Source organism: Jaculus jaculus, chromosome 12 (genome assembly GCF_020740685.1).
Source record: "Jaculus jaculus isolate mJacJac1 chromosome 12, mJacJac1.mat.Y.cur, whole genome shotgun sequence".
Taxonomy (NCBI): Eukaryota; Metazoa; Chordata; class Mammalia; order Rodentia; family Dipodidae; genus Jaculus; species Jaculus jaculus.
The window spans coordinates 31,656,905-31,778,800 of NC_059113.1; the positions used below are offsets into that span (position 1 = coordinate 31,656,905).

General features: G+C 46.3%; 3 protein-coding genes, 1 non-coding gene and 2 pseudogenes across 7 annotated transcripts; 3 read left to right on the top strand and 3 right to left on the bottom strand.

Moving 5' to 3' along the window:
* Positions 1 to 11,501: 11,501 nt before the first annotated feature.
* Positions 11,502 to 51,968, bottom strand: Nt5m (5',3'-nucleotidase, mitochondrial). The gene is made up of 5 exons (XM_004668990.2): positions 51,726 to 51,968; positions 44,723 to 44,823; positions 35,045 to 35,105; positions 13,958 to 14,072; positions 11,502 to 11,787 (listed from the first exon to the last, which is right to left on the bottom strand). The coding sequence occupies exons 1-5, from the start codon at positions 51,966 to 51,968 to the stop codon at positions 11,645 to 11,647; spliced, it is 663 nt and encodes a 220-aa protein (XP_004669047.2). The 3' UTR covers positions 11,502 to 11,644.
* On the bottom strand, positions 14,452 to 29,551 carry LOC123453666 (annotated as a pseudogene).
* Positions 32,576 to 32,918, bottom strand: LOC123453652 (annotated as a pseudogene).
* Positions 51,969 to 65,968: 14,000 nt separating the features above from the next.
* Cops3 (COP9 signalosome subunit 3) lies at positions 65,969 to 89,238 on the top strand. Of its 2 annotated transcripts, XM_004669054.3 has the most exons (12): positions 65,969 to 66,121; positions 69,896 to 70,025; positions 71,538 to 71,650; positions 71,748 to 71,797; positions 75,272 to 75,364; positions 75,797 to 75,976; positions 79,486 to 79,626; positions 82,543 to 82,716; positions 86,519 to 86,605; positions 87,465 to 87,578; positions 88,543 to 88,623; positions 88,923 to 89,238. In XM_004669054.3, the coding sequence occupies exons 1-12, from the start codon at positions 66,067 to 66,069 to the stop codon at positions 88,974 to 88,976; spliced, it is 1,272 nt and encodes a 423-aa protein (XP_004669111.1). In that variant the 5' UTR covers positions 65,969 to 66,066; the 3' UTR covers positions 88,977 to 89,238. The 2 variants fall into 2 exon arrangements, with proteins under 2 accessions (XP_004669111.1, XP_044986841.1); XM_045130906.1 differs by lacking the exons at positions 65,969 to 66,121; positions 69,896 to 70,025 and having other exon boundaries at positions 71,571 to 71,650; positions 75,204 to 75,364.
* LOC123453880 lies at positions 80,752 to 80,855 on the top strand. Its single transcript, XR_006633055.1, has one exon. It is a non-coding gene; the product is annotated as a U6 spliceosomal RNA (small nuclear RNA).
* A 9,654-nt stretch (positions 89,239 to 98,892) lies between the features above and the next one.
* Positions 98,893 to 121,644, top strand: Flcn (folliculin). Of its 3 annotated transcripts, none has more exons than XM_045131679.1 (13): positions 98,893 to 98,911; positions 103,550 to 103,646; positions 105,235 to 105,506; positions 107,843 to 107,989; positions 109,941 to 110,162; positions 110,856 to 111,016; positions 112,821 to 112,912; positions 116,120 to 116,310; positions 116,879 to 116,992; positions 117,577 to 117,700; positions 118,556 to 118,687; positions 118,782 to 118,887; positions 120,303 to 121,644. In XM_045131679.1, the coding sequence occupies exons 3-13, from the start codon at positions 105,258 to 105,260 to the stop codon at positions 120,502 to 120,504; spliced, it is 1,740 nt and encodes a 579-aa protein (XP_044987614.1). In that variant the 5' UTR covers positions 98,893 to 98,911; positions 103,550 to 103,646; positions 105,235 to 105,257; the 3' UTR covers positions 120,505 to 121,644. The 3 variants fall into 3 exon arrangements, with proteins under 3 accessions (XP_044987614.1, XP_004669112.1, XP_044987615.1); XM_004669055.2 differs by lacking the exon at positions 98,893 to 98,911 and adding an exon at positions 98,918 to 99,046; XM_045131680.1 differs by lacking the exon at positions 98,893 to 98,911 and adding an exon at positions 98,938 to 99,052.
* Positions 121,645 to 121,896: the final 252 nt, after the last annotated feature.

A 121,896-nucleotide genomic window follows, 5' to 3' on the forward strand; every position in this document is an offset into this window, starting at 1 on the left:
CTGTGGGCTTCCAGGGGCCTCCAGCCTCCCGGGACGCTGGGCACCACCACCCAGCTTTGGAGCTGAGCTGATCCTAGGATCCATCTTCCCTGAGTCAGGTTCCACAAAAATTAAACCCAGTCTATCTCACAGGCCCTTGGGAAGATTAACAACATCACAATGCATCTGGCGTCCACTTCCTCTCTCAGCTCAGTCTCCGTGCATCAGAACAGCATCTCCTCGCCACCACCCTGGCCTCCTAAGTGCTGTAAGGACATCAGAAGGCAGCCATCAAAGGCTGCTGCAGCCCTGGGGACTGTGGAGGAAAACGGGTGGGCAGAGCCTAGAAGGGTCACACCTATCTGACCCTCCTCAGATCAGCGAGGCAGGAAAAGGGCAGCAGCAAGCTTGGGGTGCACGGGAAAGAACCCTGCGCTTTGTTCTAGCCAGAGGTCAAGGACTAGATGCTGCCAGAGGACCAGGAAGTGACACAAATGTGGCGGGGGCTGGGGAGGCGGGGGAGGGAGGGACTGGATTCCCAAAGGATGGTTAGTAAAAAGGCCCTGCTTATTGCTGGCTCATTGCGCAACTGCCCCAGCCGCCCCAGCCAGTCTCCAGAGGGCTGCAATGGGAGGAGACCCAAATACCCTTGAATAAACACAGCCAGTAACGCAAGTCAAGGCGCACCAGCTCGCAATCTCAGGTTTGGAAAAGCACAGCAGGACTGGCACTGCCCTGAATTCACCGTCGGAACCGGCCTGTCTGGTCTGCTCTGGCCTGGCCTGATCTGGAGGCTCCATACCCTGGCTCTTTCCAGCGACGTAACGGCTGTTATGCTTCAACCCACCGGACAATCGATAATAGCTGTCGGGCATGCCAGAAGGTGCAAGGTTCAGAAAGGAATGTTAGTGTCTGGGGACAACAGGATGAAATCCTATCAGTGGGAAGCCCAGAGGGGAGTGCAGGTCTCTGGCAGGCAGCCTGGGCTCCCGCGTGCTAGAGACAGGTCTTTGGTGCCATCCAGTGGTCATGCCTGTGAACTGCAGCTCCAGCTGCAATCAAATTGCTTCCTGAAGCAAATCTGTCCAGCCACAGAAAATCCAGTTGAGGACCACTAGACTGTTGGCATCTCCTATGTGCTGCTGCTCTCTGAATATTTTCTAAACTTTAAAAAATATTTTTATTTATTTTCGAGGAGAAAGAGTATGAATGGATGGGCATGCCTATAAGCGGCTGCAAATGAACTCCAAATGCATGCGTCACTTTGTGCGCCTGGCTTTACAAGGGTAGTGAGGATTCAAACCTGGGCCGTTTTAGGTTTCTCAGGCAAACGCCTTAACTACTAAGCCATGTCTCTAGCTCCTGCTCTCTAAATTTTAAGCAGCCTGATTATTGATGGCCTTCTGTGGACCTAAGCCTGCACATCGAAGCCAGCTATAAATCTAATCAAGGAATTGTCTCCAACCAAATTGCCGACAGGGCAGACACATTCACTGGACAGGCAGCTTGCTTATTACTTCCACGCATTCGTATCCTTAAGAGCCATTCTGTGGGAATGGAGAGATGCCTCAGTCAGTGAAGGGTGTGCTGTACCAGCATGATAACCTGAGTTTGGATCCCCAACACCCACAAACAACTAGGTTCGGGGGCTAGAGAGATGGCTTAGCAGTTAAGGCACTTGCCTGTGAAGCCTAAGGACCCATGTTTGATTCCCTAGATCCCATGTAAGCCAGACGCACAAAGGTGAGGCAAGTGCAAGTGGCACGTGCACACAGGTGGAGCATGAACCTGGAGTTCGACTGCAGTGGCTGAGGCCCTGGTGCACCAATTTTTTTCTCTCTCTCTCTCATAAAAATAAAAGAAAGAAGGAAAAGGAAAAAAAAAGTGAAGAGCAATTGAGGAAGATGGAAGAAACCCAGGGGCAACCTTTGGCCTCCACACACGTGTGCACACACAGGCAAACATCCACAGACACATAAACAACACACACACACATTTTTGAAAGAAAGAATCATTTTGGGGCTGGAGAGACGTCTTAGCAGTTAAGCGCTTGCCTGTGAAGCCTAAGGACCCCGGTTTGAGGCTCGATTCCCCAGGACCCACGTTAGCCAGATGCACAAGGGGGCGCACGCGTCTGGAGTTCGTTTGCAGAGGCTGGAGGCCCTGGCGTGCCCATTCTCTCTCTCTCCCCCCACCTTTCTCCCTCTGCCTGTTGCCCTCAAATAAATAAATTAAAGAAGCCAAAAAAAAAAAAAAAAAGAATCGTTTTGTAGGCTGGGGTACAGCTCGGCGGCAGAGCACCTGCTTGGCATGCATGGGTCCTGGGTTCCATCTAAAAGCAAAACAAAGCAAAGTCATTTCGCTACCGTCCTAGTGCACATTGACTTCAGGTCCCTAGAGAACCCAGAAAACAAGATGAGTTTTCTGAGGACCGCAGCTTTGGGCTCACCCTGGCCTGTCCCTTGTGAGGCCTCAGACTCCCCCTCAGCCTGGCTCCCAAACCTGGGCAGCTCTGGGTAAATATGCCGACTGTGGCGTTCCTGTGAGGTATGGGGCTTGGAAAGGAAGGTGAGGAGGAGAGGCTGGTCTGGAAGGCTCTTCAGGAATAGGAGCACAGAGGAGTGGGAGCACACAGCTCCAGGGAGTCCAGGCATCTGAGAGGCAGAGGCCGGGGCAGGCCCACTTGACCTTGAAGGCCAGGCTGAGCAGGATCAACACAGTGGCTGTCATATAGGACCACGCTGAGCTGGGACCTCGGACGCAGGTTGACTAGTCTTTCAGGCCTCTGTGAAGCGTTGTGGGTCACGGGCACCTGAGGTCTGTGGCTGGACTAGCAGGCTGGGGTAAGCCCCTTACCCTGACAGGTAGAAGGAGGGTCTTCAGCTTGGTTGGACCCTTGATCACAGCCATCCCCAAAAAGGGCAAGAGCCTAGGAAATCTGCCTGGCCCACAGTGAATACCATAACCCCACTGAGGAGGACCTCCAGGGTAATGGGGGCTGGGGCAAGAGGATAAAAGAGAATAACCTGTTCTAATTTATATCAAATAAAAATTTTAAAAAGAAGAAAAAGTTGTGAATTATGTAAATGGGAGCTGTGCTACAAGGCCTTTCCTTTTCCACCAAGGGTTCTCCATAGCAAAGCACTGTCCAGAGCTGGACAGATAGCTTAGCAGTTAGGCGCTTGCCTGTGAAGCCTAAAGACACAGGTTCGATTCCCTAGAACCCATGTAAGTCAGATGCACCTGTGGCACATGTGTCTGGAGTTTGTTTGCAGTGCCTGGAGACCCTGGTGCACCCATGTTCTTTCTCTCTCTCTTGTAAATAAAATATTTTTTTAAAAAAACACCATCATCCCTACCCTCTCCTCTACACCTTCACTCCCCAGTAACTTCACTTCCCTTCCTCTCTAAACCCAGCAGCTGTTAGGTGCAGAGAATTCCATTAGCGGTGCCATACTGGCACCTGGTGGCAGAGTTAGTAAGAGCAGCCAGGACTTCATCCATTGATTTTTTTTTTTTTTTTTAATGAGAAAAAGTGAGAGAATTGGCATGCCATAGCCTCTAACCACTGCCATCAGACTCCAGACATGAGTGCCATCTTATGCACATGTGTCACCCTGTGAGTGTCTTAAAAGGGTTCTGGGGAGTCAAACCTGGGTCCTAAGGCTTCATAGGCAAGTGCCTTAACCACTAAGCCAACTCTCCAGCCCCTGCTTTGATTCCTTCTTTTCTTTCCTTTCTTTCTTTCATATTTGACAGAGACAAAGAGGGAGGGAGGGAGGGAGAGAGAAAGAGAGAGGGGGGCACACCAGGGACTTCAACCACTACAAACGAACCCCAGATGCAGGTGCCACCTTGTGCATCTGGCTAGCGACAGACAGAGAAAGGCAGATAGAGAATGGGCGCGCCAGGGCCTCCAGCCACTGCAAACGAACTCCAGACACGTGCGTCCCTTTGTGCATATGGCTAACGTGGGTCCTGGGGAATTGAGTCTCGAACCAAGGTCCTTAGGCTTCACAGGCAAGCGCTTAACTGCTAACCCATCTTTCCAGCCTGAACCTGGGTCCTTTGGCTTTGCAGGCAAAGGCCTTAACTGCTAAGCCATCTCTCCATAGCCCCTGCTTTGGTTCTTGTAGTAAACAGAAAGTGATCCACCACTCACAGGGTAATCATTTATTTGACAGTGTCCAGGGAGGTATAGGGAACATAAAGATGGACCAACCCATGCTCCTTCCCAGAATCAGATGAAGATAAGGAGCTTTTGGGAAGCTGATCATAACTTGGGGCCCCTTCAACTTGATTCAGTTTGTTTAATTGCCTTCCCCTTTCTCTCTCCCTATCCCTTCCTCTTTCATCCTCCTTTCTCTCTCCTTCTCTTCACCCTTCTATGGTTTGGGGGCGTTTAAAAAATATTTTTTATTTACTGGCAATCTGAGAGAGAGAGAGGAGACAGAGAGAATGGACGTGACAGGGCCTCCAGTCACTGCAAATGAACACCAGATGCAGGTGCCACCTTGTGCATCTGGCTCTACGTGGGAACTGGGGAACTGAACCCAGGTTGTTAGGTTTTGCAGACAAATGCTTTAACTCCTGAGCCACCTCTCCAGGCCCTGGTTTGGTCTTTTATTTTAAGGTCAAAAAATAACTTATTAATGAGAAAGAGAATGGGCATATCAGGGCGTCTAGCCAATGGCTTACATGGGTTCTGGGGAATGAAACCTAGATCCTTAAGCTTTGCAGGCAAGTGCCTTAACCACACAGACATCTCTCCAGCCCTGGTTTTGGTTCTTTGGTTTTGTTTTGTTTTGTTTTTTCCTTAGGACATTTATCTCATATATCCCAACTGTTTTCAAACTCACTATGTAGCTGAAGATGACCTTGAACGGGTTTCTCCCAAGCGCTGGTATAACAGGCATATGACACTACACCCAGCAGGAATAGGGAAGGGTTCTCTAGTCAACAAATACATGTTGCTTGAATGAGGACTTCTCTACATGTTCCCATGAAAAGCTTGAATCATCTCATGTAACCAAATGCTATTTCCAAGCATGTAGTTACACAGCAATGTCTAAATATGCTCAGAAATTCCTTTTCTGGCTTTCTCAGCAAAATCTTTATTTTTTCTTCTCCTTTGTTTTGTCTTTGTTGTTAGTGTTTTGAGAATCTATGTAACTCAGGCTGACTTTGATCTTGCCATGTAGCCAGGTTGGCCTTGAACCCAAGATACTCTTGCCTCAGATTTCCAAATGTAGGATTATGTAGGTGCACCATTATGCCTGGCTCCCATTGTGTTTTCTTTTGGAATTCTCTTACTAAGACAGCCTTTTGGGAGTCAACTTTAGAAATTTAAGATATAGACAGTAAATTATGCCTTACTGACAACACTTTTTAAAATATTTTATTTATGAGAGAATAGGTATGCCAGGGCCTTTAGCCACAGCAAATGAACTCCAGATGCACAGGCCACCTTGTGCATCTGACTTTACATGGATACTGAAGAACTGAACCCAGGTCCTTAGGCTTTGCAAGCAAGTGCCTTAACCCCTAAGCCATCTCTCCAGCCCCACTGATATCACTTTTTTTTAAGACTATTTTTTAAATTTATTTATTTAAGAGTGACAGACAGACAGAGAAAGCAGAGAGAGAGAGAACAGGCATGCCATGGCCTCCAGCCACTGCAAACAAACTCCAGACGCGTGCGCCCCCTTGTGCATCTGGCTAACATGGGTCCTGGGGAATTGAGCCTTGAACCAGAGTCCTAAGGCTTCACAGGCAAGCGCTTAACTGCTAAGCCATCTCTCCAGCCCTGATATCACTTTTTAAAAAAGGTGCTGTTGGACTAGAGAGATGGTTTAGCGGTTAAGGTATTTGCCTGAAAAGCCAAAGGATCCCAGTAAGACTCTCCAGTACCCACATTAGCCAGATGCACAAGGGGGCACATACATCTGGAGTTCGTTTGCAGTGGCTGGAGGCCCTGGTACACCCATCCTCCCTCTCTCTCTCCCTGTCTGTCTGTCTGTCTCTCTCTCCCCCTCTCTCTTAAATAAATAAATTTAATTTAAAAAACAAAAGGTGCTGTTGGCCGGGCATGGTGGTGCATGCCTTTAATCCCAGCACTTGGGAGGCAAAGGCAGGAGGATTACCATGAGTTTGAGGTCACCCTGAGACTACATAGTGAATTCCAAATCAGCCTGGGCTACAGCTAGATCCTACTCACAAAAAGGGGGTACTGTTGGGCTGGAGAAATGGCTTAGCAGTTAAGGCACTTGCCTGCGAAGCCTAAGGACGCAGGTTTGATTCCCCAGGACTCACGTAAACCAGATGCACAAAGTAGCACATGTGTCTGGAGTTCATTTGCAGGGGCTAGAGGCCCTGGCGTGCCCATTCTCTGTGTATCTGTGTATCTCTGTGTATCTGGCATGTGCTCTCTCTCGCGCTCTCTCTCTCTCACACACACACACACTCACACACACACTCACACACACATATACAAATATATATATTTTTAAAGGTGCCGTTGGTGACATCCCATCCCAAGAGCCTTGTGGCATCTTCACAGGGTGCTACAGCTCGAAATGGCAACACTTAGCCTTTGGTGCTGGTTGTCCGGTGGCATGGAAGCAGTTGGAGAGCCCTCTGCCCTTTCTGCTGATGACCTGAGCCACTTAGAGGCTGATGCTGAAGGAACTTGGCAAGAGGACACGTGATGCCGGATGGCTCTGCTGCCTCCCGTGGCCTCTGCTGGTCCGCGCTCTGGGAGGAGGCTGCCTGAACCCATCAGTGTGGCTCGGTATGCAAGCCTACACATCTCCAGCATCCTAGGTGGACAGGTTTTCCTTGGAGCAAGGAAAACAAGGGAGGTAATGACCACTCCGCAAAGAAGTGGCCAATGGTTCCATCTATTCTTGTGAGAGGAAAGGACATGCCACTGGCCCTGGCATTCGGCAGCTAGAGGAGCCCCTGTGGGTCTCAAGGACAACTGGGCCTGAGGAAGGGAACCCAAGAAAATCTGGTCCACTGCAGGAGGTTGTGGGCACCTTTACACATTGCCTTGCACATCCAAGGCCACGTGGCCAGGAGGAAGTCCCGAGGAACACCAAATGAGAAGCCTGGGTCAGAAATACAGGGCAGCTTTGGCAAAGTCGCTGCCCCTCTTAAGAACTACTCCCCGCAGAGTGGGAGCAACAATGCCTCGTGGACTCATGAGGAAAAAATACAAATGAGGGCTGGAGAGATGGCTTAGCGGTTAAGCGCTTGCCTGTGAAGCCTATGGACCCCGGTTCGAGGCTCGGTTCCCCAGGTCCCACGTTAGCCAGATGCACAAGGGGGCGCACGCGTCTGGAGTTTGTTTGCAGAGGCTGGAAGCCCTGGCGTGCCCATTCTCTCTCTCTCTCTCTCTCTCCCTCTATCTGTCTGTCTCTCTCAAATAAATAAATAAATAAAAATTTAAAAAAAATACAAATGAAAGCCAGGCGTGGTGGCGCATGCTTTTAATCCCAGCATTCGGGAGGCAGAGGTAGGAGGATCGCCATGAGTTCAAGACCACCCTGAGACGACATAGTGAGTTCCAGGTCAGCCTGAGCTAGAGTGAGACCGTACCTCAAAAAAAACAAAAAGGAAAAAAAAAATACAAATGAGGTCAGTGGCTGGAAATGGGCCTTTGAACATGTCACCCTGTTTGACCTGACTGCCCCATGGTCTCCAGGGCCCACAGGTATCATCTAGGATATGCTGGGCCCAGAGAGGCAGGGATGCCATACTCTCGGATAAGATGGTATTTCTGGGCCCAGAACTGGGGGAGTCCAAGTGGGGTGCAGCACAAGGATAACACAATACTGGAGTTAGTGTGGTCAGGGACCAATGTGCCTTTCCCCCAGCAGGGTCCATGAGGACAAGTGTGAGACCATTAGCAACGAGTGACCCAAGAATTTCCCAGGGCCCATCCACAGGGACAGAACTCACAGAAGCACCAGTACAGGACACCCTGCACAACCGGGAATGGAGGGGCACTAAGGAGGGGCCACTGTGGGACGCCCCATCGCTGTAGGCAGCCAGGGGAGTGGGACTGAGGCCTCTTGGTGGTCCTACCCACCCGAGTGCCCCACTGATACTCCCTATACCCATTTGCCAGCATGCTCACATGCCCTCCACCTCCACCTCCAGCTCCTTGCATTAACTTGGTCCTGGAGCCTTTGAATACTCTGAGTTTTTTTTTTCTTTTCTTTCTTTCTTTTTTTTTTTTTCAGTTTTTCAAGTAGGGTCTTGCTCTAGCCCAGGCTAACCTGGAATTCACTATGTAGTCTCAGGGTGGCCTTGAACTCTCAGCGATCCTCCTACCTCTGCCTCCTGAGTGCTGGGATCAAAGGCGTGCGCCACCATGCCTGGCCCTCATTTGAGTTTTCAAAGAGTGGCTGAGCCACTGAATAGCCAGCCAGAGGCATGGAGGACCATGTTCAGCTCTCTTACTGGGAGGTGGGCTCATGAACCAGGCGCGAAGGAAGACACACACTTCCCAGGTAGCATGAGAAGTGACTTGTTTGAACGAGATGAAATTATGTGGCTTTGCTGGGAAGCTTTCAGGGACCTGGCCTGGGTCCCCCCAGCTGCTGTGACTGCCTTGCACTTCCCCAGACACCCATGTGTCTGGGCGTCCCCAGTCTTTCCACAGCCCATCCCTCCCCATCCTCAGTGATGCCATCTGCCTGCCCTACAGCTTGGACTTGCCCCTGCTGAGTGCTGGGCCCTGAGGCTGCACCCCGAGGCTTCTCACCTGGCCCCTCCTCCTGTCACTCTGAGCCACGCTAAAGAGGACCAGTGGGCGGAGCGTCACGGCTGCTTTCAGACTCCTGCATAGGGTAGTGGCCAGTTTAAAAGGGAGAGGCTGGGGGAAGCCTCCAGATGGATCCAGGGCAGAACTCTTGACATGGCTTTATGGGGACAGAAAGGAGGTGGCTCAGGCCACATGACATTACATTGGAGGCCTTCTGGGCTGGGAAGGACAGCAAGGTTTCAGGCCAGAAGAAAACAGGTCTAAGGGGCTCCCATCCTGGATGTTCCCAACATGTGTGGACAGAGGGGCCCCTGCCCCTCCTTAGCTCACCCACTGTCCCCATCACAAGTGTGGTGGTTTGAATGTGAATGTATGTTCCCCCATAGCCTGGGGTATTTATGATTAAGCTTGTCACTGGGAGGAGGATCGTGTAGCCCAGCCCTGAGATGCGTCCAGAGCCAATTTGAGCTCTGGCTGGTGCTGCCTTTTGTCCCTCTGCTGTGCATGCATGCTGGGTTGTGCCAGCTCCTTCTGCTATAATGGACTTCCTCTGGAGTCTGAAATAAACCCTTTCTTCTCACAAGCTGGTTCTGGTCAGGTGTTTGAACCAGCAAAGAGAAGATGACTGTGACAATAAGTATGAAGGCTGCTAGAGACCAAGCACCAAGCCAGGGGCCCATCCATGAAGGGTCCCAGAAACCAAAGACTTCCTGAGCAGGAGGATGGAGAGAGAAACCCACCAGGCACTAACAAACCCCAGCAGGCTTCATCTGTTGTTTACAGGACAGGCCCCCAATAGAAATGAACGGTGCTGGGTTTTGCTCCACAAATTATGTTCAGTGTCTCCAGTTTCACTGTCATGTCCTTGTGTTTGGCACAATTCCTGGCACATAGTAAGTATGTGACAGACATTCCCACCCATCCTGAGGGCCACAAGAAGGTGCCCTCCATGCCATGGCTCAAGGCTCTAGACCAGTCAACCCTAGTCAGGTCTCTGTAGTAGGAGATTTGGCACTCTGCAGCATGGGGTGGAGGGAGCATGTGGAGAAGTGACAAACTGGCCCTGCTGCCAATGAGGAAGAAGAGAGCAGAGTTCAGCCACCAGGAGTCACAAGGGAATAGCTCATCCATTTCAGATGTCACACCATCTCCTGCCCCCCCCACCACACTCACAGACTACCTCAGCAGGGAGTCAGCTGACCCTGTATCAGGGTAGCTGAGGGTCCCAAGGGCACGTGCAGAGCCACAGGGACTGGCTTCCTCCAAAGGGCACAGGTCAAGGCCCAAATCCCTTCAGGATTACATGTGGGACGTGCAATGAGAGACCTGCAGGGCCTCCACCAGCCCAAGAGTTAGCAAGCTGCAGAGAGGAAGCACTGAGGAGACCTGCATGCAGCCAAGGCAGGCGGGGCTGCTTGCTGTGGGCTGGGGGGGGGGAGCAAACCAAGACTGGGAAGCAGAAATTTCAGTGATGCACCCCTTGCGCTGCTGCTGTTCCGCCAGGCCCGGCCCCTGAGCAGCAAAAGACGGCCTGTCCCAGACGCTGAAAGGCGTGCCAGGTGGACCGAGACATGGGACGAGCTAGGGGGCCGGGTCCGCCTTCGTTGTGTTTCTCTTTTTCTTCTCTTTTTGCCCAGGCTGGCCTCAAACTCCTGATCCTCCTGCCTCTGCCTCTTCAGCAATATCCTACCAGTGTGCGCCACACAACCGGCTGTTTATTTGCTTTGAAGACAGGGTCTTGATATGTATGCCTAGCTGACCTGGTACTGTATAGCCTTGAACTTACAGCGATTCTCCTGAGTACTGAGAAAACAGGCACACGCCTACCACCATGACAATCTCAAATTAGGGTGTCAGCAATGCATTTGGTCTTCAAAAGCACTGGCCCCCAAACTCGCATGAAGGACAATGGAGAAGTAGCTAGTTCAGATGTCACTTCCCAGGGGCTCAAAGGGAACAGAAGCTGAGGCTGAAGCAGCAGTTCCAGGGGCTCATGGGAACTTGGCCTTGGGAGAAGAGCAGGGAAGGAACCCTGTCCCCGCTGGCAGGGCTAGGAGGGGATGGGTCAGGTGTGGAGGGAGGCACTTGAAGAAGGTAGGGCCTGGCAAAGGCAGGTGGGGAAGACTAGAGGCTTCCAGGCAGTCAGCTGTGCCTTTGCCTCACGTGGCACTATGTGAGGCACACAGAGGAGCTGTGTCCACCTCCATCCTACTGGTCAGTGCACGGGAGCCCAGACCCTGATATCGTATGGAGCTGGGCCTTAGGGCGTGGCTAGAGGCCACACAGCCAGTGGCATGTGACCAATGTTAACTTCTCATGAGTTCAACAAATGTTCAAGCCTGCTGACTCTTTGAAAGGCCTGGGAATGGAGCCTAGGGACAGGATGACAAGAGACCTCGGAACTGGCTACAGGAAGAACCACTGTCAGCCCCCAACAGATACCAGTGGCTACTAGAACCCGGGGTTGGGGAGAGCAGACTAGACAGGCAGGGTGGAAAGGGCGCTGCGCAGGCCGAAGGGTTCATGCCTTCCAGGGGAACCTTTGCTGTCACATTGCTGGCAAGCTTACCTCATGAGGGTTGCAGACCCTGGACCAGGGCACTCGGATGCCTCTGGGAACAGCCCTGTCATGAAAGGCTGGGGACAGGGAAGGCTGCAGCACGGGGACACAGCCTGTCAGAGGTCAGGTTGAGCTACCTAGGAGAGCATTTTGCTGTCCCAGTCCTGCTCCAAGATCAAGTAAAGGCCTCACTGGGCTAGGAGAGGGAGGGGCCATGTGGCAAGGGGGTCCGGGCCTGGATGTCCGGGGGGGTTCCCCCAGCCTGGAGTGTTGGCCCTCCAGTTGCTGCGCAGGGAGTCCTGCAGTCGGGCCGTGGGATGCTGCAGAATGGCTGCTCAGCGGGGCCGCTTGCTGTCCAAAATGGCCTTCCAGTCGTCTGCCCACGAGTGCAGCCTGCGGCGAGGGGGCTGCAGCTGCAGGTGGCGGTTGTGGCAGGAGGTGAAGAGGATGTGTTCCCAGCTGGGGTGGGGCTCCGCTCCTGTGGAAGGAAAGGGGGCCTCAGTCGAGAGGGTGGCGGCCCAGGCACAGCCTCCTGGAGCCAAATCCTGAGCCTCTTGGGCAAGTGTTGCCCTGCCCTGACTCAGTTTCCTCTTCTGTGACGTGATGTTCCAGGTAGTGCAATGAGGCACTGTGCATGGGGCTCTCGGGGCAGCACGTGGGGTGTGCTCTGCACGACAGCAATGTCAGCACCTGCTGCTGGAAGACCCTAGCTGTGGCAGGACAGCCTTTTGGGCCTCTCTGTGCCTTCCACCAGACTACCTCGAATGAGAAGTTCAAGCCAGTGTCAGCTCTGCAGCTCCCCAGGGGTGAGCCCCCTTGCCTCCATTCGCACAAGCACTGCAAGGGAGACATGCCCCTTTGGGGCTGTTCTCCCACCAGCTCCTGTGGCTGGAGACCTTATGGTCACTCAAGTCTCCTGGAAGAGTATGGCTGGGCCCACCCATGTGATCAGGTTGAATGGAGCTATTGGTTCCAGAAACCAAGGTAAAAATGGGCATGCTTCCCATGATAGTTCAGGAAAGCCACTAGGAAAGCAGTACTCGGCTTTCCCACTGAGGTGGTCAGGACAGGCTGCCATCCTGTAGCCAGTAAGGACTACCGGGAGGGAGGCCTGACCTGGATGCTGGCAAAACCTCAGGCAGAACATAGCCAGAAGGTGGGAAACTGAGTGTGAACAGACACTGACTGGACAAGATTCCATCATGCCTAGAGGCCTCCCAGGCCACTTTGTCAGCTAAAAGAACCTATTTATTTCCTCTCTCCATTTTAAAAAATATTTTATTTATTTGAGAGAGCGAGAAGCTGATAAAGAGAGAATGGACTCACCAGGGCCTCTAGCCACTGCAAAAGAACTCCAGATGCATGTGCCACCTTGTGCATCTGGCTTACATGGGTCCTGGGGAATCGAGCCTGGTCGTTAGGCTATGTAGGCAAGTGCCTTAATTACTAAGCCAACTCTCTAGCCCCCTCTCTCCCTTTTTTGGGTGGGGGATATGATATGTATGGTGTGTATGTGTATGTGTGTGTGCACGTGTGTACCTGTTCCTCTGTGTGAGTGAGTGTGAGTGTAAGTGAATGTGTGCCATGGTGTGGCGTGCGTGTGGCAGTCAGAAGACAACGTTCAGGCTGCTCCTTCCTCGCCATCCCACTTGAGGCAGGGTTTTCCCTCTCTGGCTCTCACTGTACTGGTGCTTTTTGCTGATCAGTGTGAGCTTTAAGGAAGTTCCCCTGCCTCTGCCTCCCATCTCCCCACCAACATGCTGGGATTACAGAAGCCTGCCATAGCTCCTAGCTTGAAATATATATATATATATATATATATATATATATATATATATATATATATATGTATGTATAATTTTTATTTATTTAGTTGTGTGTGAGAGAGAAAAAGAGGCAAGTAGGGACAGAGAGAGAGACAGAGAGAGAATGGGTATACCAGGACCCCCAGCCACTGCAAATGAAATCCAGATGCATATGCCACCTTGTGCATCTGGCTTACAAAGATCCTGGGGAAATGAACTGGGATCCTTTGGCTTTGCAGGCAAGTACCTTAACCACTAAGCCATCTCTCCAGCCCAGGCTTCTAGCTTTTCACCTGGGGTCTGGAAATTGAACTTGGGTACTCGGGCTTGAGCAGCAAGCACTTATCCACTGAGCCATCTTCCCAGCCCAGCCCTCTACTTTTTAAGCCAGGTTTACTGGTTGGTTTGTTTTTGGGGAACGTTTCATCTGGAAGCGAAAGGGGCAAACACAATTCGTAAGCCAGCCTCAGGCAGAGAAACTACTCTGGACTTTCCTGTTACATATTAGGCGCAGTCCAAACTACTTTTGTGAAAATCCTGGGAGTGGGAGGTTGTTACTAATTATGGAGATTTGAAAATCAGAGATGGGTCCTCATTTTACTTGAGGAAGGCAGGCTTCAGAGGTGTGAAGCTCCCCAAGGCCAGCCAGCAAGTTCAGCCTCAAGCTAGGGCTTCCAACAGTGCCCTATGCCAAGGTCTCACAGAGGACCTCATCCTCCCCACAGGAAGAAGCTCCCAGGGGGACACACAGCAAACCCTGGAGATGGTGGGTGGTGAGGCAAGAAGAAAGCAGCGCAAGGCAGCCCTGTTCACTCACTCCCCTCCCTGCTGCGGAACACTTGCCTATGATGTCTGGCCGGTCATCTATGAGAAGATCAGCAGAGACCACGGTCTTGTCTCTCGTCAGCACAATTTGTTCCAGGAAGTCGGGGCCAAAGTGCTTCTCCACCCAGGCATACTGGAGGTGACAGGTGAGAAGGAAGAAACATCATAAAGAGCTGGTAGACCGCTCAGCCGACAGCCCCAGCACTCAGGAGGGAAGAGAGGTGACACCAAGGGCCAGCTTGGTGCCAGCAGGGAGCTGAACTGTCCAGAAAGCTGGAACTCAGGGGTCATGCACCTTTCCACAGTTTAAGCTAGAACGCAGCAGGGTCACGACCCAGACCTGACATCCCCAAAGCTACATAGTATACACCCTTAGCTCACCAGCGAAGACAGCCACACTGGCCACCTCTGTGCTCCAGGGCCTCCCAGCTGTGGGCGTCAGTGGCTTCCTTAGGTACAAGCAATATAGCCAGCAGGCCTGTTCGGAGTCTGCTGGGAACACACAGCAGAAGTCAGGTGTCCCCGGTGTAGCCAAACTGCGTGTGACACTGGGGAGGGCCACAGGGCAGCAGTGTGGAGTGGCAGAAACTCCAAGGGTCGTGCCGCAAACCAGCGCAAGGGATGTGCTGCAAGACTGCCAACGTTTCATGCACAGCAGAAGGCAGGACAGGCCCAGCGCCTCCATTCTGGAGCACAGTGACTTCCATCACTGAGGGTACAGCTGGGGGCTGGGGGGCACACTTCCCACTACAAGCTCTGCTCCCCAGGAAACAGCCGGTAGTGGGTGTGGCCTGACATGCCACTCTGGCTCCTTGGGGGCAAGTCCAAGACAAGGATGAGCGGACCTTGGGCCTGGGGTCCAGAGTGGCCCAGCTCTGCCCCGTGTGAAGTTCAATCAGGCCATGCCGCTGTCTTTCCACACACCCCCGATTCCGCACCTTAGCTCAGGGCCCTAGCACAAGTTCTAGCAGAGCGGGGGGGGGGGGGGGGGGGGGGGCAGGAGCTGTGCGCTTTGCCAACACTCAAGGCCTGCCTGGAAGACAATCAGAAGCTAGGCCACGGCTGCATGCGGCTCACACACAAGAACCTCCCCAGGAGAGATCAAGGCACTGTGACTCTTAGACAGCCACTCCCCCATCGCGGGGTCCCACTGGCCCTGTGTAACACCAGGGTGGCTTCTGGCGGGAAGGGCAGTGGGCCAGGCCTCTCCGTAGCCCTAAGCACCTAGTACACCCAGGTTCTTGCCCAAGAGGCAGACACACACTACCCAGCTACCTGGGCTACACGTGGCCTGAGAGACCTCTGGAGCAGTCGTACTTGGAGAACACACAGGTTCTGTCCAGATAAAGAAACAGACTCAGAAGGCCAGTGATTTGCTGAGGATGTGAGTGGCGGCACCGGCTCTGTGGTGCCTCCACCACTGCACTCCCCCTGCCCTGAGGCTGGAAGAGCTCAGGTGCCTGCCTGAGTCTGCCAATGGCAGGGATCAGCCTGTCCTTCGAAGCTGCCTGATCCATGTGCGGCAAGCCGAATAACATCTCTCAATGAGAGGTCCTCTGGAGGCTCAGTAAGGAAATGCATGAAAGTCTGGCACTGCGCCTGGTACACAGCACTCAGAAAAGGATCCTAGCTTTGGGTCTTATCCTAAATTGGAGGACCCAAATGCCCCAGCCACTCTGTGGCTCTGATAACACATGAACTGTGAGACCATGAGCAAGAACGAACCTCCTGAGACTCAGCACCTCCAGAATGTAAGCACGACTAAATAAAATAAGTCAAGTAGAATACTGCTATCGTGGACATTAAGCATCCCTCAGAGGTCCACAGGGTAAAGGCTTGGTGTCCAGGGTTCCAGTACTGGGAGATGGTAAAACCTTTAAGAGGTGATGTGTTCGTACTGGAAAAATGGTTCAGCAGTTAAAGGCACTTGTTTTCAAAGCCTGCTGACCTGGATTCAAGTCCCAAGCCACCCACATAAAGCCAGACACAAAAAGTGAAGCATTCATTTGTAGTGGCAAGAGAACCTGGCATGGCCATACACATATATAAACACACACACACACACACACACACACACACACACACACACACACACAAATAGGTAAAATAAAATAATTTTTATTTTTATTTATTCAACACAAAGAGAGAATGGGCATGTCAGGGCCTCCAGCCACTGCAAATGACCTCCAGACACATGTGCCACCTTGTTTATCTGGCTTATGTGGGTCCTGGGGAATTGAATCGTGGTCCTTTGGCTTTATAGGCAAGTGCCTTAACTGCTAAGCCATCTCTCCAGCCCAAAATAAATTTTTAGAAAGGTAACACATTATGAAAGGTCTTGGGGTCATTGGGGGCATGTCCTCAAAGGGGATGTGGAATCCTGTCTTTGCCCCAGAGATGAGGTAGAGGTTTTATTCTACAGCACACTTTTGTCATGATGTGCTGCCTCACCACAGGCCCAGAAGAAAAAGAGCCCAACAATCATAGACTGAAACCTCCAGAACTCTGAACAAAGCTGCACCTTTTGTCATAGTGAGCTTCCTCTTGCTGACCGAAAGCACCTGACCAAAACAGCTGGTGGGAGAAAAGTTTATTTGGCTTACTGCCTCAAGAGGAAGCTCTGCGATGGCAGGACATCACCTCTGCCACAGCAGGTAGAAAACAGAAGCAGGAGTGAGCCAACTGACACTGGCAAGCTAGGGACTAATAAAGCTCAATGACCCACAGCAACACACCTTCTCCAGCAAGGCTCCACACCCTCCCCCAAAACTGCCACCAGCTGGACAGCAAGCATTCCAAATGAGTTCATGATGACATCTGATTCAAACTGCCACTTACAGCCTTTGCTCTTTGTAAGCTGCCTCAGGTATTTGCTATAATGATGCAATCTAGCTGCCACAGACATGTAGAATGTCTGGTATACAGCAAATAAATGTTATAGCTAAACTTTAATAGCCCCAAACAATCTACAAAGAATACTTCAAACTATTAATTGGCAAGGTAGAAGACACAATAAACAAGGTCACATATTTCTATTTATTTGAAGATTGTAACTTACAGTGCCATTTACAATAGCATAAAAATGCAACAGGCTGAACTGTACAGTTGAAATGGATAAGAGAGAAATCTCGGGCTGGAGAGATGGCTTAGCGGTTAAGCGCTTGCCTGTGAAGCCTAAGGACCCCAGTTCAAGGCTTGGTTCCCCAGGTCCCACGTTAGCCAGATGCACAAGGGGGTGCACGCGTCTGGAGTTCGTTTGCAGAGGCTGGAAGCCCTGGCGTGCCCATTCTCTCTCTCTACCTCTATCTGTCTTTCTCTCTGTGTCTGTCGCTCTCAAATAAATAAATAATTTTAAAAAAAAGAGAGAGAAATCTCTATGTTGTATATATTTATCAAGTAAAAATTGTTAACTGAGGACTGGAAAGATGGCTGAGTGTTTAAGCGCTTGCCTGTGAAGCCTAAAGACCACAGTTCAAGGCTCAATTCCCCAGGACCCACGTTAGCCAGATGCACAAGGGGGTACATGCATCTGGAGTTCATTTGCAATGGCTGGAGGCCCTGGCATGCCCATTCTCTCCACCTCCCCCCACCCCCCACCTCTTTTTCTCTCTGTCTGTTGCCCTCAAATAAATAAAAATAAAGATAAACAAAAAAATTTAAATTCTTAACTGAAAGCCAGGCGTGGTGGTGCATTCCTTTAATCCCAGTACTCGAGAGGCAGAGGTAGAGAAATTGCAATGAGTTTGCAGGCCACCCTGAGACTACACAGTGAATTCAGGTCAGCCTGAGCTAGAGTTGAAACCCTACCTCCCTACCAAAAAAAAAAAAAAAAAAAAAAAAAAAAAAAAAAAAAAAGAAAGAAGAAGAAAAATAAAGAAAGAAAGAAAAAGAAAATTGTTAACTGAGCCAGGTGTGGTGGTACATGCCTTTAATCTCAGCACTCGAGAGGCTGAGATAGGAAAAATGCTATGAGTTTGAGGCCAATTTATTTATCTCAAATAAATAAATAAATATTTTTTTTTAAAAAAGTATTTCTCGAGCCAGCAGGAAAGCATAGATCCAAAGTCCCAGTCAGACATGTCAGAAATGGACCAAGGCACTGAGATGTGACAGCCAGGTTCCACCTACCCAAGGGGGGAACAACTAGACCCATAAGCCCCCCCCCCAAAAGAAGCCTAAACTTTTAACTCCCATCATATAAAAATTAACTCAAAATGGAGAACAACAAAAAGACAAGTTAAAAGTATAAAACTTCTAGGGCAGGAGAGATAGCTTAGTAGTTAAGACTCTTGCCTACAAAGCCTAAGGACCCAGGTTCAATTCCCCAGTACCCACATAAACCAGACGCACAAGGTGACACATGCGTCTGGAATTCGTTTGCAGTGACTGGAGGCCCTGGTGCACCCTTTCTTTCTCTCTCTCTGTCTCTCTTTCTCTCTCTCTTTCTCCAACTTTCTCTCAAATAAATAAAAATATTTTTTTTAAAAAAAGTATAAAACAAACTGGGCATGGTGGCACATGCCTTTAATCTTAGAGCTTGGGAGCAGAGGTAGGAAGATCACCATGAGTTCTAGGTTACTCTGAGACAACATAGTGAATTCCAGGTCAACCTGGGCTAGAGTAAGACCCTATCTCAAAAAGCCAAAAGTAAAAATAAAAAATCATAAAACTTCTAGGGCTGGAGAGATGGCTTAACAATTAAGGTGCCTGCCTATGAAGCCTAAGAACCCATGTTCAACTTTCCAGGTCCCAAGTGTAAGCCACATGTACAAGGTGATGCAATTGTGCAAGGTTGCTTGCACATGCACACCAATTCATTCTCTCTCTCTCATAAAAAAAATTATAAAGCCGGGCGTGGTGGCACACGCCTTTAATCCCAGCACTTGGGAGGCAGAGGTAGGAGGATCGCCGTGAGTTTGAGGCCACCCTGAGACACCATAGTGAATTCCAGGTCAGCCTGGGCTAGAGTGAGACCCTACCTCAAAAAAACAAAAAACAAAAAAAAAAAAATTATAAAAAAAGAGCCAGGTGTGGTGGTGCACACCTTTAATTCCAGCACTCTGGAAGCAGAGGTAGGAGGATTGCCGTGAGTTCGAGGCCACCCTGAGACTCCATAGTGAATTCCAGGTCAGCCTGGGCTAGAGTGAGACCCTACCTCTAAACACCAAAAAAAAATATATATATATATATATATATATATATATACACACATATATATATATGTATGTATATATATATAAAAGTATAAAACTTCTATACTATACTTGAAAAAAACACTATTGGAAAGATTGATTAGTGGTTAAGGCACTTGCCTGTGAAGCCTAAGGACCCAGATTTGATTCCCCAGAACCTATGTAAGCCAGATATGCAAGGTGGCATAGCCCCAGTACCATGTTTCTTTGTGGTATTTTCATATATATTCTTACATACTGAGTTTTTGTTTATCCACCCTCCCCTCTTCTCCTCTCCCCAACCCCTTGCCCTCCTTCTCCACTTGTGCCCTTCCATTTTCATACCACATGTATCTATTGTCTTCCCCAAAGCCCTCCTTTAAAGCTTATCTTTCCCCCCTTAGGGACCTCCTTCTAGTTTTCACTCCCACATAAATATACATATACAGAAACTTAGGGGCAGCCGGGCATGGTGGTGCACACCTTTAATCCCAGCATTTAGGAGAGAGAGGTAAGAGGATTGCTGTGAGTTCAAGGCCACCCTAAGATTACATAATGAATCCCAGGTCAGTCTGTGCTAAAGTGAGACTCTACCTCAAAAAAATAAATAAATAAATAAATAAATAACTTAGGGCTGGAGAACTGGCTTAGTGGTCAAGGCACTTGCCCGCAAAGCCAAAGGGCCAGGCTCAATTCCCCAAGACTCATATAAGCCAGATGCACAAGGGGGTTCATGCATCTGGAGTCTGTTAGCAATGGCTGGAGGCCCTGGAATGCCCATTCTCTCATTCATTCTCTCTCTCTCCCTCCCTGCCTATTTCTCTCTCTCTCAAATAATAAAGAAAAATAAAATATGAAAGAGGGAAAAAAGCTATTTAAAAACTTAAGGGCTAGAAAGATGGCTTAGCAATTAAGGTGCTTGCCTGCAAAGCCTAAGGACCCATGTTCGACTCTCCAGATCCCACATAAGGCAGACACAAGTGCAAGGTCACATATGCCCACTAGGTGGCGCAAGCATCTAGAGTTTGATTGCTGTGGCTGAGGCTGTGGCACATCAATTCTGGCCACCACCACCATCCCCCCCACACACACCAGCAGTGCATTCTCTCTAAAATAAGTAAATAGAGCTGGAGAGGTGGCTTAGTTGTTAAGGTGTTTACCTACAAAGCAAAAGGATCCAGGACCCATGTAAGCCAGATGCACAAAGGGTGTATGCATCTGGAATTTGCTTACAGTGGCTGGAAGCCCTATTGCGACCATATTCCCCCCCAAATAAATAAATATACTAAAATAAATAAATGAAAATAATTTTTTTAAAAGTTAGTAACTTTACTGGAGAAATGGCTTTGCAGTTAAAGCACTTGCCTGAGAAGCCTAAAGACTCAGGTTCAATTCTCCAGGTCCCATGTAAGCCAGATGCACAAGGTGGTGCATGCATCTGGAGTTCATTTGCAGTTGTTAGAGGCCCTGACACACCCATTCTCATTCTCTCTCTCTCTCTCCCCCACCCTCCCATCCCCTCAAATAAAAATGAAAAAAGTTAAATTAAAAAAAAACTTAGGGTGTGGTGGCGTATGCCTTTAATCCCAGCACTCGGGAGGCAGAGGTAGGAGAATTGCTGTAAATTCAAAGCCAGCCTGAGAATACATAGTGAATTCCAGGTCAGCCTGAGCTAGAATGAGACCCTACCTTGGGGGGAAAAAAACAAACAAACTTAGTAGCTAAGATCTTCTTATGAGAGAAAACATGCACCATTTTTGTTTTTGAGACTGGATTGCCTCCAGCCACTACAAACTCCAGATGTGTACGCCACCTTATGGTGGGGAATCAAACTCAGGTCCTTAGACTTTGCAGGCAAGTGCCTTAACTGCTGAGCCATTTCTCCAGCCCAGATATCTTTTTTTTTTTTTAATATTTTCATTTACTTATTTATTTGAGAGACAGACAGAAACACAGAAAGAGGGAGACAGAATGAGCGTGCCAGGGTCTCCTGCCACCGCAAACAAATTCCAGATGCATGTGCCACTTTGTGCCTCTGGCTTGACAGGGGTACTAGGGAATTGAACCAAAGCCATAAAGTTTTGCAAGCAAGTGTCTTTAACCACTGAGAAATCTCACCAGCCCAGATATTTCGTTTATTGAAGCTAATATGAATGGAATATATCTCATAATTTGTTTCTCATCAAGATCATTATGAGTCTAAAAAATAAAAGCTCTTGGACTTGGTATATTTTGTCCCCTGGATCCTTACTTAAAATGTTTATCAGGTCTAAAAGCTTCCTGGTGAAGTCCCTGGGGTCTTTTGAGTATAGAATCATATCATATGCAAATAAAGACAGTTTATCTTCTTCCTTTCCAAGTTTTATCCTTTTATATCTTTCTCTTGTCTTGCTGCTCTAGCTGATTTCAAGCATTATATTGAATAAGAATAGAGGTGTAGGGCTGGAGAGATGGCTCAGCGATTAAACTTGTCTGTGAAGCCTGACTACCCTGGTTCAAGGCTCGATTCCCCAGGACCCACGTTAGCCAGATGCACAAGGGGGCGCACGCGTCTGGAGTTCGTTTGCAGTGGCTGGAGGCCCTGGCATGCCCATTCTCTCTCTGTCTCTCTACCTCTTTCTCTCTCTGTCTGTTGCTCTCAAATAAATAAATAAAAATTAAAAAAAAGAATGTTCAGTGAAGACTGGCTCTTTTATAAAAGAAGAAGAATAGAGGTGTAGACTCCCTTGTCTCATTCCAGATTTTATATTAAATGCTCTCAGTTTTTTTCCCATTTAGTTTAATGTTGAATATGGGTTTGTCATATGTAGCCTTTATTATGTGGAGGGTGTTCTGTCAATTCCTAATTTCTTTAGGACTTTTTTTTTTTTTTTTTTTTTTTGGTTTTTCAAGGTAGGGTCTCACTTTGGCCCAGGCTGACCAGGAATTCACTATGTATTCTCAGGGTGGCCTTGAACTCACGGTCATCCTCCTACCTCTGCCTCCTGAGTGCTGGGATTAAAGACGTGTGCTACCACACCTGGCTTTTCTTTGGGACTTTTATCATGAAGGCATGAAGAACTTTATCAAAAGCCTATTCTCCATCTATCAAGATGATCCTGTGATTTAAGTCTTTAACTCTATTAATACAGTATATTACACATTTATTTGCTATGTTGAACCAATCTTGCATCCCTGGGGTAAAACCAATTTGATCATGATGTATGAACCTATCAATGTGATCTTAAATTCAGTTTGCAAGTATTTTGTTAAGAATTGTTACATCCATGTAGCATGGAAATTTTTCTGCCATGTTATTCTTGATTCTGATTTTTAATTTTTTTTTTTGAAGTAGTGTCTCCCTCTAGTCTAGGCTAACCTGGAATTTACTATGCAGTCTCAGGCTGGCCTCAAACTCACAATGATCCTCTTACCTCAGCTTCCAGCTAGTGCTATTCTTTCATTGTATCTTTATCTAGTTTTGGTATCTGGGTAATACTAGCTTTGTAGAATGAGGTTGAGATTGTCCCTTCCCTTTCTATTTTGTAGAACAGTTTAAAAGTATTAGTTGTAGAGCTTCCTTTTGAATTTGGTAAAATCCAGGAGCGAATGTTTAGTCCTGAGCTTGCTTTTTTTTTTTTTTTTTTTTTGGCAGTGAGATTTTTAATTACTGCATTAATCTCATCACTTATTACGGGTTTGTTTGCATTGTTTATGTTTTCTGGATTTAATTTATGTAGGTCATATGCAGTTAAAAATTTACCCATTTCTTCCAGATTTTCTAATTTGTTGGAATATAAGTTATCAAAGGATTCCCTACTGATGTTCTGGATTTCATTGAATCTGTTATAGCAACTCCCTTTTTTCTCTAATTTTATTAATTTGGGGTCTTCTCTTTTTAAAAATATTTATTTGAGAGGGAGAGAACGGTAGCGAGAGAGAGAGAGAATGGGCATGCCAGGGCTTCCAGCCACTGCATATGAACTCCAGACACATGTACCACCTTATGCTTTATGTGGGTACTGGGGAATTGAACTTGGGTCCTTAGGCTTTGCAGACAAGCTGAGCCATCTCTCCAGTCATGGTTTCTCCTTTTTTTTGTTAGACTAGGAGCTTACCAATCTTGTTAATCTTCTAAAAGAACCAACTCTATTTGACTAACCCTATGCATTGTTCTTTTAGTGTCTGCCTCAGTAATTTCTACCTATCTTTATAATTTCTTGCTGTTGACTGGGTTTGGCTTCTTCTTGTTTTTCTGGAACTTTAAGGTACATCACCAGGTTATTTTCTCTGATTTTTTAATTTGAGTACTTGTAAGCTTTCTTCTTAGGACTGAATTAACTATCCCACAGCTTCAGGTAAGTTATGCTCTCATTTTCATTTGATTCAAGACATTTTTCATTTCCTCCCTGATTTCTTCAATGGCATACTCTTCAATCAAAAGTGCTCTAGCCTGGCATGGTGGTGCACACCTTTAATCCCAGCACTTGGGAGGCAGAGGTAGGAGTACGGCCATGAGTTCAAGGCCACTCTGAGACTACACAGTGAGTTCCAGGTCAGCCTGGACTAGAGTGAGATCCTACCTCAAAAAACCAAAAACCAAAAAACAAAAAAAAATGTTCTGGGGCTGGAGAGATTGCTTAGTAGTTAAAGCATCTGCCTGCAAAGCCAAAGGACCCTGGTTCAATTCCCCAGGACCCACGTAAGCCAGATGCACAAGGGGGCACATGCATCTGGAGTTTGTTTGCAGTGGCTGGGGGCCCTGGCATGCCCATCCTCTCTCAAATAAATAAAACATTTTTAAAGTGTTCTGTTTGGGTCTGAGAAGATGGCTCAGTGGCTAAAGGAGCTTGCTTGTAAAGCCTGCCAGCCTGGACTGGAATTAATTCCCAAGTCACCCATATAACATGGTCACAAAATGTAGTGCAAGCATCTGGTATTCTTTTGTAGCAGCAAGAGGCCCTGACATGCATACATGCACAATTTTAATTGTATTGTTCAGTCTCTAAGCATTTGTGTGCTAAGGTTAGTCTTGTTATTGATTTATTCCACTGTGATCTGATCAGGCACAGGGGATTATTTCAGTTTTTTTATTTGTTAAGGCTTGCTTCATGGTCCATGATGTGATCAGTTTTAGAGAAGGTTCCATGTGCCAGTGGGAAGAATTTTTATTCCCTTTATTTTGTTAGGAATATTTGTTCAACTTATTTATTGTATAATTTAAGTCTTTAGTTTCTTTGCTGATTTTAAATTCAGAAGACCTATCTAAATTAGACTGCAGTGTTGAAGTGCTTCAAGTTCTGTGTGACCTTTATGCCTGTCAGTATTTGTATTATGGAAACTGGGAGCTCCAAGATTCAGTGCATAAATATTTACAACAGTTATATCCTCTCGATGAATTGTCCCTGTATTAGTATGTTATGATAAATGCTTCCTTTATGAATCTCTTTATTTCTTTGGAGTAGCTCTGCAGTGAAGTCAACTTTATCAGATCTAAGAATCACTACATCAATGAGTTTGCAGCTTCCATTTGCTTGGTTGGTTGATTTCCAACCTATGATTTTCAGTTTTTTGATATCTTTCCTAGTTATGTGAATTTCTTGGACAGAATAGATAGTTGGTTCTTATTTTTTTATGTTTGCTTGCTTTTTGTTGTTGTTGGTTTTGTTTTAATTTTTATTTTTCAAAGTAGGGTTTCACTCTACCTGAGGCTGACTTGGGACTCATTCTGTAGTCCCAGGCTGGCCTTGAACTCACAGTAATCCTACCTCTGCCTCTGGAGTACTGGGATTAAAGGTGTACACCACCTGCCTGGCTTCTTGTTTTGTTTTTAATATATTTATTTATTGGAAAGAGAGAGAGAGAAAGGGAACAAGTGAGCATGGGCATGCCACTGCAAATGAACTCATCACATGTGCCACTGGCTGCATCTGGCTCTATGTGAGAAGTGGGGATTTAAACCTGGGCCATCAGGCTCTCAAGCAAGTGCCTTTAACGGCTGAGCCATCTTTCCACCCCTGGCTCTTGTTTTTTGACTTTACTGGTCATGTTCCCATGGGCTGACTTCCTGGAAAGTGCTTTTCTTCCCCCTACAGGATTGGATGGTTGCTAGTTTGCTGTACTGGACGTGACTGATTCCTTCCTAGTTCTCCTCTGTTCATCCTCCCAATTAATAATCTGTTCCTCTCCTGAAGTGTGAGACTGTCTTCATTCTCTTCTGTGCATAGTATTCGAGAATTTTCTACAGTGCTGATTTAGTTGTCACAAACTGTCTTAACCTGTCTTGAAACTGTTTTGAAATATTATCCGTTTTCCATCAATGCTATTAATAGTTCATTTTTCTGGGCACAGCAATCTTGATTGACAGTTAGTTACCTTCGGGGCTTGAAATATATCATTCCATGGATACCAGGCTTTTAGGGTTGCTGACAACAGAATGGATGTTATTCTGATGTTTCTGCCTCCATATGTAAGTTGACATTTTTCCCTGACAGCTTTTAGTGTTGTTAAGTTCCTTGCTTTGTATTTTTGACATCTTGATGTGACATGTCATGGAGGGTTCTTCTCTGGCCACATCTATTTGGGGTTCTAACCGCTTCCTGTGTTTGCCTATCTATTTCCTTCTATATAGATTTGGGAAATCCTTAGGTATAATTTCACTGAAAACACTGTCTAAACCATCTGACTTGATCAGAGTGCCTTTGATCCCATAGACCCTTAAGTTTGGGCTCTTGAATATGTCCCAGATTCTTGGAAGTTTTTGCTATACTTGATACTATCTTTGTTTTCCTTTGTTTGTAGTGAAAACATTCTAACATGCTTTTCTAAAACAAATTATTTAAATTTAGATTAAACATGCATACTTTTTAGAATCTAAACTACATGTTAAACAGCTTAATACATTCTATTCACCCTTCAGACCTTTAAACACCAACAATATATTAATATAACTATCACTATAGAACAAATTGGGATAGAAATCTTTGGTCCTTTTTAAGCTCACTTTAAGAGTACCAATCATTGGGCTTCTGCATGAGAATGAAAATACTTAGTAGCAGAGGCCAGTAAGTTATAAAGGAGACATAAAGGGAAGAGAAAGGAAGGGAGGAGGGTACTTAATAGGTTGATATTGTATATATGTAAGTACAATGATCGTGATAGGGAGGTAATATGATGGAGAATGGAATTTCAAAGGGGAAATTGGGGGGGGGAGGGAACTACCATGGGATTTTTTTTTTATAATCATGGAAAATTCTAATAAAAATTTTAAAAAGGAGAAAAAAAAGATGTAAAAAAAGAGTACCAATCATTAACAGTTATTTTCATATTATATTTATAAACACTGATACAATTTGTATACTTATATTAAGACAAATATTGTGTGACAGAGGAGTGCTCAGCACTGCAGTATCTCTATCACATCTTCCAAGGTTCAGGGTCCATTGCGGAAGAGGTGGCAGAAAGAATGTAAGAGCCAAAGGAAGGGTAGGACTCCTTACAACATGTTCCTCCAGATACAAAATGGCCTGGATATCCATGACCTCACAGTGCCTGACACTACCTATACAAGACCATCCATAATAGGTGGAAAAGATTATGACATCAAAATAAAAGAGACCAATTGAGAGGGGGAGGGGATATGATGGAGAATGGAGCTTCAAAGGGGAAAGTAGGGGGAGGGAGGGAATTACCATGGGATATTGTTTACAATCACAGAAGTTGTTAATTATAAAAATAAAAAAAAACACGGTGGGCGTGGTGGCACACGCCTTTAATCCCAGCACTCAGGAGGCAGTGATAGGAGGATCACTGTGAGTTCAAGGCCACCCTGAGACTGCATAGTGAATTCCAGGTCAGTCTGGGCTAGAGTGAGACCCTACCTTGAAAAACCAAACATAAGTAAATAAATAAAAATAAAAAAAAACAAATATTGTACTTAAAAATGAATGTGCATTAAAGTAGTTTCACTAAAAGTGTAGGTTTTATTCCAATCTGTTTCTTAAACAGCCTTTTCTGACAGTATTTAAGTCTACTTTTCAGTGATCTGTTCTGCTGTTACTACCAGGTACTTTTTCAAATTATTAGAATTTATTATTATTTATTTATTTGCAAGAAGACAGAGAAAGGAAAGACACAGGGTGGAGGTAGAGTATGGGTATGCCAGAGCCTCCAGCCCTTGCAAACGAACTCCAGACATATGTGCCAGTTCGCACGTCTGGCTTTATGTGGGTACTGGGGAGTCAAACCTGGGTTGTTAGGCTTTGCAGGCAAGTGCTTTAACCACTGAGCCATCTCTCCAGCCCTGAGGATTTTGTTTTGTTTGTTTGTTTTTGTTTTTGAGGTAGGGTCTCACTCTAGCCCAGGCTGACCTGGAATTCACTATGGAATCTCAGGGTGGCCTTGAACTCATGGCAATCCTCCTACCTCTGCCTCCCGAGTGCTGGGATTAAAGGCGTGCGCCACCACACCCGGCCAGGATTATTTTTTAATGTGAGGAATAATTAGGGCTAGAGAGATGTCTTAGTAGTTAAGGTACTTGCCTACAGAGCCTGAGGACCCAGGTTTGATCGCTCAGAACCCACATAAGCCAGATACCCATGGTAGTAGTACATGCTTCTAGATTCATTTGCAGTGGCTAGAGGCCCTGGTGTACCCATTGTCATTCTCTCTCTCTCTCCTCTCTGTCTCTGTGTCTGTTTTTTATTTTTGCTTTTATTTTCTTTTTATCTATCTCTTAAATAAATAGTATAAATATTTTAAAATAAAAAGTAATCAAATTCTAGTCTACTCAGGTTATAAGTATTTTACATATAACATACACACAGCTTTACAGTTCACACAGTAGGCAGTGTCTAAATAATCAGATACTAAATCTTAAAAACATTTAAATATCTATTTAGGACAGTGTCTTCTACATTACATTGTAAGAAAAAGTAATCTGTAAACATTTTTAGTTTATGCTCTGTTGATTGCTGTGGACACCATGGAAGAAGTAAGCATGAGTTTATAACCATTTGTGAAGTGGGTCTGTTTTTGCAAAAATATTGCATTCCACAGGTAAAGAACAAGTCTTAGTATTACCATGTGGTACAAATTCATGAAATCAATTTTTGTGTTTAAAACATAAAACAAGCCTAGCATGGTGACACTCGCTTTTAATCCCTGCACTTGGGAGGCAGAGGTAGGAAGATCACTGTGAGTTCAAGGCCAGCCTGGTGCTACAAGGTCAACCTCAAAAAAAAAAAAAAAAAACTACTAAACATTCCAAAACCATTGTGGCTAAATATTCCAAATATGAGCCAACATTACTAGTGAAATGTACAAAAATAAGGCCTCTGAAACAAATATTTCTATTCTTTAAAAAAAAGACCTAATAGCCAGGCATGGTGGCACATGCCTTTAATTCCAGCACTCAGGAGGCTGAGGTAGGAGGATCATTATGAGTTCAAAGCAAGACTGGGACTACATAGTAAGTTACAGGTCAGCCTGGTTTAGAGTGAGACACTACCTCAAAAAAAAAATAATATAATAAATGTATATCACATGGTCAGTATGCATGCACAAGTCATCAGTTTAAGCCATTCTGGATAAAACATCTGAAGTAAAATGACCTAGATTTTGCTTTTGCCAACATACTCTATTCTTTTTGTAGCATTTTCTACAAGAAGTCTCTAAGTAGATGACTTCACATACATTTCCCATGGATGCAATAACCACTGAGGTTTTTGGGGCAAGGATGTGGTTTCCAATATACACATCTTCCCTTTGGTCACTAGCATCTTTCATATCTGCTTGATACTGTAGCCAATCATTTTTCTTAACCAACAAACTCATATGACCTGTGTCTGCAATGACCAAGATACTTGACATCATTTGTCCCAGGGCCTCCAGACACTGCATTCGAACCCCAGACACACGTGACATATTGTGCACATGTGCAACCTTGCACGTTTGCATCACCTTGTGCATCTGGCTTACATAGGATCTGGAGAGTCAAACATGTCCTTAGGCTTTGTAAGCAAGTGCCTTAACGGCTAAGCCATCTCTACAGGCCCAAAACAGAAATTTCAATAGGAATTCCCGTCAGATACACACACTGTATTAAAACTGTATCCTCTGCAATCTATGTAACATCCACACCCAACATTCTCTGCATCATCATCTACTGAGCTCGTTTTTGCAGCATCCACACTTGCAATGCTTTCTGTGGGGTTCTGTCCCTGGCCCTTCCTCCTCTCCTCCGGATCCAGATGTTACTCCTATTAGTATTTCCCTGGTCTTTATAAGCAGCTCTTCTTAGAAAACATTCATATTGGCAAGTGTCACCTTTGACCCACAGACGGGAATGTAATTTGTATGGCACTGAAATGGACATGCACATTTCAAATCATCTCTGTCTTCTTTAGAGTCACCTCTGTATTTACGTGAGGGTACATCAGACATCAGACTCCCTTACGTTGATTTAGTTCTGCAGCCATGGTGCAGTGGCCTAGAGACTGGCTCAGAGCACACAGAGGTGGCAGCACAGCCCAGTGTGCCAGGCCCAACACAATGGGACCACACCTGATTAAAGGCATGGTAGCACGTACCCTTAATCACAGCACTCAGTTTTCTTTATATGTGTCTATTGTTTTAACATCATGCTCCACCCTGGAGATTCATTCTTTTATACATGTCCATGTATAGTATTGTAAGCCTCGTCCTCCATCCTGTAGACTCATTCTTTTCCTTAAATATATTTATTTAGAGCTGGGCGTGGTGGCACACACCTATAATCCCAGCATTAGGGAGGCAGAGGTAGGAAGATCGCTGTGAGTTGGAGGCCACCCTGAGACTACATAGTGAATTCCAAGTCAGCCTGAGCCAGAGTGAGACCCCACCTTGAAAAACCAATATATATATATATATATATATATATGTATGTATGTATGTATGTATGTATGTATGTATGTATGTATATATATATATATATATATACTAGCCAGGCATCATAGCACATGCCTTTAATCCCAGCATTTGGGAGGCAGAGATAGGAGGATCGCCATGTGTTCAAGGCCATCCTGAGAATACACAGTGAATTCCAGGTCAGTCTGAGCTAGAGTGAGACCCTGCCTTGAAAAACAAAAGAAATTTATTTAAAAAATATAAAAAAGGCATGGTGGTGCATGCATTTAATCCCAGCACTTAGGAGGCTAAGGTGAGAAGACTGCTGTGAGTTTGAGGCCAGCCTGAGACTACATAGTGAATTCCAGGTCAGCCTAGGCTAAAGCAAGACTCTGCTTGGAGGAAAATTATTTATTGATGGGCTGGAGAGATTGCTTAGTGGTTAGGAACTTGCCTGAAAAACCTATGACCCAGTTCAATTCCCCAGTGCCCACCATATAAAGCCAGATGCAAAAAGTGGCACATACATCTGGAGTTCATGCGCAGCAGCTAGAGGCCCTGGTGTACCCATTCTCTCTCTCTTTCTCTGTCTCTATCTATCTCTGCTTGCAAGCAGACAAAAAATGAGATAGGGGGAGGGGAGGAAGAGAGAATAGGTGCACTAGGGCCTCCTGTCACTGCAAATGAACTCCAGACACATGCACCACGTTGATTATCTGGCCTCATGTGGGTAACTGGGGAATCGAGCTTGGAGTCATCAGGCATTGCAATTAAGTGCCTTTCAGCACTGAGCTCGCTTGCTCTCTCCAGCCCTCCATTCTTCTTTGTACCTGTCACTGTGTAGTGCTGTGCCCCTCATCCTCCACCCCTAAGACTTGCTCTTCTGCTTGTACTGTCTGTTGATGATGCTTTCTGACGTGCTTTCAATTTGATTGTTTCATTTCCAGAATTTATTTTTGGTTCTTTTTCAGATTTCAATTTCCTTGCTGAACTTCTCTTCCATGTTCTAAACTTTTTTGTCAAGTAACTGATTGATAAGTTTGAAACTTTGGCAACTTTCTTGTATAAGTCTTGAATTCATTTCATAACTTTCTTTTCTGGATCCTGAATTATATCTGTTTATTTGAGTCCTTTATTGGGTCACTGGTCCGTTTTAAAAGTAGGACTGTGGAAGTTTCTTTGAGGTGCTGAGTTTAATCAATCAATGCATATTTAACAGTTCACCAGTCTGGGAAGCCAGCTGTGCTCGAAGAGCATACGGGAACATTGGCAGCTCAGAGACAGAAAGTACGTCCTACTACGGGCATTCTGTTGTGTGAGTCTATGTGCAAAATCATTTGCACAAGCTTTAAATTTTTTTTAAATATTTGGGGCTGGAGAGATGGCTTAGAGGTTAAGATCCTTGCCTATGACACCTAAGGGACCCAGGTTCGATTCTCCAGGTCCCACATAAGCCAGATACACATGGTGACACATGCATCTAGAGTTTGTTTGCAATGGCTGGAGGCTCTGGCATGCCCATATTCATTCTCTCTCTCTCTTTCTCTTGTCTATAATAAATAAATAAAAGATAAATCAGAAAAAAATTTAATATTTGTATTTATTTGTGAGAAAGGAGAGTATATGCACAACAATGCAAATGGACCCCTTTGTACATACCATTTGCACATCTGGCTTTACGTGGGAACTAGGGAATGGAACTCCAGCCAGCAGGCTTTGCAAGCAAGCACCTTTAACCCCTGATCCATGTCCTTTAAGTTTTTAAATTAAACATTGCCTTTTCTACCAATGTTTGATGATTGCAAGCTAAGCACTATCCTTGTCTAAGCATGGTATGGTCTCCATGTTGTGTTAGTGTATAGCCACTCTCAAAGATGCTAGCTAATAGGAAATCTCAGGTTCCAGGTCCGTTGAAGACCCCAGATCTCCAGTTCGTGGCTACCCTTCTTCTCCTTCCCATTTCCCAATAACTGTTGTGCAGTTGGCTCAAAAATGGCCATTGATAAAAATGGAGAGAGAAACTACTGTATTTGAAAACCCAGCCAGGCATGGTGGCACATGCCTTTAATCCCAGCACTCGGGAGGCAGAGGTAGGAGGATAACTGTGAGTTCGAGGCCACCCTGAGACTACGTAGTGAATTCCAGGTCAGCCTGGGCCAGAATGAGACCCTACCTCGAAAAACAAACAAATAAAAAAAAAACAACAACAACAAAAAATAAACTGTTTAGAAAAGAAAACTGCTTCTTCTGTCCTGAACTTATGCAGACATTTTCTCCTCATCCCTCCCTACACCATACTGTGTAACAATGTAACAACAGCATCTACGCTGTTCTAGTGCAAAGTCACCTAGAGATGACATAAGTATGCAAGTATATGGGAGCATGTGTACAAGTTATATGCAAATACTCCATTAGTTTCTATAAGGGTCTTGACTACCTGTGGATTTTTTTTCTTATTAATATCGTATTTATTTGTCTTCACTCTGTCAAACCTGAGCCAACCACATTCCCCAGACTTATTGGGGAGACATAGGAAAAGGAACAGAGGGCACACAAGACAAGGGAGAAGGAACTATGGGAGGGAGAGGTGCAGATGGCTGTTTCACATGGCAAAGACGATGGGAAAGGCCACCACCAGGCAAAACAGCCCCATGGCCTTGGAGAATGCAAATCCCAGAACTGCACAGGAGACAAGCTGTTGCTTCAGAGAAGGGCTCCTGGCATCACCTATGATAAGACTCAAAAGCACAATCCTAATCCCAGCCCCAGAGCCAGCAACCAAGCACAATCCTAATCCCAGCCCCAGAGCCAGCAACCCTGGCTGTGGCAGCCCCAGCTCCATGAACTTGGCTGCTGTGTCCATATCTCTTGAAATGGTCGGGAAGCCATGGCTAGCAACAAGCGAGGTCAGGGATGGAGGACTGCCAGCCTGCTGAGGCTCTCATCTGTCCATGTCTCTGGTGGGTTCTGGTGGGGTAAGGGGCAAAGGCAAGAGAGCTGCTGCCAGTGCAGAGAAGCCACCTGTGGGTTTTCAAGGTTAGCCAGGGTGGCAGTGTTGGACAACCACCCATTGCTTGGGTCAGCTACAGGTGTGGGAGTCACCTGGCACCCAGGGCTTAAGTTTAGGAGTCTATCAGTCACCTGGCAAACTGTCTGAGATCATATGGCCACTCTCAGAGTTTCTGAAACAAAAGGTCAGCAAAATATCTGCGGTAGTTTGATTCAGGTGTCCCCTATAAATTTGTGTGTTCTCAATGCTAGGTCCCCAGCTGATGGTAGTCTGGGAATGGAGCCTCCTGGAGGCCTTGTATTGTTGGGGCAGGATTATGGGTGTTATAGACAGCTTCCCCTTGCCAGTGTTTGGCACACTCTCCTGCTGCTATTGTCCACCTAATGTTGGCCAGGAGGTGATGTCCACCCTTGGCTCATGTCATCATTTCCCCCTGCCATCATGGAGCTTCCCCTCTAGTCTATAAACCAAAATAAACCCTCTCCTCCCACAAGCTGCTCTTGGCCGGGTGTTTTCTGCCAGCAACACAAAGCTGACTGCAACAGTATCCATTTCTGTCTAGAATCAACCAAAAATGTCCATTTCTATCTAGTCCCCAGAAGAGCCTGGCATTTCCAGTCCAGGGCCTCCTTTGGGGATCACTGCTCTGCTACAGTGAGCCCAGCCTTCAGTCCTCATTCTACCCCCAAGAGCTTGGGTCAAACACTCCTTCCCCTACACTGAACTGAACTTGGGCTTCTCGAGTGTTCCCAGGAGACAGGTGACTACCAGCTGGCACACCAGGCACTCCTGTAGCCTGGAGTTACTTCAGTGATGGGACACTGAGCACCTGGGTGCTGAGGGAGTCAATGTGGCTTTTGTTGTTGGTGGTGGTGGTGGTGGTTCTTCTGAGGTACAGTCTTGCACTAGTCCAGGCTGACCTGGAATTTATTCTGTAGTCTCAGGATGGCCTCGAACTCATGGTGATCCACCTATCTTAGCCTCCCAAGTGCTGGGATTAAAGGTGTGTGCCACAATGCCTGGCCCAGGAGTCAGTGCTTCTGACATGGAGGTGGAGCATGAGAGGAAGGTGGACGCTCTCAAGTTCTCCCACACAAAGGACTGAAGCTTCTGGGTTGAGGAGGCCTGGGGTTCAATGAAGCTTCTGAGAAACCCCCAAGGTAGGGCAGGGCCCAGTCCTACCACTGAAACCCAGCACCCACCTTATGCTCAGCAATGGCAGTTGCCAATTTGCATAAAAATCTCAATTTCAGGCTGGAGAGATGGGTCAGCAGTTAAAGCATTTAAAGTATTTAAAGAAAGAATATTTTTAAATATTTATTCATTTATTTGAGAGAAAGAGAGTGAAAGGATGGGCACCCCATGCTGCCTGCCATTGCAAATGAACTCCAGTCATATGCACCACTTTGTGCATCTGGCTTCAAGTGAACACTGGGGAATCAAGCTCAGGCCATCAAGCTTTGCAAGCAATCTTTAACCACTGACTCACCTCTCCAGACCCCTATATTTTTATTTCTTTTAAATAAGACAAAAGCATGAATATGTAGTAAATCAAATCTAAGCCATCTCCCCTTAGTTGAACTTTTTTTCTGGGGGGGATGGAGGCAGAAGGGTCTTACCATGTAGCCAAGGCTAGCCTTGAACTCACTACATAGCACTGGCTGGCTTAGAACTTGCCATCCTCCTGCCTCCACTGCCTGAGTGCTAGAATTCCAGGTATGCACTACCACACTCAAAGGGCTTAGGATGCAGATCAGTGGTAAAGCACTTTCTTAGGATGTTAAAGACATCCTTAAGCCTCCAGCCTTATCAAGACCTGGTTCTCTCCCCATCCTGGCCACCTCCTTCATGGTGCTTCACCAAGCCAGGTCATCTGGTGAACATGATGGGTGCTCTTCCCACCAATCCCATGCCTTAATGAGCCCATCCAGAGCACAGAACGCAGCCTCAGGCTGCTTCTGATGGAGACCTTGGGAATGGCATTGCTGGCACAGAGGTGAGGAACGCCAGAGTGGGGACCCTATGCCACAGAGCAGCCCATGCCTGGGGTGCATGCCTTACCTTTTCATAGGGACAGTACTTGAACATCTTGATGGGGCTGGTGCAGATGAAGACATCGGTGCTGCAGAAGAGAAAGGACAGTGAGCCCACGGCTCCACGGCCAGCACCACAACAGCCTCATCAACTCCCTCCTTTGCTGGCTGGGCCTCGTCAGGGCCTGAGCCTGACATGTCATGGGAAAATTCACTGTTCTGCATCTCACACCAGAGGCCACAGCTTGTATTCCCATCCCACCTGAAGGTCCTGGGCAGCCACATGTGATCCCACTCTGGCCACAAACAACAAGTTCAGGGGTGTGCACTGGAGTAATGGCAATTTTTACAGCACCAGACACAAAAGATTAGCTGGCCTAATCACACACCCCTTCTGCAATCAGAGTAGGACAACAGGGACAGGAATGAGCATCTGGCCGCGTGAGCAGAGAACGTTTCCACAGAGTTGGTGCTCCAGTGACACAGCAGTGTGTAGCATGCACAGGGCCTTGGGGTCCATTTCCAGCACCAAAACTGGAAGAAGCCAGGTGTAGTGGTGCACACCTTTAATCCTAGCACTCAGGAGGCAGAGGTAGGAGGACTGCCATGAATTTGAGGACAGCCTGGGACTATATAGAGTGAGTTCCAGGTCAGTCTGAGCTAAAGTGAAACCCTACCTTAAAAAAAAAAAAAAAAGCAGGGGAGGAGATTAACTAGCTGTCAGAAAGTTGGAAAGAGCTATGCTATAAGTAGCCTATGGGAAAGAGAAGTCATCAATGATAGTAAACAGCAATGAACCTTGCAAGTCTTAAGACTGGCCAACCAGGCCAAATGTGTAGACTGGTACAATAATGGCATATGCGTTACAGGAGAAACCAACTGCCCTCTATCTGGACCAGAGGCCCGCTCCACAGGAGGGAATATATGTCTGGTACTGAAAACCTAGTCAAAAGCCTATGGCTGGGGAGGTGTTGAGACCTAGGGGAGTAGCACCTGCTGTTGTCTGGCTAAATGCATATATTATGCCCACCAAACTGCCCTGAAAGCACTTTTTTATATTTATGCCCATATATTACTGCTACTCTCAGTTTTGGTTAGAGAAGCTTCTCTTCAGATGGTGGTGACACAAAAGTCACCATACTTTGGGGAAGAAGTGATAGTGAGTGTTCAGCACTGAACATCTCTGCCACGCTATGGAAGGCTCAGGTGATAGTGAGTGTTCAGCGCTGAACATCTCTGCCACGCTATGTAAGGCTCAGGGTCCACTGTGGAAGGGGCTGGGAAGATGTAAAAGCCAAAGTGTCGCAGTCAGGGTCGCAGTGCTGCAGGAATCACCCAACCAAGAGCAGCTTGTGGGAAAAGAGGTTTACTTTGGTTTACAGACTCGAGGGGAAGCTACACAATGGCAGGGAAACAATGGCATGAGCAGAGGGTGGATATCACCTCCTGGCCAATGTCAGATGGACAACAGAAACAGGAGAGTGTGCCAAACACCAGCAAGGGGAAACTAGCTATAATCCCCATAAGCCTGCCCCCAATAATACACTGCCTCCAGGAGACTTTAATTCCCAAATCTCCATCAGCTGGGAACCTAGCATTCCGAACACCTATGTTTACGGAGGGCACCTGAATCAAACCACCACATCCCACTCCTGGCCCCCATAAACTGATAACCATACATGATGTAAAATCCAATGCCCTGAAAATGCTCATAGTGTTTATCAATCCCAGTGATGTTCAAACATCCCCATAGTCCAAGATCTTTTAACTAAGCTGTAATACAAAATAAATAAATAAATAAATAAACAAAAACACAATGACACAGAATAAAAAACATTCACACTGCAAAAGATGGCACTGGGAATAGCAAAGAAATATTCAACCAATACAAGATCTAAACAGGGCAAACATCAAACTCTGTAGCTCCAAGTCCAACAACTCTAGGCAATGACAACTCTCCAAGTCTGATGATTCTAACCAGTGACATGCCTCTGGAGTTCCAATTCTGCCCTCCAGATGGGCTACTTACAATCCAGGAACTTCATCAGGTGCTGACAGCTCTTCTTGGCAGCCATCCCATAGTCCTGGCATCAACATTGGGTCTCCAATGCAGCCCATGGTTCATCCTCATAGCTCCACTGGTCTCCACGCAGGTAATCCAATAAGCCTGCTTCACACTGCCCATGGCCATTTCCAAAATACAAAACCATATTGCAAAATCCCTCTCTTTACTGAATTTGTTATATCCCATAATACCAGGTGGACTGCCAAATTGTTAATCCAGGAGGGAATAAAATAGACTTTGAAGAACAGGACATTCCTTCAGCATTCAGGCCCCTTCAAAAGAGTTCTGCATTCTTCCCATTGTCCCAATGCAGGTCAGATGGCCCAATCTCAAAGACTGTAATCTTTCACATACAACTGCAGATGAACTGGCAGATGTTTCAGCCCAAAGATTTCATTTCTGTGCCATATCCCTCTACACACACCAGTCCATTTCTATGCAGTGCAACCCTGCACAAGTTCCCAGACACAGACAAGAATTACAAAGCAAGCCTTTCCCACAAACTGCTTGTAGGCCAGTCCAGGCAAAGCTCGCTCTCACCCTCCTAAACCAGACCTCACAGTCCACAGTCCTTACTGCGCTCAGGTCTTTCAACCCTGACCAGAATAGTCCATCAAGCTACACTTGCAGCACTGTAAGACTTCTCTTAAGACAAGATTTCAAATTCATCCACATTCCTCCTGCAAAGCATTTCCAAAAGGCCAAAAGCCATACAGTCAGATTTCTAGCAGTAATGACCCCACTTCTCAGTACCAATTTTACTCTTGCAGTCAGGTTCACATTGCTTGTAGAAATCACCCAACCAAGAGTAGCTCGTGGGGAAAAAAAAAAGGTTTATTTTGGCTTACAGACTCGAGAGGACGCTCCATAGTGGCAGAGGAAAATGATGGCATGAGCAGAGGGTGGACATCACCTCCTGGGCAACAACAGATGGACAACAGCAGCAGGATAGTGTGCCAAACACTGGCAAGGGGAAGTTGGCTATAACACCCAAATCCCTGTCCCCAACAATATAGTGTCTCCAGGAGGCTTTAATTCCCAAATTGTCATCAGCTGGAAACCTACCATTCAGAACACCTATGTTTATGGGGGACACCTGAATCAAACCATCACAAAAGAAAATGCCAAAAGCCATCTACACATTTAATGCAATCCCCATCACAATTCCAATGGCATTCTTCACAGAAATAGGAAAGAAAAAAAAACAATCCAAACCTTCATTTGGAAGCACAAAAGACATCAAATATCTAAAACAATTCTGAGCAACAAAAATAAGGCTGGTGGTATTACCATACCTGATTTTAACCTATACTACAGAACCATAGTAACAAAAACAGCATGGTACTGGCACAAAAGCAGACATGCAGATCAATGAAACAGAATAGAGGACCCAGATGTAAGTTCGGGTAGCTATAGCCACCTGATCTTCAACAAAAATGCCAAAAATACTCATTGAAGAAAAGATAGCCCCTTCAGCAAATGGTGCTGGGAAAACTGGATATGTAAAAGGATGAGAATAGATCTTTATCTCTCTCCATGCATAAGAATTAAGTCCAAATGGATTAAAGACCTTAATATCAGACCTGAAACTCTGAAACTGCTAGAGGAAAAAGTAGGGGAAACCATTCAGCATATTGGTCTTGGCAAAGACTTTCTGAATATAACCCCAATTGCTCAGGCGATAAAACCACAGATTAACTGCTGGGACCTCATGAAATTACAAAGCTTTTGTATGTCAAAAGACACTGTGAATAGAGCAAAGAGGCAACCTATAGAATGGGAGAAAATCCATGACCTCACAGTTCCTGACACCAATAATGCCACCAATATAGAAGAGAGACTAATTGTAAAGAAGACGGGATTTGATGGAGGATGAATTTGAGAGGAGGAGAATGATCAAGGTGGAGGAGGGAATTATCATGGTTTCTTGTCTATATTTACGGAAGCTGTCAATAAAAAGTGTTTTAAGGGGATGGAGACATAGCAGAGCAGTTAAGATGCTTGCCTGCAAAGCCTGACCCAGGTTTGATTCCCCAGCACCCATGTAAAGCCAGACGCACAGAGTGATGCATGCATCTAGAGTCTGTTTGCAGTGCTGGAGACCCTAATGTGCCTCTCTCTCTCTCTCTCTCTCCTCTTGCAAATAAATAAAGATTCTTTATGTATTAATTTATTTGAGAAAGAGAAAGAATTGGTGCACCAGAGTCTCCAGCTGTTGCAAATGAACTCCAGATACATGCACCACTCTGTGCATCCGGCTTTTCATGGGTACTGGAGAATCAAACCTGGATCGTTAGGCTTTGCAGGCAAGCGCCTTAATCCATCTCTCCAGCCCTAAATTGTTTTTAAGTTTTTTTAAGCCATGTAAAAAACGGTGGGGTGGAGGGGTGGAAAGGAGACCAGGCGTGGTGGCACACACCTTGAATCCCAGCACTTGGGAGGCAGAGGTAGGACTGCTGTGAGTTCAAAGCCACCTTGAGACTACATAGGTCAGCATGAGCCAGAGTGAGATCCTGCCTCAAAAACAAAACAAAAAAAAAAAAAAAAAAAAAGGAGGGAGGGAAGGAAGGAGGAAGGGCAGAAAGAAAGAGAAGAAAAGAATATGCAGAACCTAGAGATAGTTGAGGAAAAGCTAGGGCTTGGGCAATGCAATGGAACAGGCAGAAATCTGCTAGGAAGAGCTCCAGCAGCAGCCCCGGTCCTCCAGCGGTGGGCAACACAGGAAGAGCCAAGCTCCCCAACTGTGTGGCCCTCAGGGGTGTTGGCTCGGGAAGATGGATGCTCCACCCAATGGCTCGGCCCTGGGGAGTAACCCTGGAGCAAAAGACCTCTCCGGTACCTTTTCCCCATGTGACTGGCAGGGGAAGTGCTGGGAGTCTGAGAAACTTCAGGTAACGAGCAGGCAGGCACACCTGGCTCTCAGGGACCAGGCACGCTTCCACAGGACTCCCTGGGGCCTAATGTGCCAAAGACAGAGCTGGAAACACATCTTGCAGAGCTCTGCTTGTGTAGGGGCCAGGGAGAGAAGGAGGCGTGAAGTGCTAGAAGGTGCCAGTGGTGAGAGGCCTTGGGGTGGAAGCTGCCTCCCATGAAGGTCTCTGCAAGCATGCAGGCTAGCTCCTCACAGCTCAAACCCTTGGAGGGAGGAGAGGCAAGCAGGGGGCCTTCCCCCTTCTCCACTGCTCCTTCCTAAACCCCTCACTCCTCATGCCCCATGGCCCTCCCTTGCTGCCCTCATCACATTCCACTCGCCAGTATTGTCCTTCCTGTTTCTCCCCCACCCACCATCTCAACATCAACATTTCCTTCCACACAATGCCCTAACCATCCCCAGTGACATACTCACCCCACATCCATCTCTTCACCTTGAAGGATTTGCCATGCACCCTTTCCCCAGCAACATCCCCCCCCCACACCCGAAACACTTCCACCCAAATCTCAGTCCCAAATTTTGCCTGCCTGGCCACCACCTACAATGGGGCTTGCAATATTCTAACATCCTACCCTCAACTCTTTGACACAAAGCCAGATACACAGCTGGTGCAAGTGTCTGCAGTTCCTTTGCAGTGGCTGAGGCCCTGGCATGTCCATATTCATCCTCTCTTTCACTCCTTCAAATAAATAAATTAAATATAATTCTTTTGCCAGCTGTAGTGGCACACACCTTTAATGCCAGCACTCAGGAGGCAGAGATAGGAGGATCACCATGAGTTTGAGACCACCCTGAACTATACAAAGTGAATTCCAGGTCAGCCTGGACTAAAGTGAAACTCTATTTTGAAAAAAAAAAAAAAAACCAGAATAATAATAATAATAATATTTTTAAAGAATGCTATACCTATTAAGCAGTCAGTGCCCATACCTACTTCCTCCAACTCTTAGTGACAACCAACCTGCTTTCTGTCTCTGCAACAGATGGTCTTCTGTGCCTGGGTTTCTCACTTAGCCCCGTGGCTTCAGGGTCCAGCTACACTGCAGTATGAATGCAGCCTGGTTACTCAAGAACGCTGTTCTGGGGCTGGGGAGATGATCTGCTCAGCAGCTAAAGGAGCTTGCCTGAGAAGTCTGGGCCATAAGTGATTCTGCATCACCCACACAGAAACTGGATGCAAGGAGAGGTGCAAGCAGCTGTCAGCAAGAGACCCTGGCACACCCATACACACACTCACACACACACACACACACACATATAAATAAATAAATCTTTATTTTAAAAAATGCTATGGTTGGAGCGAATCTTCAGTGGTTAAGGTGCTTACTTGCAAAGACTGATGGTCTGGGTTTAATTCCACAGTTGCCATGTAAAGCCAGATGCACAAAGTAGTAGATGTGCCTAGAGTTCGTTTGCAGTGGCAAGAGGCCCTGGCACACTCATTCTCATTCTCTCTCTCTCTCTCCCTCACTCCTTGCAAACAAATTAAAAATATATATTTTTCAAAAAGGAAGCTATTTGTGTACACTAGTAACCCTATAGAACAACAAAGCAAGCAGTTGCTTTTACTGAGCCCTGTTGTGTTCCAGAAGCCACACCAGCACTTTCTCAGCTTCAGTTTGTAGCTTAACAAGTGGAGCCGCAGGAAGGTTAAAAGCTTGTCTAGTAGCTAAGAGTAACATTCCCCAGGAGCTGGGTATGAACCTGGGCAGTGCAGCTGCAGCTCCCTGGTGCCCCAGGATACAGTGATGAGGCTGTGTCCAGGACCAGACCCAGACAACAGGAAGAGTTCTGTCCTTGGACATCCACAGAGAATTGGTTCCAGGCTCCCTGTGGGCATTGAATGCCAGGGATGCTCAGGTTCCTTTGTGTGGAATGGTGTAAGGTTTACATGGGACCTACACACATCCTTTTGCATGCTTTAAATCATCTCAAGAGGATTTGTGATATCTAGCACTGTGTTGAACCTGTGGAAATAGCTCCTACTGCACTGTTTAGTGACATAAAGAAAAGAATCTGTGTGTGTTATTGCAGACATGCCATCATAGGTGCTACTGTGTGGATTTGGAGTGTTCCCCAAAGACCCACTGTTGAAGGAAGACTTGGTCCCTGGCCTCTGGTGAGATGACAGAACCTCTAGAGGTGGGGCCTAGGAAGGAAGTTAGGTCACTGGTGTATTCTCAAAGGAAACACTGAAATGTCATCTTTCTTTTTTCTTTTCTTTCCTTTCCTTTCCTTTCCTTTTTTCCTCTCTCTCTTCCTCTCTCTCTCCCCCCCCCCCCCCTCTCTGCTTCCCAGTCAGCTGAAGGTAAACAGCCTCCTCCACTATGCACTCCCACAATGCACTGTCTCAGGACAGACTCAAAGCAATCAGGCCAGTGACCATGCAAGCTCCACAGTCATGAGTCAAAACAAATCTCTTGCCTTACTAAGCTCATTATCCCAGGTGGTTTATGTAATACCTCAAAGCTAAGACAAGGGGCCTAACTCCTAGAATATCATACCTATGCTGAGAATACTTCTGCTGTCTCTTAAATCTTTCATAACCCAAAATCTTGTGCAAAGCATATGGATAAACATTTCTCCAAACAAAATATACAAATGGCCAATAAGTTCATGAAAAGATGTTGAACATTATTAGCCATCACAGAAATGCAAAATCACAATGAGGGTTTGTAGCACAGCTCGGGGTAGAGCTTGTGCTTGGTATGTGCAAAGGATCCGCGACACCTTTTTTTTTTTTTTTTGGTAATTTTTTTTTTTTTTTAATGAGAGAGAATTAGCACACCAGAGCCTCCTGCCACTGCAATCAAATACCAGATGCATGTGCCATCTTGTGCACATGTGTGACCTTGCATCACCTTGTGTGCCTAGCTTACATGGGATCTGGAGAGTAGAATGTGGGTCCTTAGGCTTCACATGCAAGTGCCTTAACCGCTAAGCAATCTCTTTAGCCCACCATTTTTTTTTTTTCAAGGTAGGGTTTCACTCTAGCCAGGCTGATCTGCAATTCACTCTGTATTCTCAGGGTGGCCTCGAACTCATGGCGAATCTTCTACCTCTGCCTCCTGAGTGCTGGGATTAAAGGCATGCACCACTACACCCAGCTTTAAAAAAAAAAATTTTATTTATTTATTTGAAAGAGAGAAAGGAAGAGGCATAGAGAGAAAATGAATGTGTGGGTCACCAGGACCTCCAGATGCTGAAAACAAACTCCAAAAACAAGTGCCACCTTGTGCATCTGGCTTATGTGGGTCCTGGGGAATGAAACCTGGGTCCTTTGGGTTGGCAGACAAGTACCTTAAACACTAACCATCTCTCCAGCCGACCCCCCCCACATTTAGATGTGCATGTGTGCACACACATATGCATGTAAATGAGAGAGCACAATTGTAACCACTGGGATGGCTAAAATAAAAGCCAGTAACAAGTGTTGATAAATGTGTCAGGACACTGCACACTTCCTACACTGCTAGTAGGGAAAAGTTTAACAGTTCCTTAAAATGTTAAACACTGGACTGGAGAGATGGCTGAGTGGCTAAGGTGCTTGCCCACAAAAGCCAAAGGAACTCAGTTCAATTCCCTAGCATCCACGTAAGCCAGATGCACAAGATGATGCATGCATCTGGAGTTCATTTGCTGCAGCTGGAGGCCCTGGCACACCCATTCTCTATCTGCCTCTCTCTCTCTCTCTCTCTCTTGCTCTCTCATAAATAAATAAAGATGAAAATTAAAAATAAAAAGTTAAACACTGAATTACCATAGGACCCAGCAATGTCACTCCTAAGTATATGCCTAAAAGAAACAACCAGGTATTCAAACAAGAAAAAAACAGCTCAAGTGTCTACAACTAATGAATGGGCAAATAAAATATGATCTACCCATATAATGGAATAGTATTCAGCTGTTAAAAAAAATAGAAGTAGGGGGACTGGAGAGATGGCTTGGCAGTTAAGGTACTTCTCTGAAAAGCCAAAGGACCCAGGTTTGATTCTTCAGAACCTACATAAACCAAATGTACAAGGGAGTCCATGCATCCAGAGTTAGTTTGCAATGGATGGATGCCCTGGAGTGCCCATTCTCTCTCTCTCTCTTCCTCTCAAATAAATAAATAAAAATATTAAAAATAAGTAAATAAAAGTAAGAACTAGAGAAATGGCTCAGTGATTCAGGTGCTTGCCTGCAAAGCCTAATGACTCAGCTTCAGTTCTCTGGAATCCACATAAAGGCAGATGCACAAAGTAGCACATGCATCTGCAGTTTGTCTGCAGTGGCTAGAGGCCAGTGAGGCCGTGCCTATGACAGGAAGCACATTGTATGTAAATGCTAACAGGTTTCAAAGGACTCTGTAGGATAGTTACTGAGTGAGGGCCTCAACAACCTCTCATTTCACCAGAACAAAACTGAAATTTCTCAAACACCACCTCTGGTCTCCCTGGACCCCCCCCCCTTTCCAAACGAAGCCTGTTGCACACCCTCTTTCCTCAGCACTTAGCAGCCTGGGCTCATGGGCCTGCATGACTCGGTTTCCCACCTCCTGGACGGAGCTGTGTGTCATAGCACGCAGGTGGCCAGCAGCACCTGCCTGGCAGGGTCAGCAGTGAGGATACAAGGATGGGGTCTGTGCAAGGCTGAGAGAAGCACAGGGCAGCAGTAAGAAGGTGCAGGTCTGGGCTGCACGGCCCCGTGGGGCGGGAAGACAGACTTACTTTTGCAGACTGGCCATCTGCTTCACAGCTTCAACAGCCCCTGGCAGGGGCTCGAGTTCAAAGAAAAAGTTCTTCGACTCCCAGATGCTGATAGCTTTCTCCTAAGAAGTGAGAGAAGCAGATGACTTCCAGGTGTCCAGACTCTTTTCACCCTTCCCTGGGGAGTGTATACAGAGGGGAAGGGCAGGGGCTTCCAGGTTCTCATTACCCTACATTTACCCCAGGAATGTGTTTTCTGGGAGAAGCACATGGAGTTGTGTGTGTATTGGACACTGTCTAGGAAGGATGTGACTTCTGTTAGGTCCCAGCAGAGACTCTAAGAGAGCCACCTGGTGCTTTCTGGGATGAAGGCCAGTCTTCACAAAACACACAGCGCTAGGCTTGCCTCAAGCAGAGAGTGCACAGCGGGGCTGAGGAAGGACAGGTGTGGCCACAGCAAAAGACCCATTAGACTCAGACCAAAGTAAGCACGCTATGGGTCAGAAGGGATAGGGAAGATAGGCAACAGACGACTAGAGCTCCAGGTCCTCCCTACCCAACCAGAACACCGAGCTCTCATCTGCCTTATGTGGTGAGAAACCAGTAAATTCCTCGTTTAAAAAAATTCTGGGGGGCTGGAGAGATGGCTCAGCAATTAAGGTGCTTGCCTGAAAAGCCTAATGACCTGGGTTCAATTCTGCAGTACCCACGTAGACACAGATACACAAAGTAGCACATGCATCTGGAGTTCTTTTGCAGTGGCAGAAGGCCCAGCACACCCATTCTCATTCTCTCTCTCTCTCTTCCTCCCTCTATCCCTCCCTCCCTCCCTCTCTTCTCTTCTCTTCTCTCTCTCTCTGTCCTTGCAAATAAAATAAATATATATGTTTTAATTTGGGGGGTGCTGGCCATGGTGGTATATACCTCTAATCCTAGCATTCAGGAGGCAGAGGTAGGAGAATAGCTGTGAGTTTGAGGCCAGCCTGAAACTACATAGTGAATTACAGGTCAGCCTGGGTTACAGTGAGACCCTACCTCAAAAAACGAACAAAAAACTTCTGGGGGCTAGAGAGATGGCTCAGCCATTAAGATGCTTGCCTGTAAAGCCTAAGAATCCAGGTTTAATTCCCTAGTACCCACATAAAGGCTAATGCACAAAGTGGTACATGCATCTGGAGTTTGTTTGCAGTGGCTAGATCCCTGGTATACCCATACTCACTCTCACTCTCACACACACTCTCTCTCTCTCTCTGTCTGCCTCTGTCTGTCTGTATCTCTCTGCTTACAAATAAATAAATAAAATATTTTCAAAAGGTTCTGTTAACAGTGGACACTGCAAGCCTTAAGGTTGACCAGCCAGACCAATGTGCCAATGGGTGCAATAGTGGCATGTTTGTTATGGGGGAACCATAACATTCATTAGTTGGAGTGGAGGCCTGCTCCACGAGAGGGAATGTATAGCTGGTACTAAAAACCTATGATGGGGGGGAGTCATGAGCCTTAGGGGTGTAACACCTGCTGATGTCTGGCTAAGTACTTATATTATGTTCACCAAACTTCCCAGTAATCACTTCTCTTAATGTTAATACTCATATATTAATGCTACTTTCACTTTTGAGTTAAAGAAGCTTCTCTTTTCAGATGGTGGTCACCTCTAGGATAACTCAAAGGCACCATAGTGCTGAGAAGTGGCAGGAGTGTTCAGCACTGAGACATCTCTATTACTCTCTCCAAGGCTCAGGATCCACTGCAGAAGAGGTGGTGGAAAGAATGTAAAAGCCAAAGGAAGAGTAGGACTCTTTACAACATGCTCCTCCAGACACAAAATGACATGGATATCCATGACCTCTCAGGGCCTGACACTACCTACACAAGAACCTCCTAATAGGAGGAAAAGATGATGACATCAAAATAAACAGAGACTAATTGAGAGGGGGACAGGATATGGTGGAGAGTGGAGTTGTGAAGGGGAAAGTGGGAGGGAATTATCATGGTTTATTGTCTATAATTATGGAAGTTGTCAATAAAATAAGTTTCAAAAATCTATACTTATAAAATTTGAAAGCAGAGCTGGAGAGATGGCTTAGCAGTTAAGCACTTGCCTATGAAGCCTAAGGACCCCGGTTCAAGGCCCAATTCCTCAGGACCCATGTTAGCCAGAAGCACAAGGGGGCGCACATGTCTGGAGTTCGTTTGCAGTGGCTGGAAGCCCTGGCATGCCCATTCTCTCTCTCCTCCTCCTCCTCTCTGTCTTTCACTCTCAAACAAATAAAAATAAACAAAAAAAAAAAAATTGAAAGCAGCTAGGCATGGTGGAGCATGCCTTTAATCCCAGCACTAGGTAGGCAGAGGTAGGAGGATCGCTGTGAGCTGAAGGCCAGCCTTAGACTATAGACTGCGTTTCCAGGTCAGCCTGGGCTAGAGTGATACTGTACCTCAAAAAAACAAAAAACAAAAAAAAGTTTGAAAGCAAAAACCCAGACCATGTGACAGGCATGGTAGCATACATCTGCCATCCAAGCACTCAGGAGGCTAAGAGAGGCAGATCTTGACATCCAGACCAAACAAGGTTTCCCATAGGAAAACTGAGACTCAAAATGGAAAAGGTGTCATACAGCCACACAATGACTAAGTTGGCAGGAGCTCCTTTTCAGCATGTGACAGGCCAAAATCAAGTTTTCAGAATGCCAGTCAGGACTTTCCTAGGGCCAAGCAAGGAGGAAATAAGAAAACTCAGTCTCTAAGAAGGAGGCTCCAGTGCCACTTGTGTGATACAGAAAGTACCACTGCCTAGGCAACAGATATCACCAATGACACGCTTGCAAACTACATGGGACTGAACAAACACATGCTATTAGGAAGACACATTCCCAAGGTCTGTCCTCACTACTCACAGGGTCCAAAGACTTCTGTCCAAAATTTGCAAAGAAGGAAGATTTTCTTCAAGGCCACTTAGGGGTAACACCCAGGACATAGAGGCAGTAAGACTAACTAGACTGAGAACCCAGCCCTTGCTGAGGGCTGACTCTGGGCTGACCAGCCCTTTTTAAAAAAAAAATTAAATATTTTTATTTATTTATTTGAGAGAGAGAGAGAAAGAAGAAGACAGAGGGAGAGAGGAAGAGAGAGAGGGAATGGGCAAGATTATGGGCACACCAGGGCATCCAGCCACTGCAAATGAATTCCAGATGCATGCGCCACCTTGTGCCTCTGGCTTATGTGGGTCCTGGGGAATTGAACCTGGGTCCTTTGGCTTTACAGGCAAGTGCCTTAATTGCTAAGCCATCTCTCCGGCCCGTCTTTTACCTGCAATATGGAGATAAGGCAGAACCTGGTGGGCCATAACATACACGGCCCCAACACCAAGCCTGTGCTGCCATTTCAGTACCCTGCCCTCCCTGATACCAACCTGCTGTGAAACTGCTAAAACAATGCCCTCTCCGGGCTTGGTTTAACTGTCCTAACAGCTGAAGATTCTAAGACAGTTGAAATGAGCTTTTTCTGTCTCCTTTGCCCTGCTTCCCTTCCAGAGTGCCGTGAAAACCAAAAGGAATAAAGAAAACAAGCACACTAGGCCCTCCATACCCGGTGTCCACATCCACAGATTCAATGACCACAGATGGAAAATATCTGGGAGAAAACTGCTGTCTGTACTAAGCATAGAAAGACTTTTTCCATGTCGTTATTCCCTACACAGTAGAGCACAACAACTATTTCTGTGGCATTTACACTGTACTGGGAATTACATGTCATATAGAAATGGTTTGGAGCTAGGCGTGATGGCACATGTCTTTGATCCCAACACACAGGAGGCAGAGGTAGGAGGATCGCTGTGAGTTTGAGCCCAACCTGGGACTACAGAATGAGTTCCAGGTCAGTCTGGGCTAGGGTAAGACTCTACCTCAAAAAGAAAGAAAGAAAAGGAAAAGAAATTGAATGGTTTGGACTATATGGGAAGATGTGTGCAAGTCACATGCAAATATTATACTACTTTACATAAGGGACTTGAGCATCTGTAGATTTTGGTTCCTTGGGGGGGGGGGGTCCTAGAACCAGTCCCCATATCAAAGGGAAAGTGTATAAAGCAGAAATGCCTACATCTATTATAAATTGGATTCTTTTGTTTTAACCTTAGATACTTAGCCAGCTCAGCCACAGGGAAGCCCAAGGGTATGTGGCAGTGAGCTAAACCCTGGGAGGAAGGAGAAATTAGCAGGTCCCTCCAGCACCCTCCCACTGCCCTGTGTTCTGCTCTGTCACCTTACATTTGAAAGAAAGGAATTAGTTCCTTTAGATCTGACATCTGTATCCACACAAAGGGCATTCAGAACCACTGCCCCCTTCCTTCCTTCCTTCCTTCCTTCCTTCCTTCCTTCCTTCCTTCCTTCCTTCCTTCCTTCCTTCCTTCCATTTTTATGGTGCTAAAGATGGGAACCCACGGCCTCATGCATTTCTAGACTAACACTGTATCACTGAGGTACCCTACAAGGCCTACTTTTTTTTTTAAATCTTTTTTGTAGTGGTAGGGCTCAAAGCCAATGCACTTTCCAGAGTCTCAGTGGACTTGGTTTCAGACCATTAACACACTCCTGCCAGGAAGGAAGGTCTTCTAAGTTCCCATACTGCTCACTTGTCTATAAATCAACCCCAGGGCAGGAGAGATGGCTTAGCAGTTAAGGCTTTTGCCTGTGAAGCCAAAGGACCCAGGTTCGATTCTCCAGGACCCACATAAGCCAGATGCACAAGGGGCACAGTTCGTTTGCAGTGGCTAGAAGCCCTGGCGTGCCCATTCTTTTTCTCTCTCCCTCCCTCCCCCTCCCTCCCCCCCCCTCTGCTTGTAAATAAATAAATAAATTTTTAGAAGAAAAACCTTAAATCAATCCCATATGCTGCAGCGGTTAGTGGCCGAGAGGCTGCAGAAGCAACCTGGATTATTCATTCAGTTTAGAGTTTTCATTAGGCCTTGGCACTGGGAGAGGTCTGCTCCCTGGGCTCTGTGGAAGTCATCTGCTGTGAATGATAGAATGATAGGTGATATTCTTTTTTAACACCTGGTCCCTCAGCAAACCAAAGTACTGTGGAAGTGTCTTGCACATGCTAAGCAAGTGGTCTACCACTGAGCTAGATCTCCAGTCCTGTCTTATTGAACTCAAAAAAAAAAAAAAAAAGTGACTTGTAGAGGGAGCCAGCCTTTAGGGTGGGGGAAATGAAATGTGCACAAAGAATCCTGCTGGTGTCCCCTAATTTGGAGAGGTTTCCTGGTCTGAAAAATGGAGATTAGCGGTGCCTCCCCACAGAAGAGATAAGGCCATATGCCTGGGGTTACTAAACTGGCTCTAAACACCCTCCTCCTCACCATCAACCCTTCTGGCCATGACCCTAGATAGCCAGCCCAGGGATGCTAGAAGACTCAGCTCTAAATTTATGCTAGGCAAACTCCCCTGTTCCATTCAAAACATAGTTTAAGGTTGTAAACTCCAATGTCTGCAAATAAGCCTCAATCTTTCTGTCCATTCATGATGAACTCAGGGGTGAGACAGGGTGCCCAGGGTCTTGGCACTGCCAGCACTGCAGGGGACAGGCCAGCAGAGAAATCTTGTCCTACCTTAACTCTGAGAGCGACACTCTGAAAATCAGCCTCTCTATACCTAAGACTATCACTGGAAGCCATGTGTCCATGAATTAAGGCTAAAAAGAATAAATTCATGGAGAGGAAGAAACAGCCACATGACTATGGTAGGGGAGACAGGACTTCATTCATATGCTTAGCTGATTTTTATTTTTTTAGTTTATTTATTTGCAAGCAGAGAGACACCAAATGGGCATACCAGGGCCTCTAGCCCCTGCAAACTCCAGATGCATTTGCCACTTTGTACATCTGATTTTACTTGGGTACTGGGAAATCAAACTCAGGGTTGTAAGGTTTTACAGGGAAAATGCCTTAACCACTGAGCCATCTCTCCAGCCCTGAGCTGATTTTTTTTTTAAGTGACTAACCATCTGAAACCAAACATACCAAGGATTTAAAAGCCAAGGAGGGCCTTGGTGGTACAGACCTGTAATCACAGCTACTCAAGAGGATGTAGTAATACGATCACAAGTTCAAGACCTGCCCAGCTACAGAGTGAGTTCAAGGCCAGCCTAGGCAAGTTAGTGAGATCTTCTATCAAAATTAAAAAAAAAGAGGACAATAGGGCTGGAGAGATAGCTCAGTGGTTAAGGCACTTGCCTGCAAAGCCTGCCTACCCAAGGTTCACTTCCCCAGTGCCCACTTAAAGCCGGAGTCCATTTGCAGCAGCTGGAGGCCCTGGCGCGCCCATTCTCTCTGCCTCTTCTATCTCTCTTTGCAAATAAAAGTTGGTTTTTGTTTGTTTGTTTTTAAGAGTACTAGAGAAAATAATTTAAAAGGAAAGTATCCAGGTGGCGCACCCCTTTAATTCCAGCACTCAGAAGGTAGGAGGATCACCGTGTGTTTGAGGCCAGCCTGAGCCTACAAAATAAATTCCAGGTCCAAATACCCAAAGAAAGGGAAAAGGGTCAGCTTTAGATAGCTTAAGGGTAGGAATGTTATTAGGAGCCCTGGTGACAGGCAGCAAGAGCCAAGCGCCGCACCCTCCTTAGTGATGTTGCCCTAGACCCCGGTATTTACAGAAGGACCACTCCCAAGCTAAGGCTGTGACCTGAGGTGAGCCCGCGCAAACAGGACTCGCAGGAACCGGGCTGGGGAAGAAGGCGGGGCCCAAGGGGGCCGCGGTCTGGACAACTAGGAGAGCCCCATGGGTTGCGACCAGGGGGCGGGGCCTGAGCGATGGGGCGGGGCTAAAAGGTCGCGGCCGAGGCGGCGGGGCGGACTGGGAGATGGGGCGGGGCCTGGGCACAGGGGCAGGGTCTGGCGGAGGGCGGGGCCTATAGGGTCGCGGCTGGGCGGGGCCTAGGCGGAGGGCGGGGCCTATAGGGTCGCGGCTGGGCGGGGCCTAGGCGGAGGGCGGGGCTTAGGGGTCGCGGCCGGGGTGGGGTTGCTCACGCTTAGCCCTGGCTGTAGGCGGCCGTACTGATCGGATACCCAGAAGCCGCGCCGGTCCTCCAGCGCGACGAAGGGCAGGTCGGGGAAGCGCGCGCGGAACTTCTTGAGGAAGCCGCCCTCGAAGTCGGCCAGGACGCCGTCCATGTCCACCAGGACCCGCAGGGCGCGGCCGTCCGCCCGGCGCGGCTCGGCGGGGACCTTCGCGCCTCGGGGCCGCGCGCACCAGCCGCGCAGCCCGATCATCGCGGCGCGCTCGCTGCCGTGGGCGCCGGGGCGAGCGGTCGTCTTTACCTGCCGCTGAGCGCGCGCGGGGCACGAGCGCGCAGGCTCGGGCCCCAGAGCGAGGCCGCGCCCTTAAAGGAACACGCGCCCGGCGGAGGCGTGGCGCGGAGACCCGCGCAGGGTGCTGGGTTGTGGGTGCCCCGGACCTCGGCGCTCCCGCCTGAAGCGGCCTACGGGAGCGGGCTACGGCCTCTCCTCTCACCTCGGCTGCGGGAGATGGAGGAGCCCACGAGTACCGGGGGACCGGCCATCTATTGCTTGAGCATTTGCTTTGTCGGGCTGAGGACCCAACAGAGTTCTAGCCATTCCGAACTTGGGCTTTTGAAAGGGCAGCCGACCTTGGAACCAAAACCCGTTGATGTGCACTAAGTCCCTGTGCTTAGTAGTGAGAACATTTCACATGCAAGCATTAAGCGGCCTTAGAAAAACGGGTCACTTTTCAAGCAAAAACATAAATACCATGTATGGGGAATTGAGCCTCGAACCAGGGTCCTTAGGCTTCACAGGCAAGTGCATAACCACTAAGTTTTTTTTTCTTTACAAAACCAAAAACTTGATCTGGAGAGATGGCTCAGCATTTAAGGAACTTGTCTGCAGAGCTTAACAACCCGAGTTCGATTCCCCAGTACCCATGTAAAGCCAGCTGCTCAAAGTGGAGCACACATCTGGAGTTCGTTTTCAGCGGTTGGAGGCCGTGGCACACCCATTCTCTTCTCTTCTAGCACTCTATTACAAATTAATAAAACTTTTTGACCATTCCAAAATTTCTTGAAAATAATACAGAATAGCAGGAAAAAGTTCAAACGGCCCCACCGGTGTTTTGAAATTCATCCCGACCAAAAACTTAAACTCCCAGAAGCACAGTGAAGAGATGATGGGTAATGGAGAGGTGCAAAACTGCCAAAATGACCCGCAAAGGCCGCTCCTAGGAGGGGAACCTGGAGCAGAGCATAGAGAGAAATCAGCAAGGGCAACGGATAGACGGATAGACGCCAACAGAAGCGTTATTTTCATTCAGATCTTTCTTTAGTAGGTATCAAGCATTCCCAGTGTGCTTGGTGTTGGACATCTTGTAGTGAGCAAAAAGCCCACCCTCATAAAACTGCCACTTTTTCCCCCCCGCTGAAATTAGAGGGGAAGAAAGGTGAAGTGTTACAACCTGAAGTCAGAGGGACCATCAGGTCAGCAGGGAAGCAGTGTGGCACATTTGGAAAAGTATAGGCTTTTCTAGCCGGGCGTGGTGGTGCACGCCTTCCCAGCACTTGGGAGGCAGAGGTAGGAGGATTGCCGTGAGTTCAAGGCCACCCTGAGACATAGTGAATTCCAGATTAGCTGGGCTAGAGTGAGACCCTACCTCAAAAAAAAAAAAAAAAAAAAAAAAAGTATGGGCTGTGAGGTCACACCCGCTCATGCTCCAGACACATGGTAGGGCCTCAGACATTACCAGAGAACTATCTGGTGTCTCCTGGATTATATCAAGACTCTTATCTTTTTCAGTGCACCTCCCCAGCACCTGGCATCTAGTAGGTGCAGAGTAAATTCACTGAGGCACATATTCAACAAATTGTGTCTAGGCACCACTGATGTGCTTTCCCCTGCATCCTGCTAAGTGGGCTGTGAGGGGGACCCGCAGTACCTTCTCTGGTTACTCTGACACCTCGCCAGCCCAACTACGATTCCCACCATGCTTCTCCACCCCAGATACTCTTTATTACTCTTTATTAATTTTTTAAAATTGTATTTATTTATTTGAGAGAGGGAGAGAGGGAAAGAGGCAGAGAGAGAGAGAAAATGGGCCTCCAGACACTGCAAATGAACTCCAGATGCATGCGCAACCTCCTGGATCTGGCTTTCATGGGTCCTGGGAAATCAAACTGAGGTCCTTTGACTTTTCAGGCAAATGCCTTAACTACTAAGCCAGCCTCTTTATTATTATTATTATTTTGAGGTAGGGTTTCATTGTAGCCCAGGTTAACCTGAAATTCACTGTGTAGTCTCAAGCTGACCTTGAATACACAGCAATCCTCCTACCTACCTCTGCCTCCCAAGTGCTGGGATTACAGTTATGTGCCACCACACCCAACTAATATATTCAGTCTTTAATTGCATTGCCATGGTTTTCTCTGTAATTTTTATTGTGAAACATATTTAAATATTTTGTATATTTGAAAAATAGTCTCGATATATGTTTTAGCTTCCCCCCCCCCCCCACTGTTTCAAAGTAGGGCCTCACTATAGCTCAGGCTGACCTGGAATTCACTATGTAGTCTCAGGGTGGCCTCGAACTCACAATGATCCTCCTACCTCTGCCTCTCGAGTGCTGGGATGAAAGGTATGCACCACCACACCCAGCTATATATACTTTTTAATTTTATTTATTTAATGAGAGAGAGAGAGGCAGATGGGGAGAATGGGTATGCCAGGGTCACTAGCTACTGCAAACCAACTCTAGACGCAAGCACCATCTTGTGCATCTGGTTTTACATGGGTACTGGGGAGTCAAACCTGGGTCCTTAGGATTTACAGGCAAGCACCTTAACAGCTGAGCCATCTCTCCAGCCCCTCCCACCCTGTATATTTGAATATACAGAAAAATTGAAAAAAGTATGCAATGTAGACTCATGTGCATAGTGTTGGATTCTATACTGATCAGTCAAGTTGCTTTGATACATATCAGTACTTCCAGCCACCCTTCTACCCAGGCATTAATCTATCTTTTTCTTTGATGTTTTCAAAAGCTACAAGGGCTGGAGAGATGGCTCAGTGGTTAAGGCACTTGCCTGCAAAGCCTAACAGCTCATGTTAAATTCCCCAAAACTCATATTAAGTGTAAAGCCAGACACATAGTGGCACATGCATCTGGAGTTTGTTTGCAGAGGCTGGAGACCGTGGCAGCCTATTTTCTCTCTCTCTTTCTCCCCTCTATCTCTGCTTACAAGTAAATAAATATTTTTAAAAAATAAGGGCTAGAGAGATAGTTTAGTGGTTATGCACTTGCCTGTGAAGCCTAAGGACCCTGGTTCGAGGCTCAATTCTCCAGGACCCACGTAAGCCAGATGCACAAGGTGGCACATGCATTTGGAGTTCATTTGCAGTGGCTGGAGGTCCTGGCGCACCTATTTTCTCTTTATCTAGCTGCCTCTTTCTCTCTGTGTCATTCTCAAATAAATAAAAATAAAAATAAGCTATAGTTGTCAGTATCCTTGTCCCTAAATATTGCAGCCTAAGTAACTTTTGGTGAGTTCAATATATTTATTTTACAAGTGAAATGCACAGAACTTAATTGACCATTCTGATAAAGTTTGAATTGTGAATGTCTCCCAAGTGCCCATGTACTAAGGTTCAGTCCTCAGCTTCATGCTTCTCGGAGATGATGGACCCCACCCCACCTCCACCAGATTAGAGATTGAATCTAGGGCCTTGCTATGCTAGGCAAATACTCTACAATGAGCTACATCCTCCACCCTTAGGTGATAGAACCTTTAAGAGGTGGAGCCTAGTGGGAGGTCTTGGGTCATTTGTTGAGGGGATGGTCCTTGAAAGGATACTGGGTGCCTACCTCTTCCTAGCATTTCTCTCTCACTCCACGGTGTGTTCCCACCTGATGTACAACCTCAACACAAGACCAAAGCAACAATCAGTAATGGACTGAAGCCTCCAGAACTGTAAGCCAAAATAAACCTTCCCTCCTTATAAGTTTATTGCATCAAGTATTTTGTTATGAAACAGGCATTTACTTTATTTTTATGGGGATTCATATGCAAACCCAAGCTCCTATCTCCTTTTAACCAAAGAATTGGATAAACCAGACAAAGAAGGATGATTATTAAATTATTATAGTTATTTAGTAGCCAGGAGGGGTGGGATGGAGAGATGGCTTAGTGGTTAAGACGTTTACCTGCGAAGCCTAAGGACCCATGTTCAACTCTCCAGATCCCATGTAAACCAGATGCACAGAGGTGAGGCAAGCGCAAGGTCACACATGCCCACTAGGTGGCACAAGCATCTGGAGTTTGATTGCAGTGGTTGAGGCCCTGGCATTCTCTCTCTTGTCTCTCTCTTGCACTATAAAATAAAATAAATAAAAAAGAAGTAAGGAGGGTTGAGGAGGGCTGGGTGTGGGGACACACACCTTTAATCTCAGCACTTGAGAGGCAGAGGTAGGAGGATTTCCCTGAGTTTAAGGCCACCCTGAGACTACATAGTGAATTTCAGGCCTACATTGAAAAACCATTAAAATTTAAAAAAAAAAAAAAAAAAAAAAGGAGGGGTGAGGGAGTGTTCACAGACCAAGGAAGGGGGAATTTCAGGGCAAGTTAGGTGGACAAAGGAAAATTCTAGCATCCAAACGGTAAGGAGTGGAAACATCTGCATGGTCTATGGGCCCATGTATATCTTTCCCAAAGGCCAAGACCTTACAGGTGGCAAAAATCTCTGATGCTGAAAGATGAACAGCCCAGGAGCCAGAAAAGAGAAAAAGCCCACTAAAAGCCTCGTGAGCAGCCAAGTTTTGTGTTTTGGTTTTGGTTTTTTTTTTTTTTTTTCCAGCCAAGCTTTTTTATTTTGGGTGCAGGGCTGAATCCAGAAGAAGTCAGCACGCCTGGGCGCAGTAACTGGAAGGGAAGGGGCTGGGCCCGACCTCCCCAGGCACGTGAGTAGTTCCACAGCGAGTAGGGCGAATGTGTGAGGTAACTTCCCTCTCAGTTACAGTAATAGAAAGCAAGATCACACATTCCATGTGTTTTGATGGATGTATTCAACTATGTATCCCACTTCTTTTTTTTTTTTTAATTTATTTATTTATTTGAGAGCGACAGACACAGAGAGAAAGACAGATAGAGGGAGAGAGAGAGAATGGGCGCGCCAGGGCTTCCAGCCTCTGCAAACGAACTCCAGACGCGTGCGTACCCTTGTGCATCTGGCTAACGTGGGACCTGGGGAACCGAGCCTCGAACCGGGGTCCTTAGGCTTCACAGGCAAGAGCTTAACCGCTAAGCCATCTCTCCAGCCCTGTATCCCACTTCTTAGCAGAATGCACAATAGTGTATCTTCCAGAACCACCTGCAGGCATTGAAATGCTCTGTGCTGTGCAGATAGAGCAGCTACACAGGGCTGTTGAATACTTGAAAGGTGGCTCAGATGACAGGAACAAAACTTAATTGCAAAGCATTTAAAGGTTTTATTTATTTATTTTTTGGTTTTTCAAAGTAGGGTCTCATCCTAGCCCAGGCTGACCTGAATTCACTATGTTGTCTCAGGGTGGCCTGAAACTCACAGCAATACTCCTACCTTTGCCTCCCACGTGTTGGGACTAAAGGCATGCGCTGCCACGCCCAGCAGCATTTAAAGTGTTTTAAACTCCCATGTGGTTTGTGGACAGTGTGCAAACCGACATCCTCTCGTCCTTCCCAGTATTCCTACTGTGGGTGCATCAGCTAGTTCTAGAACTATTCACTGAAACCTATGCTATGTCCTTTTTTTTTTTTTGAGGTAGGGTCTCACAGTAGCCCATGCTGACCTGGAATTCACTATGTAGTCTCAGGGTGGCCCTGAACTCATGGTGATCCTCCTACCTCTGCCTCCCAAGTGCTGGGATTAAAGGCGTGTGCCACCACAACCGGCTCTCTGCTGTGTCCTTTTGTGACCGACTTCATTCATGTGGCATGTCACTAGTGTGCTGGACAAGTGAACATAGCTCTGTTTCTTCATCCATTCTGCTGTTGCTGGACACTGTCTCTAGTTCACAGCTATAATGGATAAAGTTGTTGTGGACAGTCACATGAGCCTTTTTGTTTTTGAGGCAGGGTCTCACACTAGCCCAGGCTGACCTGAAACTCACTCTGTAGTCCCAAGCTGGTTTAAATTCATGGTGATACTCCTACTTCAACCAAAGGCATGAGCCACCATGCCTCACATGAATCTTTTTTTAAGTTTTTTTAAAATTTTTATTTATTTATTTGACAAAGAGGCAAACAGAGAGAGAGAGAATGGGCGCACCAGGGCCTCTAGCCACTGCAAACAAACTCCAGATGTGTGCACCCTTTGTGCATCTGGCTAAGATTGGTCCTGTGGAATCGACCCTTGAACCGGGATCCTTAGGCTTCACAGGCAAGTGCTTAACCGCTAAGCCTTCTCTCCAACCCTTAAGATTTTTTAAAATATTCATTTATTTATTTATGCATGAGAGATAATGGCCATGCCAGGCCTCTAGCCACTGTAAACAAACTCCAGATGCATGTGCCACCATGTGCATCTGGCTTATATGAGTTCTGGGTAGTAGAACCTGGGCTTTGCAGGTAAGCACCTTAATTGCTAAGCCATCTCTCCAGCCCTTCACATGAGTCTTTGAGAATGAATTTTCTTCTCTTGTAACCGGAGTAAGAGTGCTGAGCCAAACAAACAAAGAAAAAAAGAAGAGGGAGTTAATATGATGGAGAATGGAATTTCAAATGGGAAAATGAGGGGGTGGGGAGGGAGGGAATTACCATGGGATATACTTTATAATCATGGAAAATGTTAATAAAAATTAAAAAAAAGAAGCCGGGTGTGGTGGCGCACGCCTTTAATCCCAGCACTTGGGAGGCAGAGGTAGGAGGATCGCTGTGAGTTCGAGGCCACCCTGAGACTCCATAGTGAATTCCAGGTCAGCCTGGGCTAGAGTGAAACCCTACCTTGAAAAACCAAAAAAAAAAAAAAAAATTAAAAAAAAGAAAAAAGAAGATAACCAACCATGTTGTCTTATAAAACACTAGCAAATTGTTTTACAAAATGGTTGTACTATTTACACTTCCACAAGTAGTGTGGGAGAGGCCTGTGGCTTCACATCCTCACGAAATTTGATGTTATCCATCTTGCTTTGTTTAGCTGTGTAGGTATCTCACTAGGTTATTTTGATATACAACACCTCCTTTCTTTTTCTTATCATTTCCAAAGTGACTTTTGTTTATTTGAGAAAGAGAACGGACACACCAGGAGTTCTTGACCCTACAAACAAACTACAGATGCATGTGCTACTTTGTGCATCTGGCTTTATGTGGCTTTTAGGGAACTGAACCTGGGCTGACAGGTTTTGCAAGCAAGAATCTTTAACTGTTGAGCCATCTTCCCAGCCCCAAAGTTACTTTATTTATTATTTACCTGTGTGCATGTTCCTAATGCTTAGAACAGTGTCTGTTGCAGTGTGTGTTCATTCAGGCACACATTGGACTAGTAATTTCTGATCGCCTCAAATAGAACAGAAAATTAAACTAAGACAAAAGATGGCACCATTTTCAACACAGCTGCTAATGAATGCCAATTCTAACTTATGTATACTGATACCTACTATGTTTTAGGTACCCTTCAGGCTCTTTATGTAAATTTCATCACCTGATTCCCACAAATCACCATGAAGAATACTATTATTAACTCAGTTTAAAAAAGAGACACCCATAAGATAATGTATGCACGGTGTATTTCAAATGTCCACATGAGTGCTCTGGGTAGCTACTCCTCATACGACAAAGCTGATAAAAAAAAAACAAACTTAAAGACAGTGTGTTCTGCATTTTCCAGTGTTTTATGTATATAATTCTATTGCTTATATCCATTGACCAAGTCACATGCAAAGAAAGACAGACTAAACGAAGTTGAGTATTTTTGGAAATATGTCATATTTTGAGGATCATGCTCCTCTTGTATGTTTATTTCATCCTTTGGAAGTCAATATAGTGTGTGGGTAATCATAAAACTGTATGCTGGAGGGATAGCTCAGTGGTAGAGCACATGCCTACCATGCTCAAGGCCCTCGGTTTGATCCCCAGTACTGAAAAAAAAAAGTTATTGAGGTGAATCCGTCAGTATTCTGTTCTAATACTTGGAGTATGACCTTCATGTTTATATACTATATGTCCTTTGTTTCCACTGTACAATGGTAAATCCAGAAAATGTTTTCTTTTTTAATGAAAACAATTTTTTATTTGTAAAATGTAAAAGTGGATCTTACACATGTCCAATAAAAAGTAATATCTCAAAAAAAAAATGAGACACCTTTAACTGCTGAGCCATCTCCCCAGCCAAAAAAAAAAAAGATGAGATACCCTTTAATCCCAGCACTCAGGAGGTAGAGGTAGGAGGATCACTGTGAGTTCAAGGCCAGCTACATAGTGAATTTCAGGCCAGCCTAGGCTAGAGCAAGACCTGCCTTAAAAAAAAAAAACAAAACATGGAGCCAGGCATGGTGGCACAAACCTTTAATCCCAGCACTTGGGAGGCGAGGTAGGAGGATCACCAAGAGTTCGAGGCCACCCTGAGACTACATAGTGAATTCCAGGTCAGCCTGGGCTAGAGTGAGACCCTACCTCAAAAAACAAACAACCCAAAATGATGATGATGATAATAATAATAATAATAATAATAATAATAATAATTAAATAAAATGAATTGTTCTGATATTCCTCTTCTTGAGAGGTGGAGCTTAATTCCTGTCTCCTTACATGGCTCAGTTTGGCCATTCTCTTCAAAGGATAGAATGTGGTAGAAGTGGCATTGTGATTTCTAAGAATAGCTTGTTGTGGTTTAGGTATTGTATGTGTCCTCCTCCACTAAAGGTCCGTGTTGTGTTGGAGGCTTGGTCCCCAGGTGGCACTGAGTGATGGTTAGAACTTCTAAGTGGGGCCTAGAGTGTGGTGCTTGGGCCACTGAGGGAAGTGTTCTTGAAGAGGATTAAGGGATTATCCATCTGGTCCTTTAGCCGTTTTGGGGAGGGAGTTGTCAGAAAAAGCAAGCCTGGCCCCTTCCTGTATTTATGCCCTGAAGCTCATGCTATTTGACTTTATTTATTTATTTATTGTTTATTTTATTTATTTGAGAGAGATGGACAGGCAGAGAGAGAGAGAGAATGGGTGCACCAGGGCCTCCAGCCACTGGCAAACAAACTCCAGATGCATGTGCCACCTTGTGCATCTGATTTACATAGGTCCTGGGGAATCGAGCCTCGAACAAGGGTCCTTATGTTTCACAGGCAAGTGTTTAACCGCTAAGCCATCTCTCCAACCCTTGACTTCTTAGTTATATTAAATGTTTGTTGCATAGCTATTTTTTTTTTCAGAACTGAAACATTCCCTCTTGGAAGAGAGAGGGAGAGGCCCATAAGACTCAGCAAGTTCATAAAACTTTTTAGGCTCAGGATGCTCAGAAAGTTCCAGGATTCCCAGGGCCTTTCCTGGAGATTAGAAAAGCTGAGGACAGGAGACTCCTAGAGGAAGAGCCGCCTGCAAGCTGGGCAGGGAGCTCCAGGGCTGCAACTTTCCCGAGTCATCTCACTCTGCTGGGGTGGACCTTTCCTTGATGCCTGAGGAGTCACCCATGCTCCTGGTGACAATCCTTTACCCATGCATATTTAAGTAACTCTGTTCCACCAACTAGACTTGGGAAGAATCCTTTCTTGGGTCTGTTGTCAGTGCCTTCTCTGGGGTGAACAGACCTTTGTCTTCCCAGGAAAAGTCACACAACACTATTCAAAGTAATGCATGCCACTTCATCTGTGTTCATTTGGCTTGCAGAAGTAACATAGTCCACTTCTAACTTCAAAGGTGGTGGGAAAAATAAATGGGATAATTGTGAATCGTCTGGATAACTCCCACTGCAGTGGGACCACTTCTCAGAATCCTGCCCACAGAAACTCCAGTCACGCAGCAGGAAGCCACATTGTATATGTGCCAGCTAGTGTTGAAACAGACTGTCCTTCCTGCGGTTGACAGTGTTTGCTGAGCCTAGAAGAATCCCTAATAAGAGGATGGAGTTACCCATTTGTACCATGCCCAGATTTTAGTTTATGTCTTCTGTTATTTGAACCTAAAGTCACCTCTACTGCTTTGACAGTAAGTGGTGTCCTGAGCCCACCTTTGAATTAATGCTGCTGCAGACTTGGAGCCATATAACACAAGAGCTGGGAAGCAGGGTGTGGGGGGTGGAGAGAAGCTCAGGGATCATGGTCTGGCTGCCTGTAAGTTGCCTGAGCTCCTTTAACTCTTACAAACTCAGGGAATTTTTAATTTTTGTTGTTGTTTGTTTGTTTTTTGGTTTTTCAAGGTAGGGTCTCACTCTGGCCCAGGCTGACCTGGAATTCACTATGTAGTGCTGAGATTAAAGGTGTGCGCCACCAGGCCTGGCTTTTTTTTTTTTTTTTAAGATTTTTAATTTATTTATTAGAGACAGAAAGAGGAAGAGAGGCATAGAGAGTGAGAATGAGCACACCAGGGCCTTCAGCCATTGCAAATGAACTCCAGACGCATGTGCCACCATGTGCATCTGGCTTACGTGGGACCTGGAGAATTGAACCTGAGTCCTTAGGCTGGGCAGGCATGCACCTTAACTGCTAGGCCAGCTCTCCAGCCCTCTCTTTTGTTATGATGTCATCATCTTTTCCTCCTACTATGAAGGTTTTGTGTAGGTAGTGTAAGGCACAGTGAGGTCATGGGTATCCAGGCCATTATGTGTCTGGACAATTCCATTGTAAGCAGTCCTATTCTTCCTTTGACTCTTACATTCTTTCTGCCACCTCTTCTGCAATGGACCCTGAACCTTGAAGGGTGTGATAGAGATGTCTCATTGCTGAGCACTCCACTGTTACTTATTTTCAGCACCATGTTGACTGCATCACCCCAGTGGTCACGGCCATCTGAAAAGCGAAGCTTCTCTAAATAAAAGCAGTAATAGGGGCTGGAGAGAGCAGAAAATGGAGTGTTCATTAAATTCTTGGTGGGCTAGTAGGCTCTTCTGATTGGTCAGCATGATTTCCACCAGTCAGAGCCCCCTGTGTCTATATGCCCTCCAGCCCTCAGCTCCTCACTTCACAGATTCACCAGAAGTGAGAAGCCTCCTTTGAAAAACACCCTGCCTCCAGGGAAAGCCATTTGGATCTGGCCCCCAAGGGCTGCTTAGCTATGGGTTGCTGGAACCCAAGGCCTCTGGAAATGCTTATAATGGGTCTCCCACATCTGTCACTGCCTCCTAGAGCTCCTGAAACTGCCTGAGCTTGGGATGTACTACTCAAGCGCCCCTGAAGCCTTTCGTGCTCTGGATGCTGAACTTATTATAGACTCTGCTCTTGGTTCAGAGTCATTTCTGCTTGGCACCTGTGTTCTCAATGCCCGGAATCTCTCTTGCCTTGGAGAGGGACCCTCCTGCTTCACGAAATAAAGCCTACTTCATTCATGGTCTGTCTATTCTCTTGTTCAGGTGCACAGAAAAAGACCCAGAAAAAATAGGCAGTTTTAATCTCATAGATTTGTGTCCTATTCCTTCAGAGAACCAACGCCTTTTCTTCCAGAGTCTTTATCTGCAAGAAAGATCAAGGTTTTTATTTTATTTGATAGAGAGAGAGAGAGAGAGAGAGAGAGAGAGAGAGAGAGAGCAAGAATTAATGGGCATACCAGGACCTTCTGCTTCTGTAAATGAACTCCAGATGCATGCTCCATCTTGTGCATTTTGCTTTACATGCTACTGGGGGATCAAACCCAAGTTGTCAGGCTCTGTGAGCAACTGCCTTTAACTGCTAAGCCATCTCTCCAGCTCCCAAGATTATTATTTTTAAAATATTGATTTATTTATTAGAGAGGGAGAGAGAGGCAGATACAGAGAAAAAATGGAAGCCATAGGGCCTCTAACGACTGTAGCAGATGAACTCCAGACACATGTGCCACCTTGTGCATCTGGCTTACGTAGGCACTGGGAAATAGAACCTAGGTCCTTAGGCATCACAGGCAAATGCCTTAACTGCTAAGCCATCACTCCAGCCCCCCCCCACCACCACACACACCAAGATTATTTTTAATGCACATGTGTGGAGAACAGAAGACAACCTTTCTTTTTTTTAACATTTTTTGGTTCATTTTTATTTATTTATTTGAGAGTGACAGAGAGAGGCAGGTAGAGAGAGAGAGAATGGGTGCACCAGGGCTTCCAGCCACTGCAAATGAACTCCAGATGCGTGCACCCCCTTGTGCATCTGGCTAACGTGGGTCCTGGGGAATCGAGCCTCGAACCGGGGTCCTTAGGCTTCATAGGCAAGCGCTTAACCGCTAAGCCATCTCTCCAGCCCACAACCTTTCTTTTTTAAAAAACTATTTATTTTTATATGCAAGGTGAGAGAATGGGCATGCCAGGACTTCTAGCCACTGCAAACAAACTCCACGTGCGTACACCACTTTGTGCGTCTGGCCTTACTTGTGTACTGGGAAATCAAACCTGTGTTGTTATGCTTTGCACACAAATGCCTTAACTGCTGAGGCATCTTTCCAGTCCTTGTCCACCTTTTTGTTGTTGTTGTTTGTTTTGTTTTGTTTTTGTTTTTCGAGGTAGGCTCCCACTCTAGCCCAGGCTGACCTGGAATTCACTATGTAATCTCAGGGTGGCCTTGAACTCATGGCGATCCTCCAACCTCTGCCTCCTGAGTGCTGGAATTAAAGACATGCACTAGCTGGCAAGAGAGGATAAGGGAGCCTGCTATCTCTGTCTTCCCAGCACTGGGATTACAGGCGTATGTCACCACATCCAGCATTTTTAAAAATTTTATTTATTTGCAAGCAGAGAGAGAAGAGAAACAGAGAGAGAGACAACGAGCAATCCAGGGCCTCTAGAACTTCAGATGCATATGCTCCTTGTACATCTGGTTTATGTGGGTCCTGGAAAATAGAACTTAGGTCCTTTGGCTTCACAGGCAAATGCCTTAACTGCTAAGCCATCTCTCCAGCCCACACACCCAGAATTTTAATGAAGGTACTGGGGATAATACTCAGGCTTGCAAGTTAAGCTGTTTACCAACTGAGTTCTCTGTAGCACATTAAGATTATTATACTCAGCAGTGTTTTTCTAGTGTGTAGCACAATACATTATAAGTAATCAAATATATTTGGATGACATTTCAAAATGCACTTTTTATTTTCTCAGTCCTTACAAACTCATATTGGTTAGAAAGATTTCTGACTTTAAAGAAGGCTATGCCAGCCAGGCGTGGTGCCGCACACCTTTATTCCCAGCACTCAGAAGGTCGGGAGGCAGAGGTAGGAGGATCATCATGAATTCAAGGCCACACTAAGATTACACATTCCAGGTCAGTGTGAGCTAGAATGAAACCCTACCTCAAAAAAAAAAAAAAAAAAAAAAAAAAAAAAAAAAAGGAAAGAAAAGAAAGAAAGAACGCTATATCTATACCACCAAGTGTGGTGGGCCTCGCAGGAAGATTGTGACTGTGGTAGGTGCTATAAAGTGTTGTTTTGTTTTGTTTTGTTTTCTCGAGGTAGGGGGTTGCTGACCTGGAATTCACTATGTAGTCTTAGGTTGGCCTCGAACTCACAGCGATCCTCCTATCTCTCCCTCCCTGGTGCTGGGATTAAAAGCGTGCGCTACCAAGCCCGTTTATCCTAAATGTTTTGTGGACTTCAGGGTACTGTGATATTTACAGATGGGGGAAAACATTACGGTCAAGTAACTTGCTCAAATCACACAGCTGCTAAGTGATAAAAAAGTGATTTGAATAGTCTAATTGGCTCCACAAGGAAAAAAAAAAACTTTAAACCGGGTGTGGTGACGAACGCCTTTAATCCCAGCACTCAGGAGGCAGAGGTAGGAGTATCACCGTGAGTTCAAGGCCAGCCTGAGACTACATAGTGAATTCCAGGCCAGCCTGGGCTAGTGTGAAACCCAACCTCGAAAAAATAAAACTTCATGGCGATGAAGCCGTGCCGGAAGTATCATACAAGTGGAAAAAAAAACCACGGCCATTCCTGACAAAACGAAGGCCAGAAAATAACCTTTCTTCAGTTTCCTTTTACCGTGGGTAAAGATTTCACACACGCCTAAGCACCGCGCGGGGGAAACTTACTTCCGGCCATGGTGAGCGGCGGAACCGTTTCTAGGGAAACAGTACCCGGCGAGATCTCGCGGTGCTTGAGCCGCCGGAAGTGACGTGAGCCTCTCGCGGCTGCTGGTGGGTCGCTGCGGCCCCTCCTCCCAGAGCGGCTGCCTTTTCCCGCGCGCGAGCTGCCTCCGCCGCTCCGGGCCGCCTGCGGGGGGAAACATGGCGTCTGCCCTGGAGCAGTTCGTGAACAGTGTCCGACAGCTCTCGGCACAAGGTGAGGCCCTGGGCTGCGGGACGGGACCCGGGGTGAGGCCCGGAGCTGGGCCTGCCACTGCCCAGGCGCCAGCGCGGACGCTGGGACCGCCCTCTCTCTTCGAACGATTTCTCTACTCCCAGGCCTGCGCGGGCTGCGGCGCTCCGGCCGGAGTGCAGTCGGGCTCCCGGCTGCAAGAAGTCCGCTCTCGCTGTCGCTCGCTGATGTCACCACCCGTCGCCTTCCCTTCACTGGGTCCGCGGGGACCCTCCTTCTCTTCCTCCATTCCTTCCCTTCCCCCTCACCCGGGCCCCTGCCACCCGTGCTCCGCTTGACAGTTTGGGGGCATGACTTCCGCTAGGCGCCTTCCCGAGTGCTCATTGGCCAGTTTGCCTTCACTTGTCTTCGATGATTGGCGCAGCCCCCTGTCCGTCTTGCCGTGGGCCTGACCGCCCCCTGACCGGGCCTCCGGGAGCCAGCAGGAGGCAAGTGGTGTCTGGGACTCCTTGGCTCTGAGACTCCTTGGCAGCCCGGCGGCGCAGCCTCCGCCCCTATTTTGGTCGTGCAAAATGCCGAGGGAGCTCTCTTCGCCTGTCAGACTCCATTTCTAGTGGAATAGAATTGTTACCTTGAGTATTTTGTCCGTAGTTGGCGAACTGTTTGATTCATTCATCACCTGAATACACAGTATCTTGGGCTTGGTGAATAAGATGTGGCGAGTGAATGGAGAAACCACGTTAAAAAAACAAACTTGAATTAGTGCCCATCATATACAATACAATAAATGTGGCCACAGGCTATTGTTGACAGCCATTACTTGTGAGTTTCTAGGAGCTGTGTGACCTTGGACTCTAATCTCCATTTGTAAAAAGGGTATGGAGGGGTGCTCTCTGCCTTACTTATGTAAGGCTTAAATGATTTACTATGGAACCATGTTTAATAAATAATAGCTCTCTTTTTCATTATTCTTGATAGAATTAAGCTCCCAGGACAGTTACAAGCTTGCGGTTTTTTTTTTTTGTTTTTTTTTTTTGAAGACAACATTCATTGGTTCATTTATGCTCCTCACAGATTCTGAATCATCTTGGAATGTAATGTGATTTAGGAGATTGAGGTTTCAATCTGTCTCAGTCACATATGTGATCCGTTTAATTTCTCTAGGCTAGTTTTCTCATTTACAGTTCTGTTGGGATCCTTAAAGAGGGTCACTTAGTCAGAAAGCTTTGAAATCTCCCTGAAACTATGATTTAGGAACAACCTGCTAGGAAGAGACAGTTACAACTGTCATTGTGTTTGCTTCTGTACTCATTGCATAGTGTTTATGGGTTTCCATTTTTAGTGTTCTTGGTTCAGAATTTCCTAATGTGGGTGTTAACTGAAGGCAATGTCTACTACTAGCTTTCTCTGACTAGAGGAAATTTAACTGGCCATTCCTTTGGTTTGGACTCATTTCCAGTGGCCCATGACCCTTGACTTTTCAATCTCCTTGGTCCTGCACTAGTTAACTGTTTGATTTCATAGTGCCCACCTTTCAAGTGCCAGATTAGCATTGGTTATTTAAATTGGAGGTGTGCCAGTGGATGGAAATACTGACTTGGAGGTGTTTCAAGTTGTTGTAAATATATATTAATCATAGTGGGCTTTCAAAAAGGCAAGTTATTCAACTGGTAGGAGCTAGTTCATCATACCTACCAGTAAGTTCTGTGATAAAATGACTGTGAGTAGCCAGGCATGGTGGCACATGCCTTTAATGCCAGCACCCCGGAGGCAGAGGTAGGAGGACTGCTGTGAGTTCAAGGCCACCCTGAGACTAGGTAGTTAATTCCAGGTCAGCCTGAGCCAGAGTGAGACACTACCTCAAAACCAAAAAAAAAAAAGTGAGTATTTCACACTTGAATAGATGTTGGCTTATTTTTCAGACCATGTAATTATAATGGGATGTTTTCTTTGTTTCAGTAAAATGTATCAAATTTCAAAGCGTTACAGACATCTGCTGGCCTGGTTGTTAGGATTTGGAGTTCTCTCAAAGTATTATAATGCCCAAGAAATTAATATTGAAGCACTTATGTACAGCCTCTGGTTTGTAAACATTATACTATAACACCATTGTGTTTCCCTCCTCTCCCTCCCTTTTTTTTCAAATGAGAGAGAATTGGCACGCCAGGGCTTCCAACCATTGCAGTCAAACTCCAGTTGTGTGTGCCACCTTGCAGGCATCTGTCACCTTGTGTGTCTGGCTTATGTGGGATCCAGTGAGTCAAACCTGGGTTCCTAGGCTTTGCAGGCAAGTGCCTTAACCACTAAGCCATCTTTCCAGTCCTGGTTTTGTTTTCTGAGACAAGGTTTCCCATGTAACCTAGACCTGGCCTTGAACTTGGAATCTTTCTGCCTTAGCCTTTTGATTGCTGGAATTACAGAAATGTGCCACTGCATCTGTCTTAAGTGTTGTTTTAATAAGTAGCTAGCTAGTTAACTACTAGATAGAAATTTTGAAGGAAACGTGTGGTTGATGTTTACTACTGCCACTATGCACAGCATGCTCAGCGTCTCTCTCATCTAAATAGTTATCAGAATCAATAGTTCCCCTTTAAATTAGCAGTTCAGGACTAATTAGATTCCATGTCTTAGTTGTTAAAGCACAGCATTGTGGTATAGGAAAAAGATCTATGGGTCAGTTTGGAGATTAATGTTATTGGTTGGCTACCTCACAGGAGCTGTATATTCTGCGAGTATAGACATTGTGATCCTTCCACCTGTATTTGCTTTGAACTTCCCAACCACTACAATCCCATGTGATGCACAGAGGGCATGGAGAGAGCCAAAATAGCCAATTTAGTTATGGGGAAGGGGGTGTGGCAAGGGCCAGAGAAGGCCTGAGTTAGTTGTTGAATGTGGGCTAAATTGGTAGCAGATGGAAAGCAACAGATATAGAAGCACAAAGAAAATTTGGAATGCTGGTTTTCTCAGCTTGGTGAGACTAAAGAGGAGGCATGGTGTGTGATGGGATTGGGGGTGGTTAGAATAAGGCTAGAAAAATGGCAGGGATCCATTACTAAGTGCACTTTGTAAACCAAACAGAAGCATTTGGGTTTCTTTTTTTTTTATTTTAATTTTTCTTTTGTTCATTTCTATTTATTTATTTGAGAGCGACAGACAGAGAGAGAAAGAGGCAGATAGAGGGAGAGGGAGAGAATGGGCGTGCCAGGTCCTCCAGCCACTGCAAACAAACTCCAGATGCGTACGTCCCCTTGTGCATCTGGCTAATATGGGTTCTGGGGAATTGAGCCTCAAACCAGGGTCCTTAGGCTTCACAGCCAAGTGCTTAACCGTTAAGCCATCTCTCCAGCCCTCATTTGGGTTTCTTAAAGCCATGGGAGTCATATCATTGAATTGGCACTTCAGAGAGATCAGACAGTAGATCAGTAGGAGAGGGAGGAAAGTTAGATTTGTTATGTAGTACAGACAAAGCATGATGAGAATCCAAATGAAGGCAGAGAGAATGGAATGGAGCTGAGGGACTTAGGGAATAAAATGCAATTATATTTGGTGACTGCTTATGAAGGGAGGTAGGTGGTGGCAGTAATGGTATAATTTAGTCTTGGGAGGCTGGGAAGGCAGCGGGAGGTCTGATGTCATCTCTGAGTAGTACTGAGGCAAGGGTAAGTTGTTTCTCCTTGTTCTAGTATGAAAGAAAATCATTTTTAGGCACTTCAACTTTAAAGTATAAAGTCTGGGTAAAGTGCCTTAAGCTGGGTTACTGCCATGACAAATGCTAGTTTTTTTCCTGTTTCGTAGGGCAAATGACCCAGCTCTGCGAACTGATCAACAAGAGCGGGGAACTCCTTGCGAAGAACTTGTCCCATCTGGACACTGTGCTGGGGGCTCTGGATGTTCAAGAACACTCTTTGGGCGTCCTTGCTGTTCTGTAAGGGACATTTTCTTGTTTCTTTTGTTGTTGTTGTTTGTTTATTTTTATTTATTTGTGAGCGACAGACAGAAAGAGAAAGAGGCAGAGAAAGAGAGAGAGAGAATGGGCACACCAGGGCCTTCGGCCACTGCAAACAAACTGCAAATGGATGTGCCACCTTGTGCATCTGGCTTACATGGATCTGGGGAATCGAGCCTTGAACTGGGTTCTTAGGCTTCACAGGCAAGCATTTAACTGCTAAGCCATCTCTCCAGCCTGACATTTTCTTTTGTGCTTGTTAAAAATGAACACTGTACTCGTTGGCAGTGAGATGTGCATGCATAAATACACATGCGGGAATGTGTGTGCTTTCTGTCATACTTGGGACATAGTAATTGTTTGGGGTTTTTGTTTGTTTTGAAGCAGGATCTCACTCTAGCCCAGGCTGACCCGGAACCCAGGGTAGCCTCAAGTTTATGGAAGATCCTCCTACTCCAGCCTCCCAAGTGCTGCTGAATAAAGGCATGTGTGGCAGATTATAGTAATTGTATTTTACTCAGCTACAGCAAATCATTGCTTTTATAGTTTGTTTTGTTCAATTTTGTATTGTCACTCATTTTTATCTTTTTAACTTGTCATTTATGTGCATACACATTGAGAAAATTTATTTTAAAAGTGAATGGGGTCTGGAGAGATGGCTTAGCAGTTAAGGCACTTACCTGCGAAGCTTAAGGACCTAGGTTTGATTCTCCAGGTTCCACATTAGTCAGATGCACATCGTGGCTCATGCATCTGGAGTTCATTTGTAGTGGCTAGAGGCCCTGACACGCCCATTCTCTCCAACCCCCCCCCCCCCGTCCCTCTTCTCTCCCTCTGTCTCTAATGAGTAAATAAATTAAAAATTTTTTAATTAAAAAAATGAATGGCTGTCTCAATGATAAAGTGCTATAGTTTGTATTTATATGAATAGTTCCATAGGCTTATCCATATTTTCTAACTTAGGAAATAGGCAGAGTGACATAATAGGGCATGGTGAAATACAGTGAATGAAAATATTAATGATTTGTTTTATGACCTGCCACTGATTTTTAAATACATTTCAGCTATTTAAAACCAAACTTTAGAAAGCTATTTCTACTGGGATTCTTTGTTCCTGACAGTAGAACTAGTTTTCTCTTGATGTTATAGTATTGCATTGGGGGGTGGTGTTTTCTTGACATTTAAAGTAATAGAGATAAACCAGGAGGAAATTGACTTAAAGTGATCAGCTAGCTCCGCTAACATTGGGACTTCTGAGAAGATGCGACTAGAGCAGAAACCCTGTGACAACAGGACCTGTGCTCCACAGTGCAGTGGCAAGTAGCTTTATGTGAAACAGCAAAAAAACAAAGTGAGTTGAAATTAAGTAATGCTAAAGATTCCATTCTCCAGAGGACACTTTAGTGTACATTTTGTTTGTGTGTATATTAAGTTGCTTCTACCATTTGCCCTATAAATTAAGGGATAATTCAATTCTTTCTCTTACTCTAGGTTTGTGAAGTTTTCTATGCCCAGTGTTCCTGACTTCGAAACATTATTCTCACAGGTTCAGCTTTTCATCAGTACTTGTAACGGGGAGCACATTCGCTATGCAACGGATACTTGTAAGCTGAATAATAATTTATCTTCTCCACAGTGTACTTTACCATTACAATGATTTATTTACCCACTCATTGTTACTGTTTTTGTTGTTGTATCTAGTTGCTGGGCTCTGCCATCAGCTAACAAATGCACTTGTGGAAAGAAAACAGGTAAGAAATGTTATTTGGGCATTCCAGTTCTGTTGCAATGTGGATCTGATTCACATAATAAAGTAGTACTCAACATCCCAAATTTAGGTACATGTGGTTCCTTGAGAGCACCCAGGCCTTTGTTGGTAGATGTTAGGGGAGGCAATTGGTGGTGTGGTTTTGGTCGAACCTACCAGTTGGGGCAGGATGCTTGGTTTCATGGTAGAACATCTACCTGGCATCTGTGAAGCACTTGGTTCTATCCCCAGCACTTTAACAAGAGGGGGGGAAAGCCTACTAATCGAGGGTAGTTTATATTGTTATAAGCTATTTTTGTTCTTTTTTTTTTTTTTGGTTTTTCGAGGTAGGGTCTCACTCTGGTCCAGGCTGACCTGGAATAAACTCTGTAGTCTCAGGGTGGCCTTGAACTCATGCGATCCTCCTACTTCTGCCTTCCAAGTGCTGGGATTAAAGGTGTGCGCCACCACACCCGGCTTTGTTCATTTTTTTAACTTAAAAAAGTTATTATTTATTTACTTATGAACAGATAGGGAGAGAGAGAATGAGTGTACAAGTGGGCTCACCAGGGCCTCCTGCCAAACTGCAGATGAATTCCAGATGCATGTGGCTTTATGTGGGTGCTTGGGAATTGAACTTAGGCCATAAGGCTTTGCAAACAAGTGCCTTTAACTGTCTAGCCACCTCTCCGGCCCTCAATTTTTTTTGTAAGTTTTTTTTTTTTTTTTTGAGATAGGGTCTTGTCTCATTCTAGCCCAGCCTGACCTGGGACTCACTCTGTAGTCCCAGGTTGGCCTCAAACTCACAGTGATACTCTTGCTGTTTCCTGAGTGCTAGGATTAAAGATGTGGGCCACCAGTTCTGACAGGAGTCCACCCCTCCCCCCAACCCTGCCAGGTAGGGTATTATGGAATTCACTATGTAGTCTCAGTGTGGCCTTGAACTCATGGTGGTCCTCCTACCTCTGCCTCCCCATTGCTGGGATTAAAGGCATGCGCCACCATACTCAGCTTCCTGGCAGTTTTTTTTTGTTGTTGTTGTTTTTTCACGAGGTAGGGTTTCATTCTATTCCAGGCTGACCTGGAATTCACTATGTAGTCTCAGGGTGACCTCAAACTCATGGTGATCCTCCTACCTCTGCCTCCCGAGTGCTGTGATTAAGGCCACCATGCCCGGCTTTTTTGATTTTGTTTTTCAAGGCAGGGTCTCACTCTAACCCAGGCTGACCTGAAATTCACTGTGTAGTCTCAGAGTGACCTCAAACTCACAGCTATCATCCTACCTCTTCCCTCCAAGTGCTGGGATTAAAGGCGTGTGCTACCATGCCTGGCAAGTTTTTTGTTGTTGTTGTTTTAAATGAGAGTAAAAGAAGAGGCACCAGGGTCTCCAGCCACTTCAATTGAACTCCAGATGTGCCACCTTTTGTGTATGTATGGCCTTGCATATTTGTCACCTTATGTGTCTGGCTTACATGGGATTTGAGGACTCAAACATGGGTCCTTAGGCTTTGGAAGCAAGTGCTTTAGCCACCAAACCATCTCTAGCCCAGTTTAACTTTTTTTTTTTTTGGTTAGCCCAGGCTGACTTGGAGTTTACTATGTGGTCTCAGGGTGCAATCCTCCTACTTATGCCTCCCAAGTGCTAGGATTAGAGACATGCAGCCTCACGCTCACCTTCAATTTTTAAACTTTTAATGATAATAATTTTTACCTTACAATAAGCTTCATGGTATACAGCTTTTTGACATTATGACATGTTGTTGTTAATCTACAAATGTGTTGGGATGCATTTATAGTTATCTTGGGGTGCTGGACATGATTGCCTTAGAGCATGGCTTGTAACATTGTTATGTCTCTTTAGTTTTCTTTTCTTTTTTTCTTTTTTTTTTTGAGGTAGGGTATCACTATAGTCCAGACTGACCTGGAATTCACTCTGTAGCTCCTAACTGGTCTTAACTCTCATATTGATCCTCCTACTTGTACCCTGGGATTAAAGGCATGCACCACCAGGCCCAGCTAGAATGGCGCTTTAGTCTTATCTTTGTGATACTGACAGAAGTTATAATTTGGATGTTTCCTGTTGATTTGAAACTGAACTTCAAGATCAGTGACTTGAAGGAGACTGAAGGCAGTAAGAACTGGTGGAACGCTATAGGAGTACTGAACAAACTGGGTAAGAGCTGAGCTTGGCAATGTTGCATACCCCTATGATTCCAGCACTGGAAAGGTAGGGTCAAGTAGATAGCAAATTCAAGGTCACCTTTGGCTACCTATTGAGTTTCAGGATAGCTTGGGCTACATGGGATTGTGTTTCAAAATAGCAAGAGAGAAGGAGAGAGAGGAGAGAAGAAAAAGGAAAAAAAAAAAGTTGGGCATGGTGTCGTATGTCTTTAATCCTAGCACTCGGGAGACAGAGGTAGGAGGATTCCTGAGAGTTTGAGGCTACCCTGAGACTACATAGTGAAGTCAGCCTGGGCTAAAGTGAGACCGTACCTCAGGAAAAAAAAAGAAAAAAGAAAGAAAGAAAAGAAAAAAGGAGAAAAAAATCATCCAGTCTTTATCAAAAAGTAATAAAGTTAGCTAGGTATGTATGATGGCACATGCCTTCTGTCCCAGTACTGTGGAGGCTAAGGTAGGAGGATCACCATGAGTTCAAGGCCAGCCTGGAGCTACAAAGTGAGTTCTAGGTCAGTCTGGGCTAGAATGATATTCTGATTCAGGAAAAAAAAGAAATAAATAAAAACAGAAAGAAAAAAAAACAGAAAGAAAAAAGTCATAAAGTTATGTAGTTCTTTTATAGCCTCATCTTCTGACTAGAGATCAATTGTGCTTGAAACTCAGTCTTGTGCTTTAGTAGGAAACAATCTGCTTGTGATTTAGATTTAGATTCTGCTTTAGATTCATTGGTATTTGCTACTGCATGAGGAATTGGCAACTGCCCTGTGGAAAACATGCCATTATATATCTGTATACTTCTAAGCTTCAGCTCTCATCTGTTATCAATGATGTGTTCAACTATTGAGAAAGTAATCTAGTTTTTTTTTTTAATTATTGATACTTACTATAAAAAGGTTTTGAGAGCCGGGCTTGGTGGTGCACATCTTTAATCCCAGCATTTGGGAGGCAGAGGTGGGAGGATTGCTATGAGTTTAAGGCCACCCTGAGACTACAGAGTGAATTCTAGGTCAGCCTGAGCTAGTGAGACCCTACCAAAAAAAAAAAAGAAAAAGTTTTAATTTAAAATGTGATGCTGAGTTACCTAAACATTTTTATTTTTAAATATTTTTTTAAAGTAGTTTAAGAAAATGTTTTCTGACTGAATAGAGACAGACGTTTCCTGAGAGTATAGAAACCTCATATTGCTACTTAAAGGAGGATCCTATCAATTAGTGTTATTTTTTATTTGTAAGTGACAACATAAGATCCAATGTGCTGCCATCTTTGAGAACTTATCTGAAAGAGATGTCATTTCTGACAGCCCCTTCGAGGAATTGGCATCCTTAAGCAAGCCATAGACAAGATGCAGATGAATACAAACCAGCTGACCTCAATACACGCCGATCTCTGCCAGGTATGCAGCTGAACCATGCTTCACACCTGGTTGAGGTGTAAGACTTTCCTGGGCTTGCTCAACATTGGGTTAGACTAAGATAATTTAGCGAGGATTGTGTTGTATATAAGACTGTGTCTTCAGGGATCATTTGTATAGTTTCTAAGATTGTAGGTGAAATACGGTAGTTATAATGGTTACAACTTTTTTTAATTCAAGTCACTGTCTTTTAAAGAAATAATATAACTGTGGCAGTTCTGCAACAGCCTTCCACGTACTGAGATTCCAGGCAGGCAGGAGCCACACACTAGCGGGAAATGCTGTTTTATCCTAAGGAGTTAACAAAATTGAATAATGTGTTGATATTTAGGTCATAGACCATTAATCAATAAAATGTAAAACAAAATAACTTTTTCTTGAAATTTCTGGATTGAATGTAAATTTGTTTCACAGCTTTGTTTATTAGCAAAGTGCTTTAAACCTGCCCTTCCTTATCTTGATGTGGATATGATGGATATCTGTAAAGAGAACGGAGCCTATGATGCAAAACACTTTCTATGTTACTATTATTATGGAGGAATGATCTATACTGGACTGAAGAACTTTGAAAGAGCTCTGTACTTTTATGAGCAGGTAATTAGCTTTCTACTTGCCTATGAAGTGATTTTGGACTTGTGTGATCAAAGGGAGCACGTTTTTGGTTTATAACTCGAGTAGATTGGTTAAGGACCTCTGAGTTTCAGGGGGAGGGTCTTTCAAAGCCTGTTCCTCTAGTCAGGTGAACAGTGACTTGCCGAAACTGAAGTGCATTGTAGAGAAGAGTCCTGGTGGATGAGTGGGTACAGTCTAGGCTTTGCCACTTACACTGGACTGGGTTTGAGATAAGTTACTACAGCCCTTTAAAGATCTTCTCGCACTGAGTAATCTCTGGAGTGTCTCTTGTTCTGAAACCATGTAGTTTTTTTTTCTTTTAAATATTTTTATTTATTTATTTATTTGAGAGAGAGAGAATGGGCGTGCCAGGGCTTCCAGCCACTGCAAACGAGCTCCAGACGCATGCGTCCCCTTGTGCATCTGGCTAACGTGGGTCCTGGAGAATCAAGCCTCGAACCGGGGTCCTTAGGCTTCACAGGCAAGCGCTTAACCATGAAGCCATCTCTCCAGCCCTAGTTTTTTGTTTTTTTTTTTTTTAAATTTTTTATTTATTTATTTGAGAGTGACAGACACAGAGAGAAAGACAGATAGAGGGAGAGAGAGAATGGGCGTGCCAGGGCTTCCAGCCTCTGCAAACGAACTCCAGACGCATGCGCCCCCTTGTGCATCTGGCTAACGTGGGACCTGGGGAACCGAGCCTCGAACCGGGGTCCTTAGGCTTCACAGGCAAGCGCTTAACCGCTAAGCCATCTCTCCAGCCCTTTTTTTTTTTTTTAATATTTATTTGCAAAGTGAGAGGTGGGGGCATGCCCGGGCTCTTGCCACCACAAATTAAATTAAATTAAATGCAGCACCACTTTGTTCATCTGACTCCATGTGCGTATTGTGGAACTTGGGGCATGAGGCTTTGTAAGCAGTGCCTTTAATGGCTGACCCATCTCTCCAACGTACAATTTTACAATTTTTTTTTCTAGAATAAAGTTTTAAAATTTTATTGTATTTATTATTTTCTATTCATTTATTTGTTTGAAAATAAGCACATAAAACAGTAATTTCATTCCTAAGAATATACCGAAGAGAGAGCTGGAGGGATGGCTTAGTGGTTAAAGCACTTGCCTTCAATGCCAAAGGACCCAGATTCAATTCCTCAAGACCCATTAAACCAGGTGCAGAAGGTGGCACATGCATCTGGAGTTTGTTTGCAGTGGCTAGAGGCCCTGGTGCGCCCATATTCATTCATTCATATCCACCCCTCAAATAAATAAAAATATTTTTTTAAAAAAGAATATACCAAGAGAAGTGAAGACATATTTTCATATAAAATCATGTAGAACCAGGGCTAGAGAGATGGCTCAACGGTTAAGGTGCTTACCTGCAAAGCCTAACATCCGGGGTTCAGTTCCCCCGTACCCATGCCAGATGCCCAGAGTGGCACATGTATCTAGAGTTTATTTGCAGCAGCTAGAGGCCCTGGCACACTTGTTCTCTCTGTCTCGTGTCTCTCTCTCTTGCTCACTCGCTGTCTATCTGCTTGCAAATAAATAAACAAAACATAGAAGTAAAAGGTAGAAACAACCCAAGTGGTCATTGTTGAGAAATGGATAAACAAATTATAGTGTAACCACATCATGGAGTCTTACCAACCATGTAAAGCAGTGGAGGTGGTGCTGATACATGCTACAACATGAGTGAGCCTCAGAATTAGGAACTTTGTTGTTGTAGTGCAATAATCAGTTACTGAAGACCACATGCCACTTATACAATTGTCCAGAAAAGACAAATCCAAAGACAAAGCATAGTCTTGGTTGCCTGGATTGTGGGAAGGAGAGAATGGGAATGACTTGAAAGAAGTAGAAGTTTCTTTTTTAGGAGGTTTTTAAACAATATTTATTTATTTATTTATTTGACAGAGAAGGAGGGAGAGAGAATGGGCACGCCAGGGCCTCCAGCCACTACAAACTCCAGATGCATGTGCCCCCCTTGTACATCTAGCTAACGTGGGTCTTGGGGAATCGGACCAGGGTCCTTTGGCTTTGCAGGCAAATGCCTTAACCACTAAGCCATCCCTCCAGCCCTTTTTAAGGAGTTTTGAGGGATTAAAATATTCTGAAATTGTATAATTAGTTTTGCAATACTGTAAATATACTGGAAACCACTGAATTGGATACTTTTAAAGAGATTTACTATACTTTGAGTTACAGCTCAGCAAAGCTGTTCTAAACCAAGAGTGCTGGTGCACACCCTCTAATCCTAGAGCTAAGGAGGGAAGGTTTTTTTGTTTTTTGTTTTTTTGTTTTTTACAAACCCCAGATACATGCACCACTTGTGCATCTGGTTTATGTTGGTCCTGGGGAATCGAACCTGGATCCTTTGGCATTGCAGGCAACTGCCTTAATTGCTAAGCCATCTCTCCAGCCCTGGGCTGCATAGTAAGACCTAGTCTCAACAAACAAACAAAAAAGGCTCTTATATAAAGTAGTAATAATAGCTAGGCATGGTAGTATATGCCTTTAATACTAGCACTCAGGAGGCAGAGGTAGGAGTTCCAGGCCATCCTGAGACTACATAATGAATTGCGGGTCAACTGAGACTCTACTTTGAAAAACCAAAAAAATTAAAAAAAAAAAAAAAAAAAAAAAGTAATGGGGGCTGGAGAGATGACTCAGCAGTTAAGGCACTTGTCTTCAAAGCCTAACGAACCTGTTCAGTTCCCCAGTACCCACATAAAGCCAGATGCACAAAGTGGCACATGTGTCTTGTTTGCAGTGGCTGGAGGACCTGGCATGTCCACACTTGCTCCCTTCCTCCCTCCCTCCCTCCTTGGAAATAAATAAAAATAGTTTAAAATTATTTTATTTTATTTAGGAGAGATTGATAAAGAGGGGCAGATAAAGAGTGAGAGAATGGGTGTGCCAGGGCCTTAAGTCACTGCAAGTGAACTCTAAGACGCATGTGCCACCTTGTGCATCTGGCTTATATGGGTCCTGGGGAATCAAACGTAGGTCCTTTGGCTTTGCACACAAACGTCTTAACCGTGAAGCCATATCTCCAACCCAATAAAAATATTAAAAAATCCCAATGTACCAGAGGCAGACGTAGGAGGGTCACCATGTTTGAGGCCACCCTGAGATTACATAGTGAATTCCAGGTCAGCCTGAGCTAAGAGTGAGATTCTACCTCGAAAAAAGTGTGTGTGTGCGCGCGCACGCGCGCGCGCATGCTATTGAGGCCAGGAGTGGTGGCTCATACCTTTAATCCCAGCACTTGGGAGGCAGAAGTAGGAGAATTACTGTGAGTTCAAGGCCACCCTGAGACTACGTAGTGAATTCCAGATCAGCCTGGACTAGAGTGAGATACTACTTCAAAAAACAAACATACATACATATAAAAAATAGTACTGGGACATTGAAGTGATCCATGTGATAAGTTGGTATTTTCTCTACTATAGTGTGTCCTGTCTTCACACTGCATATTCTTCTCTTGCTTAGGCTATCACCACTCCTGCCATGGCTGTCAGTCATATCATGTTGGAATCATATAAAAAGTATATTTTAGTGTCTTTGATATTACTTGGCAAAGTACAGCAGCTGCCAAAATATACATCTCAGATTGTTGGTAGGTTTATTAAGGTAAGTTTTGAAAAATAAAGCTGATTTCCTTACAAGATATATGAACCCACATAAAGCAGTAATGATATATAGTTCTGTAGTTTTATTTCATAGTGACCTAGCTCTTCTAACAGCTTCATTGGTTATCTGGTGGGAGCCTGGGAGTGTAGTTAGTCCATCTCTAACTCCAGCCCAGTCCCTATATGTTCTACTTGCTTGGTTAATAGGAAATATTTCTCAAAAACCTGTTTGCATGCTGGGTGTGGTGACACATGCCTTTAATCCCAACACTCAGGAGGCAGAGGTAAGAGGAGCACTGTGAGTTCAAAGTCAGTCTGAGACTACAAAGTATTTTCCAGGTCAGCAGCCTAGGCTAGAGCAAGATATTACCTCCAAAACAAAATAGAAAAACCCTGTTGGCAAACTTTGCCTTGGGTACTTAGGCTATAGGTAATTAAGCTCCTCAAGGGTGCATTCTTGTTATTGCAGTTATTACTCTCTAGCCAAAATACTAAAAAAGTGCAGGATTGATAGAATTCTCAGCTTGTCCAAATTCATCCTTGTAGAGCCTCTGGACAGACTAGGAGCTCTACTCATTGCTCTCTTCCTCCATTGCTCACTGACAGCCCAACTTTGGGACATTGTAAAACAAGCTGCTGGGTTTTTTACATACATATGTGCTGGTGGTAATAGCTCAGTGGCAGAGCTCCTACCTGGTATGCATAGAACCCTGTGTTCAATCCTCAGTACTGTTAAATAAATACATATATGGCCATGGTTCTAAAAAATACTAGCCAGGTGTGTTGGTGCACACCTTTAATACCAGCACTTGGAAGGCAGAAGTAGGAGGATCTCTATGACTTCAAGGCCAGCCTAGGACTAGAGTGAATTTCAGGTCAGCCTGGACTAGAGTGAGACGCTACCTCAAAAACAAAAGTGAGGGCTGGGGAGATGGCTTAGTAGTTAAGGCACTTGCCTGTGAAGCCTGTGGACCCAGGTTCGATTCCTCAGTACCCACATAAGCCAGATGCACAGGTGGCATATGCATCTGGAGTTTGTTTGCAGTGGCTAGAGGCCCAATACCTGTCTCTTCCCCTTTCTCCCTGCCTCTCAAATAAATATTTTTTTCAAAAAAAAAAAGGGAGAGTTCACTTTGGCAGCACATATATTAAAATTGTTAACGACAAAGAAGAATTGCATGGCCCCTGAGCAAGTATGTCACACAAATTAGTGAAATATTCCATATTTAAAAAAATAAACAATTACAGAGTTATTAGTCATGTTGATAATGATTTTACCCTATCTTCATAGAAGACTCAAAATTTTGGGGCTGGAGAGATAGCTTAGCAGTTAAGGAACTTGCCTGCACAGCCTAAGGTCCCATGTTCTATTTCTCTCCAGATCCCACATAACAAAGGTGACACAAGTGCCTAGAGTTCAATTATAGTGGCTGAGGTCCTGATGCGCCAATATTCATCCCCCCCCAAAAAAAAAAAAAAACTGGTGTGGTGGCTCACACCTTTAATCCCAGCACTTGGGAGGCAGAGGTAGGAGGGATCGCCATGAGTTCAAGGCTACCCTGAGACACCATAGTGAATTCCAGGTCAGCCTGGGTTAGAGTGAGACCCTGGCTTGAAAAAAAAAATTAATGGTGTCACTGAGATTTTCATGCTAGTTTGTTGAAAATGGCCACATGAGCTTTGCCTAAGGACCTCGTTGTGGCTGTCTGGTCCTGGTGCAAGAGCAATATGGTCAAAGATGGACCCATAAGAAAGTATTGGGTGGGGTCAGCTTAGGGCCACCACACTTCAAACACTAATGAGAGCTTCTGGTTCCTTCTGGTGGCTCTGGAGAGGGTGTATTGTGGGGGAAATACCTTTATAAAGTGATGTCTTCTTGGCTTATAAGAGTTAGTAACTTAGGGCTGCGTAGATGGCTCAGTAAGAGTGCTGCACAATCATGAGGGCTTTATTTGTCCTGAGTTCAGTTCCGCAGCATCCAGATAATAAATACTTAGGGTGTGACCACACACACTTGTAAACCCAGTCCTGTGTGGAGTAGGGACCAGTGAATCACTGGGGCTCACTGATGAGACAGTCTGGCCAAAAATGGCAGCTGTGGGTTCAGAGACTATCTCAAGGAAACATATGGATGAGCAATAGAGGAGCATGCCTGGTGTTCTCCTATGGCCTCTGCGTGCATGCACGCGTGCACACACACACACAGGGTGTACACATGTATACATATATATGCATACACTACATGCAGACTCACAAAAGAAAGAATTAGTATCATCTTATAGATAGCATAAATGGTGAAAAAACAGGATTTTAGCCAGTCTGAATCCAGTTTCCGCCATCAATATGGTAGTGGTCCTCTTCAGGCCCTACCTTTTCTCTTGGCCCTCTACCTTAGTAGATTGTCCCATTGCATTTGGAGAGATGGATAGGGTGTTAGAAGATTTGGGAGTAATGGAAATTTGCCTGCCTTCTTTCTAGTATAATTTGTCAATAAAAATAGAACTAGAGCCAGGCGTGGTGGTGCATGCATTTAATCCTAGTACTCGGAGGGCAGAGGTAGTAGGATTGCCATGAGTTCGAGTACCTGAGACTACATAGTGAATTCCATGTCAGCCTGGGCTAGTCTGAGACCCTACCTCAAAAAACTTAAAAAAAAAAAAAACTAGAACCACTGCTAGAGAAAAAACAAACAGATGTATCTGGACTTTATAGCTGTTTGCTCTTTGATATAGCTTACTTGATAATAAATTAAGTGAATTTCTGTCTTTGGTTTTAAAACACATGCATATGCTTTGGATAAATCATAACATTTTTGAAACAATGTATCTTCTCAAAATATAGTGCCATGAGTTTTCTTAAGCAACTTTTAGCACTCTGAAGCTTTAATCTGATCCCCCCCCCACCTTCAAACCTGTAGCCTCTCAGCAATGCCTACCATGAGTTAGCACAAGTGTATTCAACCAATAACCCCTCAGAGCTGCGAAACCTGGTGACCAAGCACAGTGAGACGTTTACTCGTGACAACAACATGGGCCTGGTGAAGCAGTGCCTGTCCTCGCTCTATAAGAAGAACATTCAGAGGCTAACCAAGGTGAGTTAAGTGCTGCCCTATGATGGCAGCCCTGGGGCCTGGTTTCTTTCTTTTCCTCCTCAGCACAGAGGAAGCAGACACAGGATAAAGTATGGCAGGATTTCTACACTAAAGAGAGAACACTGTTGCAGCTGGGTGTTTAGAAAGAGTTTGATTGATACCTTTTGGTCTTTTCAGGGATAGAGCAGGGTATTTGAGAAGAGGAGCAGGTGAAGAGAAAGAAAGGTAGGAGATACGGCTACATTGGGAGATAGAGAAAGTAGCCCTGGAGTTCCAGGTGGGCAGATGGGGGGGTGGTGCTAGTGATCAGTGACCTTGAACATCCCAGGCTGTGCTGATCTCGATTGAACTTCGTACTTAAGCATGGTACGACTCTGACATTACCATTTAGACCACAGTTGTATAAAGCTCATGCAGTTGAATTTTATGAGGTAAAGAAATTTATTTATTTAAGGTCTCACTATATAACCTGGGCTGGCTGTGAATTCATGATCCTCCTACCTCAGCCTCCAGAATGCTGGGATTACTGGTATGCACCACCATGTCCCACTATTCATTTATATTCAAGATGAAAATAACTTGATGGTTTTTGATTATAGGAAACATTTACTGGGCCTAGTGATGTATGCCTGTAGTCCTTAGTTATTTAGAACGCTGATGTGGGGGATCACTTAGGGCTAGCGTGAGCAACATAGCAAGTTTCTGTCCTAAAAAGAGAAAGAAGAAAAGGAAAGGTAGGGAGTGAAGGCGGGGGGAGGAAGAAGAGGAAGGAAGGAAGGAAGGAAAAAAAACTTCTCAAGTGTAAAGAAGCATATAAGAAAAATCAAAAATCTCTCTTAACAACATGTGCTGCAAATAACAGGAATCCTCCTAAAAGACAAATAGTGTGTTGTTCATGGTGAGGCATCTGTTTAGAACCCCTGCAGCTGACAGCTGGCAAGATGATGGGTAGTCCCATCCCTGTGCGCCTTGTGTAAGCAGCAGGAATAGTGGTGGTGGGGAGAAGTGCAGGAGTGAGACCAGCTGGTGTTAGATTCAGCAGTGTGAAGACCTAGGGAAGAGGCCTTCCCCTGAGAAACTAACGAAGCAGAGTGGGGAGTTGGGTAGTGGTGGAGGCAGACTCTAGAGGAGAAAGGATGGAGTGAGATGTCACTGAACAACTGGAGAAATTCCCTCCCAATAGTCTAGAGAAAAGAATATAGCTTCATGGTTTACACAAGAAATCAGAGAATTAATAGTTAATTTGTAAGAGGAAAATGAAGAATGTAACAGAGAAAGTAACTGAAGAAAGTTCAAAAACAAATGTCACCTGTCAGCCAGCCAAAGAGCAACTTGACCTAGAAAGTCAGCTTAATCTGTGCAGGCGTCCTTGTGAAAATTATGCCCCAGGTCATCACTTTGGAACACTTAACAGCTCGTACTTTGAGATACCAGATAAGAATCCAGAACAAGAATTGCATCAAACAAACAAAAAAGGTCTCAAGCTGGTGAGGCCAGGCCCTTCACTCAAGGTGGAGCCCAGCACTAAGCTCATGAGCACTGTTGAGGGATTTAGGAGTGGGCTACCATAAAGTGTGATAGGGCAGGATAGTCATTAAAGGTTGAATCTTTGATGGTAGTGACTACATTTGGCATCAGGTCCTAGCGCCAGAATAATAGCTGTAGAAAAGAACAAAGAATTTTATAGCCATGTGAAGCTGTCTTGTTGATAGAAAATCAGAAAGAAGCTTTTCATGAGTCTTAGCATGTAGACTAAGCTTTAGTGCAGTAACAGGACATGTCTCATGGAGGTTATGGACCAGGGGTCATCTAATGGGGGTTTCATCTGTCACTGCCAATATAAAGAGATTACTTCATATCTGTGATTTTTTGTGTGTGTGGACATTGTCCTAGATTCCTCTGTCTCTTTCCTCCATGTACATTTATAAAAGCAATTATATGTAATCCAGACTGTGTTGTTTATGCTGTTGTTTTCCCTGCTTTTGTTCAATGTCATGAACTTCTTTTAATGGTAACATAAGCCTAAATCAGTGATACATGAAAGTTACTCATGTTTATGGACATTCAGGTGGAAGTCTATGTATTCTGAAGTAGGAAAAATACAGTTTCATGAAGTACTTGGAAATGTTCACTTCTGAGTCCTTGTGTTTTGTGTTTGTTTGTTTGTTTGTTTGTTTTCCTAAGTGGGTTCTTGCTCTAGCCCAGGCTGACCTGGAAATAACTAGTCTTAGAGTGACCTCAGACTCACAGCTAGCCTCCCAAGTATGGGGATTAAAGGCATGTGCCACTATGCCCAATTTTTTGCTTTGTTTTAAAATATCTTTAATTATATGTCTGCAAGCAGAGAGGAAAGGGCATACCAGGGTCTCTAGTCTCTGCAGACTGCAGATACATGTGCCATTTTGTGCATCCAGTTTCATGTGGCTAGGGAACTGAACCCAGATCATTAGGGTTTGCAGACAAGCGCCTTAACCACTGAGCCATGTCTCTGGCTATTTTCTACTCCCAACCCCCTGAGGGTCTCACTCTAGCTCAGACTGGCCTGGAATTCACTCTGTAGTCCCAGGCTGGCCTCGAACTCATGGCGGTCCTCCTACCCCTGCGTCCCAAGTGCTGGGATTAAAGGCATGTGCCACCATATATATAGTATTTTGATCATGTTCATCCTCCTGTTATTCCTCTTTCTGTCCCACTGAATCCTGAGCCCTTTCTTCCCAACTAGTCCCTCTTCTACTTGGATGTGTTTTTGTTTCTTTGTATGTATGCTTGTTCTGGTGACCCACTGAGTTTGTTGTGGTGCTTGCCTAGGCACGGGTGAGGGTTTTTATTTACTAGAGGGAGCATGGGCAACTTACCAGTGGCTACACCACGGAAGAAAATGTCTATTATTAATTGCCAATAACTCCTCAGGGAGAATTGAAGGGATCATGAGCCCCTCCGCCATCCATAGTAGTGTTGTTGTATAGGTCTTGTGCAGATAACCACAGCTGCTATGAGTTCATGAGTACAATGGCCACATCATGGCTAGAAGACAGTGTTCCATAGCACTCCTCTATCCTCTGACTCTTACAGTTTCTCTTCCCCTTCTTCCACAGTGTTCCCTGGGCCTTACAGCGGGTGATACGTGTGTCTCATTTAGGACTGAGCAGTCAACAGACATTCTCAGTACTTTAGGAAGTTTTGGGTTTCCTCAGTAATTGCTGCCTACTGCAAAATAAGCTTCTCTGACCAAAGCTGAGGGCAACAATAGTCTGTGGGTATAAGCATAACTATTTAGAAAGCAGTTTGATAGGTACAGCATACCTAGTTAGCCAAACAATAGTAGTAGCTTCCTTCCTAAGGCCTGTGACTTCCCTAACCTCAGTCTTTTGAGAAGATTTTTTTAGTACCAGCCATGGATGCCCTCTTGTGGAGCAGGTCTCAAATTCTGGGAGAGGTTGGTTGCTGCCATAACCTCATTCCACTATTACCCCATACTTCTAGTTTTCTAATGATAATTGGGGCTGAGTGTTTTGCACTTGGGGGAATCTCCCTTTGATTTCCTTTTCTCCATTTGTAGTCTTTAGTGTTTATGATTTTTGAGACTTTGCTCTTTTTCTTACTTATAAAAGTACCATGTGTGTATGGAAAACTCACCTTTTGTCATCATTCCTGTAGAAAATTCACTGAAAACTACTGGCTTCATTATTTCAAGTCATTTTCACAAATGCAAACTTATTTGTTTAGCAATGGAAAGAAAACTGTATACACTTTTTAAAATGTCTGTCTTCTGTTTTTACCTTAATTTACTTCTGATTTTCAGACCTTTTTAACACTATCATTACAAGATATGGCAAGTCGTGTGCAATTATCTGGACCTCAGGAGGCAGAAAAATATGTACTACATATGGTAAGTGGGTTTACACTTTAATTTTTTTTTTAATTTTTAAAATGTTTTATTTATTTGCAAGACAGAATGGGCACACCAGGGCCTCTAGCTGCTGCAAACGAACTGGAAAGAGGAACAGGGAGGCCCAGTGACACCCCTGTCCCCACTAGTCCATCTTCAAGGTCCTAGCAGAGGTTTAGGTTTAACTAGAAGGCACATATAACTAGCAGTCTGACCCACCATCCCAGTTCTTGGGAGGCAGAGGTAGGAAGATTACCATGAGTCAGGGCCACTGTGAGACTGCATAGAGCATTCCAGGTCACCCTGAGCTAGAGAGAGATCCTACCTCGGGGTGGGGGGGGGGGTAGAATACTTACTGCTGGAGAGATGGCTTAGTGATTAAGGCACTTGCCTGCAAAGCCAGAGGACCCAGGACCCACATAAGCCAGATGCACAAAAGGTGGCACATATGTCTGGAGTTTATTATTTGCAGTGACTGGAGGCCCTGGTATGTCCATTTTGTCTCTCACATAAATAAAATATTTTAAAAAATACTTGAATAAGTAGATGATGCTTAAAATACATATGTGGCCCGGAAGTCCAGATCCAGAGTTGAAGGCAAAAGGTCCACAAGTTTGAGATATACCTGGGCTACACAAGGCTCTTTCTCAAAACAAAAAAGGGGAAAAAAAGTCTTGCTCAGAATATACTTAAACTATTTTTGTGTTTCCTGTTAAAAAATTAAAATACATATACAATATATAAGTTTATGTATTGCTTTCTGTGCTTTTCTGGTTATATCTATTGACTATGTATTTATAGTGATCAGGCCTAACTTTCTTTCCTGATTCTTTTTTTGTTTGTTTGTTTGTTTTGGTAGATAGAAGATGGTGAAATTTTTGCAAGTATTAATCAAAAGGATGGTATGGTCAGTTTCCATGATAATCCTGAAAAATACAATAACCCAGCCATGCTTCATAACATTGATCAAGAGGTAAGCATTTGCCAGCTTGGGCCATGCTGATAGGTGATTGAGCTGCTGTATTTGAAATGCTCTTGTGTTCCACATGATCTCAGTTTAAGTAGTATTGGGGGTTCCTCTGGTTCCAGCCTCTGAACACTTCCTTCCTTGATAGTTCATTTCTGAATGAACTGCATAAAATTCTCCAAGGTTGACTGAATCCCCATAGTAAATGCGAGGTTAGAAATTCCAAGTATGCCCAAAGGACATGGCACAATTTTATGTACCCAACAGCCTCAAACAGGAGACTTGTTTCCCTGTATTTCCAAGTGGAAAGGCCAGGAGTTATCTTTCTCATGTTGGTAGCAGAGTCTGATGGCTGCAGGAGGAGTGTCCTGTTGGCAGCAGCATGAACCACCTTGCACGTGAGGAAAGGCCTGCTGCTCTGAGTGCCACTCCTCTGGGTTCTAGGAGTGAGCAGGAGTCCTCTGAGCTGGCTGACATAGGAGGAGAGAAATGATTATGCTAAGTCAACTAAAAGTTAGCCAGGCATGGTGGCCTCGCCCTGTAATCCCAGCACTTGGGAGGTGGAGGCAGGACAATCATGAGTTCAGGCTGGATGATATAACAAAAAAAAAGCCAGTAACCTAAAAGAAACATATTAATGTAGGATAGCTTTTTGATTTCTTCCTTGCAATTTTAAAGTTAACAGCAAAATACACTATGGAAATTATAACTTTTTTGGTGATTTATAGATGATAAAATGTCCCCTGAAGTAACATGAACCTCAGTTTCATTGCAGAAAATGTAAATGAGTTAGATTGTGGGTGCTTATACTATCTTAACTGTCTGAACCCAAAGTTCTGACTGCAGAATGCGTTAGCTAGGGGTTTTTGATGAGATTGTGACCCCTGGTACCCACAGTAACAGTCGAAGTTAAGGAGGCTGTAAACGGATGAACCCGCTACTAACCATATTCACATGCCCTGTTGCGCAGATGCTGAAATGCATAGAGCTGGATGAGCGGCTGAAGGCCATGGACCAGGAGATCACAGTGAACCCCCAGTTTGTACAAAAGGTTAACAGAGTTTTCCTCATTAAAGAGGCATTTGGGTGGAGGAGGGGCATTGCCACACCAGGCATAGGAACTTGGTTTCCCGTATTAAATAAGTAGCTGCCCCTGTCCTTGAAAACCAGCATTCATAAACTCAGATACTTGTTAAAAGCATTTTGAAGGACTAACTTAGAGGTGTGGTTAGGGGTCTAGGGCCCTATTGCTTCATGTTTTCAGGGTGACTTTCATGTGAGGGGGATAGGGTAACTTGCACGCAATGGTGGTCGGGGGTGTCCCTTAACAGAGTGCTGTCCCCTTCACAGAGTATGGGCTCACAAGAAGATGATTCGGGAAACAAGCCCTCCAGCTACTCCTGAAACCAGTGCTCGTCCTGAGTTAGCAGAACTGTCACCTTGAGCACAGCAAGCACGAGGAGGGCAGCGGGGAGCACCACGACGGTTCCACCTGGACCTTCAGAAACTCAGTTTTGTTTTGACAGCTTCAGCTCCACGTGCTTTCAGAAAACATTGTCTCCGCAAAGAAAGGAAAAAATCAAACTTTAGTCTGTTGTGGATTTATTTATCCTCAGATTATTGTTATTATTGCATTAAATTTACCTTTTTGTTTTAATTCCTTAAACATTGATGTGCCTTCTGTATCACGTTTTTGCCCTCTGTGAATAGAAGTAGTTGGCTGGGAAAGTAATAAGATCTCCGTTGATTTTTTAGTTACAGTTAAACTGCATTTTAGTGGCAGCTTATTGTGGATTGTGAGGTACTTTGGGGTTCTAACCTTTGGTGTGTGTGTGATATTCTTGACACCTTACAAAGGCTTTTCCTTCTCTACTTAAAAAAGTTTTCATAGCTGGGTGTGGTGGCACACGCCCTTAATCCCAGCACTCAGGAGACAGATGTAGGAGGATTGCCGTGAGTTTGAGGCCACCCTGAAACTACATGGTGAATTCCAGGTCAACCTGTACCAGAGTGAGACTCTACCTTGAAAAACTAAAAAAAAAAAAAAAAAAAAAATCATAGTTGGCCGTGGTGGTGTACACCTTTAATCCCAGCACTTAGGAGGCAGAGGTTGGAGGATCGCCATGAGTTCAAGGCCACCCAGAGACTACTGAGTTCCAGGTCAGCCTGGGCTAGATCAAGACCCTATTTAAAATAAAAAAAAAATTCACGAAACAGGCAGGTATTCTTCCCATTTCTTCAAGTATCCTCAGGCAACTTGCACAGTTGTGTTTGGGTTCTGTTCAGGTCTCTTCCCTTCCTCCCATAACAGTTTAGACCAGGAGTCACAGAGCTGGTGAGGAGCCTTGGTGTAGTCAGACTAAAGCACATTAAGTTTGATCTTTAAAAAACTGCTCAGGGCTGGAGAGATGGCTTAGTGGTGAAGTGCATGCCTGTGAAGCCTAAGGACCCTGGTTTGAGGCTCAAATCCCCAGGACCTACGTTAGCCAGATGCACAAGGGGGCATGTACATCTGATGTTCAGTTGCAGTGGCTGGAGGCCTTGGCATGCCCATTCTCTCTCTCTCTGTCACCCTCAAATAAATAAATAAAAATAAAAACAAAAATTAGAAAAACAGGGCTGGAGAGATGGCTTAGTGGTTAAGCACTTGCCTGTGAAGCCTAAGTTCGACGCTTGAGTCCCCAGGGCCCACGTTAGCCAGATGCACAAGGGGGCGCACACGTCTGGAGTTCCTTTGCAGTGGCTGGAGGACCCGGAGCGCCCATTCTCTCTCTCTCTCTTTTTCTGTCACTCTCAAATAAATAAATAACAATTTTTAAAAATTAGAAAAACATTTCTCGGGGTTGGGAGAGATGGCTCAGCAGTTTTTGGGGTTTTTTTTTTTTTTGCCTGCAAAGCCTAATGACACAAGTTCAATTCCCTAGTACTCGCTTAACATAAAGTGGTCCAAGCAGAGACCACACCTTGGTCTATGCAGTTTGACTGCTGTTAGCTGACCAGTGAGTGCCCAACAAGCTTGACTCATACAAAAAGTAGGCTCGATTGACCTGAAGCCAGGAGTATGCTGGCCCCTCCCCTACACTCATTGTCTTGAATTAGTACTGTGTGTGGAAGGTAGTCTTAATTTTGTTTTACTCTTGTTTAGGAAAGAGGACATACTTAAAGGGAATTTGGGCTGGAGAGATGGCTTAGTGGTTAAGGTACTTGCCTGTGAAGCCTAAGGAGCCAGGTTCAATTCTCCAGATTCCATGTAAGCCAGGTACACGTGGTGGTGCATGCATCTGGAGTTCATTTGCAGTGCTAGAGGCCCTGGCACGCCCATTCTATCTCACACACATGCACTCTCTGTCTCCCACTGTCTCAAAAATAATTTTTTTTCAATAAAGGGACTTTATCTTTTGTGTAGTGAATTATGGACTCTTCAGGCTTTTTAAACTGAAATTGAGTAACTTCTGATTTGTCTGGTCTGAAATTTAAGATGAGCAGGTAAAAAAAACCCTTGAAAACGTGTAGCGCAGCCACTCATAATGGTTTCCCAGGGTTGATCTGTTACAATTCCACATTGTTTGAAAGCTTTGAGCTCAGAGAAGTGTGCTATAAACCACCTGCCTAGCTAGTAATCCTTGCCCCTCCCGAGCCAAGTTTGCAAGGTAGTGCTGGTCAACTTAGCTTGACACCTGCCCCCAACACCCCATATTCTGTTTTGTGATTCTTGGACCAAACATGTAGAATGTAATAGGGCTAGAAACCTTGGAGAAGAGAGGCATAGGCTCTTACTGCCTGTTTCTGTTGAGTAGTCTGATCTACCAGGATGGTTCTAAAAGCAGCATATAGTTCCAGTCCACATTTCCCCATGCTTTTAGAGTTAAAGCTCCTTACACAAAGGGTAGGACTTAAAGTTGGGCATGGTGGCATGTGCCTTTAATTTCAGGATTCGGTAAACTGAGGTAGAAGGATCACAGTGAGTTCAAGGCCAGCCTGGGCTACAGTGAGACTCTGTATCGAGGGCAGGGGTGGGGGGTTGCAGAAGAAAAAAAAAAGGATCCAACAAATAGAATCCTGGAACAAGCTCAGAACAAACCAATGGACCATTAACCAAAATTGGAGGTTCAGGCACCAAAAAGAACTCAACAACATCCACCTAGGAGGCAGTACTGAAGGCCCATGCAGGTCATTGATGCCCATCCTGGTGATTCCTCTTTTGACAATTGGCTTGTCCTTGAGGCTCCATGTTGAATGCACCATAACTGATAATGCAGAAAACATACCTCTCAATGCGAAGGGAATAAAAGAATTTATTCTGGATCCAAATATGAGTGAACATACCTGGGAACAGATGTATGTTATCCAGTTTCCATGTTCTAATGCGATTACAGTCTTTTTATTTTTTAAATTTTATTTACTTGTGAGAGAGAGAGGAGATAAAGAAGCAGAGATAGAATGGGTGCATCAGGGCCTCCAGCCACTGCAAACCAACTCCAGACACGTGCCACCTTGTGCATCTGGCTTACATGGGTCCTGGGGAATTAATCCTAGGTCCTTTGTCTTTGCAGGCAAGGGCCTTGACCACTAAGCTGCCTTCCCAGTCCCCTCCTTTTTTTTTTTTTTCTTTTGAGGTAGGGTCTTACTAGCCCAGGCTGACCGGGAACTCAGGGTGACCTCGAACTCATGGTGATCTCCTAACTCTGCCTCCCAAGGGCTAGGATTAAAGGTGTGCACCACCACACCCAGCCAGTCTTACATTTTTATAATAGCAGTATTACTTGTTTTGAGAGCAAAGGAGCCTCTCCAGCCAGTGGCTCTGGGTTCTTGTCTTGCAACTTACAAGGAATTGACAAGTGCTGATTTGGTAGAAGGGTAGGCTAAACAAAAGTTTATTAGAAAAGATGGGCTGGAGAGATGGCTTAGCGGTTAAGGCGCTTGCCTTCAAAGCCAAAGGACCCAGGACCCATGTAAGTCAGTTGCACAAGGGGGAACACGCATCTGGAGAAAATAAAGTGAAAGTCAAGCAAAACCCCCTCAGGTTCTGAGCCAGTAGCCCACATGGTGACTTGGAACAGATTTTCCTTTTTTTAAAATTAGTTTATTTTTTGTTAACAACTTCCATGATTGTAAACAATATCCGATGGTAATGCCCTCCCTGCCCTTTCCCCTTTGAAACTCCATTCTTCATCATATCCTCTCTCCCTCTCAGTCTCTCTTTTATTTTGATGTCATGATCTTTTCCTCCTATTATGATGGTCTTGTGTAGGTAGTGTCAGGCACTGTGAGGTCACTGACATTCAGGCCATTTTGTGCCTGGAGGAGCACATTGTAAGGAGTCCTACCCTTCCGTTAGCTCTTACATTCTTTCTGCCACCTCTTCTGCAATGGACCCTGAGCCTTGGAAGGTATGATAGAGATATTGCAGTGCTGAGCACTCCTCTGGCACTTCTTCCCAGCACCATAATGCCTTCTGAGACATCCCAAGGTCACTGCCATCTGAAAAAAGAAGGTTCTGGGCTGGAGAGATGGCTTAGTGGTTAAGTGCTTGCCTGTGAAGCCTAAGGACCCCGGTTCGAGGCTCTATTCCCCAGGACCCACATTAGCCAGATGCACAAGGGGCACACATGTCTGGAGTTCGTTTGCAGTGGCTGGAAGCCCTGGTGTGCCCATTCTCTTTATCTCTCTGCTTCTTTCTCTCTCTGCCACTCTCAAATAAGTAAATAAAAATAAACAAAAATAAGTTTGTTTGTTTTTTTTTTAAAAAGAAGGTTCTCTACCAAAATTGAGAGTAGCATATATATATAAGTCCGAACATTAAGAGAAGTGCTTACTGGGCAATTTGATGAGCATAGCCAGATAGCAGCAGATGTTACACCTCTAGGGCTCATGGCTATCCCTGTTTTTAGTTTTCAGTATCAGGGATGTATTCCCTCCCATGGAGCTGGCCTCCAGTCCAATTAGAGGGCAGTTGGTTTCCACCATGACAGATGTGGATTGCACCCACTGGCTCATTTGGCCTGGCTGGCCACATATAAGGCTTGTAGCGTCCACTATTGAGTATCTTCACTGGTGATTTATCTCTGTCCCATTGAACTGCATGAAGAATGGCTTCCTCCAGCTTTCTGTCAGCTGGAGATTTTCCTTTTATTCTGAGGTAGGGTCTTACTCTCACCCAGGCCGACTTGGAACTCTGTAGCTCAGGCTGGTTTTGTACCCATGACACAGATGAGGTTTTCACATAGCCTTGGGGATGTAAATTAGGCATTGGGTTGTGATGAGCTTCAGTGGTTAAGTTTAAATGTATATGGAGCATCTCGATTGGTTGGTGGGCCAGAGAGAAGGGTGGGGAAAAGCTCATGAAAAATTCCTAGAAGGAGGAAGAGCTAGAGAAGTCTGAAACAGACTTTTTTTTTTTTCCTTTAGAGTTGACCTGGATTCACTATGTAGTCTCAGGCTGGCCTCAAACAGCAATCCGCCTACTTCTGCCTCCCAAGTGCTGGAATTAAAGGCGTGCGCCACCACACCAGGCTTCTATATCTTTTTGCAAGGAAGAGCCTTAACTGCTGTGCTCTCTCTAGTCCTATGTATTTTTTAAATTATTAATTTATCTGCAAGGAGATATGGCAAAGGGGTGGGGAGAATGGGTGTGCCAGGACCTCTAGACACTGCACACTAAGTTCATGCAACACTCTATACATCTGGCTTTATGTGAGCACTAGGGAATTGAATTAGGGTCATCAGGCTTTGCAGGCAAGTGGTTTAACCACTGAGCAATCTCTTTAACCCCTTATAGTTTTGTGTTAAGTACCTTAGAGTGTCATGTCTCCTCCTGAGTCACAGGCTAAACACAGATTTTGTTTCTCTGACCACCAGGAAGATCTTTTCCTTTTATGGGCCTCAATAAAGCTCCTGCTGGGCGGGCTCACTTTTTAAAATTTCTATTTATTTATTTTTTTGAGTTAGGGTCTCACTCTAGCTCAGGCTGTCCTGGACCCTGGATCTCACTCTGTGGTGCCAGTTTGGCCTCAAACTCACAGTGCTCTTCCTACCTCTGCCTCCCAAGTGCTGGGATTAAAAGTGTTCCCCACTGCACACAACTGAAATTTTTGTATAGTAGAACCAAAATTTAAAAAATATATTTTATTTATTTGAGAGAGAAAGGGGCAGAGAGTGAGAGAGAGAATGGGTGCACCAGGACCTCCAGCCACTGCAAACAAGCTCCAGACGCATGCACCAACTTGTGCATATGGCTTACATGGGTCCTAGGGAATCAAACCAAGGTCCTTTGGCTTTGCAGGCAAACGCCTTAACTGCTAAGCCATCTCTCCAGCCCCCATTTTTTTAATTTTAATTTTTTAAATATTTTTTGGTTTTTATTTTTTAAATTTATTTATTTGAGAGTGACAGACACAGAGAGAAAGACAGATAGAGGGAGAGAGAGAGAATGGGCGAGCCAGGGCTTCCAGCCACTGCAAACGAACTCCAGACGCATGCGCCCCCTTGTGCATCTGGCTAACGTGGGACCTGGGGAACCGAGCCTCGAACCGGGGTCCTTAGGCTTCACAGGCAAGCGCTTAACCACTAAGCCATCTCTCCAGCCCTAATTTTAATTTTTTATTAACAACTTCCATGATTATAAAAAATACCCCATGGTTATACCCTCCCTCCCACTTACCCCTTTGAAACTCCATTCTCCATCATACCCCCTCCCTATCTCAATCAGTCTCTTTTCTACTTTTGATGTCATGATCTTTTCCTCCTCTTATGATGGTCTTGTGCAGGTAGTGTCAGGCACTGTGAGGCCAATCCATTTTGTGTCTGGAGGGAGCATGTTGCATGGAGTCCTGCCCTTCCTTTGGCTCTTACATTCTTTCTGCCACTTCTTCCACATTAGACCCTGAGCCTTGGAAGGTATGATAGAGATATTGTAGTACTGAGCACTGTGGTCATTTCTTTCCATCACCATGATACCTTCTCAGTCATCCCAAGGTCACTGCCATCTGAAAAGAAAAAATTCTCTACCAAAAGTGAGAGTAGCATTAATATAAGGGTGTGAACATTAAGAGAAGTGCTTACTGGGCAGTTTGATAAGCATAGTATATACATTTAGCCAGACAACAGCAGACGTTACACCCCTAGGGCTCATAACTACCCCTGTTTTAAGTTTTCAGTATCAGGGATGTATTCCCTCCCATGGAGCAGGCCTCCAGTCCAAGTAGAGGGCCCCAATTTTTTTTAATTTTTATTTCTTTATTTGCAAGCAGAGAGAGGGATAAGAGAGAGACAGGCACAAAAAGAATGGGCATGCCAGGGCCTCCAGCCCCTGCAAACAAATAGACACATGTGCCCCTTGTGCATCTGGCTTACGTGGGTCCTGGGGAATTGAACCTAGGTCCTTTGGCTTTGCAGGCAAACACCTTAACCATTAAGCATCTCTCCAGCCACACTCCTCTTTTTTTTTTTTTTTTTTTTTTTTTTTGCGTGGTAGGGTCTTACTATACTCCAGGCTGACCTGGAATTCACTATGTAGTCTCAGGGTGGCCTCAAACTCCCAGTGATCCTCCTACATCTGCCTCCCAAGTGCTGAAAGTAAAGGTGTGCACCACCGCGCCCAGCTATTTACTTATTTTTGAAATGTTTTATCTTTATTTATTTATCTGAGAGAGAGAAAGAGGGAGAGAAAAAAAGGGTGCACCAGGCCCTTCAGCCACTGCAATTGGACTCCAGACGCATGCAACCCCTTGTGCGCTTGCATCACTGTGCATCTGGCTTATGTGGGATCTGGAGAGTAGAACATAAGTCTTTAGGTTTTGTAGGCAAGTACCGTAGCCGCTAAGCCATCTCTCCATCCCTTGCTCAGACTTAAAAAATAGGTTATAGGGCTGCAGAGATGGCTTAGCGGCTATAAGGACCTGAGTTTGATTCCCCAGGACCCACATAAACCAGATACACAAGGTAGTGGCATGCCCATTCTCTTTTTCTCTGCCTCTTTCTCTCAAATAAATAAAATATTAAAGCCAGGCATGGTGGAACATGCCTTTAATCCTAGTACTCAGGAGGCAGAAGGTAGGAGGATCACTGTGAGTTTGAGACCTCCCTAAGACTACAGAGTGAATTCCAGGTCAGCCTGGGCTAGAGTGAGACCCTACTTTGAAAAACCAAATATAAATGAATAAATAATAAAGGGGCTGGAGGAATAGCTTAGCAGTTAAGGCGTTTGCTTGCAAAGCCAAAGGACCTGGGTTTGATTCCCCTGGACCCATGTTAGCCAGCTGCACAAGGGGGCACACGCGTCTGGAGTTCTTTGCAGTGTCTGTAGACACAGGCATGCCCATTCTCTCTCCCTCTCCCTTTCTCCTTTCTCTGTCAAGTCAATAAAAATAAATAAAATGTTAAAAAAATAGGTAAACCATTTTTAAAAATTAAAAATAAAATATTACAAAAGATAAAACAGGGCTGGAGAGATGGCTTAGCGGTTAAGCGCTTGCCTGTGAAGCCTAAGGACCCCGGTTCGAGGCTCAGTTCCCCAGGTCCCACGTTAGCCAGATGCACAAGGGGGCGCACGCGTCTGGAGTTCGTTTGCAGAGGCTGGAAGCCCTGGCGCGCCCATTCTCTCTCTCTCCCTCTGTCTTTCTCTCTGTGTCTATCGCTCTCAATTAAATAAATAAAATTTTTTTAAAATGTTTAAAAAAATTGAAAAAAGATAAAACATAAAATATTTGTTTCAAAGGCATTTTGGCAGACATTACTAAGAGCAGATCAATATTTAATACAACCTTATTGTTCTAAACAAAATTAGAGATTAGTTTTATTTTAGAGTATTGAATTTTGACCTTAGAAATGTTAATACTCTTTTATTATGACCAACTTGGTGTAACAATTTTACACTCATAGCTTTCCTCCCATCTCCCTTTAACTTTCTAGTATTTTTCCTCTTGAAACAATCCTTTTCCTTGGGGGGGGGGGGATCCTTTCTCATCCAAAAACATTTTATCTTTTTTTTAACCAGAAAACACCCTTTATGTTTAAATGTCTTATATCTCTTTTTTCTTACTTGATAGTGGTCTCTTTCTGTAATATGCTGCTGTTAGTACAAATTTTAGAAAACTTAAAAAGAAATAATTTTTTTTATTTATTTAAGAGAGAACGAGGGAGAGAGAGAGAGAAAGGGAATGGACGCACGCACCAGGGCCTCCAGCTGCTGCAAACGAACTTGAGACAAATGTGCCACCTTGTGCATCTGGCTTACTTGGGTCCTGGGGAATCAAACCTGGGTCCTTTGGCTTTGCAGGCAAGTACCCTAACTGCTAAGCTATCTTTCCTGCCCAGAAAACTTCTCTTTTTTTGTTCAAATTTTTGCTTGTGTGTAGTGTGTGTGTATAGTATACACACATGTGTTAGCCCTTGCAGGGGCTCCATGGGCTCCCCTGCAACAGGGTGCCACTCGCCTGTGGTGGCCAGATGAGAGCGTGGTTCCCTGTTCAAGGCTCTTGCACCCCAGTTTCTTACTGATCCCCGAGCTTGCCCTGTATGGCTCCAGAGATTCTCTGGTCTCTGCCGCCGGCTCTCCTTAGGGAACTGGGGTTACAGACGTGGGAGGCCATGCACAGCTGTGCGTGTGGTCCAAGGGCTGAAGGGCAGCGGCCTCGTCCCTCGGGGCACCCGAGGCTCTCGAGCTCGCACCGGAAGTGCTCTTAGCCGCATAGGCATCTCCGCAGCCCAAGGACCGCAGCAGGGTCGGGCGGTCAGGCGATGCAGGGATAGACAGCGGGCCTGGGCACCATCGGGTACGAACCAGCCTGCGCCCCCAGCTGGTGCCCTTCTACCTCTGCCTTCCCACCCGCTGTGGGCATCTCGCTTCGTTGGGGGGGGGGGGGGACGTCGGGGTCTTAGTGGCAAGTGAGGAAGCCGGGGAGAGAAGCCAGAAGTCACGGCACTCCGAAGAAGTCTCTCCCTTTCCTTTAGCGTCTTGCTTGTGAGCGCAAGTGCCAGGCGGGCTCGACTCCACCTGGAGCTCGCGTTCTAAAATGTTTCCCAGCACCGTTCCCCCCTCCCGTCCCCGCGCGGAATGGTTTCGCCCCGCAATCCCGTGCCGCCGCGGCTCGAACCATCGGCGCTCCCCGGCGGGGAGCGAACGGTGTGTGGCAGCGGTGCCCAGGCTCGTGGGTCTTCAGCGGGGTGGTGGAGCCCGGGAGGTGGTGCCGCACCCTGCCTGTGCCCCCGGTCCGCAGGGTCGCGCTCGCTCCCTTCGCCCCGCGCGCCCGGGGCCTCCCCGTCCCCGCCGCCGCCCCGGCCGATGGTTCGGTCCGGGCGAGTCACGCGCTCGGGCTCAGCGCCCGGCGGACCGAGCCCGGGTGAGCGAGGGTCGTGGCTGGAGCGAGGGCGACCCGCTGTGCTCGGGAGAAGCAGGCGGTGCCCAGCGACTGCCTCCCCGGCGCTGACAGTCTCCGGTGCAGGAAAGCGGGGCGGAGGCGGCGCACACAGCCTGGGTTTGTGTTAGTCCGAGCGAGGCGGGTGGCTGGGTACCGCGCCCCGAGACGCGCAGGGATGGTGAAGGGGGCACCTCGTAACCACCCGGATAAGGGAGGCGGTCGGGTTTCACCCCTGGGTCGGGATCGTTGCTTTTTAGTCTCTCCGAGCATTGCTGGCGATGGGGCTCTGCTTCTGTCCCTTCTGGTTTGTGGGAGGGAGGCATCCGAGGACAGTCCCCTGGCGAGCCCACTGGCTGGGAACAGGGCGGGAGACCTCACTTCTCTCCACGTTGCCTGTATTGTCAGACTCCTGGTGGCTGGAAAGGATTGTTAGCGCTGGGATTAGCACATGAGTCGGTCCAAGATGGTTACCAGCTCTTCCTTGGAAGGAGACAGCAAGGAGAACTTGCTGGAAGTAGGGGGCTGGTTCTCCAGCTATTGCATGCCTGGCACCACTTCATACATAAGGTGTCCCAGCTGGCCTTGGCAAGGGGAACTTTGTCCCGGCAAAGAAAGGCCATAGGAGGACGGGGGGTGTCACCATTGTTATCAAGCAGTTGAACAGTCGTGGCAGGTGACACTGTTTGCCCTTCTGTGGTGTCATGTGTCCAGGAGCTCTATAAATGGAAATCTGGAGGTGGTGGTGGAAGGAGTGGAACCGGGGGTGAGCCTGAGTAGGTTGTTCCCTGCTGAAATTTTCTCCCACTCTGTACCTACTGGGACGCTCGCTGGGAGCAATGCGCCCCTTGTGGGCCACAGCTGCAGCTGCTCACCCGGGAGAAGATCTCTTGTAACTCCTTACCTACAGAGCACTCTTACCTAGTGGGCTGGCACTGTGGAAAAAGTCCACAGGAAATTAGAATGAAGTAGACACAGCCAGGGCACACCAGGGAATGGGAGTGTACTGTGGACACTGTTGTCCAGGCCCGTGGCTCAGCCAGTGTGGGCTGGAACATGAACGGGCAGCCTCCTCCTTGGAGGAATTGGACTGTGTTGGGTTCCTTAAAGCTTGGTTATTGTTAGGCACACGCCTCTCAGCTTGTTTCAGTACGCATGAGCTGGTCATTGGAATTGGAGTGTGAACTGAATAACCGGCCTCTTCTTGATCAGGACTCAGGTGCTGTATACAGTGCAACCTGAGAGGTGTTTTCCCAGTTGGGGGTTGCACTCTTGAGAGGTTATGCTTTATTTCAAATATATACTTATGAGGCTGAAATAGGAGGATCACAGTGAGCTCGAGTCCGGACTACATAGTGAGTTCCAGGTCAGCTTGAGCTAGAGTGAGACCCTACCTCAAAAAAGAAATAGCAAAGGGGAAAGTGCGGGGGGGGGGGGAGGTATTACCATGGGATATATATTTTTTAATTTTTTATTTATTTATTTGAGAGCGACAGACACAGAGAGAAAGACAGGTAGAGGGAGAGAGAGAGAATGGGCGCGCCAGGGCTTCCAGCCTCTGCTAACGAACTCCAGATGCGTGCGCCCCCTTGTGCATCTGGCTAACGTGGGACCTGGGGAACCGAGTCTCCAACCGGGGTCCTTAGGCTTCACAGGCAAGCGCTTAACCGCTAAGCCATCTCTCCAGCCCACCATGGGATATTTTTTATAATTATGGAAAATGTTAATAAAAATTGTGAAAATAAAAAATAAAAATAAAGAAATAAAATTCGAGCTGGACATGGTAGTGCAAGCCTTTAATCCCAGCACTTGGGAGGCAGAGGCAGAGGCAGGAGGATCACCATGAGTTTGAGGCCACCGTGAGAGTACAGAGTGAATTCCAAGGCAGCCTGAGCTAGAGCAAGACCCTACATCAAAAAACCAAAAAATAAAAATAAATATATATGTATATATATATGTGTGTGTGTATTCACATATATTTTTATTTTAATATTTTATTTATGAGAGAGAGAGAGGCAGATAGAGAGAGAATGGGCACACCAAGGCCTCTAGCCAATGCAAACCAACTCTAGAAGCATACACCACCTTGTGCATCTGGCTTACTTGAGTACTGGGGAATTGAGTCTGGGTCCTTAGGCTTCGCAGGCAAGCACCTTAACTGTTAAGCCTTCTCTCCAGCCCCACACATGTTTTAAATAAAACATATATGAGAGAGTGTATGGGCACACTAGGGCCTCTTCCCACTTGGAAGTGAACTCCAGATACATGTGCCATTTTGTGCCTCTGACTTTATGTAGGTACTGGGGAATCGAGCCCATACCAGTAGGCTTTGCAGGCAAGCGTCTTTAACAGCTGACCATCTCCCCAGCCCATATGCTACATATAATGTTACCTGGCTAGAGACCCAGGTAGTAGATCTGTATGACTTCAGACCTAAGGGTAACTAGGGTTCTTTAGTGCCTTCCGGTTGGCTGCCTGGGCTGTGGTAGATGTAACCAACATGTTTAGAACTTGTGTTGGATAAGCACAGTTCGTCAGCACTAGTAAGGGTATCCTGTGTTGGGCTGGAGAGATGGCTTAGCGGTTAAGGCGTTTGCCTGCAAAGCCTAAGGACCCAGGTTGGATTCCCCAAGACCCACGTAAGCCAGATGCACAAGGTGGCACATGTGTCTGGAGTTTGTTTGCAGTGGCTGGAGGCCCTAGTGCATCTATTCTTTCCTATCTGTGCCTCTCTCTCCTTTTCGCTCAAATAAATAAATAAAAATAGTTTTAAAAAGAGTATCCTGTGTTGATCCTGATGCTTACCAACACTGCCTCTGGCTTCCCTTTCCTGTTGGAAAGTGGGAAGAAACTTCTAGGCCTGTGACATTGGCATGATGTTTGTGCTGTCAAAGCAACCTCCTTGTAACAAACCTTATGAGGGATGGGACTTCCTATTTTAAGAACATTTTATTTATTTATTTATTTTTCAAGGTGCACTCTCACTCTATCCCAGGCTGGAATTCACTATGTAGTCTGTAGGTGTCCTTGAACTCACAATCTTCCTACCTCTGCCTCCTAGTGCTGACATTAAAGGTGAGCCTCACCACGCCCGGCTCATTTTATGTTTTCTGAAGATGTTTAACACACCTGTATTTGAAGAGGTATAAGTCACTTTTTTTTTTTTTTTTTTTTTTTTTGGTTTTTCAAGGTAGGGTCTCACTGTGGTCCAGGCTGACCTGGAATTAACTCTGTCATCTCAGGGTGGCCTTGAACTCATGGCGATCCTCCTACCTCTGCCTCCCAAGTGCACCACCACGCCCGGCATATGAGTCACTTTTGGCAAAAACTTCTGCTGCAGTGTCACCTTGCTGTCAACCACTGTTTGATAGCTGTGAGGGCTCCATGCCTTTCCGAACCCCAAGTGTGTTCGTAATCTTTCTGTCATTGTGGCTAAATACCCCAGATAATCAACTGAAAATGGGGAGGGCTTCATTTCGTTCACGGTTTTGGTTCATAGGTGCTTGGCCCAGTTGTGGAGCAGCGCATCATGGTGGAGTGATGTTTCACAGCTCTTGACACCTGGAAAGCAAAGAAAGGAAAGAGAGGCCAGAGTCCCAATGTTCCCAGATTCAAGGGCACTAGTGACCTAATATCCTCCCACTAGGTCCCACCATTTTTTTTTTTTAAATTTATTTGCAAACAGACACAGAGAGAATGGGTGCACCAGGACCTCTAGCCACTGCAAACAAACTCCAGATGTATGCTCCACTTTGTGCATCTGGCTTTATGTGGGTACTGGGGAATCAAACCTGGGTCCTTAGGCTTTGTAGGCAAGTGCCTTAACCACTAAGCCATCTTTGCAGTCCTAGACCCCTCCTTTATAAAGGTGTCGCCACCTCTCAACAGCACCGTCAGCTCAAGACCAGGCCTTCAACACATGGCTTTTGGGGAACATAAGCATAGCAAATCTTTAAAATTGTGTGTGTGTGTGTGGAGGTGTGTATGTCCCATGATGCTTGTGTGGAGGCCAGAGGACAACTTCCCTCTGCCATTTTCTCATTTGAGGCAGGGCTTCTTGCTTTATTGTTTTGTTACGTTTTTTGCTGTGCTTGCCATGAACCCTTGGGAAATTCTATCTTTTAAAAAAAATTATCATTATTTTTATTTATTTATTTGAGATGGAATGAGTGAGAGAGAGAGAAAGAATGGGCACACCAGCCACTGCAAATGAACTCCAGACGCATGTGCCCCCTTGTGCATCTGGCTAACATGGGTCCTGAGTAATCGAACCTGAGTCCATTGGCTTTGCAGGCATATGCCTTAATGGCTAAGCCATCCCTCCAGCCTGGGAAATCCTATCTTTATCTCCCATCTCACTGTCCACATGCTGGAATTTCAGAAGCCCACCACAGCTTCCTTCCAACTTCTTTGTGTGGGGCCTGGGGGATCAAACTTGGGGATTCCTGCTTGAGCATCTTTATCCACTGAGCCATCTCCCCAGCTGTCCGCCCCCCCCCCATCCTCTTTTGTGATGTCCTGGTTTGAGGATGGCTATGGGTGGCTCAGGTGTTTTCATACTACGAAGAACGCCACTCTTAGAATCAGCTCTAATTTTTCTTTCTTTTTTTTTTTCTTCTCTAGGAAACATCAGGTCTTGGAGTGTGATTGCAGTTGTCATACTTGCCTTGTCCAAAAGCGCTTGTGTGTTCTGGTAGAAGTGGGATCTGTTAAGCATAAGGTTAGTATTGGAGCTCCTCCCACAGGTGGAAATTGGTTAAGGGCCGCTTTCACGTGGATCTTCTGCTGGAAGGAAGTGTGTTTCTCTTCCTTGTGTAACTCTGCAAGGAAGACGTGGGCCCTTTCCCAGGGCATGTGCCTCTGTCCTCACAGCTTGGGTGTCCTTCCTTCCTCAGCTTCGTTATCGTATTAGCAGTTGCTTCATCTCCTCCTCTGCAGTACCCTCACCTACCCTTACAGTGTCTCATGTAGCCCAGGCTGGCCTGGAACTCCTGACCTTCCAGCCTCCGCCTCCTGAGTGTGCATACCATGTCCGGCCGTGGTGGATCCTTGACCATAGTTGATCTTGACCTCACTGGAAGCCCTTTATTTGCATTCAGCCCACCTGGTTCCTGTGCCCCCAGATGCTCAGACTCCACCCTTGCCATAGCTGTGCCCCTGAACTCTCCTGGATTCCCCCTCCTCCTGTTGTGGATGCTGGAGACACTCTGCAGCTCACTAGACATAGTCTCCACTGTTAGGTCCTTTTCGCTACCTCTGGGGGGAGGACAGTTGCCATGGCAGCCAGTCAGCTGAGGAGTCCACGCAAGTTACACATTGAGCTCCTGCATTGACCTCCTGTGGGGTTTAGCATTCCGTGAATGCCATCTGGCTGACCACACCTTGGTCATGTCCATGTCCTGCCTGCCAGGGGATGAGTACTTGGGGAGAAGGTATTCCCCCCAAAGAGAGGAGAGTTGGGGTTTTGTTGAGTGTCTCTTGCCCATCCATATCCAGAGACCTCAAGCGTTCCACATTGCCTCTAGTGGGGCTGTTCTGAGACTTGTACTGTTCACATGGCTCGTGAGGCTTGGGTGGTTAGTGATCACTCAGAACCTGCCTGGTGAGACTGCAGCGGAGCTTTGCCGCAGTAGCTTAAGTCATTTAAGAGGCAGATATCACGTCCTGTCCTCATCGGAACCTCCCCAAGCCTCGCCACTTGTGAAACACTCCAGGGGCCTGGCTGTGGCCCGAAGGGTCCCTGGCGTTGGCCTCTGCTCTCAGATGGGCCCCTCTCTGGATGTAGCACCTGCCTGGTCTCTCTCTCTGCTCTGCTTCCTTCAGCTCCCCTGGGCCTGTTTGCATCCCGGCACCCAAACCTGACCCAGCAGGGGGAGGCGCTGGATGAAGGAGCCTCTCCTTGGCCCTCCTCACCTCCCCCAACCCCTGAGGTAGGGTTTCACCCTAGCCCAGACTGAGCAGGAGCTCATGGTGATCCTCCTACCTCCGTCTCCTGCGTGCTGAGATCAAAGGCATGCACTGCCACGTCCAGCGACCCCCTTTTCTTTTATTTGTTTATTTGTCTGTCAATGTCAGCGCATTTGGTGGCTCTGCGCTGTTCACCTCCTGGCGCTGTTACAGTCCCACTTCCTGTATGATCATTTGTTTTTATTTTTCTTCCTCTGCCTAGCAGTTCTCCTGCCCTTGGTGTAACGTTGGTACACAGCGGGCTCTCCGCACTGTGGGTGGGGACTCACCTATGCCAGGCAGAAGATTATCAGGAGCAGCGGCATGCTGGCATGCCTGTTGATGGGTTCCCTGCCCCACAGGTCTCCTGCCGTCCCCAGGCACCATGAATGCCATCGTTGCCCTCTGTCACTTCTGTGAGCTTCATGGTCCCCGTACTCTCTTCTGCACGGAGGTTCTGCACGCCCCCCTACCCCAGGGTGCTGGAAGTGGGGACAGCACTGGCCAGGGCGAGCAGGCCGAGGAGGAAGAGGGTGGCATCCAGATGAGTAGCCGGGTCCGAGCTCACAGCCCATCGGAGGGTGCCAGTGCCGAGTCCAGCAGCCCAGGGCCTAAGAAGTCGGACATGTGTGAGGCAAGTGCTGATTTGGTGAGAGGTGGGTGGAGACATGGGAGACTCCAAGGTCTGTTCTTTGGTTCGTCTCAGCTTGATCCTTTTAATTAAAAATTATGTATTTGTTGGTTTTTTGAGGTAGGGTCTCACTGTAGTTCAGGCTGACCTGAAATTCACTATGTAGTTTCAGGATGGCCTTGAACTCACGGTGATCCTCCTACCTCTGCCTCGTGTGTGCTGGGCTTTTTTAACCTATTCTCTGCCAGTACACAGTTGCCACCTAGCATGGCATTCACCTTGGAATTCATTGTTCCAACCATCCCAGGCCCACGTCCTTTCAGACCAGTGTCCCCAGAGGAATGTCCTTGTAGGGTCCTGTTGCTCTTCATGATGCTTCATGAGTAAAGGTCCTCTTTGTTGGAGTGAAGCTCATGTCTCCCACAGGCCACTCTGTGGGAAGGACCTGGGTTGGCCTGAAGTTGGCAGGGGGGAGGGCAGAGTGGGTTTTAAAGCTACTATTGCAGTGGCAGGAAACTAGCCTCATGAGTTTGGTCTTGGTGAGAAACAGACATCATACAAGAGTCATCTGTTGTGGGAAGTGCCTGTGAGGCACTGGATAGGTACAGAGGGACCGAGGTGGAAGATCCCGTCAGGCTGTCTGGAGTTCTGATCTCCTGGGAGGGTCTTGCCTCAGTGCCCACCTGGCACAGTCCCAGGGAGGGGCCTCTGCAGGATGCATAGCCTCAGCTTGCATCTGTGACAGCAGCTCCAGTGGGGGCTGCTCTGGGTTCACCTGCCTAGTCCACATTCACTCCCAGCAAGTAGTTTGGGTGGTGAGTTTTCAGGCTACCCCATTGATACTCTGAAGTCCCTCTGCAGTGTGGTCACACTCTAGCCAAGGTAAATGCCATGCTAGCCAAGGCCTCTGCTTCTAGTTTACTCGAGGCCAAGGATAGGGGCCTGGTGGGGGAGGGGTAGCATCACTCAGCGAAGTGGCCCTGATCGATGCCCTGGCTTTAGTTGTTCCTTGTCTCTGCTTCAGTTATCTGTAAAATGGGGCTTCTTGCTCGGATTACAGGGGTGTGCTCCTAGCCTGTCTTAATAATAACAACAACAGTTAAAAAAAAAAAAAAGATAGCCGGGTGTGGTGGCAGATACCTTTAGTCCCAGTGCTCAGGAGGCTGAGGTTGGAGGAGCTCTGTGGGTTCAAGGCCAGCCTGGGGCTTCAGAGTAAGTTTCAGGTCAGTCTTAGGTAGAGTGAGATCCTGTCTGCAAGGAACAATAATACAAAATAGCATTTTCGCTGGATGTAGTGGCACACACCTTTAATCCCAGCACTCCGAAGGCAGAGGTAGGAGGATTACAGTGAGTTCAAGGCCACCCTGAGAATAGAGTGAATTCCAGGTCAGCCTGAGCTACAGTGAAACCCTACCTCAAAAAAACAACAAAAAAAGGGGGGGCTGGATTGATGGCTTAGTAGTTAAGGTGTTTGCCTGCACAGCCAAAGGACCTCGGTTCGATTCCCCAGGACTCACATAAGCCAGATGCACAAGGTGTTGCATGCATCTGGAATCCATTTGCAGTAGCTGGAGGCCCTGGTGTGCCCATTCGCATGCACACACACTCTCTCTCTTTCTCTGTGTATGTGTCTGCCTCTTTCCCTTGATCACTCAAATAAATAAATAATTTTTTTAAAACTTTCATGTGTATTTACCTTTTAAAGCAAATTGTGACAAACCTTGTTGAGTTACTCTTCAACTGGCATTACAAAGACCTAGGGAAGCTTACAATTTTTTTCTTCAGAACTCTGGAAAACAAGCCCTGCAGAGAATCCTTTCCTTCAAGTTCCAGCTTAGTCCTAGTTCTAAAGGACTAGCACATGCAAAATTAACTACAGGGGATGGCAAACAAAGTAAATGCTACAAGACAAAACAAATTTTTAACAAAAATTTCTTTTCAACATCAAGGTATATATTTCAGAACACAAGTGACAAAAGATTTGGTCTAGTATGGAATCCAGCTTACATAGCTAAACACTTCAGACCACATAGAGGTTACGTCTTACAACAAACGTTCTGTCAACCTGTTAAAATAAGCCAAGGTGAAATTAGAAGAAGCATTATTAGTTTTGCTGCCTGTGATATCACAGTATCACTTAACAGAAAGAAATCTTATCTTCCCCTTAAGTTATCATGCCATATTTTAAAATGTCAACAAAAATAAAGTCCTGGAAATACATATTTGGAAGGAATGAAGTGAGTACTGAAAGAAAAGCATTTTCTCAGTTCAGATTTGTGTACGGGTAGATGTTTTTGCCCACTTCCAGCTGATGGGTTTCTTGTTTTTCTCATGGACAGGGCTGCCGGTCACTTACTGCTGGACATCCAGGGTATATCAGCCACGATAAAGAGACCTCTATTAAGTATGTCAGTCACCAGCATCCCAACCACCCCCAGCTCTTCAGCATTGTCCGCCAGGCCTGTGTCCGGAGCCTGAGCTGTGAGGTAAGCCTGGGGTCGGGTAGTCTTTGCCAGAACCTCATAGTTTCTTCACTGTTGAGCATGGCATGCTGCATTTGTCAGAGCTTGAAGAGTAAGTCATGGGGGGCATGGGCTGTCTAAAAGGATATTAGCTTTTCATTTTCAGCGTCAGACTCTTATTTTCATTCTTTTTTTTTTTTAATTTTTTATTTTATTTATTTATTTGAGAGTGACAGACACAGAGAGAAAGACAGATAGAGGGAGAGAGAGAGAATGGGCGCGCCAGGGCTTCCAGCCTCTGCAAACGAACTCCAGACACGTGCGCCCCCTTGTGCATCTGGCTAACGTGGGACCTGGGGAACCGAGCCTCGAACCGGGATCCTTAGGCTTCACAGGCAAGCGCTTAACTGCTAAGCCATCTCTCCAGCCCATCATTCTTTTTAATATATATATATATATATATATATATATATATATATTGGGGAGGGAGAGAGAAAGAACGGGCGCACCAGGAACTCTAGCTATTGCAGATGAACTCCAGATGCATGTGCCACCATGGGGCATCTAGTTTTATGTGGGTTCTAGGGAAATAAACCTGGGTCCTTAGGCTTTGTAGGTATGTGCCTTAACTGCTAAGCCATCTCTCCAGCCTGTATTTATTTATTTGTTTGTTTGTTTTTGAGGTAGGATCTTACTCTAGCTCAGGCTGACCTGGAACTCACTGTGTGTTCTCAGGCTGGCTTGGAACTCATGGCAATCCTCCTACCTCTGCCTCCCAAGTGCTGGGATTAAAGGCATGTGCCACCATGCCCGGCTTTATTTATCCTGGCACCTGGTGCTCCATAGTAACAATGTTAACCTCTGGAAAGTTTGCTGGGCTGGTGTGTAGCTTAGTGTAGCAGGTGCTGGGCTCCATCCCCAGCATGACAACATAGAGAAAGGAAACAAAGTTCCCACGCAGGAGAGGGAAACTGCGAAACTCTTACCTGCCCCCTTGTGCTCTCCTTGTGATTACTGCTGGCTAATCATCCTAAAAACAAGGTCTGAGGTGGGCTCACTGTGCAGCTCAGTGATGAAGCACTGGTCTAGCATGTGCAGGGCCCTGGCTTCCTTCCTTCCACCACCAAAACCAAGTTTAAAAAAATGGCTGGAGGGCTGGAGAGACGGCTTAGTAGTTAAGGTACTTGCCTGCGAATCCTAAGGACCCATATTCAGCTCTCCAGATCCCATGTAAACCAGATGAACAAAGGTGAGGCAAATGCAAAGTCGCACATGTGTCCACTAGGTGGTGCAAGCGTCCAGTGTCTGAGGCCCAGGTGCACCAATTCTCTCTCTCCCATCTGTCTTGCTCATTCGCTTGCTATCTCTAAAATAAAATTCAAAAAATGGTCAGAGTGGGCTGGAGAGATGGCTTAGCGGTTAAGCGCTTGCCTGTGAAGCCTAAGGACCCTGGTTCAAGGCTCAATTCCCCAGGAACCATGTAAGCCAGATACACAAGGTGGCACATGCATCTGGAGTTCATTTGCAGTGGCTGGAGGCCCTGGCGTGCCCATTCTCTCTTTCTCTCTGCCTTTTTGTCTCTCTGTCACTCAAATAAATAAATAAAAATAAGCCAAAAATAAAAAAGCCAGGTGTGGTGGCATACTCCTTTAATCCCAGCACTTGGGGAGACAGAGGTAGGTGGATCTCCATGAGTTCACGGCCAGCCTGGACCAGAGAGAGACCCTACCTCGAAAAACCAAAAAAAAACAAAAAAGAGGTCAGAGAAAGCCAGGCGTTTCATCCCAGCACTTGGGAGGCAGAGCTAGGAGGATCGCTGTGAGTTCAAGGCCACCTTGAGGCTACAGAGTGAATTCCAGGTCAGCCTGGCCTAGAGTGAGACCCTACCTTAGGAAAAAAAAAAAAAAGAAGAAGAAGCTGGAGAGGTTATGGGGTACTAACTGCCAGGGGCTGAGTGGCCACGGTTTCCTTCCAGGTGTGCCCGGGCCGGGAAGGCCCCATCTTCTTCGGGGATGAGCAGCATGGCTTTGTGTTCAGCCACACGTTCTTCATCAAAGACAGCCTGGCCAGGGGCTTCCAGCGCTGGTACAGTGTCATCACCATCATGATGGACCGCATCTACCTCATCAACTCTTGGCCCTTCTTGCTGGGGAAGATCCGTGGGATCATAGATGAGCTCCAGGGCAAAGCTCTTAAGGTAACACTGGGAGAAGGACATGGGTGCTGAGGGCTCAGGCAGCTCCGGTCTCCTGCGCCTCTGCTGTCCTGTGGCCCCGTTTGTGGCCTCAGCCAGAGCGGGCGGGGAGGGGTGTGTGCCGTGTGTGTCTCTCCTGGCCACTCCATAACTCTACTTCTCTTGCACCCACTGTCTTTGCTTCCTCTGCTCTTCGGGTCCCAGATTGCCCAACTAACTAGTCCTGCCCAGACCTGCGTCCAGGGCCCAGCTCCAACACACTGCGGGGTTGCATCCCGGGCGGGCGCCCTCTAGTGACAGACCCTTAGATCGCACCGGTTCCAAAGTGCAGACCTTGTTTGTTGACCCTGCTCTGTTCTCGGCAGGAGGAGCAGCTGTACTCTGTTGCAAATGTGGCTGAAGGGTACAGGATCTAGTCACACAGAGGCCTGCAGAGTGGCCCTGCCAGGGCCGCGGGCAGTTAGTACTCAGCCGGCGTCCACCCAAGAGGCCATTGTTAAAATAGGAGTGGTTGGGGCAGCAGAGCCATCCTGTGAGGCATTGTTAGGCCGCTGCTACCTTCTGTGCTCTGTGTCACGAGAACAGAGTGGAAGGGTCTATTGAGAAGAGTGGGTAGCAATGGCTGTGAACACTTAGTTCCTGACCACCACTGAAGAGGTCATCCTGTGCCACCCTCCCGCGCCCTTCGCATTGTAGGTGTTTGAGGCAGAGCAGTTTGGATGTCCACAACGTGCCCAGAGGATGAACACAGCCTTCACCCCCTTCCTGCACCAGAGGAACGGCAATGCGGCCCGTTCACTGACCTCCTTGACCAGTGACGACAACTTGTGGGCGTGTCTTCACACCTCCTTCGCCTGGTGAGGAATCTTGGGTCTTGGCAGCGTTGGTTGGAGCTGTTTGAGCACCCTCTGACCAAGGTTAGCCAGCGACCTCATGGTGGAGCTGGCCCACATGCCCTTGTTCGTGAATTCAGAACCAGGACGCCTGTTCTCTGGGCTTCTCCCTCCCTGGGTGGGAACACCTTTAGGTGGAATTCCCTTTCAGTGGTAACTTTGCAAATCCTGTTTCTGTATCGAGTCCAGCAAGCTTCCACCATAAAGATGGCAGCAGGCTTCTGGCTGTTAGGTCGCGGCATTCTTTGTCACTCAGCTCTGTGAGTTGGGGCGGGATTAGCCTCTAGGACTTAAAGGGAGGAGTGTCAGTGAGTGTCTGGACCTGATCCCTGATCTGCCTGTTTCTCCTAGCTGAACACACTTCTCCAAATGCCACCTCTCAACGCTCTGTCATGGTAGCATCCGCTTGGAGCACAGGTTCTCAGTGTGTGATCCCGCCCTGGCATGGGTGAGACCTCTGGGGTTGGATCCTTGAATTCAGCCCTGAGGTCCTGCAGACAAAAGAGAATGTTTCTGTTCCCCTAACTGACATACACTGTGTTTTAAGTTGGTGACTCAAGATTATATATATTTGTGGTATACAACGAGATGTTTTGATACTGGCACCTGCTACATGAGGACATTGCAGGCAACAACAGACCATGGAATGACAGGCCTCCCATAAGACACAGCTCTCAGAGTGATGTTGATGATACTTTGATGATTTTCCATCTGCTACTTGGCTTTCTCTCTCTTTTTTTAAAAATGTTTTTATTTGCCACTGCAAATGAACTCATCATGAAAGAGATAAATGTGCCACTGTGCATCTGGCTTAACTTGGGTACTTTCTGGGGAATCAAACCTGAGCCAGCAGGCTTTGCAAGCAAACATCTTTAACAGCTGACCCATCTCCCCAACCCTAGTTTCTTCTTCTTTTTAAAATTATTATTATTTCAAGGTAGGGTCTCACTTTAGCCCAGGCTGACCTGGAACTCACTTTGTAGTCCAAAACTGGCCTTGGAATCACAGTGATCCTCCTACCTCTGCCTCCTGAGTGCTGGGATTAAAGGTGGGTGTCACCATGCCCAGTGTTTATTGTTTGTTTGTTTGTTTCTTTCTTTGAGAGAGAGAGAGAGAGAAATAGGCATATATATTGAGAGAAAGAGAGAGAATGGGTGTGCCAGGGCCTCTAACCAATGCAAACGAACTCCAGCTGCATGCACCACCTCATGCATCTGGCTTATGTGGGTCCTTAGGTTTCGCAGGCCAGCACCTTAACCGCTAAGCCATCTCTCCAGCCCTGTAATTTGTTTTCTTGATGATAGCTATTCTGTTTGGGATGAAATGGAATCTCAAGGCAGTTTTAGTTTTCATTTTCTTGATGGCTGAGGATGTTGAACAAATTTTTACATATTTATTGGCCATTTGTATTTCTTCATTTGAGAATTGCCTAAGATGTTTTTAGCTGCATCCTTCCCATTAGCTGCGATGCCATTAGCTCCTCCTGCAGACGTGTAGTCATCTGATATGCGTACGTTCAGCGTTCCTGATTGTTGCAGTGGCGATTTCAGAATTACAACCAGCAATTCCTCTACCTCCACTCTTACTTTTCCCATGCCTTTAATGAAGGGCTCGGCTCATGTCTTTGCAAATGTGCCCTGATGGGCATCTCCAGCATGTTAGAGTAAGCCACCTTCTGTGAGCTAAGGGGTGAATCTAGGGCTTGATGAACCTTGGGGTCCAGTTTTCCCCATGGCAAAGAAACCTTATGGCTGGCTCTGTTCCCTAGGCTTCTGAAGGCGTGTGGCAGCCGGCTCACAGAGAAGCTCTTGGAGGGCGCGCCCACTGAGGACACCCTGGTCCAGATGGAGAAGCTTGCTGGTAAGGCGACAGTGGCTGTGGGGGCCACCCAGTGGAGGGAGCTGACACAGGGAATGTGGCTGAGACTAACCCTGATAGGCCTTTGTCCCAGCCAGTCCCCTGGTGTTGGTTTTGTTGTGATCTCCTGTCTTACCTTCCTTGACAGGAAGCCTGTTCCTAGGTGAGCTGAGGAGCCCCAGCCGGGCTGTAGGTGCAGAGGAGTTACAATTGGAATACCAGAGCTCATAAGCCTGTCACTACAAAGTCAATGACTAGAGACAGGAATTTAATCTTTCGAGTTGCCCTTTGTTCCAAGAGCCAGCAATCTGAGAAGGCAGCAGGTTCAGGTTAACACCCTAAATTAAACTGCGCTCCAGCCAGACATGTGGCACCCACCTTCAATCCCAGCATTCAGGAGGCAGAGGTAGGGGGATCACTGTGAGTTCTAGGCCAGCCTGGGCTAGAGTGAGACCCTACCTCAAAGAATTAAATAAATAAATAGCAACAACAGGGGCTGGAGAGTTAAGCACTTGCCTGTGAAGCCTAAGGACCCCGGTTCGAGGCTCAACTCCCCAGGACCCACGTTAGCCAGATGCACAAGGGGGCACACGAATCTGGAGTTCATTTGCAGTGGCTGGAGGCCCTGGCGTGCCCATTCTCTCTGTCTGTTTGCCTCTTTCTCTCTCTGTTGCTCTCAAATAACTAAACAACTTTAAAAAAGCAACAACAATAACAAAATACCAGTGCCTTCGGTCTCATCACCAGCAAGTAGATTACATAGGGAGAAAAGGAGTGGGAACAAGGACAGTTGGTCATTCCAGAGGTCAGGCTTGCCCCTCTGGTCAAGTCGGTCATCAGCCACATGTCTGAGTCTGATTTGGGCACTCTTACTATCATTGCACACACCCTGCCCTCATCCTGCAGAAGTCTAGGCCCGGGCACTTGTTGAAGCATCGAGTCTAGTCTGTTTCTATCACCCTTTTGTTCGTCCCGGGGCATCTGGCCTAGGCAGGAGGATGATTCAGCAAAATAAACCGTTTGCAGTATGTACATGTAGGTTCCTTTTACAATAGGCTGCAAATGTGCTTTTATAATATAAAATGTAGATGTGCTCCTGTCACCAGGCATGGTGGGTCAAGACTACATAGTGAATTCCAGGTCAGCCTGGGCTAGAGTGAAACCCTACCTCGAAAAACCAAAAGTAAATAAATAAATACACACCCCCAAAACAACCAAAAAAGTGGGGCATGGTGGCGCACGCCTTTAATTCCAGTACTCAGGAGACAGAGGCAGGTGGATCACCTTGATTTTTAGGCCAGCCTGAGACTACAGGGTGAATTCCAGATCAGCCTAGAGTGAGGCTCTACCTTGAAAAACAAAAACAGGGGCAGGAGAGATGGCTTAGCAGTCAAGGCGCATTGCCTGTGAAACCTAAGGACCCAGGTTCGATTCTCCAGGTCCCACATAAGCCAGATGCACGCGGTGGCACATGCATTTGGAATTCTTTGCAGTGGCTCGAGGCCCTGGAGTGCCCATTCTCCCTCTCTCCCTCTCTCTAATAAACAGTAATAAAATATTTAAAAGAAAGAAAGAAAAACAACAAAAAAAGAATGTGGGAGGGTCACTTCTATCTGTGCCTAGTATCACAGGTTAACAGGCAAAAGGTTGCCTGCCGATCCTTAGAGCGACAGCCATTACTCAGCCTCGTAGCCAGTCTGTGAGCAAATGCAGTGTCATTTCATCTGTCTTCAAGTTTTTCCATTCAGGGCAGTGCCCCCCCAGTCACACACCCAAGTCCTAGCCCCCCTCATCATTGAATCTCCACACCCGGGGCTCAGGTATGGGACTGACTTTCTAGGGCATTCCAGCTGGTTCAGCGCCCGTCCAGCTGGTTTGCGTTCTGGGGAGCCCATGTTTCCGCGCAGCTGTGGAGGATGAGCATGACATCACTTGGAGGCGTGGGGTGCCACTTGTTGCTAAGGAGACGATCCATGCCTCAGTCCTGAGGAGGTGGAGCTCTTCCCCGGTTGGTAAGGTAGTTGAGGTCACCTGAGTGCAGAAACAGTGATCTCGGGACAGGACACACTCATCAAAGGCAAACCTTGGAGTTGCTTTCCTGGTCCCTGTGGGCCAGTCAGCCCTACCACTGTGTTATGAAAGGACACCAGCTTGTAGCAGCACGAGTGATGACACGGTGTCCCAGTGGGGGTGTTCCCTGGGAGACGGCTGGCCTGTTGCGCTTTTAGGAGAGGGTCACGTGCTGGTGCTCAGGGCTCTCAGCCGCCTTTGGACTTAGTGGGGTCGTGAAGCTGAGTGTGGGTTCAGACGTGTTTGGGAGTCAGACAGATTCTGGCTTCAGATCCTGGCATTGGACCCTGCCCTGTGGGTCTCACTGCACTGGGCAGCAGCAGGATCATCTGTGAAACCTGCCATGAGGACACGTGGAAGTTGAAAACCTTCGTGTCTCGCCTGGCTGGAGATGAGAGTGCTGTCCTGGGGATGGGTGGGAAGATGTAGTGAAAGGGGGACTCCCCCCCCCCCCCTGCAAGAAACAGTGCCTGGCAGAGGCTTTCCATGTCAATGGGAGAACAGGTGACATCTTCAGTAAGAGCTTTGCAAATGTCACATCTGGGGCTGGAGAGATGATTTAGCTGTTAAGGCACTTGCCAGCAAAGCCAAAGGACCCCGGTTCCATTCTCCAGCACCCACATAAAGCCGGATACTCAATGTGGCACAGGCAGCTGGAGTTCGCTTGTAGTGGCTAGAGGCCATGGCATGCCCCTTCTCTCTTTCTCTCAAATGAATAAATATTTTTAAAAATGTCACATCGGCCCTAGCTTAAGTAAAAGCCACTGGACCTTCCTGCCCTCCCCAGGCATCTAGTGCAACAGGAGGGCACACACATGCCTGGGACTGAAGAAGTCATTGAAAAAGGCTCTTGCAGGCTGGAGAGATGGCTTAGCGATTAAGGCACATGCCTGTGAAGCCTAAGGACCCAGGTTCGGTTCTCTGGGTCCCATGAAAGCTAGATGCACACGGTGGCAACATGCATCTGGAGTTCGTTTGCAGTGGCTCGAGGTCCTGGTGTGCCCATTCTCTCTCTGTCTCAAATAACTAAAATCTTAAGCCAGGCGTGGTGGCACACATTTAAAAAAAAATCAAAAATAAAAAGTATCTTGCATTCAAGGGGAGCCCAGTCCATACCTGTCCTTGTCGTCTGTCCTGTAGACTTAGAAGAGGAATCAGAAAGCTGGGACAACTCTGAGGCTGAGGAGGAGGAGAAAGCCCCCACACTGCCGGAGGGAGCAAAAGGGCGGGAGCTGACCAAATGCCCGGCAGATTCGTCCTTCCTCTCAGACTGCGGAAACTGGCAGCCCCGAAAACTGTCAGTCTTCAAGTCCCTTCGGCACATGAGACAAGTAAGTGTGGCATCTGGCTTACGTGGGTCCCTGGAGAATCGAACCAGGATCCTCTGGCAAATGCTTTAACAGCTAAGCCATCTCTCCAGCCCTTAAAACAAATTAATTGATAATTTCCATACTTATAGACAATAGACCATGATAATTCCATCCCCCCTCACTTTCCCACTCCACTCTCCATCGTACCCCTTCCCCCTCTCCATCAGGCTCTGTTTTATTTTGATGTCATCTTTTCTTCCTATTAAGAGGGTCTTGTGTAGGTAGTGCCAGGTACTGCGAGGCCATGGACATCCAGGCCATTTTGCGGACTGTGATTTTTATTTTTATTGCAAATTTTTTATTGTTTTGGTTTTCTGAGGTAGGGTCTCACTCTAGCCCAGGCTGACCTGGAATTCACTATGGAGTCTCAGGGTGGCCTCGAACACAAGGCGATCCTCCTACCTCTGCCTCCCCGAGTGCCGGGATTAAAGGCGTGGACTTTCACGCCCTGATGAATTGTGGTTTTTAAGCACGTGAACAGTGAAATTCTAGCAGAGATTGGAGGTTTGGGTAAGATGCTGTGTTTCAGGTCCTAGGAGCACCGTCTTTCCGCATGTTGGCGTGGCACGTACTCATGGGGAACCAGGTGGTCTGGAAGAGCAGAGACGTAGACCTTGTCCAGTCAGCATTCGAAGTCCTCCGGGTAAGCGCCTTCTCCCATGTACTCGGTGTGTGACGTCAGGGGGAGTATCAGCGTGCATTGACCACTCAGCACAGAGCCTCGGAACCAGTTGTCTTTGCCTGAATCCAAGACCTGGTGAAAATGATGGGCAGTCCATGGGAAGAAGAGCCTACATTGTTGTCTTGATTGATGCCCTTCCTCAGCCTGAATTCCTTTGAGAAGCCACTGGGGCAGGTGCAGACACCTACCAATGCCGTGCAGGTGTTCTTGAGTGGGGTTGGCAGTGGGGTTGTGAGAGCAGCTTATAAGGTGGGCTTTGATGCTTAGCTCTTAAGTTCTGGGGTGGGCATGCTTGCTAGCTGCTGAGGCCCCGGGGGCCTCTTTAGGATAGGAAAGATGAGCATCTGAGCAGGCAAGGAATACCTAATGAGGCAGCACATGTCCACTTTGGTGTATGACTGACAGCCAGGACCAGAGTTCACGGCTTCTTGGAGGGAAGACTGTGTTTGTGGGCGGGGGATTGGGGACACCTTAAGGAGGGAGGCTGTCGGCTTCTGGCCGGGGGCCCTGCCCTGCTTGGTTCTGAGCTGCTCTGTTGTCCACAGACCATGCTGCCTGTGGGCTGCGTCCGCATCATCCCGTACAGCAGCCAGTACGAGGAGGCCTATCGCTGCAACTTCTTGGGGCTCAGTCCTTCTGTGCCAATCCCTGCCCACGTGCTAGCCTCAGGTGGGTACCTGCTGCAGGATGTGCTTTGCCTGTTCTTCTGGAGGGCTCTTGAACCTATTGGAGGTGCACTTGGATATGAGTCATAGATTTGAGGTTTAGCCCTAATGTCTTCAGGGTCCCCACATGTGGATCCAGTTCTCCCACTGTCTGGAGCCTCCTTTTCTGTTTCTGGAATAGTGGAAGTGAGCTGCATGGCCTGAATAGGCGCTGTGCCTCTCAGCAGGCTGCAGATCACAGTTCTGGAGTGCAGGGCATATGTCCACCAAGGGCAGTAGGGACATGTACCTGCAGATGGTTATCATCCTGGTGAGTTGGGGTGCCCCAGGTTTGGAGGTCTGCAGGCCTCTGGGATCACTGGCTTTCCAAAGGCTGTGAACCTTATCTGTTCACCCTCATCGACCCCATCCTGCTTCCCAGTCCTTGCCTCTTGACCTGGGCAAGTCAGGGACTTTCCTGGACACATGCGTGATAGGTGGTTGCTGTGCTCAGAGGCGGAGTGTTGGAAAGGAGCTACCTTCACAGACCTGGAGTTCTGTAGCCCCAGACAGCACCCATGCAGTGAGCCCTTAGGGTACTGCCCTTTGGGTAGCATTAGGAGCGCAGGCTCTTCATTCAGAGATGGCTGTGGAACATTCGCACCACTGGCTGTGTAGCCTCTCAAGGCACTTTCCACCTGTGGTTAATGTGGATATGAAGTAAATTGTTGTGTGTGATTTGTGATAATTGAGGCATAAGAGTTATTAGTTTAACTGAGGCAAAAGTTAACCCTTGATTTTCCAGCAAGTTGCAAAAGGTTTTAAACACCAAAGCTTTGTCCCCGCACGTCACAAGATGGTGTGTTTTGCATTGTCACAGAATTTGCAGTTGTCGTGGAGGTCCACGCAGCCACACGCTCTACCCTCCACCCAGTTGGGTGTGAGGATGACCAGTCTCTCAGCAAGTATGAGTTTGTGGTGACCAGTGGGAGCCCTGTGGCTGCAGACCGAGGTGGGCACTGCTGCTGGGGTGGTGTTGTTCATCAAGGCGGGAGGGGGGGTGCCAAGGCTGTTCCTCACCCCTTAATGTGGACCTCCTTCCCCAGTTGGGCCCACGATTCTGAATAAGATTGAAGCAGCTCTGACCAACCAGAACCTGTCTGTGGATGTGGTGGACCAGTGCCTCATCTGCCTCAAGGAGGAGTGGATGAAGTAAGTACCCAGCTTTGCTGAGCGAGTGCCCCCAGCTTCCTGCCCAGGAAGGCCCAGCTGCCGTGGCTTTGATGTGGAAAAGCAGAGCTTGTTTCTTCAAGAGAGGCCATGCTCTGGCACCTGGGAGCTGGTGAGAGGACTTAAGACAGAATTCAGACACAAGTTCTGCTATTGAGGTTGACCTTGGGAAGTAACCCAACATCTTCTCCCGAGACTTTTGTTCTGTAAAGGGGGTGATGACTACCCCTCCAAAGAGTTATTGCAGGTGGAGGAAGGGCCGGCACACGTGGGAAGGCAGTTCTGAATTGGAGTGCTGCTGCTTCATTGCTTAATTCACTTTTGGTGGAGGATCCTAGGCATGAGACCCAGGTCCTTGCCCATGGTGGGCAAGTGTGGCATTATTGAACCCCTTATTGAATGTTATTATTTCTTAAAAGGCAAGTTATTTTGTGGGATCATGCCTTGAGTCTTAGCAGTTTCTCATCAAACTGAATTAGGTATCTTCCTTGTTTTAAATACCACAGTAATGTTCAGGAACAACATTCCTTATGTGAATTTAAGAGTAATTTCTCTCATTCTTTTGAATATGTATTTGTTGGCATGTCTGTGTTCATGGGTGAGCCAGGTTCTCTTGCTAGTGTTATGACCACCTATTCCACGTTATGTTGATGCTGGGGAATTGAGTCTGGTCCAGCAGGGTTTGTAAGCAAGAACCTTTTACCACTGAACCATCTCCCCGGCCCTCCTTCTTTTCCCCACTGTATTTGAGATGGAGCCCCACTCCCCCACTCTTTTTGTCACCTAGGCTGGTCTTGAATTCCAGAGCTCAAGGGATCATCGTGCCTTAGCCTTCCGAGGTACTGGAACTGTAGGCAGGCTTGACTCTTTTTGCCTTGTGTTGCAGTAAGGTTCGCATTGCTGGTAGAAACCACCCAACCAAGAGTAGCTTGTGGGAAAAAAAAAAAAAAAAAAGGTTTGTTTTGGCTTGTAAGCTTGAGGAGGAAGCTCCATGATGGCAGGGAAAACGATGGCGTGAGCAGAGGGTGGGCATCACCCCCTGGCCCACTTAAGGTGGACAACAGCAACAGGAGAGTGTGCCAAACACTGGCATGGGGAAATTGGCCATAAAACCCATAAGCCCGCCCCCAACAATACACTGCCTCCAGAAGGTGTTAATTCCTAAATCTCTGTCAGCTGGGAACCTAACGTTCAGAACACCTAAGCTTATGGGGGACACCTGAATCAAACCACCACACCTTGTTGATGGGCTGGCCTGCTCCCCTTAAGTGTGGCATATGGCTGAGTCATGTATCCTCTGGATAGGTAACTTCAGCGGGCCTGGTCTGGAAGCCGAGTTCCGTGAGCAGAGGCTGAGGCTGAGGCTCTGAGTGCTTGTTTTTGTTTTTTTTCTCCAGCAAAGTGAAGGTCCTCTTTAAATTCACCAAGGTGGACAGTCGCCCCAAGGAGGACACACAGAAGCTCCTGAGCGTTTTGGGGGCATCAGAGGAGGACAATGTCAAGCTGTTGAAGTTCTGGATGACAGGCCTGAGCAAAACCTACAAGTCACACCTCATGTCCACAGTCCGCAGCCCCACGGCCTCAGAGTCTCGTAACTGAGCTGAGCAGGGGTTTACCGCTGAGAAAAACCTTCTGGAAGATGGTGCAGGTTGTTCCCGACCATGACAAGAAGGGCTGCTGTTGAGTTTCTGAACTGCGGGGGTGAAGCTGTGTCCTAAAGGGGCTGGGAACTGCTGGGCTGGGCTGTGTCCTCCCTGTGGGGCTTGGGGTCATGTGGGTCTCTGCACCATCACAGAACTGTTGAAAGGCAGGGGAGAGCCTGGGACATTGTTCCCTCCACGCCATATAGTGCTGCGTGGCAATGGTCAGGAGGACTGACTTGGTGCCTCTGGAGAAAAGGACCAACAAGATGAACGAATCGGAGCAGTCCTGCAGCGTGTCCTCTGTGGATTAACAGCAAACCTTCCCACTGTGAACCGTAGCGAGCACCCTGGCTTGTGTGTTTCCTGCATTGGTGAATTCCCAGGACATACACCCATGTTTGGTCTCTGGTCATGTGGATTTTGAGTTGAGAACCTGAAAAGCTCCTGTGAGCAAACTTTTCCTCAACTCAAGGTCCTCTCAAGTTTGTGTTCTGAGGTGGTAAAGTTCATCCGATGATCACACAGTCCCTACGAGCTGCCTACGGTTTGAATCTACAGCTGGATGATGGAGCCTCAAGCCCCTGACAGACACTAGGCTTGGTCAGAACCTCTGCTCTTCTCTTCCTTGACTTACCACTCACATAGAGAAACCTGCTGGGACTCTGATTTTTGACAGTGTCTTGTAGTCAGGCTGGCTTGGAACTCACTGTGTAACCCAAGCTGGCCTTGAACTGGCAACGATCCTCCTATGTCAGCCTCCCAAGTGCCACGATGATAGGCCTAAGCCACCATGCTCAGTCCCTACCATGGCTTTACTCTATCTTGTTTTCCTTTCTGTTGCTGCCTTCAACATTTGCCTGTGGCAGCAGGTAACAGTTTTCTGAGTATAGAGATCTAAGACAAATTCACTGTCCCTACCCTACCAGATACAGTTTAAATAAGGACTCAAGCTTGGAAGGATTTTCTGGAAGTTTTCCTGGTTTGTTTATAATTTTCTTGCTTAATTTATATTGGACATAAAGACTAAGCCTATGTGTGTCTTGGTCTCTATATAATATAAGAACATTGAAACACAATAAATATGTATTTTTGTAAATTGTGACTATGTTTTACAAGTTTGATGCCAGCAGTCATCATGGGAGGTGATGCATCACTGTGCCCAGTAGAGCTGAGGAAGGTATCATCGGGTGTGTTCATAAAAACCCTGGTGGCTTCAGACACTAAGTAACAGTCTTTCAGGGCCCTTATTGTATATGTAGGTCCGTTGTTGACCAAAATGGTCTATAGCACATGACTATATCATGGTTAAAAATTACACCCGTTGGGCTGGAGAGATGGCTTAGCAGTT

Coding starts and splice junctions, on each gene's coding strand:
- Flcn (XM_045131679.1), top strand. CDS start 105,258: ATGAATGCCATCGTTGCCCTCTGTCACTTCTGTGAGCTTCATGGTCCC. Junction 116,311..116,878: donor CCCTTCGGCACATGAGACAA/GTAAGTGTGGCA, acceptor GCTGTGTTTCAG/GTCCTAGGAGCACCGTCTTT. Junction 118,888..120,302: donor CTCAAGGAGGAGTGGATGAA/GTAAGTACCCAG, acceptor TTTTTTCTCCAG/CAAAGTGAAGGTCCTCTTTA.
- Cops3 (XM_004669054.3), top strand. CDS start 66,067: ATGGCGTCTGCCCTGGAGCAGTTCGTGAACAGTGTCCGACAGCTCTCG. Junction 66,122..69,895: donor CCGACAGCTCTCGGCACAAG/GTGAGGCCCTGG, acceptor CCTGTTTCGTAG/GGCAAATGACCCAGCTCTGC. Junction 88,624..88,922: donor ACCCCCAGTTTGTACAAAAG/GTTAACAGAGTT, acceptor TCCCCTTCACAG/AGTATGGGCTCACAAGAAGA.
- Nt5m (XM_004668990.2), bottom strand. CDS start 51,968: ATGATCGGGCTGCGCGGCTGGTGCGCGCGGCCCCGAGGCGCGAAGGTC. Junction 44,824..51,725: donor GCCTACAGCCAGGGCTAAGC/GTGAGCAACCCC, acceptor CTCACTTCTTAG/GAGAAAGCTATCAGCATCTG. Junction 14,073..35,044: donor AGTACTGTCCCTATGAAAAG/GTAAGGCATGCA, acceptor TGTCACCTCCAG/TATGCCTGGGTGGAGAAGCA.